This window comes from Solanum dulcamara, chromosome 3 (genome assembly GCF_947179165.1).
Source record: "Solanum dulcamara chromosome 3, daSolDulc1.2, whole genome shotgun sequence".
Lineage (NCBI taxonomy): Eukaryota > Viridiplantae > Streptophyta > Magnoliopsida > Solanales > Solanaceae > Solanum > Solanum dulcamara.
In genome coordinates this window covers 33,850,673-33,994,851 of record NC_077239.1, presented here as the reverse complement: position 1 = coordinate 33,994,851, position 144,179 = coordinate 33,850,673, and the positions used below count along the sequence as shown (strand labels likewise).

Below are 144,179 nucleotides of genomic sequence, written 5' to 3'. Positions count from 1 at the left end.
ATACCAAGAAGTAAACAAGAGTCTCGACTCATACTCAGGGCTTTACGAATGGATTAAATCCCAAATATCGTATACATATCATTCATAACTTATATCTAAGGCATGCCAAAAGAAAAGAAGAATAGTTCTACATATCTATTCCAAAAACACGCCAAAGGAAAGCTTCACATACCTTGTATGGACTTCTCTTAATCACGTCCACATCGTTGTCCTCGAAACCTATTTAACATGGAAGTAATGTAATTATTAGCAACTTTGGATTTTTCAGCAACTTAGACTACCCACGAGTATTCATAACATTCATCCCTTCGCTCGCCTTCTCGGCTAGTTCCTTAACTAGTTAAGATGTTAACGAAAATTGGGCAGCACCTCCCCTATAATGTGCCCTATCTGAATTCCCAACCATGTCCTTAGCACCTGCATCCAACCAACAATGCAACCACCAAACCATACATATACATATTACGACCAAAATTACACAATATAAACCCCCGACAATTAACTTGAAACTAAGATACCAAAACTAGAGTCTTTAATCTTTCTTTCGCGAATTCTTTAATTGCAAAGCGGAGGGTCATGTGGCTGCAACCAGAAGCTCCCACACCTCATTTAGATAAATTTTAGACCCTGCAACACGCCACAACACAACCAGCAGCAGCCCTTACGCGTACAACACCTTATTTCGACAACAACTTAACTATAGCGATTCCAAATTCGTTTATTCCGAAGGCTGAACTTTTCAAACCTTTTCCCCAACTTCCAGCAGCTCATAAGGTGTGTAATACACCATAATTTAACATCATAAACTTCAAATTAGAGGGGAAGAACTTACCTTTCCCGAAATTGGCTAGAACTCGCCAAAATCGCGCCTCGGAACTTTTTTTCAGCGTGCTGTAACGTCGTGGCAGCTTGCTGTCCGTTTTTTGCTGCACCAAACTCTAATTTTATACTACTAATACTTCCATATCATCGTGGTATATGCTATATAATTAATTTACGGAACGAAATCGGGACTTACCTTATTTTTCTCCCAAGCAGTCGCAATTTTCTCCTTAGCTCTTAGGGTTTTCTTTTCTCACGTTGCTGCTGGAAATTTGTGACTGAACTGAAGATTTTTGGATACATATCAACTAATATAGGTGGTCCCAAGGGGTGACACGTGTCAGCCCCTAAGGATGACACGTGTCAAGCCATGATTGGCCACCGTGTCATGCTGCCAATTAGGGGCTGCCACGTGGCAGCGGGGTCCACCTCCCCCAAGCAGCTGCATCACCTACTTGACCCTAAGTAGGTGCATCACCTGCTTTCTTGAGGTGCTGCCACGTGTCGCTCCTCCATTGGCTGTCACGCGTCGTCTTTTTCCCTTCCTCGCGGGTTCGTAATCTCGTCTTACTTTAAGAGCCCATGTAATCCGCACTGCGTAAGCTTGATATATCCTTAAGCAACTTAAGTGTATAAGACTCTTAACTTAGTGGCTTACGTAGGTAAATCGAGTCCTACGACTCATTTCTTAGCCTCCAACTCTTTCCGGATTCTTATGACTCTATCTCCGACCTCCCTTCTCGCGAGGTATCACAATCTTCTTTCCTTAGAGTTGTTTGATAGTGTCGTAGCTTATCCGGCTCACATGATAGTGTCTAAGGAACTTAAGAAGACGTTCCGAGCTCAAGAGTGCGGGGTGTAACATATTCATTCTTCTACAATTCACCTACTTAAATATTTCTCTCTCTACAAAAGACTCTCAAGGACTGCATTGAAGACTTCAAGTAAATTCACTCAAGCTCTCCATCAAAATTCTCAAGTTTTTCCAAATTGTTTGGTTTTCTCACTTAAGGTATGTGGGTATTGATTCATGGATTCTTCCATCCATGAAGCCCAATCAATTTCTCAAGTTTTCTATCAAATTAAATTATGGTATTTTATGGATTTTATGATCTCTATTCCAATTGCATGAATTATGATTCAAATTATGATTATGAGTCTATTTTGATATAAATTGATGGTTATTGTATTGAATTGAAGAGTTTTTCCATGAATTCTCCTATTTTAATCTTTAGGGTTCATGATATTAATTATGAGTATTTTCTATTATACTTTCCAATGATATTATCTTTATGAATTATGTATGGGCTGAAAAAAAGTATGTGATCATGCATGTTTTCAAATTAATTACATGATTTTCAAGTCATTTGGTTATGCAATTGAGTTTTACTCTAAGTTCAAGGTATGAATTTCATGAAAGCTATGAAGTAAGGTGACTTAGGGCCCTATGAGGTGACCTAGGACCTAACTATATGAATTATGCAAATATAATTGTAATGATGAAAGGACAATTCTCACATTATGAGTATGTTATCAAAATGAGCTAATCGATGATTTCAAACCTATGATCATGACTATGATATATGTAATTATGATTCCTATGCTATGCATGTATTCTGTGGGATTTGACTTACCACCGAGTGGACGTGAGGTGGGGGCCCTACCAAAAGCCTTAGTAGCATCCTCATGTCCCATAAACTATGTGCCACCGTAGGTTGCCTTCATGGCTTATCTATTAGATGGATATATAGCATATGTATGACCTACCTAGCAGAGTAGAATCTATCTTGGCAAGTAGATTCCCCTTTTCTTCATTATATGGGGAGACAACAGGATTCCATGTTATAGCTCGCATGGTCTTATTGTCGGTTATGGTTCCTATCCTACATATGTATGATCTCTTAAGTATGTTATGATTTTAAATTTATGCTTTTAAATGCTTTGGTCAATATGATTTTCTCAAGACCTTAGTTATTCCATCTTATCATGTGTTTTACTTGACCTTTACATTCCACGATTTACGTTTCATGTCACGTCCTCATACTTAGTACATTCCAATGTAATAATGCATAATGTAGGTTGAGGTTGCAGATCATATTCATCTACGTGGTGAGTGAAGATTTCCTATCGGCGGTGTGTGTTGTGAGCCCTCATTTATCAGGGTCTAATCATCTAGTTGGTTATTATTTTCAAGGAGTTTTGTTATGTTTCATATTGAGGGTGAGCTAGAGACATGTCTTAGCCCCTGCCCATACTCATGAGTAGAGGCATCTAGTTGGACAAATGTTTCGAGTCTATGTTGTCATGTTGTTCTTTATTTATTATTCATAGTTTAGAAACTCATATGATATTTTCGCTTTTACTTTACCTTATATATGCTTATAATAAGTACAAGATGCTTCATTTGAGCCCTTCGGGGTTTCGATCATTGTGTTATGACTAGGACCTAGGTCAGGTCGTGATAGGGCTCCTTCAACTTGTATCCTAAAATATGACATAATTTGGGGCTCCGAATACAATAAAACATCAAAAAATACAACTATTTTAACATTTAATCTAAAAGGGGAAAGGCTGGAAGCACCTTTGAGGTGGAGTTTACCTTAAACAAGTAGTCCCCTATAATCCCCTAATAATCTAATGCGTAGCCATAAATTTTTGGCCAATAAGAAACTGGAATTACCCAATTTGTATGACTAGAACTGTAGTTATGTTGTTTTTAACATTTTGTGATAGAGGTGTCTATGTCTTGTATTTTAAATAAAAGACCATACTAAATGGTAAATACAAACGTATCATGAGGTCTACAATCACGGAAGGTCGACAGAAAGGCCTTTGCAAACAAATAGGAGGCCTAAAAATCGCGCAAGGCAACCTTCTTAGGCTCCACAAATGTGATAAGGGCCTCATGAACTCGGAGAAGGAAGGGACTAGACGCCTTAGGCCTTCACAAATAAGGAGTCCAATCTCCTTGTCTACGTCGATTGCAAACCTTGGTGCCCAAACGTGAAGAGATGTTGGGGGCTGCTCTTGTTGGTGAACATTAACTGTTTTTGGCCAATCTCAATTTCTTCGATGGAATGCTCGAATTTCATTCAAAAATCCATGCACGAAAACAAACTATGCTACCCCACAAACATCAATATTCTAGACTCAATGGAGAGGTCAAAACTTTCAGCAAATTTGGTCTCGGTAAAAAATGGGTTCAACACCCAAACTTTATTTTAAGTCAAATTCAACAGGAGGGCTTATGATTAGCCCAGAGGCCCCTGGATCCGCATGAAAGGCTAGTCTAGATCAAAATCAATATTCTAGAGCTAACAGAATCATTAGAATTCCATTCTAAGTTTGTCTTCCTAAACTTTTAAGTCAAACCTTCATATTTCAATAGAAAAAAAAATACAAACCTGCATAAAACAAAACAAATGACCAGGTGACCAAACTTTAAGTCCCACCAAGTCATCAATGACTTACGGCCGCTATAGGAATGCTCTAAACGACAAAAATAATGCATTAAAAAGAAAATGACCTTGATAGTCATTATAATATCCACTAATAAAGGAGCTTTTATTCAAAAAAATTAGAGTCAAGAAGTACCTGAAGACTCAAGTAAGCTGGAGAATAACTATCACATCTCATGGTCAGTTTCCCAAGTAGCCTTGTCGACTAGATTGTATCTAGAATGCAGCTGCTTGACATCCTTAGACAAAATAAAAACTATCTCATTCACGAAGGTCAAATGGTCATCCAACTAAATTAAATCATACCCGAGCACATGAGATTCACCAGGAAACATACCAACGAATCTTAGACACATGAAAAACTAGATGGATAGCTGAAAGGGATGGAGGTAGGCCCAACTTATAAGAAATATCACCAACTACCCATAGAATCTCAAACAAACCTACATACCTAGGGCTAAGCTTGCCCCACCACCTAATTCTCATCATGCCCTTCATGGGTAATACTCGATGAAAAACCTAATCACAACCTCTCAACCTAAAAAGCCGACGCATACGATCTTGATAGCTCGTATGCCCGCTCTAACTTTTATAAGCCTATCCTTAATCACCCAGATTCTATCCAAGCAAGTCATTACCATGAAGCGTATGCTTACAAACATAAACCAACCAATCAGAAAACCACAACACCAACCATATAAATCCTCGAATGGGGCCATATGAATACTTGAGTGGTAATTATTATTATATGCAAACTCCACTAAAGAAAAAAACTAGTCCTACTGACCTCCAAAGTCCAAAATACAAGAACACAACATATCCTCAAAAACCTGAGTAGTATGCTCTGACTGTCCATCAGTCTGTTGATGGAAAACTATGCTAAGATCAACATGAGTACCCAACTTCTCCTGAAAGGTCCTCTAGAAGTTTGAAGTAAACTGAGAACCCCAATCTCAAATTATGGACACTAGCACTATATGAAGACCAAATACCTCCCAAATATAGATATGAGCCAACCTCTTGGCACAAAAACAAGATCAAATAGGAGGGAAGTGTACTAACTTATTCAATCGATCAACGATGAGTCAAATACTATCAATACCTTTAGAAGTCTGAGGCACTCCCATAATAAAGTCCATGGGGATATGCTCCAACTTCAACTTCAGAATGGTTAATCTCTAAAGATCACTATTAGGCCTCAAGTTCTCAGCCTTCACAAGTTGGAAACATATGCAATGAGACACATAGTTCGCTATGTCTCTCTTCATGCCACTTCACTAATAGTGTGTCATAATTCATGATACATATTTGTTGTTACTGGATTGATAGATTGTCTGGAATGGTAGGCCTCATATAGGATCAACTGAATAAAACTCCTAAATCTTGAAACATAAATGCCGCAATCAAACCTTAAAACCCTACAAGAATCTAAGGTGGCCTACCCGGTGTCACCTCTCAAAACCCAATCTTGGTGAGCTATAAATTCATTATCCTCAAACTATCGACCTTGAATCCACTCCAAGAGAGATGATTGAATCCTAACATAGGCCAACCCTCATATAGAATATTAAATATTAAGACTAATTTACCTATTGTGTAAAAATTGAAATTGAAAGGAAGGAAGGCTAGACACCCTATACTCAACGCCATTTGTATCAATGCCTCTACTACTATATTTGCCTCGCTTGAATGGTGTAGAATATAGCGGTTGTATTTCTTCGGGAGCTCAATGCATCGATACAACCTCAAATTGAGGTCTTTCTATCTCAAAATAAACTATGTACTTATGTGATTAGTGTAGATATCACACTGAACCTCATAAAGGTGATGCTTCCAAACCATATGTACAAAAACTACCACCTTCAACTCGAAATCATGAGTATGGTATTTGCGCTCATGCACATTAAGCTACCTCGATAAATATAAAATTACTCAGTATTGCTACACGAAAATACCCCCCAAACTAACATCGTATGTGTCAGAATATGCCATGAAACATTTTCCCTGGAAAGGAAAAGTCAAAGTAGAAGTGATAGTAAGCATCTCCTTGATCTTCCAAAATCTCATCTCACACTCCTTAGACGATTCAAAATGAACATCAAGAAAAGTCAGTCAGCTCATGGAGAAACCCTCCATAAATCATCTATATTTACACTCTAGTTTGACAAAGCTATGAATCTCAGTCACTAATTTGTGCATATCCCACTCATGAATAGCGTTAATCTTTGCTGGATCTACCATAATTCTAAGACCTCAGAAGTAGGAAAATTGAACAAAAGAATATTTTTAGAAAAGTTATAGCTTTTGGGTTCTCGAGAACCTTTGACAGGCTGTAGTACTCACCACAGTCCATGGAAGGCTCCATGCAAGTGAACAAGAAACTGTGAAAAAAAGGGAAAGAGTTTGTATGGAAGTTTTCGGTAGTGGGAAATACCCTGGATTCTAGAGAGGTCTCTGAACTCAACCCCTCAAGGACTCAATCAAGTTTGCTTCCATGAGACATTATATGGGGCCATTAAAAGTTACACGGACTGTAGAAAGGTCCGTGTAGGAGAGGCTATTGCACCCTAAAGAAAGGGGAACTATACGAATGGGTTTGTGACCCATAAAGCTTTTAATGGACCATAATGTTCCTCGTGGAAGTTAGTCCTTCAAAGATCAAAGAATTTTTATGAAGAGAATAAATATTTTTCTCGAAGGATCAAAGACTCTTTAACCAGAAAAAAATTGGTTTAGATGTAGGATACACCCTTCAAGTTCACAAGCCCCTTCACAGATCGTAGAGGGTTTATCGGCCCATAAAGAATGTTTGTTCAAGTGACCCATTCAGTGATTTTTTCAAATAGCATTTTTATCTTTTCCAATTATTTTAATTATGTACTTAGACATTTTCTAGGATTAATTCATAGAATATAACTAATTCCTAACCCTCCTAAACCCCATTATTCCAAATCACAATTTCAATTCTTTCTAAGGCTAGAACTAGGGAAAAATCTCCAAGCTTCCATTGAAAGAGTTGATTCAAGCTTCCTATTTGAGGTGTGTGGTAATTCATCCAAGGATATTCGTCCATCCATAGAATTCCAAGGGTTTCTCAATTATCTCTTTCATGATTTTTCCCTAAATTTTTAGTTTTGATCAATTTGCAATGGGTCATTTCAGTTATGCTTTTATTCTACTATAATGATCTATTCATGCAAGATTTCAATTCAATTACATATTTTCAATAAATTTTAGAAGGACACATGCATTATGCGATGAATTTCAAGTATGAACTATAAATGTATGATCATGGATTTTATGAATTCTTATGTATGTTTTACGAAAGCTATTTATTATGATTCAAGTATGTTTTCAAGTATAAAACCATGAATTATGAAAGGTCTCACAATATGCAAGACATCGTAATTTGGATGCTTAAAAAGGTAAGTATCCACAAGTTCAAGTTATTATCATGGTTTTCAAGGAGCTTAGTTATAATGTATTTTCATGATGTTGGATTGGTTTAGTTACCTTTATAAATGACTATGTTTTGAAGTATTCCATTGGGATTGACTTAGCACCGAATGAACTTTGTGGTGGGGATCCACAAAGGAACCCTAGTAGCAACCGTTATTTCTAAAACTATGTGCCAATGTAGGTGCCTTTATGGTTTAGCTAGTGGATCCACATATATCTCATGTTGATATTTGTGCAGAGTCTACCTTGGCTATTAAACTTTCTCTTCTCGGCCTGGGAGTTATATTGGATTTCATATTATAGCTCACATGGTCTTAAATGTCAGTTAAGGTTAATATTCTACATATGTATATGCTTTATCTATAAGTTTTAATGATGTTTTAAGATGCATTGACCTTATGAAATATTTTCAAGTTTTTTAATATTTCAAGAGATTGGTCATGCATCACATGTTCATACTGACTTTGTCCGATTTATCATTTTTCATGCATGTTTCTCACATACCTAGTATATTTCATGTACTGATGCATACTTTATGCCTGCATTATATCATAATGTAGGGACCGACAATTATCCCTAACACCCTGCTCATGGCTAGATATTGGAATTAGTTTTCAAATTATTGGTGTGTCTTCTTGTTTTGAGGAAGCAATAGTTATGATTTAGTATATTCCTTATGACCTTTATTCTTCATGTTTATGAGCAAGAAACTTGTCCTATGCCTTGTCTAGACTAGTAAAGGCATGTTATATTTTGATATGTCTATGTTGTTATATTCATTGGGAGTTTGAGTTTGATTTCTCATTTATCGAGCTATTCATGTTAAGAATTATATTCTGCTTTCATATTTTAAAATCTTTCTTTCTATTTACTTTATGTATGCTTATGTATGATATATTAGGAGCATTGATTAGGGCCTCTCAGGATTCTTATCACCGTATCACGTCTAGGGCCTATCTTTGATCGTGATAAGCTTTTTATCAAAGCACAAAGTTTAAGGTATCCTAAGAAGTCTAAGATTCTGCATCAATTAGAGTCTTATTTATAGATATGAAGCATGCCACATCTTTGAATAGGAGGCTATGAGGCATTCAGGAAACTTCACTTCTTTCATTATTTTTATGCCGTGCAATAGAGTTGAACTCTAAGGTTTTTCTTCTAATGCTTTCTCTTTGCGATTACATCATCATGCTTTAAAGAAGACCTCTTGTGAGAAGTAATGTGAATAAAGATCAATAAGTTCCTCAAGTCCCAAATATTCCTTTGGCTGAGCAAGTCACTCATGTGGAGTTTCAGACCGTATTTCAAGTACATGCCTAAGCCATAGCTGCACCAGCTAATTGGGAAGATATTGTTCTCGTGATCCTAAAGGTGGGTATTATGGCTAGTCGAGTTCGTGACTTCACTCATATGAATCCTTCTGAATTTTATGGCTCTAAGGTAGACATTGATCAATAAGAATATTTAGGGGTATTTGAAATTTAGTCGTTATTATGGGCATTGGAGTGGTGGAGAAGGAGGACATAGTGACCTATCAACTCAATAGAGTGGCCCAAATTTTGGTTGAAAAATAGGAGGCTGAAGGGGTAGAGATGATGGTTCCATTGATTGTAAAGAGTTTAAGGGTGCTTTCCTTTACCGTTTCTTTCCATTGGAGTTGAGGGAAGCCAAGGTCCAAGAATTTATCAACTTGAGGAAAGTAATATAAGTGTAAGGGAGTATGCTCTAGAGTTAACTAAATTGTAAAAATATGCACCTTTCATTGTTGCTGATCCAAAGCTTGTATGAGCAAGTTTGTTTTAAATTACCATGTTGATCAAGGAGATGGACATCTCAAAGGTCATGACACATGCCTAGCAAATTGAGGAGGAGAAGTTGAAGGAGAGTACTAGGGAATCCAAAATGCTCGGACCGTTGGTGATGAGTTTTCTCATGGCAAGTCTAGTAATAGTGGTCATTCGCAATTTCACCCAAAGTACTCGAGATAAAATTCTTCTAACATATCGGCTCCTAAGTTGAACAAAGATAGGGTGTACATCCCTAATCCTCAAGGAGGAGATTCTAGTAGCTAAATTATCCCCTCTTTCAAGAAGTGTGGGAAGAGGTACCAAGGGGAGTGTTTGGTGGGTTCAGATGCTTGTTTTGATTGTGGCAAGATGAGTCACCAAGTGAAGGATTTTCCTTTAGGTGTTACTAGAGATGGAGGTCGTCGATCCAAACTCAGGCTAAGAATACTATAGGCTGACCGGCTCAGTATGGTACTACTTTGGGTGATGTTTAGTGCCAAAACAAATATTACGCCCAATAGACTTGTCAGGAGTAAGAGGATTCATCCGATTATTGTTATATTTGAGTACTACTTCATCATTTCTTACTCCTTACATTTCTATGAAATTTATTTTTAGTCTCAAGATATTGTTAGAGCCTTTTCTTGTCTATACGCTTGTTAGTAATTTAGTTTATGCTAAAAGAGTCTATAAAAATTGTCCAGTCTTAGTTTTTTTAGAAAAGCACCTCAATTGATCTTGTAGAGCAACGTCATCAATTTTGATGTTATCCTTTATATGTATTAGCTTCATGCATGTTATGCCTCCATATGTTTTAGAACCCATGTGGTTGAGTTGTAGTTTCCAAATGAGCTGGTCCTAGAATTGAAAGGTAGTAATTTCGTTTTAAGGGTCAATTTACCTTGTACCTTAAATATCAAAAGATGATTTCTAAAGGTTACATCTATCATCTAGTATGAGTTAGGGATATGAGTTGTGCCCTATTCTTGAGTTAGTTTGATTATGAATAAGTTTCTATAAGTATTTCTTGTTGATCTTCCACATATCCTTCCCAAAAAGGGAGATAGACTTCGGTATTCATCTTCTTCTAGATACCCATCCTATCTGCATTCCTTTTTACAGCATGGCACCAATAAAATGTAAGGAATTAAGGATAAGTTAAAAAACTTTTTGGATAAGAATTTTATTAGACATAGTATCTCTCGATGGGATCCTTTGATTCTCTTTATTTAAAAGAAGGATGGTTCTCTCCATATATGTATTGACTACCATAAATAGAACAAGGTCACAATTAAGAATAAGTATTCCATCCTAAGGATTGATGACTTATTCGATCAACTTCAAGGAGAAAGTTATATCTCAATAATTGATCTTCGATTGGGTTATCTTCAACTTCAAGTAAGAGAATGTGATATTCTAAAGACGGTCTTTAGACCTCGGTATGGTCAATTTGAATTTTTGGTTATGTCTTTTAGACTAATGAATGCTTCTACAACTTTTATGTATTTGATGAATAGGATCTTTAAGATTTATTTGGATATATTCATTATTATGTTCATTGATGATATTTTATCTATTATTGGAATGAGGATTAGCATGCCGATCATTTGAGAATTGTCTTGCAAATTCTCAATGATCGTCAATTAATTACTAAGTTTAGCAAGTGTGAGTTTTTATTGAGGTCAGTTGATTTCCTTGGACATATTGTTTCTGGTGAAGGTATTATGGTGGATTGTAAGAAAATCAATGTGGTTAAAAATTTCCCTATACCTCTCTCCTTTTGATGTTCAAAGTTTCTTGGACTTTTTCGGTTATTATAGATGGTTTGTGGAAGGATTCTCCTCCATTGGATCTACCTTGACTACTTTGACTAAGAAGAAGGTGAAATTTCAATGGTCTGAAGAATGTGAAATTCCATTGAATCTCCCTTGAAAGATAGACTTAATTCTGCTCCAGTGTTGACTTTATCGAAAGGTTTCGATTGTTTTGTGGTATATTATGATGCTTCAAGAGTTGATCTTGATTCTTTTTTGATGCTAAATGGTAAGGTGATATCCTATGCTTCTAGGAAACTTAAGGTTCATGAAATGAACTATCTTACTCATCACTTAGAGTTAGCGGCGGCTGTGTTTGCTTTGAAGATTTGGAGACACTATCTTAATGGTGTCCAATAGATGTATTCACCATCCATAAGAGTTTTCAATATTTGTTCCACCAAAAGAATTTGAACCTTTAACAAAGAAGATGGCTTGAGTTGTTGACAGATTATGATATAAGTGTATTGTACCATCTGGGTAAGGCGGATGTGGTTGCCGATGCTCTTACTAGGTTGTTCATGAATATCATTGCCCATGTTGAGGAAGAAAAGAAGGAGTTAGTTCGTAATGTTCATAGACTAGATCATTTAAGTGTTCTCTTGGTTGATTTGGGGATGGTTGTCTTGTTGTCCAAAATGGTTCTGAATCATCTCTTATGGCAAAAGTGTAGGCAAAGAAAGATAATGATCCAACTTTTGTTGAATTAAAAAAAACGGTTGTCAAAAAAGCCATTAAGTGTTTCTCCCAAGGGGAAATAGTGTGCTTAAATATCAAAGCCAATTATATATTCACAATATTGATGACTGATGTTATTATCCAAAGCTCATAGTATGATGTATTCTATTCATCTGGGTTCCATAAAGATATATTGAGATTTGAGGGTAGTGTATTAGTGGAATGGCATGAACAAGGATAATGCGGAGTTTATGGCCAAATATCCTAATTGTCAACAAGTGAATGTTGAGCATCAAAAACCTCACATTGAGATTCCTACTTTAAATAGAGAAGATATGAATATGGAATTTATTACCGGTTTGACTCGTAGCCGTTGGTAAAAAGATTCAATTTGGGTAGTTATTGACCGAGTGACTAACATGGCAGATTTCTTCCCGTTAAGACTTCCTATTCGGCCACAGATTATGCTAGACTTTAGATTCGAGAGTTGGTTAAGCTTCATAGTGTTCTATTATCTACCATTTAGGACTAAGGTACTCAATTCACATCACTATTTTGAGGTCATTCCAAAAGGGTCTTGGTACTTAAGTTAAGTTGAGCACAATTTTTCACCCTCATACTGATGGTCAAGCCAAGCGTACTATTTAGACCTTTGAAAAACCATTGAGAGCTTGTGTAATTGATGTCAAGGGTAATTGGATGATCACTTTCCCTTGATTGAGTTTTCCTATAATAATGACTACCATTCAAGTAATCAAATGGCTCAATTTGAGGCTTTCTATAGTGGGAGTTGTAGGTCTCCTATTATTTGGTTTGAAGTTAGTGAAGTTTCTTTATAGGGCCCAAGCTAGTGCATGAGGCTATGAAGAAGTTTAGGCTCATTAGAGAAAGATTAAAGACTGCTCAAAGTCGACAAAAGTCCTATTTGAATGTGAGGAAAAAGAAACTTGAATTCAAGGTGGATGATTGGGTTTACTTAAAAAATTTCATCCATGAAGAGTGTGATGCATTTAGGCAAGAAAGGAAAGCTTTGTCCCTAAAATGTAGATTTTATAGTGGATTGGCAAGGTGGCATATGAGTTGGACTTACCTTCGAAGTTGGCATTGGTGCATTTAGTGTTTCATGTGCATAGGAAGTGTGTTGGTGATCCTAGATCTACTGTGCCATTGGATAGTGTTAGTGTGAAGGCGAGTTTTTCAGATGAGGAGATTTTGGTTCAAATTCTAGACTCTCAAGTTCGAAGGTTGAGAAATAAGGAAGTAGCATTTGTTAAGTTGTTATGGAGGAACCAAGAGGTCAAAGGTGTTATATGGGAGGTCGAAGTTGATATGATGTCATGATAGCTTCACTCTTTCTTTCCATTCTAAGTTGAGGCATTAAGTTCCTTCACGATTTGCTCTTTCGAATTCACACATTTTACCTATTCTCATATTTTCATGTACATACATGTTCATGAAATGAGTTTGAAGTCATGTTTTAGCTTGGGGTTCAGTATTCCATAGTTTATGCATTTTTGATGTTTCATTGCATTCAAGTTGGATTAATAGTCTCTTCCGTACCTTACTCATGCTAACGTAAGTACCATTTAAGGACGAATATTCCTAAGTGGAGGATATTGTAAGACCTAGAGTTAAAAAGTTAGACGAAAGAAAATTTATAGAAAAGCTGCAGATTTTGGGTTCATGAGGCCTTTTGACGGGTCATAGTACCCACCATGGGCAGTAGAAGGCACCATGGAGTGAACTGGAATATGGGAAGAAAAGCGGAAGGGTTTCTATGAAAGGGTTGACTGGTCATGGGAAGAAGAACGAACCATAGAGTGGTTCGTGAACTCGACCCCTCAAGGACCCTATCAGGTTGTCTTCCACGAGCCATCATATGGGCCGTTGAAAGCTACATGAACCGTTGAAGGGTTTGTGTAGGAGAGATTGTTGGACTCTAAGGAAAGGACCACTATACGACCAGGTCTATGACCCATGAAAATTTTAACGAACCATACTGATCATCATAGAAGTTAGTCCTTCAGAGATCAAAGACCCTCCAAGTTTACAAGACTCTTCATAAACCATAGAGGATTTAGTGGCCCGTGAAGAGCGTCCATTCAAGTAACCCATTCAGTGATATTTCAAGTGGTGTTTTGGTCTTTTCTCATTAATTTTGTCATGACCAGAAATAGGGCCAAGATGTGACATGTTGATTGGGATACAAAGGACCCCAATCATAAGCCATCTTAGCATACATCGTATATATAAGGTAAAGAAGCATTTTAAAATTATGCGGAAGAAATCAACTCAAGGGAATAGGACTAAGGGAAGTCAACTCAATAGATGTCCAAACCAGACTATATCATAAGCCGTCTAAACATGCCTCTAGTCTAGTCTTTGATCAAGTTTAGGACAAACTCTTAGCTCAATCGAACAATAAGAAGAAGTCAAAATAATAGCAACAAGAAACCAAGTCATTCGCCTTGATAAGATTAGGACTCACAAACTCTTGATATCTAATCAACTCTAGCGACGAATAGGATGGTCGTTAGTGTCATTCGCCCTTACATTATGAGATAATGTAGGAAAAATATACGTTAGTACATTCGTATGTGAGGTATACATGAACAAGAAAAGGAAAATGAATAATATTCCATAAGATGCATGACCAATCAAAATGAACATGAATAGAGCTTAAAAGCATTTAAAAACATATAAAATTCATGGTCGACGCATATCATAAAACTTCATATTACGACTCATGACTTTAACTTGTGCATGATAATACCTTTAACTGACATCTAAGACTATGCGAGCTATTGCATGGAATCCGATGAAACCCTCATCAAGAAGGGGGAGGCTGCCTTGCCAGGGTATACTCCATCATGTTACTCATCTCAACTCAACTCAACTGTGATATACGTGGATCTACTAGCTAGGCCATGAAGGAAATCTTACACGGGCAACGTAGTTTGGGACTTTAGGTTGCTACTAGGATTCCCTTGGGTAACTAAATGTGTTAATGGACAGAACTCCACCTAGACGTCTTGTCAGTGCTTAGTCGATATCCCAATAGAAACTTTTTAAAATGCGATCATAACATAATAGGGAAAGATAGAAACTGTATATCAATCCACCTTTAAAACATATTAGGAATAACTCATTAACTTAGTTATTCATAAGAATCCATAACTTCGGTGAGAATTCTACTTATGACCATCTTTAATATGATTGTGTGAGAATTAGACTTATCACATCATAATAACTTCTTTGATCTTTACTCTGATCATCATTATAACTTTTTTAATCTTAACTCTGATCATGATTATAAAATTATAAATCTCAACTTTAAATCATGAAAACTTTCTTTAAACATCAATAAACTCATGATCAAATCATAAAAAATCATCTTTAACTTCATAATCATAACTTGAAAATATATTTATTCATGAGAATTCATAATTCATCTCAAAACCTTGTAATTCATATGAAAACATGCATCCAATGATCATTGATGACATCTAAAAATGGAATTCAATAAGCCCAATGCAATTTATCAAAACTAGGGTTCATAATTTAATTGAAATTAAAAGAAACTTTGAAAAACCATTAGGGCTCCATGGGTGAAAAAGAACTATGAATTAATCCCCACATACCTTGCTTTAATTCATCAAGAATTGAAGAAGAAACCTTGTAGAAATATAGAAATCCTAGCTTGAGCTTGAAGAAGAAACCTTGAGAGACTTTGTTCTTGCCTTAAAATTTTTGGGAGAATGAATTGAATAGGAGGGAAATTTGAAAAATTTAATATTTACAGACTTTGAACTTGGCCATAAAAGTGTCTAGGTTCATTGAACCAAACTTGGAAAAAAACACAATTGCCCTTCATTTAAATCTTGAAATTGAACTTACGAGACCCTATCTACGGGTTGTTGAAAGAATGACGAGTCCTCTAAATGACTCATCCTGCAGGTCAGAGGAAAATCCTAAAAAATCTAGTTTATGAAGTTTGAGAACGGGTCCTTTCTGCTGCCCGTCAACTTGTCTATGAGTCATCCTTGGGCTGAACCTACAGGTCAAAAAACCTTCAAATTCTAAGGGTCTTTGAAGTTCATCACAAGTCATTCTAATGACCCGTAAGAACTTTTATGACCTATCCTGACATGTCATAGACGTGTCCTTGAGGGATCTATGAATAACGCCTCTAAAGTCTTCCTACTAGTTCTTTCTACGGGTAGTCTAAGGGATTATGGACCGTAAAGAGCAGTCGTAAGACCTTCCTTTTAGGTTGGTCATGTTCAAATTCTAAAGGTCACTCCATGACTTGTTCTTACGTGTCGTAGGACTGTCTATGAGTCATAGAGTGGCTCATAAGGATAGAGTCAGTCAAAATTTAGTGGATTTCTTTCGGGTTCCAACTCTCTGACTTGTGGTGTCTTACAATATCTCTCCTATCTCCCCCTTGGGAACATGTATCCACGAAGAAGATAAACTTATCATAGGAAGGGCACGGAAAGAGGACTAGCAACCCAACCTGAATATGATGACACCTTAAAATGTATGGAACATGTAAACTTCAACTTAACATAAAATCATGACTAAAAATCAACTTTTTATGAACATGCATGCATATGAATGACATAAGAGGAACTGAATAGATAAGAGTACAATTTATCTTGAATAAGAACAATTTAATACTTTAGAATTGAGTAGAGGGAAAGATTTATAGGTATCGTCTCATTATATCAGCCTCCGTCTCCCATGTAGCACTTTCTACTTGTTGATTCCTCAATAACACTTTGATGGACACAACTTCTTTGTTCCTTAACTTATTAACTTCCTGGTCTAAGATTCCCACCGAAACTTCTTTATAAGTCAAAGTCTCCTCAACACGTACATCTTTCAATGGTGCAAAGGAGTTTGGTTCACCCATGAATATTCTCAACATAGACACATGAAACACCGGGTAAATCATTGCAAACTCTAGTTGCAAGTCTAACTCATAAGCCACCTTGCCAACAAGTCTCAATATCTTGTAAGGTCTAACATATCTAGGACTCTATTTCTCTTTCTTACAAAAATGCATTACACCCTTTATGGGTGAAACATTCAAATAGATCCAATCGTCTATTTCAAATTTAAGCTCTCACTTCCTAACATCCAAATAGGAATTTTGAAGACTTTGAACTGTATTCAACCTCTCCCTTATGAATCTTACCTTCTCCATAGCCATCCATCACCAAATCCAGACCAATCAAGAATCTCACATACTTAAAACTACCCTATTGGGGACCTACATCTTCTTTCATACAATGTTTCAAAGGATCCATTTGGATGCTAGAGTGGTAACTATTATTATAGGTAAACTAAATCAATTCCAAATGATCATCACAACTTTCTTTAAAATTAATAACACACGCCCTCAATATATCTTCTAAAGTTTGGATAGTTCATTCGGTTTGACCGTTATTTTGATGATGGAAAGCAGTACTTAACTTGACCTCTGTACCAAGAACCTTTTGAACTGACTTCCAAAAGTGTGAAGTTAAATGTGTACCTCGATCCAATATGATGGACAAGGGCACACCATGAAGTCTTACCAACTCATGAACATATAACTTAGCATAATCTTCGGTACCATAAGAAGTCTTGACCTATAGAAAATAAGCTGACTTAGTCATCTCATGTACAACAATCCAAATGGAATCATATTGATTCTTAGTATGAGGCAAATCCGTTAAAAAGTCCATATTCACATCATCCTACTTTCAAGTAGGAATTTCAATTTGTTGGGCTAGATCTCCCAGTCTTTGACTCTCAACTTTAACTTCTTGGCAATTTGGACACTTAGCCACAAATTCCGCTATGTCCTTCTTCATGCTATTCCACCAATACACTTCCCTCAAATAACGATACATCTTTATGGAACTCGGATGAATCAAATATTAAGATCTATGAGCTTCATTCAATATCAACTCTCTTAACCCATCAATGTTAGGTATACACAACCGACTTTGATAACGAAGCACACCATCTCTCCCTTGGGAGAAAGCTTCAATTGCTTTTTCGGCAACTGACTTCTTCAACTCAACTAAAACCAGATTATGGTTTTGCTTAGCCTTAACATCCGCTACAAGAGATGATTCCAAATCATTGTGAACAAGAACACCTCCATCATCAGAGTCAACCAACCGCACACCTAAACATGCCAATCTTCAATCATCTTTGATCAATTCTTTCATACCTTTTTCAACATGTGCAACACTTCTCATGGAAAATCGACTTAGTGCATCAGCAAACACATTAGATTTGTTAGGATGGTACAACACACTCATGTCATAGTCCTTCAATAGTCCAGGCCTTTTTCTTTGTCGACATTTCAAATCTTTTTGCTTAAACACATATTATAAACTCTTATGGTCGGTGAACACATCCACATGGATACCATAAAGATAGTGTCTCCAAATTATCAATGCAAACACAACCACCGCTAATGCAAGACTAAGGGTTGGATAATTTTGTTCAAGTAGTTCAAGTTGTCTAGAAGCATAGGCTATTACCTTATCATGTTGCATCAAAACATACCCAAGAACAACCCTTGAAATGTCACAATATACCACAAAACCATCGGACCCTCTGGTAGAGTGAAAGTAGGAGCGGCGGTGAGACTATCTTTCAACTCTTGAAAGCTCCTTTGACAAGCTTCTGACAATTAAAATTTCACCTTCTTTTTAGTCAACTTTGTCAAAGGTGATGAGTGTTATGCCCCGTACTTTCGAACCTTGGGACACTATCTTATGTCTCTTGAAAAGTGCCGTTTGATCTAGATTAATTACCATGTATCAAATAACTCTGAGGAAAGGAGAATGAGATACTCCATAATAGTGAAGATTGGAAATAGGGTTATAAGAATCTGGAAGGAGTCGAAGGCCAAGTAATGGGCCGTAGGACTCAACTTGCTTGCGTAAGCTACCAACTTGGACATCTTACATAACTAAGATACTTGAGTACACATCGAGTTTAAGTAGAAAGGAAAACATAGGCTCTTGGAGTGAGTTGAGATTATGAACCCACAGAAGAGAAATAAGGAGACGACGCGCCTACTCGAAGTAAGTAGGTGATGCACCTACTTGGACAATTTGGTGATGCACCTACTTAGGGTCAAGTAGGTGATGCAGCAGCTTGGGTGGACCTCACGCTTCCACATGGCAGCCAAGGATTGGAGGCATGATTAAGGTGGCGCCCTAGGGGGCTGCCACGTGGAACCTTAGAGGGATTCCACATGGCACCTCCTAAGGATGCATATTTATTGGTGTTACATTCTGTATACACCTTAAACTTCAGAATAATTGAACGAAAAAAATGAAAGAAGAGAAACCCTAGGGAGCAAGAAAGAGGGGCGTCGGCCATGGCTACTTGAAGGTAAGCCCTCCGATTTTTCTCCGTGAATTAATTATCTAAGGTATTACTCAACTAAGTGGGGGTGTTTAACAATGGAAATTTATAGTTGGGGAAGCAAGGTAGGGATGCAAACAACCACCAAAGTTCAGCCGTGTCAAGAGTTTCCGAAGTTAATTTTCAGCAAGTTTGGGAAGCCGTTTGTTAAGGTATGGCTTGATTATCTTCCCCCACATTTTGGTAAAGGTTTAAAAATGTTATGGGTGTGTAAAAATGAGTTGGACACATGAAAATATGGATGTTATGGCTGAATGAAGGGGCAGGTCGTATAGGGACTGTTTTGACGTATTCTAGTGGCTTAAAATATAACTAGTGTTGTTGTTATTGTAGTGTTGTATTGGAAATTGTTTTGTAGTGTTGCAGGGATGGAAAAATGTCTAAATATGGGTATAAGTGATTTTGGTTGCATCCACATTACACCCCGTTTCTTGTGGTGAAGAGTTTATGAAATAAAGATTGAAAATCGTATTTTGGGGTCATAGTTATGAACGGGCTGTTTGGGACTTCTTTTGTGTAAGGTTGAAGTGGAATAATTGCGTATTGGCTGCTAATTGTTGTTTTTGGTTGGCTGTTCTAATTGAATATGTAATTCGAATTTCGGATAGGGTGAGTTATAGAGGAGATGCTGCCCAAATTCCATTAACTTCTTCACTAACTAATAGACTAGTCGAGACAGGCAAATAAGGATTGATGCCTATGGGTGCTTCGTTGTGGATTTAGAAGCTGGAAAGTTAAAGGTTATTAATATGAAAATTATTTTTGTGTTAAATAGGTTCAGAGGATGACGACACGAACGTGGTTATGAGGAACCTGTAAGAGGAATGTAAAGCCTATCTCTCCTTTCTATTGGCATGTCTTCAAGTTAAGTAATGAATGATATGAGCTTGAGGGTAAATCTACTCATAAATGTCAAGCGTAAATTATGATCCTCATTTACTTCTTAATGAAAGCACTCTTACAGTAATTGAATTGGGGGTTCTCAAGCCTTCCATACATTAGAAAGTGATGAGTATGTAAAGCTATCCTTCCTTTCTCTTGGCGTGTCTTAGTCTTAAGTATGATATGCCTATGAAATGTGGGGACATATCTACTCATGAAGCTCCGAATATGATTTACGATTCCTACCTACTTCTTGAAGTGAGAGCTCCTATGCTAATTGAGTTAGTTTCTCTCACTGTCTCCTAGATGATGAAAAGTAGAGGGTATGTAAGGCTTAACTCTTCTTTTCTCTAGGCATGTCTTAGCCATAAGTGGATGGTATATGCAATGTGGGGATAATTTCATTAATAGAACCCCGAATATGGTTCATAAATCTTATTCACTTCTTGATATTAGAACTCCTGCGATAGTTGAGTTATTGTCTTGTAAGCCTTTTACGTGATGAAAAGTATTACACGTGAAGCCTATCCCTCCCTTCTCTTAAAATGGCTTAATGTAAGTGAAACGATATGTGATGTGAGTTATAGATAGTTCCATTTATAGATTATGGATGTAACTCATGACTTGTACTCACTTTTGAATGATAAGGGCCTTGAAGTAGTTGAACTACGACCCTTGAGCCTTCTATAGGCTGAATAGTGATGGGATGTGCAAGCTCCTATAACTAGGAGCTCTTGAACATATTTTATGGTGATACCTGAGGGATGTTTGATATGTTATAGAGTTTTACGTGCACGTATATGCATTATGAGATATATGGATTGGGACGAACGTACCTCGACATATTTTGCTATATAGGGATCGGGCCGTATGTTGCACGGCATGTTACATTATATACGGATCGGGCCATCATACCTTGGCATTATTATATGATATATGGATTAGGTTGTCGTATCTCAACATTATTATATGAGACACGGATCGGGCCATCGTTCTTCGGCATTATTATACGATATGTATATGTTATAGAGTTTTACGTGCACGTATATGCCTTATGAGATATATGGATTGGGCTGAACGTACCTCTGCATATTTTGCTATATAGGGATCGGGCTGTATGTTCCACGGCATATTATATTATATATGGATCGGGTCGTCGTACCTCGGCATTATTATATGATATATGGATCAGGCTGTCGTACCTCGGCATTATTATATGAGACACGGATTGGGCCATCATTCCTTGACATTATTATATGATATGTGTATCGGGCCGTCATTCCTTGGCATGTACTTGCTATATACATAGATCGGGCTGTACATTCCACAACGCTAATGATACATATGTGCTTATGATGACGAAATAATGTAGTTTTTACATCGAGTCCCTGAACGGGCCAGATATAGTACGTGATGATAGTCTGTCTGCCTTTAGTTTATAGGATGCAGGTACGATAGATAGCTAAATGTGATACTTGCCCCCTATATCCCTCTTTCAACTGTTGTCTCAGTTATTATGTTTTGTACTTTACATACTCAGTACATATATCGTACTAACCCCCTTTCTTCGGGGGTATGCATTTCATGCCCGTAGGTACGAACTTACATTTTGGGGATCTATCAACTTAGGATTCTGCTCAGCTAGTTTGGAAGAAGATCCATTGTATCAAAGTTGAGTTTAGGGGTACTGAACGTACGATGTATATGTTTGTTTATTCAGGGGTACAGCGGGGGCCCTGTCCTGCCATATTTTGTTATTACTATTCTTAGAGGTCTGTAGTCATGTGTATGTGGGTTAAGTGTAAGTTGTCTCAATTGTGCCTATACGACGTGTTGTGAATCTTTTTATGTTATGGAAGCCTTGTTGGCTCGTGTGCCCTTTCATGATATGGTACAAATGAAAGAGGCTACATGTACATGAAAAAATTTTGACCTATTGGGGTTTTTGGGTGTAGTATCACATTATGCATAGTTCAGTTTGGCTATATTTGATAGTTACGTATACAAGAATCCAGGTCGTACCCTAGTCACGGCCTACGGGGTTGGGTCATGACAATGAGACCGATGAAAATCCTTCTAGAAATCTCCTATCGTATTCGGCAAAGCCAAAGAAACTCCTAATATTCGAAGGAGATAAGGGTCTAGGACAATTATTAATCACCTCGGTTTTCTTAGGATCAACCATAATACCTTCATCAGACACAATATGACCAAAAAAAGCCACCTCCCTTAACAAAAACTCACATTTGTTGAACTTTCAAATACTTGTTTGTCTCTTAGAGTTTGCAACACAATCCTCAAGTGATTAGAATGCTCCTTCTCTTTCTGAGAGTAAACCAAAATGTCATCAATAAATACTACAACAAATGTGTCTAAATTTTGCATCAACACCCTATTGATTATGTCCATGAAAGCCACAGGGGCATTGGTCAATGAAATAACATAACTAGAAACTCATAATATCCATACCTCATCCGAAATGCCATTTTGGAAATGTCACTCTCCCTCATACTCAATTGGTGATAACCAGAATGAAGGTCTATTTTGGAGAATTAACTTGCCCCTTGCAATTGATCAAATAAGTCATCCATCCTCGGAATTGGGTATTTATCCTTGATGGTCGCCTTGTTTAATTGCCAGTAGTCAATGTACATAAGTAGTGAACCATCTTTCTTTATAACAAACCATATGGGAGCACCCCATGGGGATATACTTGGTCTAATAAAACTCTTGTCTAATAAATCTTTCAATTGATCCTTTATCTTCTTTAATTCTGAGGCCATTCGGTAAGGAGGAATGGAAATAGGTTGTATGTCTGGAAGAAGATCTATACCAAAATCAATCTCCATTTCTGGAGGGTCATAGAGTAAATTATTAGGAAACACATCCGGAACACTCACTAACAAAGGGGACCGCCTCTAGAATAGGGGCTTCAGAATTTTCATTTCTAAACCTCACAAGATGATTTATGCAACCCTTAGAAATCATTTTTCGAGCTTTAAGGCATAAAATGAATTAACATTTGAACACAAAATTACTACCTTTCTATTCTAGGATCGGCTCATTTGGGAATTGGAACTTCACCAATAGGGTTCTATAATCAATTGAAGCATAACAGGCATATAGCCAATCCATACCAAGGATAACATCGATATCAGTCAGCTCAATCTCAACTAGATCACATAAGGTAATTTTGTAGAAAACCAAAATCGGACAACTTTTATAAACTCTTTTAGCCACAATCGACTCACCTACGGGAGTATATACAAAAAACGGCTCTAACAATATTTTAGGGCTAACAACAAATCTCATGGACAAATATAGGGAAACAAAAGACAAATTTGCACCCGAACCAAGCAAAACAACATTATAGTGAAAGACCTAACATACCGGTAACAACATCAGGAGTATCCTCCATGTCTTAACTACCATGGAGAGCATAAAACCTATTATTACATTGACCACCCTTTGGTTGGACTTGGGCACCTTGATCAACTTAGCCTTGAGGATGAACATCTTTGATATTTGTCATGACCCGACCTAGGGCCTACTTGTAACACGACAATCGAGATGTGAGGGACCCCAATAATAAGTCATCTTAGCATACATCGCATACATAAGGTAAAAAACAACATAAACATAAGCATAAGTAAGCATCACAAGGGAATGGGACTAAGGGAGATCAACTCTATAAACGTCCAGTCGGACTAGGCCATAATATCGTCTAAACATGCCTCTAGTCTAGTCTTTGATGGGGGATTAGGACAAGCTCTTGGCTCACCATAAATAAAGAAGAAAGTATAAATAGTAGTAGCATGAATAAAAGTCTTATCCTCGGTAGAATAAGAACTCACCAACATCTTCGAAATATAAAGCGAATCTCTAGCCACGAGTGGGGTGATCGTGAGTGTCGTCTGTCCCTACATAATAAGACAATATAAGCAAAATATGTGTTACTATGTTTGAATGTACTAAGTATGTGAGGCATACATGAACAAGTAAAAAACGTAATCAATATGCCATAGGATGCCAGACCAATCATAATGAACATAATTATAGTTTAAAAGAAACTTAAAACAAAATGGAACTCATGGTCAATGCATATCATAAGATCTTCAATTTCCAACTCATAACTTGACATCTCATTGCTTTAAACTGAACTTGTGTGGGATAGGACCATTAACCGATAAGTAAGACCATGCAAGCTATTAAATGGAATCCGATGAGACCTGTATCGAAAAAGGAGAGGCTACTTTTCCAGGGCATACTCCAAAAATAACTCAACTCAACTCAAATGTGCTATATGTGGATCCACTAGCTACGCCATTAACAAAACCCACATAGACAATGTAGTTTGGGACTTTAGGTTGTTACTAGGATTCCCTTAGGTAACTAATTATGTTACCAGACTGAAACCCATCTAAAAGTCCTCTCGGTGCTTATTCAATATTTTTACGAAAACTCATTAAACATAATCATAACATAGTAGGTAAAGATAGTAACTACCTATCAATCCATCTTTAAAACATATTCGGAATAGCTCATCTACTTAGTGATTCATAAGAATCTATAACTTCGAAAGGATTGTCCTTATCACCATCTTTAAATATCTTTTGATCTTAACTATGATCATCATCATAATCTTTAACTTTCGAATCATAAATCTCAACTTTAACTCATATAAAACTTTCATTCAAAATAATTTATTGGATGATCAACTAATAACCTCATCTTAAATTCATAATCATAGATTCAAAATATAGCTTTATGCATGGGCAACTATAATCAACTTGAAATCATGCAATTCACATGAGAACGTTCATATAAATATCATTGATAATATTTAAAAACAAAATCAAATCAGCTCTATACAATTCATCAAACTAGGGTTCATAATCAATTGTAAATTGAATGGAAGCTTGAGAAATCTTTGAGACTTCATGGGTGAGAAGAGCCTATCAATCATTCCCCATATTCCTTGAGTGAGAAGACAAAAGAATTTTGAAGAATTTGAGAGTTTTTATGGAGAGCTTGAGTGAATTTCTTAGAAGTCTTCAATGGAGTCCTTGAAAACCTCTTGTAGAGAGAAAAATATTTGAGTAGGTGAATTGTAGAAGAATGAAAGGAATTAAGGGTTTAGGGTAGTTTATAGAGTAGAATCAGGCTCTAAAAACATCTAGGTTCATTAACTAATAACTAGGGAAAAGTCTAAAGTATCCTTACTTTAAAACTGAATTTGGATGAAAAACATCTCCCAGATTCGCGATATAGAGATGCTCCTAGATAGGCCAATTTTTAGCGAATAAAATTTTGGCCAGATTTTGACTCGGAGAAAAATTACAGTAAACGGGAACAAGGGGGCGACGCGGAGCTGCTGTACACCTCACTATTTTGTGCAATTTTTGACAAAATTCATCTTTCGATATAGAGTCCTAAAAATCCATTGAGAATATTTTCCCGTGGGTTTTGAACCCCCTGGTCGACATTCCGGACTCGGATTTTCCAAAATGAATAAGTATAATACGTTATGTGAGTGGCTTATTCCCAAGGAATTCTTAAGTCATGAGCATTTTGAGGAATGTTACAATATCTCTCCCTTGGGAGCATTTGTCCTCGAATGTGATTCAACTAATCTAGGAAGGATATGGGAAAGAGGACTAGTAACCCAACCGTAAATGAAGACACTTAGAAAATGCATAGAATATGTAAACTTCAACTTCACATAAAATCATAACTTTGAATCAACCTTTTCATGAACATGCATGCATTTGAATGACATAGGAGGAACTGTATACTACTTTAGGCTTGAGTAGAGGGAAAGATGTACATGTATTATTTCATCATATCTGCCTCCACCTCCCAAGTAGAACTTTCTACTTGTTGATTCCTCCATAACACATTGACAGACACAACTTCTCCATTTCTTAACGTCTTAACTTGCTGGTCTAAGATTTCCAATTGGAACTTCCAAATAAGTCAAATTCTCCTCAACACTTACATCTTTCAAGGGAACAATGGAGTTTGGATCACCCATAAACTTTCTCAACATAGACATATGAAACACCGAGTGAACCATAGTTAACTCAAATGGCAAATCTTACTCATAAGCCACTTCGGCAACACGTCTCAATACCTTGGAAGGTCCAACGTATCTAGGACACAATTTCCCTTTCTTGACAAAATGCATTACACCCTTCATGGGTGAAACCTTCAAATAGAACCAATTATCCATATTAAATTCAAGCTCTCTTTTCCTAACATCGGAGTAGGACTTTTGAAGACTTTGAGCCATCTTCAACCTCTTCCTTATGAGTCTTACCTTCTCCATAGCATCAATAACCAATTTTGGACCAATCAAGGCTATCTTACCAACTTCAAACCATCCCATCGGGGACCTACATCTCCTTCCATACAATACTTCAAAAGGAGCCATTTGGATGCTAGAGTGATAATTATTATTATAGGCAAACTCAATCAATGGCAAATGTTCATCCCAACTTCTTTTGAAATGAATAACATATTCCCTTATCATATCCTTGAATGTTTGGATCGTTCTTTCGGCATGACCATCAGTTTGAGGGTGAAATGTGGTACTTAACTTAATCTTTGTACTAAGACCCTTTTGAAATGAACTCCAAAAGTGTGAAGTGAATTGTGTACCTTGATCCAATAAGATGGACAAGGGCACACCATGAAGTCTTACCAACTCACATACATTCAACTTAGCATAATCTTCGACACCATAGGAAGTCTTAACCGGTAGAAAATGAGCCAACTTGGTCATCCGATCTATAATAACCCAAATGAAATCATGTTGCTTCTTTGTATGAGGCAAAACCATTAGAAAATCCATATTTAAATCTTTCTATTTTCAAGTAGGAATTTCAATATGTTGGGCTAGACCACCCTATATTTGATGCTCATCTTTAACTTATTGGCAATTTGGACACATAGCTACAAACTATGGTATGTCCTTCTTTATGCCATTCCACCAATACACTTCTCTAAAATCATGATACATCTTGGTGGAGCCCGGATGAATCCAATATTGGGAATTATGAGCCTCATTTAATATGAACTCTCTTGAAACTCTTAATTAAGAAGTCATCAATGTCCTACTACAATCACTCACACACCTACAACCACACATTCAAGCCTACCATCTATCCATTTTATGGCTCCCTTGAAGTCAACATTACTTAAGGATTTTCATGTCTACCTTAGAATATAAATATCCTCATTTGTATTAACTCCTACCAAAGGTCAGACAAAATATACTATTACCTATTTATTTCACACAACATAATCCCACCTAGCTCTTCCTCTAGGTGTATAGCCCTAAATGGAATAAACATACATCAATCCTCACAATACAAAACACTTACTTTACCCTTAATCTTCCCTAACTCATCCATCGAGAGCAATGGGATTTACTCACTATCATTTCTCTTAGGGTATCAACATTTTGAACACACAACCAACTTTGGTAATGAAATACTCCATCTTCCCCTTGTGAGAGAACCTCGATCTTCTCATCTACCACCAATTTCTCATGCACTACCAATCATAATTCTAAACTATTTTAAACAACAACACCACTCTCATTAGATTCACTCAATCTTACCATCAAACAGGCATATTTCAGACTCTTTTAATCGGTGAAAACATCCATATGGACACAATAGAGATAGTGTCTCCTCAATTTCAAAGCAAAATCCACCACAAAAATAACTAGGTACGGTTTAAAAATTTATTCATCAAGTCCACAAATATAGAGGGAGAATTAGTCAACCCAAATGACAAAACAAAAAACTCTAAATGTCCACACCTCATTCAAAAGGCCATCTTGGGAACGTCACACTCAGGCACCATCAATTGGTGATAACTGAATTGTAGGTCAATCTTGGAGTTGTGACTTGCACCTTGGAGTTAATCAAATAAATCATATTTTCTTGGAATGGGATACTTACTCTTTATTGTGACCTTATTCAATTGTCGGTAATTTATACACATGTGAAGTGACCCATCCTTCTTTATAACTAAAAACATGAGAGCACTCTATGGTGAAATACTTGCCCTTATGAAACCCTTATTAGTATCAATCCATCTTTGGATTTGATCTCTTTTTGAAGGTATCTTCTGATAATCGTAAAACATAATCGTTAGGGGGAGAAGACCTAGAGTACGCTCTATCGCACAACATGGATCTTGAAACAAGTGAGACTTCTTCCTAACATAATTTGCAGACCCCTATTCATGGATATGGTGCACTTCATATCAATGAATAAGACTCTACTTAACAAGATATGTTAAACTCCCTATGACTCTTCTAAATCGTGTGCTTGGATATAAAGTTTTTCATGACCCGACTAAGGCCTACTAGTAACACGGTGATCAGGATGCGAGGGACCCTAACCATCAGCCATGTTAGCATGCATCGTATACATATGCTAAATAAAAAAATAAACATGAGCTGAAGTAAACATAACAAGGGAATCTGACTAAGGGAGATCAACTTTATAAACGTCCAACCGGACTACACCATAATATCCTCTAAACATGCCTCTAGTCTAGTCTTTGACGGGGGATTAAAATAAGCTCCTAGCTCACCATATATATAGAAGAAAGTGTAAATAGAAGTAACATGAATAAAATTCTTGTTCTTGGTAGAATGAGGACTCACCAACGTCTTTGAAATATAAAGAAAATCTCTAGCATGAGTGGGGTGATCGTGAGTGTCGTCCATCCCTACATTATGAGACAATGTAGGCAAAATATGCGTTAATACGTTTGAATGTACTAAATATGTGAGGTATGCATGAATAAGTAAAGAACATAATCAATATGCCATAGGATGAATGACCAATCATAATGAAGATGAGTATAGTTTAAAAGCAACTTAAAACAAATGAAACTCATGGTCAATGCATATCATAAGAACTTCAACTTCCAACTCATAACTTGACATATCAAAGATTTAACTTGAACTTGTGTGGGTTAGGACCATTAACCAATAACTAAGACCATGCGAGCTATTACATGAAATCTGATAGCTCCTACATTGAGATAGGGGAGGCTACCTTGTTAGGCCATACTCCAAAAATAACTCAACTCAACTCAATTGTGCTATATGTGGATACACAAGCATGGCCATGAATGCAACCTACGTGGGAAATGTAGTTTGGGACTTTAGGTTGTTACTAGGATTCCCTTAGGTAACTAATTGCGTTACCAGATTAAAACCCATCTAGAAGTCCTCTCGGTGCTTATTCAATATCTTTATGAAAACTCATTAAATATAATCATAACATAGTAGGTAAAGATAGTAACTACCTATCAATCCATCTTTAAAATATATTCGGAATAGCTCATCTACTTAGTGATTTATAAGAATCTATAACTTCGGTAAGGATTGTCCTTATCACCATCTTTAAATATCTTTTGATCTTAACTATGATTATCATCATAATCTTTAACTTTTGAATCATAAATCTCAATTTTAACTCATATAAAACGTTTATTTAAAATCATTTAACTCAAGATAAACTCCTAAACTCATCTTAAATTCATAATCATGGCTTGAAAATATAGCTTTATGCACGAGAAACTATAATCAACTTGAAATCATGCAATTCACATGAGAGCATATATATAAAGATCATTGATAGCGTTTATAAATGAAATCAAATCAGCCCAATATATTTCATCAAAACTAGGAATCATAATCAATTGTAAATTGAATGAAAATTTGAGAAATCTTTTTGACTTCGTGTGTGAAAAGAGCCCATAAATCAATTCCCACATACCTCAAGGTAGAAGACAAAAGAATTTGGAAGAATTTGAGAGTTTTAATGGAGAGCTTGATCGAATTTCTTGGATGGAAACAATTGGGTTACGCGGAGCTTCCTTGCACCTCATTGTTTTGTGCAATTTTTGACAAAATTCATCTTATGATACATGAGTCCTAAAAATCCATCGAGACTTATCTCTTGTAGTTGCTGACCCCATGATCGATATTCTGGACTCAAATTTGCCAAAACGAATAAGGATAATGCGTTATGCGAGTGGCCTATTCCTAAGAAATTCTTAAGGCACTTATGAGCGTTTTGAGGAACGTTACAACCTTAAATTCTTTAGCATGATGACTCAACTTACCACACAAGTAACAAACATTCAACCTGACTAGACATTCACTCTTGTGGTTCTTACCATACTTCTTGCATATGAGAGTAATTTGGCCAATAGGAGCACCTCCTTGGGGCTTAGGGTTGGGCACCCTATCCTTGTAAAATCTTAGAGTAGTGGAATTAGAAGACCCTTGGCCAGAACACTTTTGGCGCAAACAAAGGCGTCCACCACTTTCAGACTTAGCATAAGAGAAGTCACTACCATTGGTCCTTGGACTTTTGGACTCTCTATTCTTCACCTTTAGCTTCTCATTCTCTATTTTCTCCGCATATGTCATGAGTCTAGCTATATCTATATCTCAATCAACATAGTTGTTTTGCACTCCATTGAGACCATATCCGACACACCCAATACAAACTTGTGCAACCATGAATGGAGCATATTTTGAAAATTGAGTAAACTTGTGGGAATACTCCCTCACACTTATACCACCTTGCTTAAGATTGATGAACTCTTGCACTGTGGCCTCCCTCAACTTCAATGGGAAAAATTGATCAAGAAATACTATCACTTTTCCATTAATCAAACTAAATTTGAGCAACACCCTTCAATTGATACGTGGCCAACTCCGCCCTCTCAACTAGGCTAAACCACATGATGTCCACAATCTTGCGGATATTATCAACAAACTCTTATGGATCTTCATCAACTTTCGAACCCCAAAACTCCAAAGGATTCATCCTCATGAAATTAGGAACTCTCATCGCCGCTATACCCATGTTTGGGTTCACAAAAGTCACCTCCTTAAGGTTAACTTGAGTCATAACTTCTTGAGCAAGTACTAGAAAGGCCGCTCGAAACTCAGCATTGGAAACTTGATCATTCATAGGATCATTTAGAGCTTGTGGTTATCCTCAACCACATTCCTTCTAATGGGGTATCTTCATGGAGGCATATTCTAAAAATCACAAAGAACAAGCATTAGAGGGAGCGACTTACCTCGATAAGATGAGGACTCACCAAATCTTGATATCTGATCAATTCTAGCCACGAATAGGATGTTCATGAGTGTCGTCCGCCCCTGCATTTTAAGGCAATGTAGGCAAAATATACGTTAGTATGTATAAATGTACTAAGTATGTGAGGTATGCATGAACAAGAAAAGAAACATGAACAATATGCCATAAGATGCATGACCAATCATAATGAACATTAATAGAGCTTAAAAGCATTTGAAAACATATAAAACTCATAGTTAATGCATATCATACAACTTCATCTTACAACTCATAACTTAAATTTTACTTGCGTGGGATAAGACCTTTAACCGACATCTAAGATCATGTGAGCTATTGCATGGAGTCAGATGAAACCCTTAACTAGAAGGGGGTGGTTACCTTGCATGGGTATACTCCATTGTGTTACTCATCTCAACTCAACTCAACTGTGCTATATGTGGATCCACTAGCTAGGCCATAAAGGCAATCCTATGCGAGCAACATAGTTTGGGACTTTAAGTTGCTAGTAAGATTCCCTTGGGTAACTAGCTGCGTTACCGGACCGAACATGACCTCGATGTCTTCTCAGTGCTTAGTCAATATTCCAACGGAAACTCTTTAAAACGTGATCATAACATAATAGGTAAATATAGTAACAACCTATCAATAAACCTTTATAACATATTAGAAATAGCTCATTAACATAGTAATTCATAAGAATCCATAACTTTGGTGAGAATTGTACCTATCATCATATTTAACGTGATTGTGTGAGAATTAGACTAATCACACCATAATAACTTCTTTGATATTTAGTTTGATCATCATTGTAACTTTTTTGATCTTAACTTTGATCATCCTTAAAAAATCATAAATATCAACTTTAAATCATGAAAACTTTCTTTAAACACCATTAAACTCACGATTAGTTCATGAAAATCATCTTTAACTTCATAATAATAACTTGAAATTAACTTTATGCATGGGCATTCATAATTTCTCTCATAATCATGCATACAATGATCATTCATAACATCTAAAAATGGAATTGAATCAGTCCAATGCAATTCATCAAAATTAAGGTTCATAACTCAATTGAAATTGAAAGAAACTTGGATAAAACTTTGGGGCGCCATGGGTGAAAAAGACCCATGAATCAATCCCCATATACCTTGCTCGAATGGACCAAGGATTGAAGAAGAAACCTTGTAAAAATCTGGAAACCCTAGCTTGAGCTTGAAGAAGAAACCTTGAGAGACTTTGTTCTTGCCTTAGAAAATTTTGGGAGAATGAATTAAATAGGAGGGGAATTTGAAGAATTGAATATTTATAGACTTAGAACTTGGCCATAAAAGTTTCTAGGTTCATTGAATCAAACTTGAGAAAAAAATCTAGAAATTGACCTTATGAGACCTTATCTACGGGTCGTTAGAGGAATGACGACTCGTATAAACGACTCATTTTGTAGGTCTGAGGAAAAGCCTGAAAATTCGAGTCTCTGAAGTTTCAGAATGGGTCATTCCTATGGTCTATCAACTTGTATACGAGTCATCCTTGGGGCCCATCTTGCAGGTCCAAAAACCTACAAATTCTAAACGTCTCTAAAATTTTGTCACAAGTCCTTCTTATGACCTATAACAACTTCTACAACCCGTCCTGATAAGTCGTAGACTTGTCCTTGAGGAATCTCTAAACAAGGCTTATAAAGTCATCCTATAGGTGCTTCTAATGGATCATCTAAGGGATTACAGACTGTAAACATGAGTCGTAGGACCTTCCATTTAGGTTGGTCAAATTCAACTCCTAAGCGTTAATCCACGACTTGTTCTTATGATCGTGGACTATCTATGAATCATAGAGTGGCTCATAAGGCTGGAGGCAATCAAAATTTAGAGGATTCTTTTTGGTTCCAAATCTCCAACTCCCGGGGTCTTACAAATTTAATTATGCAGTTGGGTATTTTTGGGAATTAATTCCTAGCCTATAACTAACGTCTAACCCTCCTAAGCCCCTATTCTTCCAAATTACAAGTTCAATTCTCTCAAAGGCCAGAACAAGGGAAAAATCTCCAAGCTTCCATTGAAATAGTTGATTCAAGCTTCCTAGTCCAGATATGTGCAAATTCATGCATGCATCTTCTTCCATCAATGGAATCCCAATGGTTTCTCAATTATCTCTTTCATAAATTTCCCCTAAATTTCTAATGTTGACCAATTTGCATTAGGTCAATTCAATTATAATTTTATTCGACTATGATGATCTATTCATGCATGATTTCAATTCAATTATATTTTTTCAATTAATTTTACAATGATCCGTTCATTATATTATGAATATCAAGTAAAAACTATGGATTTATGATCATGTATTTTATGAATTTTCATGTATGATTTATAAAATTTATGTATTGTGATTCAAGTATGATTTTAAGTATAAGAGCATGAATTGTGAAAGGTTTCTCACAATATACAAGATATCATGATTTGATGCTTAGAAAGGTAAGTATCCACGAGTTTAAGTTATGATCATGCTTTTAACAAAGCTATTCTTATGATTTATTATCATAATGTTGGATTGGTTGAGCTATTTATCCGAATGACTATATTCTTATGTATTTCATTGTGATTACCTTAGCAGTGAGCAAGCTTTGTGGTTGAGATCCACAAGGAAACCCTTAGTTCTTAAACTACATGCCGCCATAGATGTTTTTATGGCTTAGCTAGTGGATCCACATAGAACTCGTGTTCATATTTATATGAAGTCTACCTTGGCAAGTAGCCTCTCTCTTCTCGGTGTGAAAGTAACATCGAATTTCATGTTATAGCTCATACGGTCTTAAATGCTGGTTAAGGTTAATGTCCCACATATGTATATTCTATATATATAAGTTTTAAAAGATGTTTAAAGATGCATTGACCTTATGAATTGTTTTCAAGTTCTTTCAAGTTTTATTCATGTTTCATGATATTGGTCATGCATCACATGTTCATATTAATTAGGCCTGATTATCATTGTTCATACATGTTTCTCACATACTTAGTATATTTCATTTACTGAAGCATATTTTTTGCCTACATTATATCATAATATTGGGACCGATGATCATTACTCAAATCCCACTCTTTGCTATATGTTGGAGAAGTTTTCTCATTATTGATGAATCCTCATGTTTTGAGGATGCGACATTTATGATTTCTTATATTCCTTATGAATTTTATTCTTTATTTTTCCGAGCTAGGAACTTGTCCTATGCCCCGTCTAGACTAGTGAAGACATGTTAGATTTTTCTATGTCTATGTTGTTATGTTTGTTCAGAGCTTGACTTTGATTTCTCCTTTATCGAGATATTCATGTTGAGACTTATATTTTTCTTCCATATTTTTAAATATTTCTTTCTATTTACCTTATGTATGCTCATATATGATATGCTAGGAGGCTTGGTTGGGGTCTCTCAACATCCTAACAACTATGTGTCACAACCCAACCCCGTAGGCCGCGACTGGGGTCCTACCTGGACCCCCGTATACCTACCTATCTGTTATAGTCATATTGAACTATGAACAAGGGGATACTACTCGGAAAAAAAAAAAAAAACCAAATGAGTTAAAACTTTTTCATGTACATGTAGCCTCTTTCATTTGTATCATATCATGAAAGGGCATGCGAGCCGACAAGGCTGCTATAATAAAAATATTCACAACATATCGAATAGGCAACATCAAAACTAACTCACAAACAACCCACATATACATATGTCTACAGACCTCTAAGAATAGTAACAACAACATATGGCGGAACAAGGCCCCCGCCATACCCCTGAATGTACAAATATATACATTAAGTGATCAGCATCAAAATTTAGGCTCCAGAACAGTGAAGCACTTCCGACACAGCTGAGAGGAACTCCTACGCTGATGGATCTCCAGAATAAACATCTGTACCTGCGGGCATGAAATGCAGCCCCCCGAAGAAAGGGGGTCAGTACGATATATGTACTGAGTATGTAAAGCATAACACATCGTAACTGAGATCATAACTGAAATAGGGATGCAGGGGACAAGTATAATAACTAAATGAATTACTGTACTTGCACCTTAGGACACGTAAATCATACACATCATCATATGCTGTGCCCGGCCCTCTAGTGAACTCGGTGTTATAATCACTTATCATCGTATCATAATGCATTTCATTTCATCATATCATCGTATACGGTATCATACCATCGTATACGGTATCATCTTATCATATATATCATCGTATCACACCTGGTTCACTGCGGGGCTAGGGTCACAATGTATTGCTTTAATCTCATATGCATGCCTACATAAAGTATCCGGCCCTTTAGTGAGGGACTCGGTGAATGGAGTGGTGTACGTCTATAGCATACCATCATAATATACATATGTACCCGGTCCTCTAAGGAGGGACTCGGTGTTCCTTCCTTATTTCACCACATATACAATCATATTACAGCCGGCCCAGGACTCGGTGAATAATCACATCGTCATAACATATAACATATATCACACCTCACGTACGGCATCGTCTCCTCGTGCGTGGAACTATACACATCCGGCCCGGGACGCGGTGAAAGAAGTAGTAACACTGTGCACGATAACATATCCCGGCCCATCGTGGGACTCGAGGAAGGATGGGTTACAGTATGTACGAGTAGAGCAGTGAGAAACCATATGCAACTAAGTCATTATTTAAGACTCGATGAAACAGTCAAGTGAACCGTCACCTGAAGACCGGGGAGTAATTATCCGAGGTATCCCTTTAGATGTCATTAGGGCTTACATCAGTTGGGGCCTCAAGAATCACAGACATGCATCCAGACAATGCCATATAGCTTATGCAATCAGAAACATGGTTTATGTAATCAAAGACACGATTATGCAATCAGAGACACAGTTATCTAGTCAAAGACTCAAATTATGCAATCAGACGCTTTTACCATTTCAGAGCCTTTAAATGGAGAGGAGCTGGTACTTCCACTTATTATTCATTATATAGCAGGCTCGAGAATAGTAGTTTGACTACTTTCAGACTCTTAATGTTCAAGAGTGACTACAAGTCACGAGTTACAATCAGAGCTCATAAATGGAATTACCTCTAGACCTATATCATATACCATTTCACTTAAAGTTAAGCCATTCCAAAGGAAAGAAGAAATAGGCTTTACATATACTAATTTTCATCACATAGAAGACTAAAAGGCAATGACTCAGCTATTACAGAAGTTCTAATACCAAGAAGTAAACAAGAGTCTCGACTCATACTCAATGATTTACGAATGGATTGAATCCCCAAATATCGTATATATATCATTCATAACTTATATCTAAGACATGCCAAAAGAAAAGAAGAATAGTTCTACATATCTATTCCAAAAACACGCCAAAGGAAAGCTTCACATACCTTGTATGGACTTCTCTTAATCACGTCCACATCGTTGTCCTCGAAACCTATTTAACATGGAAGTAATGTAAGTATTAACAACCTTGGACTTTTCAGCAACTTAGACTACCCACGAGTATTCATAACATTCATCCCTTCGCTCGCCTTCTCGGCTAGTTCCTTAACTAGTTAGGATGTTAACGAAAATCGGACAGCACCTCCCCTATAATGTGCCCTATCCGAATTCCCAACTATGTCCTTAGAACCTGAATCCAACCAACAATGCAACCAGCAGCCCATACATATACATATTACGACCAAAATTATACAATATAAACCCCCAACAATTCACTCGAAACTAAGATACCAAAACTAGAGTTTTTAATCTTTCTTTCGCGAATTCTTTAATTGCAAAGCCTGTGGCTGCAACCAGAAGCTCCCACACCTCATTTAGATAAATTTTAGACCCTGCAACATGCCACAACACAACCAGCAGCAGCCCCTACACGTACAACACTTTATTTCGACAACAACTTAACTATAGCGATTCTAAATTCGTTAATTTCGAACGCTGAACTTTTCAAACCTTTTACCCAACTTCCAGAAGCTCCTAAGGTGTGTAATACACCATAATTTAACATCATAAACTTCAAATTAGAGGGTAAGAACTTACCTTTCCCGAAATTGGCTAGAACTCGCCAAAATCGCGCCTCGGAAATATTTTCAGCATGCTGTAACGTCGTGGCAGCTTGCTGTCCGTTTTTTTGCTGCATAAAATCCTAATTTTGTACTACTAATACTTCCATATCATCGTAGTATACGCTAATTAATTAATTTACGGAACGAAAACGGGACTTACCTATTTTTCTCCCAAAGCCGTCGCAAGTTTCTCTCCTTAAGCTTTAGGGTTCTTTGTTCACGTTGCTGCTGGAAATTTTTAATGAACAAGCTGAAGATTTTGGATACATATCAACTAATATAGGTGGTCCCAAGGGGTGACACGTGTCATCCCCTAAGAGGGACACATGTCCAGCCCCTATTGGGCCACCGTGTCATGCTGCCAATTAGGGGCTGCCACGTGGCAGCGGGGTCCACCTCCCCCAAGCAGCTGCATCACCTACTTGACCCTAAGTAGGTGCATCACCTGCTTGCTTGAGGTGCTGCCACGTGTCGCTCCTCCATTGGCTGCCACGCGTCGTCTTTTTCCCTTCCTCGCGGGTTCGTAATTTCGTCTCACTTTAAGAGCCTATGTAATCCGTACTATGTAAGCTTGATATATCCTTAAGCAACTTAAGTGTATAAGACTCTTAACTTAGTGTCTTACGTAGGCAAATAGAGTCCTACGACTCATTTCTTAGCCTCCAACTCTTTCCGGATTCTTATGACCCTATCTCCAACCTCCCTTCTCGCGAGGTATCACAATCTTCTTTCCTTAGAGTTGTTTGATAGTGTCGTAGCTTATCCGGCTCACATGATAGTATCTAAGGAACTTAAGAAGACGTTCCGAGCTCAAGAGTGCGGGGTGTAACACTATGTCACGTCTAAGACCTATCTTGGGTCATGACAATAATTCTAGCCTTGGAAACCACACACCCAAACAATGCTACAAACTCAAGCCAAAACATTCACTTTGAGAACTTTGCATAAAGCCGCTGATCTCTCAAAGTGTGGATAACAGTCTTCAAATGCTGCTCATGCTCCTCCCTACTCTGCGAGTAGAAGAAAAGGTCATCTAGGATTCGATGTAAGGCCTGAACATATAAATCATCAAATCTATGAATGACACTAGACATCGGTCATCCCAAATTACATCACTAGGAACTCATAATAGCCTTAACGAGTCCTAAATTCGACATTAGGTATGTATGCCACCCTAATCCTCATATGATGGTAGTATTATCTAATCATTCATAGAAGATGGTCAAACAGATCATCAATGTGAGGCATAGGATAACCGTTCTTCAACGTCACCTTGTTCAACTACATGTAGTAAAGACACATGCGTATAGTCCTATCCTTTTTCATCAAAAGTAGAATTCGACAACCACAAGGCAACACAGATGAGAGAATGAATCCCTTACCTAAAATATCTTGAAGCCGAACATTGACCTCATTGAGCTCTACAGGGTCCATATGGTAAGGCAAACTAGAGATTGTACTAGTAAGTGACTCAAGATTAATGGGGAATTCAATATCATGCTCTAGGGAATGTTTGGGTAGATCATTAGGAAATATTTAGCAACTTCATAAAGTCCTCTATTATAATATCCCACAAATAAGCTAGGTAGGCTAAACACCCACTAGCATCCAATCTATGTGTCGGATAATAATAGATAACCCCAGTTGGTGTGCAACTAAAAGAACCCTGCCACACAACCAAAGGGATACATAGCATGCAAAAGGTAACAGTATTAGCATAACAATACAAGACCGCATGGTTAGGGGATAACCAGTTCATGCCCAGAATAATATCAAAATATAACATATCCAAATTAATAAGGTCAGCCAGAGTGTCACACCCCTATATAGTAACCAATAATGATATATATTCATGATCCACTACCAAACACTCACCAACGGAAGTCAAAACATGTAATGGTGTTGATAAAGTATCAAAACGCATACACAATTAGAAAGCATTAAACAAAAATACATTTGAAAATGTAGAATTTAGAGCAAATAAAGTCGAGGTGGTAGATGGAATAAAAGAATCGTACATGTGATAACATCATGCAATGCCTCAGGCTTTGTACCTATTATAATATCATCCAATACCTCATCCTTTGACTTTAACGAAGCTACATAGAAATGGCCTTGACCACCTCTTCCCTGAGTATATTCCCTACAACTTTGCATGTCTCCATAGGATCCTCTTTAAGCGCCCTTATAAATACCCTACCGGTCATAACTCTTGGAATGACTCAAGCGGGAGGTGTTATTTCTAGAGCTGGCTGAGATGAATGTGAGTAGTGCAACCATCCCATGTAGGGGAAACTCTCTAGACTAGTGTCGAGAGTAACATAATCATAAAGTACCTGAAAAGAATGACGCATAAATTGAAGTCCACCACATCTTGAAGAACCCTAATTTGAAGCTTTCAAACTCAGCCATATGGTAGAACCACCCTGTCTGTACTGATCCCCCTCTGAGGTATGAAGTGTCGCCTTAACATGCCGACTAAGCTGACCCTACTAGAAATGTTGGGTAGGTCTATCATATGTGTCTTTGTCTCTCAAATACGATCATGATCAACAACATCTAAACCCAAGACAGTGAAGGCGACCCAACTGGTCTAGTCTTTAAATATAAATGCCATCACTATCTGGACTTTCTATCAAGATGATAAGTTGTGAAGTTTGCTCCTCTAATCTCCACTAACTCATTGTATATAGATGCTCATGAAAAGTAGTCTGAAACTCATGGGTATCCTCCCCAATTACCCCATAAAACCTCAGTGGTGACAATCTAAAGAAAACTATGAGCATCTTCTGTTGTTCAAGTGCATAACTTAGCCGTTCTAACTAGATAAGCAATAATGGGTGCTAGTGGTGGATGAACCTGTGGAGATGCTAATGTAGGCTGACCCTATGGTGCTAATATAGTTGGAACTAGGTCCTATTGCATACTCTCTAGAATGTATACAACTGGGCGATGGCCCATGAAAGACTAGAGCTATAGGTGGAGTGGGTTGTTGCTGGGTTGGTCTCTTCCCATTGGCTGAGAAGGAACATAAGCTGCTTAAGGCTTCTCCATTAGCTCTAAAGTCCTCTATCTATCCCAGGTAGGTACGGTAGCCCTAAATTACCTCAGTGGAATCTTTTACCCCTAGCTAGAGCTCTATCATGTGGCATGGGTACATCGCCCCCTGCCGTTGAGCCGTGCGTGTGAGCCATCTTGTGAAAGAATGAAACAAGTGACAATTCCTGAAATAAAATAAGACAACCATCGAACGACAAAGAAAAAGTTAGAATCTTCCTAAAGTTATCCTATAGCCTCTTGAAGATAGTATATGGGCATCTTAACAACAATTTACATGATTCTACTAGAAATTAGCTCTTTACAAGTGACACCAGCAATGTAGGGCTCTTATACAACCTTGTCATGACCCAAAATATCATGTCATGATAACCCCTACCATGACCCACCAGAAGGCAAGCCAACTCATATCCCAAAACAACTAGTAACTGAGATATCAGGTAGGAGCAACAGATAACATAAGATACAACTAATACTAGATATAAATTAAAGAACACAACTAAAGAAGGAATAATTAGCAAATATATAGAATATAAAATGAGATACAATCCCAAAACCTGGTAGTCATATGTACAAAGCTACTAGTACAAGTCGAAAAATTGGATCATAAAATATAAAGACTTGTCTCAAAAGCTAAAGACTAGTAAAAACACAATAGAAGAAAACAGACTGATCTAGAATGTCGTACGCTCACCCTTAGTTTTCAATTAACTCATAACTGGTTCAATATCAACACAGCTAGCTGAAGTTGGACCTGTATCACAAAAATAGATGATTAGTGTAGTAAGAGTTCTAAAACAATAAGTATCTAGTAGGCATAATGGGTTGACTGAGCTAGAGTAGTAAAGATAATATGAAACGCGAGAATTAACACTATAGTGGTCTAATGAGTAGAAATCTAATAAGAAAACACACAAATCTAGGAAAGAATGGAATGTAAGCTAAGCTAATTATAACCTCACAATTTAAATAAAACTCAAATGTACACCGATAAGATTGATGAGTATGTAGAAGGACAAAGGATTCTACTAAAAGAGGTTAGTACACTCCATACCTAGAATCCATCCTCGGACATGAATCATGGATAAGGCACCCCAAATTACCCAAGTAGGATCACTGTGTTAGACTCAAACTCAATGAATAAGGGTGATGCCCAAAACAAAACCAAGACTAGTAAGGATGTAGTAGGACTTTAATCGTGTTTTAAGAGATATGGTAGGACTCAAATTATAGCTAAAGAGATATGCCAGGAGTCAAATCGTAGCTGAAGAGATGTGCTAGGACTCTAACCATAGCTTAAGAGATATGCTAGGACTCAAACCTCCTCTAATTCCAATAAGTAAATAGGCTCCCAAAATCCCAAGAGCTCTGCCTAGATAAGACTCAATTATCATACCTAAGTCTTCTATATTAGTCTACAAGGAGCTAAGCCATCTGAAGTAATGACAGATCAAGTCTAAGGCCTATCGGCTCTAAAATGCAAGTCTAAAGTAATCACTAGCCTACACCTAAGTTAAGGCCAACAACAAGCTTCTAATAATCGCAATAAGAATATACAAAGGCCACAAGGTAAGGATAAAAATAATAAGGGAATTTAAACATGTGAACCCTTTTTTAAAAATTGAAGATACAATCTATACATGATTTCCAAATAAAGAAGGCATGATGAACTACGAATCCAACCCACATTCCAACTAATCAATATAACTTCATATTTTTAAGCTCAACCTAAAGACTAGGAATCCATACCTACCTCAAAACACATCGCACGCCCTCTCAACATCCCAATTCAAGAGATTGTCCATTTTGAATGGCCTCCAAACGCTGCCACGCTGTAAAAATATGATCACAAAGGCAATATGGTAATATAGACACTAAAATGGCAACAATTATAGATATACCCAAAATTGGATATAAAATGAGATTATGGGACCCGCACAAAAAATCTAAAAATTGACTTCATCAAAAGTTCCATTTAGGCTCCTTGAACTTCTATCTCAAAATGGGACATAATTCAAGGCTCGGAATACAGCAAAACATTGACATGTAACTAGTTCAACATTTAGACTTAATAGACAAAGGCTGGCATCCCCTTTAGGGAGAATTTTACCTTAAACAAGAAGTCTCGATGATCCCCATATACTCCAATATGTAGTGACAAACAAAATGGAGAATCACCCCATTTGGAGGTCTAAAACTCAAGTTATGGTGTTTTGTAACATTTTGGATGGAATTGCTCATGTTTGGTCTTTTAAATAAAAGATAAGAAAAAATAGTTATCGCAAATATGGAGGGAGAGGTCCTCAATCATAAAGGGTTGATAGCCAGTCCTTCATGGATAGGTGGCAGGGCCAATAATCATATAAGGCAACGTGCCAGTGCTCCACAGATGCAGTGAGGGCCTCGCAAATACAGAGAAAGAAGGGGAAAAGCACCTCAGACCTTAGGCACATGAACGCAAAGATGTGTTAGGGCCTACACCAGTTGTACTTATCAACTGGTTTTGGCTTATCTTAATTTCTCTAATGGGTTGCTTGGGATTCATTCAAAATCCCATGCGTCCAAAAAAATAATGCTACCCCATAAAATTTATCATTCCAGACTCAATGGATATGTTCAAATTCCATTTGAGGTCGTCTCGATAAATAGTGAGTCCCACACTCAAACTCCACTTTATGCCAAATTCTACAAGAGGACTCTAGATTAGCCTAGAAGCTTTGGGATCCGCATGAAAGGCCCTTCTAAACATAAATAAATATTCAAAAGCTAACAGAACCATCAAAATTCTATTCTAAGGCCTTCTTCTTGCACTTTTTATTGGATCCAACTTTTCAGGTTTCAAAAACTCAAAAATACAGAAACATACATAAAAACCAAACGAATGACCAAGTGACCAAACTGTCAGTTCTAGCTAGTTATAAATGACTTGGGTAGCTATAGAAATGCTCTACATGAAGAAATAGATGCCATAAAGAGAAAATGATATGAAAGGCCATTACATTAAGACCCCGGAAGTTGAAAGGTTTGAAAATGAGGAACAAAAGGTGAAATCCCAAAAAAATTAAGATTTTGGCACCAGTGATGACCATGAAGGCCATGATGGGTCGTGGTTAGAACCATGCCTCATGATGTGTCACCGTGGTGGAATTCCTGAACCTCACTCCTATAGGGAAGTAATTACAATAAAGGACCACGAGCCATGGTAAGCATGACGAACCGTGGTACTTTTCATGGGGACCCCTCCCCTAAGAACCTCAGAAGATTTCCAAAGTTAGGGACCATGGATGACCACTATGGGATGTAAAGACCTTCATGGACCATGATGGGTCCCGTGGTGACCACCCTTATAAACCTTCCTGTGGGTCCTTCACCACAAACCTTGTTCACGTACCGTGATGACCTATACATACCATTATGGTCTATGTGAAGGAGGTCCTAATCCTTTTCCTAAAAACCTCAAAGGTCCGAGTTTAAGTCTTGTTCCACGAGCATCTACCACAGGCCATGGTGACCTTAATGGTTCATGATATGCCCCTTGATGGCATCCTTTCTTCGAAAACCTCTTTCCAAAAGTTCCAAGTGTAACTCCATAGACACCACCATGGGCAGTGGTGGTGATCATGAATCATGATGGGTCTTTCATCGAGTCCCAGTTTCCAGTTTAATAAAGGGTAATTAGGTTATTTACTTATTCTTTCATTAATGTATGTTGATAATTTTGAGACTAGATTCATTATGTAATTGTCCTAAATACTCCTATATCTATTTCATTCCCTCAGTAACTCCCAAACAAGAAAAAGTTGTTTCTCTAATTTCAAGTTCTAATTCATTCAAGGTATGTAGGGATGTATCTATGGGTTCCTTTCACCCATTGATTCCCAATGTTTTTACTCACAATCTCATGAATTTTAATTGGGTTTGTAACCCTAGTTAGATAAATTGCATTGGGATGTTTCAATTATATTTTTAATTGTTATCAATAATCATTATAAGGATGATTCGGCATTAATTGCATGATTTTATGTTGAATTATGAATTCCCATTCATGAAACTACTTTAAATTATGATTATGAGGATCAAGGATGATTTACAAGAGTTTTGATTATGAGTTCAATGATTTTCAAAAGTAAAACTTTTATAAATGAAGTCGATTTTGATGATTGAATGATGAAAGTTATGATGATGATCAATTATGATCCAAGAAAGTTATTATGGTATGATAAGGATGATTTTTGCACAATCCTGTTAGGATGGTGATAAGGACAATTCTCACCAAAGTTATGTATTCCTATGAATCACTAAACATGATGAACTTGATGATGTAATTATGATGTTTCTAATGAATTTTGTTGGAATATTGACTAATTATCGAGAGTACTTTTAGGTGGGGTTCACTCTGGTAATGTAGTTAGTTACCCAGGACAATCCTAGTAGCAACCTAAAGTCCCAAACTACGTTACTCCCGTAGGTTGCCTTCATGGCCTAGCTAATAGATCTACATATAGATCACAAGTTAAAGTTATTCTCACGAAGTCTACCTTAGAAAGTAGCCTCTCTCTTCTTGATGTGGGTGTTACATCGGATTCCATGTTATAGATCGTATGGTCTTATGTTGTTGGTTAAAGGTCTGATCCCATACAGATTTAGTTGAGCTATGAGTTCTTATCATAATTACGAGATTTTGATTCATTGACCAAATGACATGAGTGCTTTAATTATTTTCATGATATTATACATGTTTTTAAAAGATATTGGTCTTGCATCCCATGATTCATATTAATATGTCATATGTTTATTATTCATGCATATCTCACATACTTAGTACCTTCTATGGACTAATGGATATTTTTCTTACATTGTTTCATAATGTAGGGGTAGACGACGTTTATCCCATTCCTTGCTAGAGTTGACTTAGCATTCTCAAGTGTTATTGGTGATGTTACACCCCGTACTTTGGTACCTTAGAATGCTTCTTAAGTTTCTGGGAAGGCTCTTAAGTTTCTTAGAAGTCGTCATGTGAGTCGAATAATCTATAACGCTATCAAATAATCCTAAGGAAAGGAGAAGGAGATAATCCATAAGAGAGAAGATTGGAAATAGGGTTACAAGAATCCGAAAGAAGTTGGAGGCTAAGTAGTGAGTCATAGGACTCGACGTACTTGTGAAAGCTATTACTTGGGACATTTTGCATACTAAGCTACTTGAATACACGTTGATCTTAAGTAGCAAGGAACACATAGGCTCTTAAAGTGAGACGAGATTATGAAACTACGGAAGAGAGAAAAGGAGACGACGCACATACTTGAAGCAAGCAGGTGATGCACCTACTAGAAGCAAGCAGGTGATGCACCTACTAGAAGCAAGTAGGTGACTCACCTACTTGGGGTGGACCCCACGCTGTCACATAGAAGCTTTGGGTTGGAAGTTTGGATGAGGTGGCACCCTAAGGGGCTGCCATGTGTCACCCCTAGGAGGCTTCCATGTGTCAGCTCCTAAGACAATGTATACATATGTATTACATGACTCTTAATTCAGTTCCTTATGCAAAAAAGAACTTCAGCAAAGCTTAGAAACAAAAACCCTAAGTCTAGAGAGAAAAAGGGGACAGCTTGGAGAAAAAAATAGGTAAGTCCCAGTTTTATTCCGTAAATTAATTATCCAGCATATATCAAAATTATATGGAGGTATTATAAGTATAAAATCATGGCTTCGTGCAGAAAAAACGGACAGCAAACAGTCCACGCAACTTTCAGAATGCTAAAGAGGTTTCCGAGGCGCAATTTTGGCTACACTTGTATATGTATCCTTTAAATTTGGACTTAATGGGGTTGTTATGGAGGGTATTATGTACCTTTTATACTGCTGGAAGTATAAAAAAGTCATGGACATGCTCAGCGAAAGAAAGAATCTAAATTGAGGTCGTCGTAGTTAAATTGTAGTCGAAGTAAGGCGTTGTGTGTTTGGAGGTGGCTGCTGGTTGTGTGGTGTGTGTTGCAGGGACTAAATGTATTCTAAAATAGGTGGGGGATATGCTGGTTTCAGCCACACGACCCCCGTTTTATACGGTTAAAGGTTTTGCAAAATGGAAACTAGAAACCTTATATGCTGCAGGTTATTGTTGTTGGTTGGCTGTAGCTATTAGGAGTATAATTGGAAATTCGGATAGGGCACATTATAGGGGAGATGCTGCCCAATTTTTGTTAACGCCTTAACTAGATAAAGGACTATTTGAGAAGACGAGCGAGGAAATGAGTTTTATGAATACTCGTATGTAACTTAACATGCTGGAAAGTCGAGGATTGTTGATGCTCGGATTTTTTTCATATTAAATAGGTTCAAGAGACGACGAGGCGAACGTGTTTAGAGTAACCCGTAAGAGGTATGTAAAGCTAACATTTCCTTCTTTTGGCATGTTTTGGTATAAGTATGTAAAGACTATCTTTTCTTTCTTTTGGGCATGTTTTAGATTTAAGTGACAAATGATATGTGTAGGAATCTTGGGTAACTCTATTCATAAGCTCTGAACATGATTCATGATTCACAATTCGTGCTCACTTCTGAATGTTAAGACTCTTAAAGTGGTTAAGCTCCCATTCCTCAAGTCTTCTATATTCTGAAAAGTAGTGTATGTAAAGTTATTCTTCCTCTCTTTTGGCATGACTTAGATGTAAGTATTATGTATATGAGGTTGAAGTTATTCCACTCTTAAAACTCTGAGTTTGAGTTAAGGCTCTTATTCACTTCTCAACATTAGAACTCCTGTGATAGTTGAGTTATGGACTTGTAAGTCTTTTACATGACTAAAAGTAGTACACGTGAAGCCTATTCCTTCCTTCTCTTGAAATAGCTTAATGTAAGTGAAGCGAGATATGATATGAGCTAGAGGTGATTCCATTATAGTTTTCGGGTATAACTCAGTATTTGTACTCACTTTGTAATGATAAAGGCCTTGAAGTAGTTGAACTACGACCCTTGAGCCTCCTACAGGTTGAATAGTGTTGGGATGTGTAAGCTCATATGCCTAGGGGCTCTTCAACATGCTTTATGGTGATATCTAAGGGATATTTGATATGTTACAGAGTTTTACATGCATGTATATGAATTATAATATATATAGATCAGGTCGAACGTATCTCGGCATATCTTGCTATGTAAAGATTGGGCCATACTTTCCTCAGCATGTTATACGATATACGGATCGGGCCGTCATTACTTGGTATTATTATATGATATACGGATCGGGCTATCGTACCTCGGCATTGTTACATGATATATGGATCAGGCTGTCATTCCTCGGTATTATTATGTGATATCCGGATCAGGCCGTCGTTCTTCAGCATTATTATAAGATATGTGGATCGGACCATCGTTCCTCGGCATGTGCTTTCTATATACATGGATTGGGTTGTACGTTCTACAGCACTAGTGGTATATATATTCTTATGATGACAGAATGATGTAGTTATTACACAAGTCCCCGAACGGGCCAGATATAGTATGCGATGATAGCATGTATGCCTTTATTTTATAAAATATAGGTACGGTAGATGGCTAAATGTTATACTTGCCCCCTGCACCCCTATTTCAGCTGTTGTCTCAGTTATAATGTTTTATGCTTTATATAGTCAGTACATATATCGTACTAACCCCTCTTTCCTCGGAGGGCTGTGTTTCATGCCCGCAGGTACAGATGTTCATTTTGGAGATCCGCCAGCTTAGGGTTTCCACTCAGCGATGTTGGAAGTGCTCTATTGTTCCAGAGCCTAACCTTTGACACTGGTGATTTGATATATATATATGTGTGTTTGTTTATTCAGGGGTACGGCGGGGGGACTGTCTCACCATATGTTATCGTTACTATTTTTAGAGGTCTGTAGACATGTGTATGTGGGTAATGTGTGAGTTTTGTGCGATTATAGTTGTACGATGTGTTGTAAATATTACTATGCTATGACAGTCTTATCCATTGTCTTTCTCTTACATGAGATGATGCAAATGAAAGAGGATACACGTGTATGAATATTTTATCACCCACTAGGTTCATGTGTATAGTTCTTATAAATTATAGATACATATACAAGGGTCCAGGTCGGACCCCAGTCGCAGCCCACGGGGTTGGATTGTGACAAAAGTGGTATCAGAGCAGTTCATCCTTGGGGTGTCTACAGATTGTGTCTAGTAGAGTCTTGTTTATCGGTGTGTTGTGCACCACATCTATAGACAGGAGGCTACAGGACATTTAAGATGTTACTTTCTCTCTGATCTAAGATCGTGCGATAGAGCCGAGTCATAAAGAATAAAATTTCTCATACTAACCTATGCTTTCAGCAGAAGGACAATATTGATAGAAAAAGTAACTGACAGTATTTAAAGTTACAAAGCACGCAGGTAAGCAAAGGCACAAAAGATATATGGCAGGTAAGGTATTAAAATACGATTGACATGTAAGGTTGAAAGGTGAAAGGAAAGTAGACAAGGCAGGGTAATAGGTGCAGTTTGAGTTGGGCAGATGAGGTAAGTCCATCATTTTTTTCTGTTGTTGATATTGGGCACCCTGTGTGGCTGCAGTATGATATGATATGAATATATATGTTGGCCCTGTGAGGCATTGTTGGTATTTCCTACGTGCAAGTGTTGAGATAGGGATAAATACAAAGGAAACTCTGCCCAAATTTTGTTAGAAATTAAAGGAGAAGGAGCTACAAGGTTGTAGTATGCCTTGTCCTAATAAGAATGAGATTTGACTAAACTACGAGTAAGGCTGACCTTGAGAAATAAGTTAATGACTAAAGTGATGGTAGTAGTAACAAGGAAGTCAATATGGGTATGGAAAAAGAATCTGGAAAAGACTGGTAAGACTAAGAGATGATTTAGAGATGACACCTAGATTTGGATAAAATGACATATTAAGGCACCGACTGAGTTGATACACCGAGATAAATGGTGATAAGCTAATTACTGTTTGGGATGAATGGAATGTGGCTTTAAATGCACTACTACAGTAAGGATATTACTCGAGCACCAGTGTTCAAGCTTGGAGTTGGTACTGTATATAAAAGATTCTAAGCACTTCATGATTGTATTAAGGTTTCGTACAGGGGTAACCTAAAGTATAGGTGATGTAAAGGAAGATATGGAAATATCGCAGTATACTAAATAGGTTGGAAAGGACTCATATGCATTTGGAAAGTTAGAAATAAACAGACAATGACATGGATATACCCTAAAGGGGGGAAGTGGACAAGAGAAGTTCAAGCATAAGAGAAAATCAACCAATTCTATCATATGTAAATGGGAACGCTTAAACTTCAAACGAAATCCCCTAAGGGGTAGATACGATCATACCAGCACTAACGCACTGGATCCCATTAGAACTCTAAAGTTAAGCGTGCTTGGGAGAGAGTAGTACTAGGATGGGTGACCCCCAGGAAGCGAAAAAGGAAAGGAAACACAAGTATCCGTACCTATTTCCTACGTCTACAAGTAATCCTAACCTTTGGAACTCTGATTTTGATTGCTCGATGAAAGTATATGTTATGGTAACGGGATAGAGGAACTCTCCATATAGTTGGTATAAGATTCGGAGGAAGGTTTTGGTTTACATTTGAGGACGAATGTTCTAAAGGGGGGAAGGATGTTACATCCTGTACTTTGGTACCTTGGAATGCTTCTTAAGTTTCTTAAGTTTTTAGGAAGGCTCTTAAGTTTCTTAGAAGTCATCATGTGAGTCGGATAATCTATAACGCTATCAAATAATCCTAAGGAAAGGAGAAGGAGATACTCCATAAGAGAGAAGATTGGAAATAGGGTTACAAGAATTTGAAAGAAGTTGGAGGCTAAGTAGTGAGTCATAGGACTCGACGTACTTGTGAAAGCTATTACTTGGGATATTTTGCATACTAAGCTACTTGAGTACACGTCTATATTAAGTAGCAAGGAATACATAGGCTCTTAAAGTGAGATGAGATTACGAAACTACAGAAGAGAGATAAGGAGATGATGCACCTACTTGAAGCAAGCAGGTGATGCATGTTACACCACACACTCTCGAGCTTAGAATGTCTCTTAAGTTCTTTAGACATTATCATGTAAGACGGATAAGCTACGACACTATTAAACGACTTCAAGGAAAGGAGAATGTGATACCCTATAGTAGAGAAGGTTGGAAATAGAGTCATAAGAATCCGAAAGGAATTGGAGGCCAAGTAATGAGTCATAGAACTCGATTTACCTACGTAAGCTACTAATTTGGAAGTCGTATACACTTGAGTTGCTTAAGGACATACCAAGCTTACATAGCATGGATTATATAGGCTCCTAAAATAAGACGAGATTAGGAACCCGCGAGGAAGGGGAAAAGACGACATGTGGCAGCCAATGGGGGAGCAACACATGGCAGCACCTCAATCAAGAAGGTGATGCACCTACTTAGGATCAAGTAGGTGATGCAGCTGCTTGGGGGGGTAGACCCCACTGCCACGTGGCAACCCCTAGTTGGCAGCATGATATGGTGGCCAATCATGGCTTGACACGTGTCACCCTAAGGGACTGACACGTGTCACCTCCAAGGCAGCCCATGTATTTATGTTTTATGACACTCAAAGCAAGTCATTTATCCAAAATCAGCCAAGAACTGAGAAGGAAAAACATGAAAAAGAGAAAGGAGAAAGGCAAACACGCTTTGGAAAAATTAAGGTAAGTTCTTCGATTTTCCTTTATGAATTAATTATCTATGATGTTCCTCAACCCCGTGGAGTGTATATATATATATTACGATGTCTACAGAATTAATTCTTCAGCTTGGAACTTGAGAGAAAGTTGAAAGAACAAAGAGGGAAAATGTTAAAAACTAGTTAACAAACCCGTTTTTGGAGGGAACAGTTGTTAGTAATATTGGTATAACTTCTTGTGTATAGCTTAGTTTTGGGTGATTAAATATGTTTTGGAAAGGTATTTCATAGTTACATAATTTTCATGAGACTGTAAAATCCATTTTTGCTTTTATCTTCTCGAAAAAGGGTGATGAAGTGTAGAGGAGGTACTGCCTAGATTTTGGTTTTGGAAATCTTACACGGACTGCTGTTGGTGTTTTGGGCATATAATTTTGTACATAATTGATGTAGGGGTGATTCAAAATTGTATGCGACCCTAAGACAAATGTATATAACTTTAATGAAGGACATAAATCCTGTTTCCCTCCATTACCCCTTCGAAACAAAGCGATAAGGTAAAACAGTAAGCTATCCAGAATTCACGTTTTGATAGTTTTGAGTGAGTTGTTGCTGCAGGGGTGTAATGTATTGTTGCAGGGACTAAATGTATTCTAAAAGGGGTGTGGATGCTTCTGGTTGCAGCCACACGACCCCTCGTTTCGTATAATGAAAGGCGTTATAGAATAAAGACTAGACGCCCTATTTGATATCATCTTTTTAAATGAGTCATTTGGAGTTTATATTGTATATTGTTGGTGTGAATTGCTGCAGGTTATTGTTGTTGGTTGGATGTAGGTCTTAAGGACCAAATCGGAAATTCGAATAGGGCACATTATAGGGGAAGTGCTGCCTAATTTTCGTTAACGCCTTAGCAAACTAAAGAACTAGTCGAGGAAACGACTAAGGAAATAGATTCCATTAATACTAAGGTGTAACCTAAGATGCTAGAAAGTTAAGAAGGGTTGATATTTATATTACTTTTATGTTGGATAGGTTCAAAGGACGACGAGGCGAACAGGATAAGTAACAACTCGGACAAGGTATGTGAAGCTTTCTTTTGGCATATTTTTGGCATAAGTATGTAAAGCCTATCTTGCTTCTTCGTTTGGCATGTCTTCAAGTTAAGTAATGAATGATATGATATTGAGGGTAAATTTCCTCATATATTCCAAGCGTAGTTCACGGTCCTCATTTACTTCTTGATGAAAGCACTCTTACAGTAATTGAACTAGGCCTTCTCAAGCCTTCCATACGTTAGGAAGTGATGAGTATATAAGGCTATCCATCCTTTCTCTTGGCATATCCTTGATAGAAGTGCAATATGTATATCTGCGTATGCAAGTGGGGATAATTCTATTCATAAGGCCCCAAGCATACCTCCTGATTCTTATCCACTGCTGAATACTAGGACGCCTACTATAGGTGAATTATTGTCTCTCAAACTCCTTTGGGATAGGAAGGGACAAATAGGTGAGGCCTACCCTTTCTTTCTTGTGACATGTCTTAAAGAAAACGATACATGATACGAGCTCTAGAGTAAGTCCATTCCTAAGCTCCGAATATGTTATACGTCTCATATTCACTCCTTGGCAGGAAAACTCTCATCATAGTTGAGCTACCTTCCCTGAACCGTCTATATGTCGATTAATAGTGGGACTTAGAGCTCCTAGTCCTAAGGACTCTGTGATGATGGATGTCTATGATTCCCTTAAACCGATTGGCATTACCTTAAAATATGTCTATAATTCCTGAGACTTCACTTAATATAGCCCTAGTGGCACTAAAAGGGCACCTGAGATGATTATTATCCTGATCCATAAAGGATAGTTCAATATGATTACCCTAGTGAGTCTCAGATAATAATCTACCTATATATGATGACTACGACACCGAGTCCCCTAATGAGCCGGGTACGGTATATGATGATATGATGATAACACCGAGTCCCCTAATGGGCCGAGTATGGTATGTGATGATATGATTATAACACCAAGACCCATACTAGGCTGGGTATAGTATGAAAAGTAATGATAGATGGACATGCATGTGAAAACATAATAAGGTAATCATAACCTATGACACGATGCTGCATGCGATGACATGGTAACTCCGAGTCCCCCAGTGGGTCAAATACGGTATGTAAAGATGATGTACATGCCCTTATGTTATAGGATGCAGGTATAGTACCTTATTAACTGTTATACTTGTTTCCTGCATCCCCATTTCAGTTGTTCTCTCAGTTGTGATGCGTTATGCTTTATATACTCAGTACATATATCGCACTGACCCCCCGTTCCCCGGGGGGCTGCATTTCATGTCCACAGGTACAGATATTCATTTTGGAGATCCGTCAGCTTAGGAGTTTCTCTCAGCTATATTGGAAGTGCTTCACTGTTCTAAAGCCTAATTTTTGATACCGGTCACTTAATGTATATATTTATACATTCAGGGGTACGACGGGGGCCCTATCCTGCCATATGTTGTTGTTACTATTCTTAGGGTTTCCACTCAGCGATGTTGGAAGTGCTCTATTGTTCCAGAGCCTAACCTTTGACACTGGTGATTTGATATATATATATGTGTGTTTGTTTATTCAGGGGTACGGCGGGGGGACTGTCTCACCATATGTTATCGTTACTATTTTTAGAGGTCTGTAGACATGTGTATGTGGGTAATGTGTGAGTTTTGTGCGATTATAGTTGTACGATGTGTTGTAAATATTACTATGCTATGACAGTCTTATCCATTGTCTTTCTCTTACATGAGATGATGCAAATGAAAGAGGATACACGTGTATGAATATTTTATCACCCACTAGGTTCATGTGTATAGTTCTTATAAATTATAGATACATATACAAGGGTCCAGGTCGGACCCCAGTCGCAGCCCACGGGGTTGGATTGTGACAAAAGTGGTATCAGAGCAGTTCATCCTTGGGGTGTCTACAGATTGTGTCTAGTAGAGTCTTGTTTATCGGTGTGTTGTGCACCACATCTATAGACAGGAGGCTACAGGACATTTAAGATGTTACTTTCTCTCTGATCTAAGATCGTGCGATAGAGCCGAGTCATAAAGAATAAAATTTCTCATACTAACCTATGCTTTCAGCAGAAGGACAATATTGATAGAAAAAGTAACTGACAGTATTTAAAGTTACAAAGCACGCAGGTAAGCAAAGGCACAAAAGATATATGGCAGGTAAGGTATTAAAATACGATTGACATGTAAGGTTGAAAGGTGAAAGGAAAGTAGACAAGGCAGGGTAATAGGTGCAGTTTGAGTTGGGCAGATGAGGTAAGTCCATCATTTTTTTCTGTTGTTGATATTGGGCACCCTGTGTGGCTGCAGTATGATATGATATGAATATATATGTTGGCCCTGTGAGGCATTGTTGGTATTTCCTACGTGCAAGTGTTGAGATAGGGATAAATACAAAGGAAACTCTGCCCAAATTTTGTTAGAAATTAAAGGAGAAGGAGCTACAAGGTTGTAGTATGCCTTGTCCTAATAAGAATGAGATTTGACTAAACTACGAGTAAGGCTGACCTTGAGAAATAAGTTAATGACTAAAGTGATGGTAGTAGTAACAAGGAAGTCAATATGGGTATGGAAAAAGAATCTGGAAAAGACTGGTAAGACTAAGAGATGATTTAGAGATGACACCTAGATTTGGATAAAATGACATATTAAGGCACCGACTGAGTTGATACACCGAGATAAATGGTGATAAGCTAATTACTGTTTGGGATGAATGGAATGTGGCTTTAAATGCACTACTACAGTAAGGATATTACTCGAGCACCAGTGTTCAAGCTTGGAGTTGGTACTGTATATAAAAGATTCTAAGCACTTCATGATTGTATTAAGGTTTCGTACAGGGGTAACCTAAAGTATAGGTGATGTAAAGGAAGATATGGAAATATCGCAGTATACTAAATAGGTTGGAAAGGACTCATATGCATTTGGAAAGTTAGAAATAAACAGACAATGACATGGATATACCCTAAAGGGGGGAAGTGGACAAGAGAAGTTCAAGCATAAGAGAAAATCAACCAATTCTATCATATGTAAATGGGAACGCTTAAACTTCAAACGAAATCCCCTAAGGGGTAGATACGATCATACCAGCACTAACGCACTGGATCCCATTAGAACTCTAAAGTTAAGCGTGCTTGGGAGAGAGTAGTACTAGGATGGGTGACCCCCAGGAAGCGAAAAAGGAAAGGAAACACAAGTATCCGTACCTATTTCCTACGTCTACAAGTAATCCTAACCTTTGGAACTCTGATTTTGATTGCTCGATGAAAGTATATGTTATGGTAACGGGATAGAGGAACTCTCCATATAGTTGGTATAAGATTCGGAGGAAGGTTTTGGTTTACATTTGAGGACGAATGTTCTAAAGGGGGGAAGGATGTTACATCCTGTACTTTGGTACCTTGGAATGCTTCTTAAGTTTCTTAAGTTTTTAGGAAGGCTCTTAAGTTTCTTAGAAGTCATCATGTGAGTCGGATAATCTATAACGCTATCAAATAATCCTAAGGAAAGGAGAAGGAGATACTCCATAAGAGAGAAGATTGGAAATAGGGTTACAAGAATTTGAAAGAAGTTGGAGGCTAAGTAGTGAGTCATAGGACTCGACGTACTTGTGAAAGCTATTACTTGGGATATTTTGCATACTAAGCTACTTGAGTACACGTCTATATTAAGTAGCAAGGAATACATAGGCTCTTAAAGTGAGATGAGATTACGAAACTACAGAAGAGAGATAAGGAGATGATGCACCTACTTGAAGCAAGCAGGTGATGCATGTTACACCACACACTCTCGAGCTTAGAATGTCTCTTAAGTTCTTTAGACATTATCATGTAAGACGGATAAGCTACGACACTATTAAACGACTTCAAGGAAAGGAGAATGTGATACCCTATAGTAGAGAAGGTTGGAAATAGAGTCATAAGAATCCGAAAGGAATTGGAGGCCAAGTAATGAGTCATAGAACTCGATTTACCTACGTAAGCTACTAATTTGGAAGTCGTATACACTTGAGTTGCTTAAGGACATACCAAGCTTACATAGCATGGATTATATAGGCTCCTAAAATAAGACGAGATTAGGAACCCGCGAGGAAGGGGAAAAGACGACATGTGGCAGCCAATGGGGGAGCAACACATGGCAGCACCTCAATCAAGAAGGTGATGCACCTACTTAGGATCAAGTAGGTGATGCAGCTGCTTGGGGGGGTAGACCCCACTGCCACGTGGCAACCCCTAGTTGGCAGCATGATATGGTGGCCAATCATGGCTTGACACGTGTCACCCTAAGGGACTGACACGTGTCACCTCCAAGGCAGCCCATGTATTTATGTTTTATGACACTCAAAGCAAGTCATTTATCCAAAATCAGCCAAGAACTGAGAAGGAAAAACATGAAAAAGAGAAAGGAGAAAGGCAAACACGCTTTGGAAAAATTAAGGTAAGTTCTTCGATTTTCCTTTATGAATTAATTATCTATGATGTTCCTCAACCCCGTGGAGTGTATATATATATATTACGATGTCTACAGAATTAATTCTTCAGCTTGGAACTTGAGAGAAAGTTGAAAGAACAAAGAGGGAAAATGTTAAAAACTAGTTAACAAACCCGTTTTTGGAGGGAACAGTTGTTAGTAATATTGGTATAACTTCTTGTGTATAGCTTAGTTTTGGGTGATTAAATATGTTTTGGAAAGGTATTTCATAGTTACATAATTTTCATGAGACTGTAAAATCCATTTTTGCTTTTATCTTCTCGAAAAAGGGTGATGAAGTGTAGAGGAGGTACTGCCTAGATTTTGGTTTTGGAAATCTTACACGGACTGCTGTTGGTGTTTTGGGCATATAATTTTGTACATAATTGATGTAGGGGTGATTCAAAATTGTATGCGACCCTAAGACAAATGTATATAACTTTAATGAAGGACATAAATCCTGTTTCCCTCCATTACCCCTTCGAAACAAAGCGATAAGGTAAAACAGTAAGCTATCCAGAATTCACGTTTTGATAGTTTTGAGTGAGTTGTTGCTGCAGGGGTGTAATGTATTGTTGCAGGGACTAAATGTATTCTAAAAGGGGTGTGGATGCTTCTGGTTGCAGCCACACGACCCCTCGTTTCGTATAATGAAAGGCGTTATAGAATAAAGACTAGACGCCCTATTTGATATCATCTTTTTAAATGAGTCATTTGGAGTTTATATTGTATATTGTTGGTGTGAATTGCTGCAGGTTATTGTTGTTGGTTGGATGTAGGTCTTAAGGACCAAATCGGAAATTCGAATAGGGCACATTATAGGGGAAGTGCTGCCTAATTTTCGTTAACGCCTTAGCAAACTAAAGAACTAGTCGAGGAAACGACTAAGGAAATAGATTCCATTAATACTAAGGTGTAACCTAAGATGCTAGAAAGTTAAGAAGGGTTGATATTTATATTACTTTTATGTTGGATAGGTTCAAAGGACGACGAGGCGAACAGGATAAGTAACAACTCGGACAAGGTATGTGAAGCTTTCTTTTGGCATATTTTTGGCATAAGTATGTAAAGCCTATCTTGCTTCTTCGTTTGGCATGTCTTCAAGTTAAGTAATGAATGATATGATATTGAGGGTAAATTTCCTCATATATTCCAAGCGTAGTTCACGGTCCTCATTTACTTCTTGATGAAAGCACTCTTACAGTAATTGAACTAGGCCTTCTCAAGCCTTCCATACGTTAGGAAGTGATGAGTATATAAGGCTATCCATCCTTTCTCTTGGCATATCCTTGATAGAAGTGCAATATGTATATCTGCGTATGCAAGTGGGGATAATTCTATTCATAAGGCCCCAAGCATACCTCCTGATTCTTATCCACTGCTGAATACTAGGACGCCTACTATAGGTGAATTATTGTCTCTCAAACTCCTTTGGGATAGGAAGGGACAAATAGGTGAGGCCTACCCTTTCTTTCTTGTGACATGTCTTAAAGAAAACGATACATGATACGAGCTCTAGAGTAAGTCCATTCCTAAGCTCCGAATATGTTATACGTCTCATATTCACTCCTTGGCAGGAAAACTCTCATCATAGTTGAGCTACCTTCCCTGAACCGTCTATATGTCGATTAATAGTGGGACTTAGAGCTCCTAGTCCTAAGGACTCTGTGATGATGGATGTCTATGATTCCCTTAAACCGATTGGCATTACCTTAAAATATGTCTATAATTCCTGAGACTTCACTTAATATAGCCCTAGTGGCACTAAAAGGGCACCTGAGATGATTATTATCCTGATCCATAAAGGATAGTTCAATATGATTACCCTAGTGAGTCTCAGATAATAATCTACCTATATATGATGACTACGACACCGAGTCCCCTAATGAGCCGGGTACGGTATATGATGATATGATGATAACACCGAGTCCCCTAATGGGCCGAGTATGGTATGTGATGATATGATTATAACACCAAGACCCATACTAGGCTGGGTATAGTATGAAAAGTAATGATAGATGGACATGCATGTGAAAACATAATAAGGTAATCATAACCTATGACACGATGCTGCATGCGATGACATGGTAACTCCGAGTCCCCCAGTGGGTCAAATACGGTATGTAAAGATGATGTACATGCCCTTATGTTATAGGATGCAGGTATAGTACCTTATTAACTGTTATACTTGTTTCCTGCATCCCCATTTCAGTTGTTCTCTCAGTTGTGATGCGTTATGCTTTATATACTCAGTACATATATCGCACTGACCCCCCGTTCCCCGGGGGGCTGCATTTCATGTCCACAGGTACAGATATTCATTTTGGAGATCCGTCAGCTTAGGAGTTTCTCTCAGCTATATTGGAAGTGCTTCACTGTTCTAAAGCCTAATTTTTGATACCGGTCACTTAATGTATATATTTATACATTCAGGGGTACGACGGGGGCCCTATCCTGCCATATGTTGTTGTTACTATTCTTAGAAGTCTGTAGACATATAGATGTGGGTTGTTTATAAGTTTGTTTCGACTGTTCCTATGTGACATGTTGTAAATGTTTTTATGTTATGGCAGCCTCGTCGGCGCATGCCTTTACTTGATATGATACGAATGAAAGAGGCTACAGGTACATGAAAAAGTTTTAAACTACTGAGGTTTTTGTGTATAGTATCACATCACACATGATTCAACTTAAGTGTAGCTGATAAATATGCATAAAAGGGTCCAGGTCGGAACCCAGTCACGGCTTACGAGGTTGGGTCGTGACAATGCACCTACTTGAAGCAAGTAGGTGACTCACCTACTTGGGGTAGACCCCACGCTGCCATGTTGAAGCTTTGGGCTGGAAGTTCGGATGAGGTAGCACCCTAAGGGACTGCCACATGTCACCCCTAGGGGGATGCCACTTTTTATCTCCTAAGCCAATGTATACATATGTATTACATGAGTCTTAATTCAGTTCCTTATCCAAAAAAAACTTCAGCAAAGCTTAGAAAAAAAAACCTAAGTCTAGAGAGAAAAAGAGGACGACTTGGAGAAATAATAGGTAAGTCCCGGTTTCATTTCGTAAATTAATTATCCAGCATATACCACAATGATTGATATTAAGGTATTATAAGTATAAAATCATGGCTTGGTTCAGCCAAAACAGACAGCAAACAGTCCACGTAATTTTGGCTAGTTTTGGCCAATTTCGGGTAAGGTAAGATTTCTCCTTTAAATTTGGAGTTTAAGGGGTTGTTATGGAGGGTATTATGTACCTTTTATACTTCTGTAAGTATAAAACAGTCATGGAGATTCTCAGCAAAAGAAATAATCTAAATTGAGGTCGTCGTAGTTAAATTATAGTCGAAGTAAGGTGTTGTGTGTTTGGAGGAGGCTTCTGGTTGTGTGATGTGTGTTGTAGGGCCTAAATGTGTTCTAAAAGAGGTGGAGTAGCTGATGGTTGTATCCACACGACCCCTGCTTCGTACGGTTAAAGGTTTTGCAAAATGGAAACTAGAAACCTTATTTTGGTATTGTGGTTTCGAGAGAGTCATTTGGAGTTTATGTAGTATAAGATTGATGTAAATTATATATATATATATGCTGCAGGTTATTGTTGTTGGTTGTCTGTTGTTATTAGGAGTATAATTAGAAATTTTGATAGGGCACATTATAGGGGAGATGCTGTCCAATTTTTGTTAACGCTTTAACTAGCTAAAGGACTAGTTGAGAAGACGAGCGAGGAAATGAGTTTTATGAATACTCGTATGTAACTTAACACACTGGAAAGTTGAGGATTGTTGATGCTTGGATTGCTTTCATGTTAAATAGGTTCAAGAGACGACGAGGTGAACGTGTTCAGATTAACCCGTAAGAAGTATGTAAAGCTAACGTTTCCTTCTTTTGGCATGTTTTGGCATAAGTATGTAAAGCCTATCTTTTCTTTCTTTTGGGTATGTCTTAGATTTAAGTGAAAAATGATGTGTATGAAGCTTGGGGTAACTCTATTCATGAGCTCTGAACATGATTCATGATTCATAATTCGTGCTCACTTCTGAATGTTAAGATTCTTAAAGTAGTTAAGCTCCCATTCCTCAAGTCTTCTATATTCTGAAAAGTAGTGTATGTAAAGTTATTCTTCCTCTCTTTTGGCATGACTTAGATGTAAGTATTATGTATATGAGGTTGAAGTTATTCCACTCTTAAAACTCTAAGTGTGAGTTAAGGCTCTTATTTACTTCTCGATATTAAAACTCCTGCGATAGTTGAGTTGTGGACTTGTAAGTCTTCTACATGACTAAAAGCAGTACACGTGAAGCCTATTCCTTCCTTCTCTTGAAATAGCTTAATGTAAGTGAAGCGAGATATGATATGAGCTAGAGGTGATTCCATTATAGGTTTCGGGTATAACTCAAGATTTGTACTCACTTTGGAATGATAAAGGCCTTAAAGTAGTTGAACTACGACCCTTGAGCCTCCTACAAGTTGAATAGTGTTGGGATGTGTAAGCTCCTATACCTAGGGGCTCTTCAACATGCTCTATGGTGATATCTAAGGGATGTTTGATATGTTACAGAGTTTTACATGCACATATATGCATTATGATATATATGGATCGGGCCGAACATACCTCGACATATCTTGTTATGTAAGGATCGAGCCGTACATTCCTCGGCATGTTATACGATATACGGATCAGGCCATTATTACTTGGAATTATTATATGATATACGGATCGGGCCATTATACCTTGGCATTGTTACACGATATATCGATAGAGCCATCATTCCTTGGCATTATTATGTGATATCCAGATTGAGCCGTCGTTCCTCGGCATTATTATAAGATATGTAGATTGGGCCATCGTTCCTCGGTATGTACTTTCTATATACATGGATCGGGCTATACGTTCCACAACGCTAATGGTATATATGTTCTTATGATGACAAAATAATGTAGTTATTACACAAGTCCCCGAACGGGCCGAATATAGTACGTGATGATAGCATGTATGCCTTTATTTTATAAAATACAGGTACGGTAGATGGCTAAATGTTATACTTCCCCCTATACTCCTATTTCAGTTGTTGTCTCAGTTATGATGTTTTATGCTTTATATACTCAGTACATATATCGTACTGACCCCCCTTTCCTCGGGGGGATGCGTTTCATGCCTGCAGGTATAGATGTTCATTTTGGAGATCTGCCAGCTTAGGGTTTCCACTCAGCAATGTTGGAAGTGCTCCATTGTTCTAGAGCCTAACCTTTGATACTGGTCATTTGATATTTATATATGTGTTTGTTTATTCAGGGGTACGGCGAGGGCCCTGTCTCGCCATATGTTATCGTTACTATTCTTAGAGGTCTATATACATGTGTATATAGGTAATGTATGAGTTTTGTACAATTATAGTTGTACGATGTATTGTAAATGTTACTATGCTATGGAAGTCTTGTCGGCTGGCTTTCCCTTTCATAAGATGATGCAAATGAAAGAGGCTACACGTGTATGAATATTTTATCACCCACTGGGTTCATGTGTATAGTTCTTATATCTGATAGATACATATATGGGCATCCAGGTTGGACCCTAGTTGCGGCCCATGGGGTTTGGTCGTGATAGGTGTGTCCTTATTTATCGACGATGACTCTTTATTTTATGTTGATTACTTATATTTTATTCTATTATGGATAAGCGAGGGGCTTTTCCTAAGTCCCCACCAAGTATAGATTTAGTGGCGTGTTGAGACGGTTTAAAAGGTGTAGTCCATTTTGAGCATTGAGTTGAGTTACTTTCTCATTGATATCTATATTGAGTTGTTTTTCTGTGTATATCATTATATTTAATTGCCTTATGTATGCTATGTATGCTAAGATGGTTTGGTTGGGATCCTTTGGTTTCTGATTGCCACTTTAGGGCTACGACCTAAGTCGGGTCATGACAAACTTGGTATCAGAGCACAAGGTTCAAGTATCTTAGGGAGTCTAACATGCCGTGCCGAGTAGAGTCATGTTCATCAGTGTGAAGGGTGCTAAATCTATGAATATGAGTCTATAAGGCATTTTTAGGAAACACATCACTTCTTTTATGATCTCATTGTGCTATAGAGTTGAACTCTATGGTATACTCCTCTAACACTTTCTCTTTTTGATTACAAAATTATACCTCCATGAATAGCTCCCATTTGAAGAAATTTTGAAGAGGAGCCACAAGCTTCGAATGATACCATGAATGACCAAATTACTAATGTTTAATTCCAAATAGCTTTTCAAGTACTTGCTCAAGCCATGATGGCCTAAGTGAATCGTGAGGTGGTAGCTCCCATGAACCCTAATGTGTGTAGAACAACAAAAAAGATCCGTGGCTTCATGAGGATGGATCCTCTAAAGTTTTGGTGTTCTAAGGTGGATGAAGATCCACAAGAATTGATATAATTCACAAGATTTTGAAGATAATGGGGATTAGCCCGATTCAGAGGGCAGAGTTGGATATTTATCAATTGAAGGTGCTCGAAATTAGTTGTACCAATAAAAGCGTGAGAGGCCTAGAAAGGCGGATCTCATAATTTGGAAATAGTTCAAGAGAGTATTTCTTTACTGCTTATTTCCATTGGAGTTTAGGGAGTCCATGATACATGAATTCATCAATCTTAAGCAAGGAGTTATGATTTTGAGGGAGTATGCCCTCAGATTCACCCAATTGTCAAAATATGCTCTGTTCATGGTTGCCGACCTAAGAGTTTATATGAGCAAGTTCATGTTGAGTATGTCAGATTTGGTTTCTAAAGAATGCAAGACAATCGTTTTTATTTGGGAAACATATATATCTAGACTTATTACCTATTAGGAGAAAATAGAGGATGAGATGTTAAGGGAGAAAACTAGGGAGTCCAAAAGGAAAAGGACCGATCGTGGTGATTCCTCTGATGATAGGTCCAAAAGTGGAGGTCATCCTTATTTTCATCAAAGAAATTCCAATTAAGGTACTTCAAATGATACTACTCTAAAGTTTGACAAAGATAGGGTGTTAGACCCTAAGCCTCAAGGAGGTGCCCCAATTGGCCAAGTTACTCCCGCATTCAAGAACTGTGAGGAGAACCACAAGGGAGAATATCTAAGGGGTTTAAATGTGTGCTATCAATGTTGTAAGTTGGGTCATCATGCTAAGATGTGTAGGGTTAAGGATGGTCATCCTCATGTCCAAGTTGCTCATGGAGGCCAAGATCCACAAGGTGCCTAAGATCAACGAAAGGGTAGTCAACGCATAACTAGTTCTTTGCTCTTCATGGTAGGCAAGAGGTAGAGGAGACTCCCAATGTTGTTACCGTTATATTACGGGTCTTTCACTTTGATGTTTATGCCTTTCTTGATCCCGGTGCAAATTTACCTTTCGTTACTCCTTATGTTGTTATGAGATTTGATGTTAGCCCTGAAATATTGTTGGAGCTTTTCTCTATTTTTACTCCTGTAGGTTAGTCAGTTATGGCTAAACGAGTTTATAAACACTGTCTAGTTTTAGTTTTTCATAAAGTCTCCTTCATTTATCAAGTAGAGCTTGATATGAAAAATTTGAATATTATTCTCGATATGGCAGCTTCATGCATGTTATAACGCTATATGTTGTAGAATCTGTGTAGTTAAGTTTCAGTTTTCAAATGAGCCATTCCTAGAATGGAAAGGTAGTAATTTCGTGTTTAACAATTAATTCATCTCATACCTAAAATCTTGGAAAATTATTTCCAATTGTTGCATCTACCATGTAGTTTGGGTTAGAGATACTAACTCCAAGGCTCCTACTTTTGAGTCAGTTTCAGTTGGAAATTAGTCTCCAAAAGTTTTTCTCAAAGATCTCCCAAGTATTCCTCCCGAAAATGAAGTAGACTTCGATATTGATTTCCTACCTAATATGCAACCTATATTTATTCCTCCTTACTGCATGGCTCTGGCCGAACCAAAAGATTTAAAGTATGAGTTAAATGTCTTGCTAGATAAGGGTTTTATTTGACCGAATATCTCTCCATGTGGTGCTCCGATTCTCTTTATCAGAAAGAAGGATGGTTCTCTTCGAATGTGTATCGATTATCGGCAGTTGAACAAGGTCATAATTAAGAATAAGTTTCCCATTCCAATGATTGATGGCTTATTCTCTCAACTTCAAGGTGCAAACTAATTTTCAATGATTGATCTTCGATCAGGTTAGCATCAACTCTAATTGGCAGAATATGACATTCCGAACATGGCCTTTAGAAATCGATATGATCACTTTGAATTCTTGGTTATGTCTTTTCGACTAACAAATGCCTCTGAAGCTTTTATGGATTTGATGAACAAGGTATTCAAAAAATATTTTGATATGTTCGTGATCATCTTCACTGATGATATTTTAATTTACACATGGAGTGGGGAATATCATGACGATCATCTGAGGATTATGCTACAAATTCTCAAGGATCGTCAATTATATGCAAAGTTTAGCAAATGTGAATTTTGGTTAAGGTCAGTTACTTTCCTCGATTACATTGTTTCCAAAGAAGGAATTATGGTTTTTCCAAAGAAGACAGAGGCAATAAGAATTGGCCTAGACCGTTGACTCCTTCTAATAATCAGAGTTTCTTAGGATTACTTGGTTATTATTGGGTTTATGAAAGGTTTCTCTTCCATTGCATCTCCCTTGACTACTTTGACCCCAAAAAAGATGAAATTCCAATGATTAGAGGCATGTGAGAAAAGCTCTTGGCTAAAGGATAAACTTACCTCTACTCTGGTGTTGACCTTTATTAAAAGCTTTTGATGGGTTTGTTATATACTATGATACTCACGAATTGGTCTTGATTATGTTCTAATGTAAAATGGTAAAGTTATAGCTTATGCTTGAAGGCAACTCAAGGCACATGAGGAGAGTTACCCAACTCATAACTTGGATTTGGTAGCGGTAGTATTTTCTTTGAAATTGTGGAGACACTACTTGTATGGTTTCCATGTGGAACATTTCAATGATCACAGGAGTTTGCAATATTTGGTCACTCTAAAAGATTTGAACCTTCGACAAAGGAGATGGCTTGAACTGTTAAAGGACTATGACATGAGTGTGTTATACCATCTGGGTAAGGAAAATGTGATTGCTGGTGCTCTAAGTAGATTGTCCATGAACAGTGTTTCCCAAGTTGATGATGAGTAGAAGTGCTAGTTTGGGATGTGCATAGATTAGTCTGTTTGTGTGTTCGATTGGTTGATTCCAAAGATGGTAATGTTATTGTGAAAAATGTTTTGAATCTACTCTTGTGGCGGGTGTAAAGGCAAAGTAAGATAGTAATCCTGGTTTGAAAGATATGGTATTGTTTAAAGCTCATAGTTTGCGATATTCTATTCTTCCCTGTTCCATAAAGATGTATCAATATTTAAGAGAAGTATATTAGTTGAATGGCATGAAAAGGGATATTGCAGAATTTGTAGCTAAGTGTCCTAATTGTCAACAAGTGAAAGTTGAGCATTAAACACTGGAGGTTTAGCTCAAGACATTAAGATTCCTACTTGAAAGTAGGAAGCCTTGAATATGGACTTTGTAACTTATTTGCCTCGCACTCTTAGGCAACATAATTCTATTTCGGTCATTATTGACCGAATAACTAAGTCATCTCATTTTTTCTAATGACCCTTCAAGTCATTTTTGAATTTAGGTATTCATTCGATCGTTTAGAGCATTTTTATAGTGACCCTAAAATATTTATGACTTGTTGGCACTGATTATTTGGTTGCATTGTCGTTCCTTTGGGTTCTAGGCCCCTTTCTCTAATTTGGAGCTTTTATAACTTAAAAATTTACTTCGGTCATAACTTCTAGAAAACGACCCCAGAACACAATTTTGACTGTTCTATAAACTTTGAAATGGCCAAATTAGGTGAGGGGCATTCTTAACATGAGTATCAAGGCAATCAATACGAGTTTAGGATCATTTGGCATTTTGCCTTTGAAATTTAGCCTATAATTGACTTTGGTCAATATTCTTGGAAATCGTACTTAGATGAAAATTCTGACTGTGCAGTTAGCTCAGGAATGTCAATTTTGGTCTATAACAATCCTTCGTTCTATTTTTAAGGCTTTCGGTCTAATCCCGATGCCTGTTGTGGAAATCAGCTCAAAATACAACTTGAGTGTGGGACCCACTTTTCATTAAAATAACCTCGTATTAGAAATTTGAATGCGCCATTAAGTCTAAAACATCAAATTTGGTGGGGTATCTCATTTGCGCGCACAGGGTTCCGAACGAATCTCAGGCTTCCCGACAAAGGATTTGGCCTACTAAGCTCATACTTGCACCAAATATGTCTGGTGCCATCGCTTATGCGACCTGCTCGCTAAAGCGAGTGCCTCTAAAGTGGCTAGGAGCTTTTTAAAGCGACCAACCCTCTTGGGTGAGTGTGGCTTAAGGGACGGCCCTATCGCTAAAGTGGCTAGTCATTTAAGTGACTAGGTATTGCTAAAGCTATGCCCACCTTTTAGGTGGGTTTCCCTTAAGAGATCATTGGGTGGTCGCTAAAGAGACAACAAAGGGTCGTTCTTATGACCCAATTTCCAGATTTTATGTCAACTTTAACCCTTGTTTTCTCCTTCAATTCTTTGTTGATTTGGGCAATTCAAAAGGCTAACTTGCATAGATTTTTTAGGGAACCCTGTGGTGTGTTCGGAATTAGGAATTGAGGCATTCTATTGAGGTAACATTTTCCTTTTCCCCTGCGTTTTTAAGTTCTTAGGCCTTGAAGTTGATCATTTATGAATGTGAGGTTTGGGCATGTTTGGGTGTGTGAATTGTGTTCCCTTATGGAATATGAGTTGGGGGTGGTGGTTGGACCCTATTCTCAAAGTCAATTCTGTGAATTATAGAGTGCATCCCACAAATACCAATTTTTGACTTCAAAATTTTATAATTTTAGTTCCATAACGACCGTATTAACATTGTAATTCTAATGTTGATAGTCATTCAGAGGCCACTCGGAAGGAAAAGGCAATGATTTCATGAATTGGAGCTCACACGATCGGCCTATAGGTAGGCTACAGTTTTCCTCTCATGATACTGATCATGTTTAGGCAATTATATATTGAATTGTATGAGTTGGAGGGGTTGGGGAGACGAGAATGCTAAATTCCTAAAATTAATGACCTACGTACTATTTTGGGAAATTATTGGACAAATTAAGCATGATTCCTGCTATTATTGTTCATCCACGCCTTATGTAGTATGCTTTGCTTGTGGTTATATGTTTGGAGGCATGTTGGGCCTTAGTCTAGGTTTAGACCATTGATTGCCTTAGACTTGTGCGATTTTGGTACCATTGGGCCTTAGAACTTCTCCGACGTTATTTTGGATAGTTAGCTCCATGTAGACTTATATAGAAGACTTCAGTATTATAGTATGAGCTTTAGCTAGGCAGTTTCTCAGCTTGCGACCTTACGTCTATATTGCCCCATTCTTCTATCAGTCCGGTATCACTTGGTTCTTGATTCTGGGAGACTTTGCGATGATTCTGGTTATCTATAGTTCGGGCGGGAATGATATATTGATGGCACTCAATTTGGAGGCACTACCCATGACACTCAATTGGTCACTGATTCTAATTCAATTCAATCTCATAGCTACAGATACCCACTTCAAGCCCATGTTCTAACTTACTTGTGTTCGGTTCCTTTGCTACAGTTACCTGGTTGAAGTTCGTGGTCTAGCTTACTTCTGTTCAGGCTTCTTAACTATTGTTACCCGATTGAAGTTTGAGGTCCGACTTACCCGGGTTCAACCCCTTGGCTACAGTTACCAGTTGAGATTCATTGTCTAGCTAACTCATGTCGACTCATTAGCTATAGTTATCGGATTGATATTCGAGGTCCAACTTACACGTGTTTCTATTCCTGATTCCCTAATGATTGTTTAGATCAAATATTCATCTGACCTCAGCTTTGGGTTAAGGTTAATAGTTTGGGAATGGTTGGGTTCAATTTCGGGAAATTGTGATATGATCAGAATACTTTTGGCTCCATTCATTTTTCTTCAATTTTCCTTGCACCTATTGGGCTTATGGGAGTCTGTACAGGTTGTTACCATATACTTGTGAACGAACATACCCATCGGGTTTATGGGAGCCCGATGAATTTGGTTAGACTCTACCATTTTGATTGTTAAGTATGATCATGTACATACCTATATTTACTTCTTTCCCTATCTTTAGTTGTGATAATTTACTCGCACTTCAGTTTACAATGCTTATCTTGCTCAGTTGGCCTATGATACCTACTAGGTATCTTTTGTTTTGGTACTCATACTACACTCTATATTTGTTTTCATGATGCAGGTCTGAGTACTAGCTACCAGCGTTGATTAGACCCAGCTGTGGTTGTGATCGGAGGTGAGGGTGAGCACATTGCATCCTAGATTTACCTATCTCCCTCTATTTATACATTTCGTATGTATTTTGCTTTTTGAGATAGCTCTATTTCTGTGGTCCACTTTTTGGACTTGTACTCTTTTACAAGTAGCTCTGTACATGAGATTTATATGTTCTAGGAGGGATCGTTTTGGTTTCTATAAATTTAGTTGCTTCCGTCTGTTCATGTATGCTCCTATTATTTCTATACCATTTTAGATTGTATTGCTATTCTTCTACCCTGACATCTCATTACTCGTAGTTTTGGGATATAGGTTGTATTACCTACTGGTGGGTCATAGTAGGCGCAATTATGACCTGAGAAATATAGTCGTGAAAGTTGGTGTTAGAGCCTCAGGTTCACTAATCTAACTTTTACAGAGCTAACGTCTGATAGAGTCTTACGGATCAGCAGGGACATATTTGTGACTTATCTTCGAGAGGCTATAGAATGTCTGTCACGACCCAACCCCATAGGCCACAACTAGAGTCCGACCTGGACCCCTGTATACATGTTTATCAGTTGTGGCCAAGTCAAACTGTAAATAACACAATACTATGCAATATAACCCTATTGGGTGATAACATTTTCATAAACCTGTAGCCTCTTTCATTTGTATACCATAATGAAAGGGCACGCAAACCGATAAGGCTTCTATAACATAATAACATATATCATACATCATATAGACCTAGCTGAATCAAACTGACATACACTACCCATATATACATGTCTGCAGACCTCTAAAAATATTAACGACAATATATGGCGGGACAGGGCTGCTACCGTACCCCTGAATAAACAAAACAATTTTATACATCGGAGGTCAGTACCAAAAACTAGGCTCTGATACAATGGAGCCTCTTCTAGCTGAGCTGAGCAGAATTCTAAGCCGACGGACTCCCAAAACCTATATTTGTACATGCGGGCATAAAATGCAGCCCCTCCGAAAAAAGGGGGGTCAGTACGACATATGTACTGAGTATGTAAAACATAACACAATACGACTGGAGGCATATCTGAAATGGAGAAGAAGGGGATAAAAATATCAAATCAGAAACCTATACCTGGGAAAGTAAAATCATGCATGCTTAAATTTTCAATATAGCCGGCCCTATCAGGGATCCGGTGAATCATATCTTTAGAACCATCACCTCCTTATTACAACACATCATCACATATATATATACGTACCTAGCCTTCTAGTGAGGGCGTAATGAACAATGCACTGGAATTGAGCTTGAATTTAATAACCGGCTCGGGACTTAGAGAAAAAGTATTACACTATACACAAGTAGAGTAGTAAGAAACAAAACACCGTTTAAATCATTATCTGAAACAAAATGAAGTTATCAAGCGAACCATCACTTGGGGATCAGGGTAAGAAGTATCTGACGTATACCCTCTGAATGTCACTAAGGACTAAGTAAAAAGGAGTTTTGAAACTCTTAGACATATACCAGTGTGAAATATCTTATAGCAGTCTGAGCATTGGTTATCTCTGAGCCTTTCTCTTTTAAAAGAAGAGTTTTGTCTAATCAATCATTATACAGTCACATAGAAGACTCGAGGAATAGGAGTTTATCTACTTTAAGAGTGTTAATATCCAGAAGTGATCAAGAGTCCTGAAGTCATATTTAGAACCTAAGAATGAATTTGCACCAAAGCTTACATCATCCATAGTCTATATCTAAGACATGCCAAAAGAAATAAGAGATAGTTTCACATACTTCTTCAAAAAACATGCCAAGAGAAAGCTTCGCATACCTCGTACGGGTTACTCTTTGTCATGTTAGCCTTATCGTCCTTTGAACCTATTCAAAACGGAAGCAATGCAAGTATCAAAAACCTTAAACTTTCCAGTGCCTTCAATTGCACCTTAGTATTCATGGAACCTATGTCCTTGTTCGTCTCCTCAACTAGGTCTTTAATTAGTTAAGGCGTTAGCAAAAATTGGGCAGCATCTCCCCTATAATATGTCCTACCGAATTTCCAATTACATCCCTAATCACTACAGCTAACCAACAACAACATCCTGAAGCATATATACACCTAAAACATGGAAACATTACACAACATAAGCTCCAAACCACTTGCTGAAAATTATGATATCAAAATAGGATTTCTAGTCTTTATTTCGCAAAGCCTTTAATTATACAAAACGAGGGGTCATGTGGACGAAACCAGCAGCACCCACACCCCTATTAGAACACATTTAGGCCCTGAAACAAATCCCCACACACCTGCAACAGCACACCACAAGTACAACACTTTACTTCGACGATAATTTAACTATTACGATTCCAATTTAGTTTATTTCGAACGTCGAACATTTACACGATTTTTCTTAAACTTCCAGCAGACTATAAGGTGTATAATACACCCTATAACAATACCATAAAATTCAAATTAGAATAGAAGACCTTACCTTACCCAAAATTGGCCAAAACTCACCAAAATTGCGCCTCAGAACTTCTCTAGCACGATTTAAATGCCGTGGCTTCTTGCTGTCTGATTTGTGCTGCACCAAGACATGATTTTATACTACTAATACCTCCATATCATCATGGTATACGCTAGATAATAAATTTATGAAACAAAATGGGGATTTACCTTATTTTTCTCCCAAGCCGTCACAGTTTTCTCTCTAGGATTAGGGTTTGTTTTCTTGATATTTGGCTGATGTTTAAGTGTAGGAACTGCTGTATCAGTTACATATACACATATATGGGTGTTCCCAAGAGATGACGCATGTCAGACCCTAATAGGGACACGTGTCCAACCAATATTAGGCCACCATGTCCATGCAAGTAAGTGGGGCTGCCACATGGCAGTGGGGCCCACCTCCCCCAAGCAAGTGGGTCACCTGCTTTCTTGAGGTTCTGCCATGTGTCACGCCTTCATTGGTTGCCATGTGTCATCTTCTCTTCCTCGTAGGTTCGTAATCTCATCTTATTTTAAGAACCCTTGTAATCCTTACCACGTAAGCTTGGTATGTCCTCAAGTAGCTCAAGTATGTAAGATTTCTAAGTTAGTAGCTTATTTAGGTAAATCGAGTCCTATGACTCATTACGTGGCCTCCAATTCCTTCCAAATTCTTATGTATCTATTTCCAACCTTCTCTACTACGGGGTATCAAATTCTCCCCTCCTTAGAGTCGTTTAATAGTGTCTGCACAGTAGGGGTCTCATGAATTTCAAGAAGACTAGGAACATGTTTCAAGGTTCCAAAGTGCGGGGTGTAACATTCTTCTCCCTTTTAGAACATTCGTCCCCGAATGTTAAACAATACTTCCCTTAGAACTTTATATAGAGTATAGGGAGATTCTTTTCTACTGCCATAAGACATACTCCCTCCAGGTCATTTTTGCATTTAAGCATTCATTTCTTCGTTTAGAGCATTCTTATAGTGACCCTAAGTCAATTATAGCTTGCTGGTACTGATTGTTTGATCACCTGATTCTTCATTTGGGTTTTAGGCTTGTTTCCTTATTTCAGAACTTTTATTACTTAAAAAGTTGACTTCGGTCATAACTTCAGGAAAACAACCTCAGGAATGATATTATGATGGTTCCATCAGCTATAGAATAGCCAAATTTGGTTGGTAGCATGCTCGGTATGATTATCGAGGAAATTGGTATAAGTTTAGGCCTATAGTTAGCGCTTTTACCTTTGAAATTTGGCTTGTAGTTGACTTTGGTCAAAAATTTTGAAAAACACACTCAAATGAAAATTCTAACAGTCGGTTAGCTCCAAAATATCAAGTTTGATCTAGAACAACCCTTCGTTTTGATTCCCAAGGCCACTTTTGGAAATTGGCTCAAATTGTTACTTGGATGTGGGATCTACTTTTCATTAAAAAGACCTCCTATGGAAAATTCGACTGTGCCTTTGATTTTGGAACGTCGAACTTATTGAGGTAGCATATCTCATTTGCACGTATGGGGTTTAAATGAATCTCGAGGAGCCTATAGGAGGATTTGGCATACGCATAAGTGACCCCTGGTTGCTAAATTGAGTGCCGCTAAAGTGGCCAGGAGCTCTCTAAAGTGACTATCCCTCTTGGGAGGGTGTCTCTTAAGCGACAGCCTTATCGCTAAAGCGATTGGTCGCTTAAGAGACTAGGAGTCGCTAAAGCGATGCCCGCCTTTTAGGTGGCTTTCGCTTAAGCAATCGCCGGGTGGTCGCTTTTAGCGACATCAAAGAGACGTTCTTCAGACCTAGTTTCAAGAATTTTTATCAATGTTAAACCTTATTTTCTCCTTTAATCTTTTGGTGATTTTGGTCATTCAAAAGGCTAACTTGCATAGATCTTTTAAGAGAACCGAGTGGTGTGTTCAGTATTAGGAGTTATGGCTTTCTTTGAGGCAATATTTCTTTTTTCTCCTGAGTTTCTAAGTTCTTAGGCCTTGAAGTTGATCATTTATGCATGTTAGGTTTGGGTCTATTTTGGTGTGTTACTTGTGTTCCCTTGTGGAACATGAGCTAGGGGTAGCAGTTGGACCCTATTCTTAGAGTCAATTCCATGAATTACGAAATGGGTTCCATAATTCTTGATTTTTGACTCAGAAATTAACCCATCTCAAAATTCAATAATTTTAGTGTCATAACAATCATATTAACGTTGTAATTATATTATTGATTGTGTAGCAGCATACGAAGGCCGCTCAAAAGGGAAAGGCTCTATTTTTGTTAGTTGGAGCGTGCGCAGTCGCCCTATAAGTAGGCTACGATTTTCTCCTTGTGAGACTAAGTATGTTTAGGCAATTGTATATTGAATTGTATGAATTGGAGGGGATGGGTGTCAAGCATGCTAAATTCTTCTAATTCATGTCTTAGGCACTATTTTATTAAATTGTTGAATTGTTTAAGCATGAATCCTTCTATTATCATTCATCCATACCTTGGGTAGTATGCTTTGCATTTGGTTATATGTTTGGAGGCATGTTGGGCCTTAGTTTAGGCTTAGACTAGTGATTTCCTTAGACTTGTGTGATTTTGGTGCCGTTGGGCCTTATTAATTCTCCGACGTCATTTCAGACGGTTAGCTCCCTGTAGACTGATATAGAAGACTTGAGTCTGATAGTATGAGCTTATTTTGGTAGTAACCCAGCTTGTGACCTTACCTCCATGTTACCCTATTCTCCTATCGGTCCGGTATCGCTTGGTTCTTGATGCTAGGAGACTTGATAATTCTTGTTGTATATGGTTCGGGAGAGAATGATATATTTATGGCACTGGATTTGGAGGCACTCCTTATGATGGTTGGTTGGTCATGGATTCTAATTCGGTTCGATCCCTTAGGTATTGATACCCGATTCAAACTCGTGGTCTAGCATACTTGTGTCTAGTTCCTTGGCTACAGTTACCCAGTTGAAGTCCATGGTCTAGATTACTTGTAGTCAATCTTCTTAGCTACAATTACATGGTTGAAGTCCGAGGTCTAACTTACCCATGTTTGACCCCTTGGCTATAGTTACCCCATTGAAGTCCATGGTCTAGCTTATTCATGTTGACCAATTAGCTACAGCTACCCAGTTGAAGTCCGCGGTGTAGCTTACACGGGGTTTAATTTCTGATTCCATGATGATTCTTTGATTCATTTCTTCATCTACCCTCAGCTTTGGGTTAAGGTGTTAGAATTTGGGAATGGTTCAGTTCAAGTTCAGGAAATAGTGAGATTATCAGAATCCTTTCAGCTCTATTTATTTTACTTCAGCTTTCCTTGCACATGTCAGGCTTATGGGAGTTTGTGTTGTTGGTTATCTTATACTTGTGCACAAGCGTACCCTTCGGGTTTATGGTAGCCTGGCGGATTTAGTTAGACTCTACTTTTTGATTGTTAAATATACTCGTGTACATACCTACATTTACTTCCTGCCCTATCTTTGGTTGTAATCATTTACGCACACTTCAGTTTACTTTTGCTTATCTTGCTCAGTCAACCTATTTTACCAACTAGGTACCTATTGTTTTGGTACTCACACTACATTCTGTATCTGCTTTTGTGATGCAGGTCTGAGTACTAGCTACTGACATTGATTCGAGCCAGCTATGGTCATGATTAGAGGCGAGGGTGAGCACATTTCTTTTGGATTTACCCGTCTCCCTCTGCTTATACATTTTTCTTGTCTTTTTCTTTTTGTTACAACTCTATTTCCGTGGTCCACTTTTGGGACTTATACTCTTTTAGTAGTAGCGGCTGTACACGTGACTTTCAGGTTCTGGAAGGGATATTTTCATTTTGTATGTATTTAGTTGCTTTCACCCATTCATGTATGCTCCTATTATTTCTTTGCCATTTTAGATTGTATAGCTAGTCTTGTACAATGTGGGTTAGCTTTCCTTTTGGTGGATCGTAGTAGGCACCATCATTACATGAGAAATTGGGTCATGACATTTTCTCCTAGTTAAAACTTCATATTCAGCCGAAGACTATGCTAGGTTGTATGTTCGAGAATTTGTTAAGCTTCATGGTGTTCCATTATCTATCATTTCGGATCAAGGTGCTAAGTTTACATCTTAGTTTTTTAGATCTTTCCAAATGAATCTTGGTACCCAAGTGAAGCTCAGTACAACTTTTCACCCAAAAATAGATGGGCAGGCTGAGCATACTATTCAGACATTATAGGAAATATTTAGAGCATGCGTTATGGAATTTAAGGGAAATTGGGATGATTTTTTACCATTAATAGAGTTTTCCTATAATAACAGTTATCACTCTAGCATTCATATGACTCCATTTGAAGCTTTGTATGGTAGATGGTGTAGATCCCCTATCAGTTGGTTTGAGGTCGGTAAAGTTGCTTTGATAGGACTCGAGTTGGTATTTAAGGCTATGGAGAAGGTTAGACTCATTAAAAAAAGATTGAAAACGACCCAAAGCCGACAAAAGACCTATTTGAATTTAAAGAGAAAGGACTTTGAATTTGAGGTTAATGATTAGGTTTACTTAAAAATTTTACCCATGAAGAGTGTGATGTATTTTGGTAAGAAAGGAAAGCTAAGTCCCCGCTATGTTGTCCCATATCAGATTTTGAGAAGAATTGGCAAGGTGGTTTATGAGTTGGATTTGCCTTTAAATTTGGCATCGGTGAATCCGTTATTCCATGTGTCATTATTGAGGAAGTTTTTTGGTGATCATAGCTCCATTGTGACATTGGACAACATTGATATCAAAGAGTTTCTTTCATATGAAGAGTTTCCAGTTAATATCTTAGACAAGCAAGTTAGAAAGTTGAGAAACAAATAAATAACTTCAATTAATGTATTATGGAGGAACCAAGAGGTTGAGGGTTCTACATGGGAGGTTGAAGCCGATATAACCTCCCGATATCCTCATCTCTTTCCTTACATGCCTAGTGGAGGTATTTAGTTCCTTCATGACCCAACCAACCCAAATCATGTATTTTAGTTGTTCTCATGGTTTCATATGCATTCATATTCATGAAATGAGTTTAAAGTCAGGATTTGTTTGCTTGAGATTAAAGGTGTCATGCCTTATGCATTATCGGTATGTTTTGCATTCATGTTGGGCTGTTATGTTCCTTTCCTAGTCCATTCATGCTAGCTTGACTCCCATTCGAGGATGAATGTTCCCAAGAGAGATATTATAATACCCCAAAAGTTGGAAAGTTAGAAAATGAGGAACAAAAGGTGAAATCCTAGAAAAATTCAGATTCACGGGCTGTGGCGACCACCACGCCTCATTGTGTGTCACCGTGGTGGTATTCATGAACCTCAATCCTGAAGGTAATAGACCACAACGAAGGACCACGGGCCGTGGTGCCTTCTATGGTGACCCCTCCCCTAAGACCCTAGAAGATTTCAAAAGGCAGGGACCATAAATAACCATTATAGGATGTGGAGACCTTAACGGACTATGGTGACACTCCTGCAGACCCTTCTGCAGGTCCTACACAATGACCCTTGTTCATAGACCGTGATGACTTTCATGGACCTTCATGGTCTCCGTGAAGGAGGTCCTAAAACTTTTCCTACAAACCTCAAAGGTCCGAGGTCAAATCTTGTGTCACAGATGTCCACCACGGTCTGTGGTGACATTAACAGTCCATGATGTGCCCCGTGATGGTATCCCTTCTTCCAAGACCTTTTACCAAAAGTTCCAAGTGTAACTCCATGGACACAACCACAGGCTATGGTGGTGATCACGGACCGTGATGGGTCTTACGTGGGGTCCCAGTTTCTAGTTTAATGAAGGGTAATTCATTCATTTCTCTGTTCTATCATTAATATATGTGGATATTTTGGGACTAGATTCATTGTGTAGTTGTCCTAAATATTCCTAATTCTATTTCATTCCTTCATTAACTCCCTACCAACTTTATGACTTTTATCTCAAGGTTCCTTCAAGATTTCATCTTCCTCATCAAGGTATTGGCTAGGGTTTGATCAAGAACAAGTCTCCTTTTCAAATTTTAAGTTCAAATTCATTCAAGGTATGTGACGATTGATCCATGGCTTCTTTCACACATGGAGTCCCAATTTTTTTTACTCAAAACCTCATGCATTTGAATTGGATTTATAACCCTTATTTTATAAATTGCATTGGGTTGTTTCAATTATTTTCAATCATCATTATAAGCATGATTCTACATTATTGCATTATTTTAAGTTGAATTATGAATGACCATGCAAGAAGCTACTTTCAATTATGATTATGAGGATCAAGGATGATTTACATATGTTTTGATTATGAGTTTAATGATTTTCAAAAGTAAAGCTTTTATTAATGAAGTTGAGATTGACGATTGAATGATGAAAGTTATGATGATGATCAATTATGATCCAAAAAATTTATTATGGTATGATTAGGCAAATTCTCACACAATCATGTTTATATAGTGATAAGGATAATTCTCACCAAAGTTATTGATTCCTATGAATCACTAAACATGATGAAGTTAATAATGATGTTTTGATATTTCTACTGAATTCTGTTGGGATATTAGACTAAGCATCGAGAGGACTTTTAGTTGGAGTTTCGGTAATGTAGTTAGTTACCCAAGGGAATCCTAGTAGCAATTAGAAGTCCCAAACTATGTTGCCCCTATAGGTAGCCTTCATGGCTTAGCTTGTGAATCCACATAAAGCTCACAAGTTAAACCTATTCTCACGGAGTCTACCTTGATAAGTAGCCTCTCTCTGCTAGATGGGGAGTTACATCAAATTCCATATTATAACTCGCATGGTCTTAAGATGTCGATTAAAGGTCTTATCCCATACAAATATAGTTGAGTTATGAGTTCTTATGATGATTACATAATTTTTATGCATTGACCAATGAGATAAATATTTTAACTATTTTCATGATGTTATACGTATTTTTAAAAGAAACTGGTCTTGCATGCCATGATTCATATTGATATGTCTTATGTTTATTGCTCATGCATATCTCATATACTTAGTACCTTCTATATACTAACGCATATTTTGTCTATATTGCCTCATAATGTAGGGGCGACTGATGTTCATCCTATTAGTGGCTAGAATTTACTTAGCTTTCTCAAGTGTTATTGGTGAGTCCTCATTTATCGAGGATATGACTTTCTTTTATGTTGATTACTTCGAATTTCTTCTATTTCGGGTGAGCTAGGAGCTTTTCCAAAGCCCCCACCAAGTCTATACTTAGAGGCATGTTCATATGGTTTAAGAGGTGTAGCCCATTTTGGGCATTGAGTTGAGTTACTTTCTCATTGACTTCTATATTGAGTTGTTCGTCTGTCACGACCCGACCTAGGGTCTAGTCATAACATGGTGATCAAAACCCCAAAGGGGCTCCAAACAAGCATCTTGTACATATCATAAGAATTCATAGGGTAAAATATAAAAGCGGAAACATCATAAGAGAGTCTAAAACATGAATAGAGATCTGAAAATGTCTCATGACAACATAGACTCGAACATATATCCAACTAGATGCCTCTAAACATGAGTATGAGCGGGGGCTAATACATGTCCCTAGCTCACCCTCAATATACAACGTAAACAAAAGTCTTTCGAAAAGAAAACAGTAACAAACTTGAAACTAGTCCCTGATCATCGAGGACTCACCACAACATCGTCAGATGGAGGACACCTACTAGTTATGTGGACAATTAGGATCTTCAACCTCAACCCCTACATTATCTCATAATGTAGACAAAAAGTATGCATTTGTACGTTTGAATGTACTAAGTATGAGGGCGTGACATGCAATGTAAATCATGGAATCCAAAGGTCAAGTAAAACACATGATAAGATAGAATAAGTAAAGTCATGAGAAAATCATATTGACCAAAGCTTTTAAAAGAATAAGTTCCAAAATCATAACATACTTAAGAGATCATACATAAGTGGTATAGGAACCATAACCGACAATAAGACGATGCGAGCTATAATATGGAATCCCAATATCACCCCTCCATCGGAGGAAAGGGGGAGACTACTTGCCAAGGTAGACTCCTACATGCCTAAGTGGATCTACTAAGCAGTCGTGTGAATCGGGTACTCACCCATAGTTCTTAGACTCGGGTACTTACCTCCAAGCCTTGATATTTTGGGTACTCACCTCTTCGAGATTTGGGTATTCACCTCTAATTATTTTGTTCCTATGGTGGCACGTAGTTATGAGATAAGAGTCTTTATATAAGGACTCCTTATTTCGAGCCTCCACCTCAAGTCCACATTTGGTGCTAAGTCAAATCCCATGAAATACATATATAACAAAGAAATTATAATGACGTATATCATAGTAATGATCATAGGTTTGAAATCATACAGTAGGTCATTTTCATAACATACTTATAATGTAAGAATTGTCCTTTCATCATTACAATCATATTTACATAGTTCATATCATTTGGCCTTAAGGTACCACATTGGGCCCTAAGTCTCCCTTTCCATAGTTTGCATGAAAGTCATTATTCAAAACATACTTATAGTTCATGATCATAATTGAAATATATAATCATATTCATGATCATAACTTATACTTGAAATTAGGGTAAGACATGAATGCATGATCAATTTATTTGAAAATCATGTAATTGACTTGAAAACATGCATGATCATAAACTTTATATCAGCCCATACATAATTCATATAGATAATATCATTAGGAAGTATAATTGGAAATATACATAATTTACATCATGAACCCTCGAAATCAAAATAAGATAATTCATGAAAAAACTCTTCAATTTAATTCAATAACCATCAATTTATATCAAAATAGACTCATGATCATACTTTAAATCAAAATTGATGCAATTGGAATAGAGATCACAAAACTCATAAAATACCATACTTTAATTTGATAGAAAACCTTGAAAAATTGATTGGACTTTCATGGATGGAAGGATCCATGAAGCAATACCCACATACCTTGAGTGAGAACACCAATTAATTTGAAAGAATTTGAGAGTTTTGATGGAGAGCTTAAATGAATTTACTTGAAGTCTTCAATGAAAACCCTTGAGAGCCTTTTTGTAGAGAAAGAAATATTTGATAGATGAATTATAATAGAGTAAATAGAATTAGAGGTTTAGGTTAATTTATAGAGTTCAATTAGGTCCTAAAAATGTCTAGGTTCATTAACTAATAATTTGATAAAGGTCTAAAATGCCCTTTAAAATAACTCATCTCGGCCATAAAACCCTCCCAGGTCCCGCGACGCGGACCATTCATTTTTGTGAATTCTTTGAAAATCTATTTTTTGATATACGGGTCCTAAAAATCCACTGAGACCATTAATGACTACAAAAACACAAGTATTCATAGTGAAATATAGAAAGAAAGTTATTCATGTATGATGTTATGAATAAGCAGCTAAAAGAAGAGTATAGTTGAATGCTTGTCACTTCCTCTCACCTCTCTTTGCAATGGAGATTCTAGTGAGCGAGAATCACAAATGAAGATATATATGCACATTTTAAGTCTTGCGGTGCCCGTCGAGTCATAGAAGAAGTAATCTTAACAGCATATGCTAATATAAAATATCATTTTAAAAAGGACATTAGCATTGTGTAAATTAAGAATGTTGTCACATTATATCACATAGAACATCCACTTCAGGTCATAAAATTTGTATTATACTACAACATTATATGCTAATATTGCACTGAATTTAAAACATACAAAATATACACTATACGAAGCTCATGGATATTTTATTTAACAGAGAAGCCAATGCTTTGTCTCCAACATTGAAAATTTTCTAGGAACATTATTTATTGAATATAAGAAACATACCTAAATATTCTAGACATGAAACTCTCAGATGATTCTTTGACACATAAAAAACTCAAATAATACATTAAACATAGAATACAATAAAACACATTTTAATGATATTTTCTACAACTTTTGAGACTCAAAAAAGTAACTAATGTCATGATTTATTTCAAAAATGCATATGCATATAGTAGGATTCTTAGAACATTATTTTTTCAAGAAAACTCATAATTTTAATTTTTTTAATGATTTGAATAGGATCCAAATTTATCTCTTGTGGGGTAGTAAATTTAGGTCATCTATCAAGGATCTGCGACTCGTTCTTCATACAAAATCAAGCAAAACAGAGAGTAGAGTAGAAATATTTTCTTATGATGATATTGAAATGTAAAACAGTGGTGTTCATGTGGGTATAAAAGATTTTTGGATGATTTTCTTAGCATGCCAAAATTGGTCTAAAGAGGAAAAAAGGGTAATGTGGGGCTATTGAGACTTAAGAGAAGGAGAAAGATCAAAACCTAATTGATTAAGGCTAAACCTATTTATGGTATTTTGTTGTGAAGACAGAAGGCGAATTTGGGACTTATTTGGGCATTATTGGCTGATTATCTAGTGAGTTTTGCTCGATTTTGGATTGTGAAAAGAATTGGAATGAACATGCTTTCATGTCTTTTTTTCTCCTTTAAATTAATTCTTTAAGCTTCTAATTTAGTAGGTAGTACAATACATATTTTTCGATAACAATTAATAATTACTGGAAAAAGTAAAAATATGCACAACTAATTTAATAGGTATGAAACTTCAAATAAAATAATGACAAATAATTTTATGAAAGATGGTAATAAAGTAATAGTAATTTTTTATAATACATTGATAATTTTAAGAATTATGAAAATAATAGCAATAATAATAGAAAATAAAAATAATAATAACAATAATAGTAACAATAAGTGATAAATAAAAATAGTAGTAAAATGTAAAGTATTCAATTTATTAGAAATTTAAAAGCTCACCTAAATGAATTAGAATAAAGGAGGGACAAATTGATTGTCAACAACTATATTTAATTTTCTAAACAATATATCTTTCATTATTCATCATAAAAGAATAAAAAACGTAGAGTCCTTATTAATCTTTGATCTTTCTTTGGGATTACTCTCAAGTAAATCAACAATCCATGTCGTTTGAAAAACAAAGGAAGAAGATGAAAGTACTGTATCATCCCCTTCTCTATAATCAACAACACTAATAGATTGTGCAATAGTTTCCTCAAAAATATATTCAAGAGTAAACTGGGATCGATAAGTTGCAAGGATATAATTCATCATATATCGAGTAATATGTTGGGATATGTCACTAGGAATCGACGTCATAGTAGGGACACAACCAATCAAATTCTCCAACTTCATAAATATCCCTCAAATAGTCCCTTAATCATCTCCATAGAGTCAATGCTTCATTCTTCAATATCACACATAATGATTTGGAAACATAAATTCAAATTCCGTCATCAAATCCCTAACCACCTCATAAACATTCTGTACCTGGAAAAGTATCTACTGTTTCCTACTAGAGAAAGAAACAGCATCAACAGAGTTGAGAAGGTGAATAGTAGAACTTCTAGAAACATCCATAAAAGATAGATTTGAAAGATAGCTTAGTCCAAACAATACACGAACACGGATTCAACGTTCACTTAGTAACATGATTCGGAGGGATACATTGATTGATATGACCCATTTCTCAATATCAGCTTCAAGGACAGTCAACTTGATTTTCTAGGTTTCATCAATACTAAGATTCTGTAACCCAGTCTACTTAGACTCTCTTCCAAAAATTCTCTTCTAGACATGTTGTAGGCATGCGAATAGTCTTTCCCATACATGGCTATCACCATTGTTATAGCAATCTTATGGATATCATTGATGATTCTTATCGGTAAAGATTTAATAAGAATACCATAAGCACTTATGGGATATGCTAGGAGACTCAAAACTATCATCATCATTGTCATCATGAACTGCTTCAAGTTCAGAAGAGTAGTAGACTAAATTGTTGCCATTATGGTAGTGCGTGAAATCTACGTACTCTGAAGTGCGTTACTTGAGGGTTGTGAATTTATCTTCTAAATGAAACATAGCTTTTTGAACTAAATCCTCACCTTTATCAATAGAAGAAGAAAAAGATTTTTCATTTGCCATAGGATTGTCATATGCCCAATGCCAACTTTATACACATATTATAACTAAGTTTGAGAATAAAGACTATGGTATTTGCATAATTATTTGTAATTGTGTCCACAGACTAAAAAATATGATTAGTTATGGGTAGGATCGAGTTAAACAAGGATTGAGCATAGATTAAACATGGAATGCATTCGAGTGGATGCTAATCTAACAAGTTGAGATGAGGAAACAAATCTAGAAAGAATAAGTTGAAGCAAAAAATGTACATCCACGGAGGTAGGAAATTTTTCTTTGACTTCACATGCGAGAAAGCTCAATAACACAAGCATGCCACAGAGCTGAGCATAAACATTGCACTTTATCTAACAGGCTGCTCCACAATGAGAGCATTCCATTGTCCAGGGATCGATGATTTCCACTTCTTTTCTATTAAAAATAGGATATTTAGTGATTTTTTGATTAAATGTTGAATGCGTCATATATAATGTCCCTCCAAATGTCACGATCCGACCTAGGGCCTAGTCGTAACCCAGCGATTGAAACCCTGAAGGGCTCGAACTAAGCCTCTTGTACATATCATAAGCATACACAAGGTAAAATAATCGTAGAAACATCATAAGAGAATCTAAATCATGAATAGAAATTTAAGAGCGGCACATGACAACATAGACTCAAAATATTTGTCCAACTAGATGTCTCTACTCATGAATATAGGTGGGGCCTAAGATAGGTCCCTACCTCACCCTCAATATGAAACATAGAAAAAGTCTTTAAAAATAATGAGTAACTTGATAACTAGTCCCTGATAAATGAGGACTCACCACAACCTCTGGATAGGAAAGCTTAACTAGCCACGTAGATGAGTGTGATCTTCAACCTCAATCCCTACATTATGAGAAAATGTAGGAAAAAAGTATGCATTAGTACGTTGGAATATACTAAATATGAGGGCGTGACATGCAATGCAAATCATGGAATGCAATGGTCAAGTAAAATACATGATAAGATGAGATAAGTAAAGTCATGAGAAAATCATATTGACCAACGCATTTAAAAAGCATAATTTAAAATTATAGCATACTTAAGAGATCATACATATGTGGGATAGGAACCATAACTGATAATAAGACCATGCGAGCTATAATATGGAATCCTGTTGTCTCCCCATATAACAAAGAAAAACGGGAATCTACTTGCCAAGGTAGACTCTACCCCGCTAAGTGAGTCATGCATATGCTATATGTGGATCCACTAGCTAGGCCATGAAGGCAATCCTATGGTGGCACATAGTTATGAGACAAGAGACTTTATATAAGGACCTCGTATTTTAGGCCCCCACTTCAAGTCTACATTCGGTGCTAAGTCAAATCCCATTGAATACGTACATAGCATAAAAATCATAATTTTATATATCATAGTCATTATTATAGGTTTGAAATCATAGAGTAGTTCATTTTTATAACATACTCGTAATGTGAGAATTGTCCTTTCATCATTACAATCATATTTGCATAATGCATAATCAATTGACTTTGAAAATGATGTAATTGACTTGAAAACATACATGATCATAAACTTTATATCATCCCACACATAATTCATATAGATAATATCCCTTGGAAGTATAATTCAAAATACTCATAATTTACATCATGAACCATAGAAATTAAAATAGGAGAATTTATGTGAAAACTCTTCAATTCAATGCAATAACCATCAAGTTATATCAAAATAGAGTCATGATCATACTTTGAATCAAAATTCGTGCAATAAGAATAGAGATCATAAAATCCATAAAATATCAAACTTTAATTTAATAGAAAATCTTAAGAAATTAATTGTTCTTCATGGATAAAAGAATTTGTGAATCAATACCCATGTACCATAAGTTAGAACACCAAATAATATGGAAGAACTTGAGAGTTTTGATGGAGAGCTTGAGTGAATTTACTTGAAGTCTTCAATGGAGTTCTTGAGAGTCTTTTGTAGAAAGAGAAATATTTGAGTAGGTGAATTATAGAAGAATGAATAGAATTAGAGGTTTAGGTCAATTTATAGAGTTGAATTAGGTCCTAAAAACGTCTAGTTTCATTAGCTAATAATTTAGAGAAAAGTCTAAAGTGTCCTTACTAAACACTAAATTCAGCCAAAAACATACAGCTAGGTCCGCGATGCGAGGGCAAGCAAGTCTGTGATGCGGACTAGTCGCGGACCTTGTTAGTTTGTGCAGTTCCTTGAGAAATCTATATTTTGATCTACGGATCCTAAAAATTCACCGATACCATTTTCCTGCAGGTTTTAACCCCTTGATCGATATTCGGAACTCGAATTTTTCAAATAGATTAAGGATAATGCACTAATGAGAGGCCAATTTTCAAGGCATTCTTAAGGCACTTATGAGCATTTTGAGGGATGTTACACTAAATTATTTCCTCTTATTGTGTTATTTTCATCATTTAGAGCTTTACCATAGTAATTCCAAGTCATTTATGACTTGCTAAAATTAATAGTTTTGTTGTATAGGTGTTCATTTGTTTTTTCTACAAGTATTCATGTTTTGGATCTTTTCAAACTTAAATAGTTGATTTCAGTCAAAACATCAGGTAAATGGTCTCATAATACAAAATTGATTGTTCTTTTATGTTGGGAGCATGGAGTTTGGTCTAATAGGATCTTTCATGTGAATCACGAGCCCCTTTATGGAATTTGGCTTAAAATATAGTTTGGGTGTGAGATCTACTTTTTATTGAGACGACCTTGGTTGGAAGTTTTGACATTTTTGTTCAGTCTAGAAAGTCAAATTTGGTGGGGTAGTATAATTTATTTACACGCAGGGGGTTCCGAATGAATTTTTAGCAGCCTATATGAGATTTTGGACTTTGGAAAAAAATAGCTGATATGCATCAGCTGGTGCAGCCAAGTTTTGTTAGCTATGTTTGTGAGGATTTAACTCTATTTATAAAGACCAGGTGAGTTACCTTGCATGATCACAGGAAGGTCTCCGCATTCACAAAGGCCAAGAAAGTTGGCTTTCACATTCACGTGACCTCCTCCACATTCGCAAAGGCTAGGGTGGTTGACCCTCCGCAATTATGGGCTCCCCTCCATATTCAAGGTAGCCTTTTGACTAGTATTTTATTTAAAAGGATTATCGTGATCAACTATGGGATGAGAACTTAAAAGTGCGATAACTTGAGTTCTAAGAGTTAAAAATTGAGTAATTCTTGTTGATAATTATCTAGAAGGTTCGTGGCTATGCATTGGGGTTTCCATGGAGTCTTTGGGAGAACATATTTAAGGTAAATTTTGATCCCAAATGGACTGCCTCTAGTGCTTTAATTGGTAGGTTTTGTGAAATTTTGTTGCATGTTTTGTTTGCCACAATTTCAAGCCTCGAATTGTGTCTCATTTTTCGACCCAATCTCTGGATATTGCTTAGGACCTTTTAATAGATTTTTGAATTCCTAGTGCATGTTCTATATTCCCATTTTGAACCAATTGGTCGGTTTCCAATTGTTTTTTTTGTGTCAAAACACTGGTTTTGACATTGTGATTCTGGTTTTGCTAGCATGGAAGCATTCGAAAGGGCAAAACTCAAAAATTGTTATGGTGGAGCCTGCAAGGTATTCTTGAGGTAGGTTATGGCTTGCTGTTGTTTAGATTAAGCTCTAGAATGTGAATTCATGTTGATTATTTGAAATGTTGGTATGGTTAGATTTTGATTCATTTTACTCACTTAGAAATCATGTTTTAGGTTGTATCTTCAGATTGTTTTGGAAGATTATCATGATTAATTTCCTCATTGTGATCACCTTACCTTGTGGCCTTTTTTATATTTGTTTATTATTGTTGGAAGCTTTTTATTGGCCTTAGCCTAGGTGTAGGCTAGTGATTGTCTTAGACTTGTTGTTTGGAGAAGATAGGCCTTAGATTTGATTCGATATTGCTTCAGATGGCTTAGCTTTCTATAAATTGATATAGCAGACTTGAGTCTTATACAATAAACCTTAGCTATGTGCTAACTCAGCTCTCATGACGTAGTATCCATAATTACCTCAATGCTTTGGGCCTATTGATTTTTTGATTGTGAATACAAGCATCATTTGACTTATCGAAATTGGATGCGGTTTGAGCTTGGAGAGATTTATTTATGGAACTCGACATGGAATTTTTCTCTAGCTGCTTGAATTGTTGTAGATTCGAGGTCTAGACACTATAATCCTTAAATATCATAAATTTAGGGTCAAGACACTATCATTCTTAATGAAGAAAATTTGATGTAACAACCTAATTTCTCAAGTCATGATGGAATCTACTATCATTCACCGATAAGTAATCCTAACCCAAAGTTCGGAAACATAGATGTTATACCCCGTACCTTTATGCTTCGGAGTGTCTTATTAAGATTCTTGAAAGATGTCCCGTGACCCAGATTATCTATAACATGATTAAATAACTCTAAGGAAGGGAGGACGTGACGCCCCTTGAGAGTGAAGGTTGAAAATAGGTCTATAAGGATTTGAAACGAATTGGAGGCCGAGAAATAAGTCGTAGGACTCGACTTACTTACGTAAGCTACCAACTTGGACAACTTACATAACTAAGCCACTGGAGTACATGTTGAGTTTACGTAGCAAGGATTACATGGGCTCCTAAAGTAAGACGAGATTACGAACCCATGGGAGAGGCGGAAGGAGGCGTAGCACCTACTCGGAAGCAAGCAGGTGATGCACCTACTTTGACTAAGTAGGTGATGCACCTACTTGGACCAAGTAGGTGACACACCTACTTGAGGTGGGTCCCACACCGCCACATGGCAGCCTTGGAGGCTAGGTATGGATTCGTGGCCCAATAAGGGCTTGACACGTGTCACCTCTTGGGGCTGACACGTGTCACTTCCTAAGGAACCATATATATGTATGCTAATGACTCTTAAGTCATTATTTATCCAAAATCAGCCCAAAACATAGAGAGAAAAACGTTGAGAAGAGGAAGGGAAGGAGGCAGCCATGGTTTAGAAGAATTAAAGGTGAGTTCTTCACTTCTCCTCCATCAATTAGTTATCTACGGTGTTCCTCAACTACGTGGAGGTGTATATATGTATATTACGATACCTACGGAACCATATTTTCAGTTCTACACTTGGAAAACTAAGAGAAGCTTAAAGAGAAAACGCTAGGGAACAGACCCGTTTTTGAATTAAACTGCTGTTAGTAAAACGAGTATAACTCCTTGTGTAAGGCTTAGTTTTAAGTGATTCAAGATGTTTTGGAAAGATATTTCATAGGGATATAACTTTCATTTAGACTCTACAACCCATTTTTGCTTTTCTCTACTCGAAAAAGGGTGGTGAAGTATGGGGGAGCTGCTGCCCAGATTGTGTTTTGGAAATCCTACACGGACACCTGTGAGTATTTTGGTCATATATTTTCGTAAAAAATTGTTGTAGGGGTAATTCAAAATTGTTTTCGACCTTGATGCACATGTATATAACTTTCATTGAGGCCACAAATCATGTTTCCCTCAATTACCCCTCCGAAACTAAGCGACAATATAAGACAGTGGGCTGTCCAGATTTCACGTTTTGGATAGTTTTGGCGAGTTTGACAAGTTTAACGTAAGGTAAGGCCTTTCTTTTTAAATTGGAGTTTATGGTGTTGTTATAGAGGGTATTATACATTGTGTAAGTGGCTGGAAATGTGAAAATAGGATAAATATGTTTGACGCCCGAAATAAACTAAATTGGAGTCGCTAGAAGTGAATTATCGTCGAAATAAAGTGTCGTTCTTGTAAGTTGTTGCTGCAGGGGTGTAATGTATTTTTGCAGGGCCTAAATGCGTTCTAAAAGGGGTGTGGATGCTTCTGGTTACAGCCACACGACCCCTCATTGCGTATAACAAAGGCGTTACAAAATAAAGGCTAGACGCCCTATTGTCCTACAGTATTTTTGAATAAGTCGTTTGGAGTTTATGTTGTATATTGTTGGTGTGAATTGCTGCAAGTTGTTATGGTTGGTTGTATGTAGGTCTTAGGGACCTATTTGGAAATTTGGATAGGGCACATTATAGGGGAGGTGCTGCCCAATTTTCGTCGACGCCTTAGCGAATAACAGAACTAGTCGGGGAAACGACTAAGGAAATAGATTCTATTAATACTAAGATGTAACCTAGGGTGATGGAAAGTAAAAGGGGTTGATATTCATACTACTTTCATGTTGAATAGGTTCAAAGGACGGCGAGACAAGCAGGATAAGGAATAATTCAGACAAGGTATGTAAAGCTATTCTTTCTTTTGGCATGTTTTGGTATAAATATGTAGAGCCTATCTGTTCTTTCTTTTGGAAATGTGTTAGATTTAAGTGACAAGTGATATTTGTATGAAGCTTGAGGTAACTCTATTCATGAGCTCTGAACATGATACATGATTCATAATTCGTGTTCACAATTGAATGTTAAGACTCTTAAAGTAGTTAAGCTTCCATTCCTCAAGTATTCTATATACTGAGAAGTAGTGTATGTAAAGTTATTCCTCCTCTCCTTTGGCACGACTTAGATATAAGTATTATGTATATGAAGTTTGAAGTTATTCCACTCTTAAAACTCTGAGGGTAAGTTAAGACTCTTGTTCACTTCCTACTGATTAGAACTCCTGTAACAAGTTGAGTCATTACTTTTCAAGTCTTCCATGTGATAGGAAGTGGTGCATGTAAAGCTTGTCTTTTCCTGCTTCGAGAAAGACTAGACTAAAGGTTCTATAGGACATGGATTTGGATATAGCCCCATTTATAGATTCTGGATGTAACTCATGACTTGTACCCACTTTTGAATGATAAGGACCTTGAAGTAGTTGAACTACGACCCTTAAGCCTCCTATAGGTTAAATAGTGTTGGGATGTGTAAGCTCGTATATCTAGGGGCTCTTAAACATGCTTTAGGATGATATATGTGGGATGTTTGATATTTTATAGAGTTTTACGTACACGTATATACATTATGATATATATGGATCGGGCCGAATGTACCTTGGCACATTTTACTATGTAAGGATTGGGTCGTACATTCTACGACAGATTATGCATTATAGGGATCGGACCGTCATACCTCGGCAATATTATGCATTCTATAGATCGGGTCATCGTACCTCGGCATTATTATACATTATATGGATTGGGCTGTCATACCTTGGCATTGTTATACGATATACGAATTAGACCGTCGTTCCTCGGCATTATTATATGATACATGGATCGGGCCGTCGTTTCTCGGCATGTACTTTCTATATATAGGGATCGAGCTGTACATCCCACAGCGTTAATGGCATATATATACCTAGCATGATAGATGATGTGTTTGTAACACCGAGTCCCTGCGCGGGCCAGATACAGTATGTGATAATGGTATACATGACTCTATTTTGTGATGTGCAGGCACAGTACCCTATTAAATGTTATACTTGGTTTCCTGCATCCCTAGTTCAGTTGTTATCTCAATTATGTTGTGCTTATATACTCAGTACATATATCGTACTAACCCCCTTTTCTTTGGGGGGCTTCGTTTCATGCTCGCAGGTACAGATGTTCATTTCGGAGATCCGCCAGCTTAGGATTTCCGCTTAGCTATGTTGGAAGTGCTTCACTGTTTTAGAGCCTAGCTTTTGAGTACTGCTCCTGCGATGTATATATTCGTTTATGTAGGGGTACGGCTGGGGCCTTATCCCGCCATATGTTATCATTCCTATTCTTAGAGGTCTGTAGACATATGTGTGTGGGTTTTTTGGAGTTTATTTTTGTTATGCCTATGTGATATGTTGTAAAAGCTATTATGTTGTGGCAGCCTTCTCGGCTGGCTTTCCCCTTTCATGACATGATGCAAATATAAGAGGCTACACATGTATGAATATTTTATCACCCACTGGGTTCATGTGTTTGGTTCCTATATCTAGGAGGCTATATGAACATGAAAAAGTTTTAACCCATTGAGGTTTTTGTGAGCAGTATCACATTATACATAGTCCAATTTGATTGTAGTCGACATTTACGTAAATGGGGGTCTAGGTCGGACCCCAATCGCGGCCCACGAGGTTGGGTCGTGAAAGAAGTGGTATCAGAGCAATTCGTCCTTGCAGTGTCTACAGACCGTGTCTAGTAGAGTCTTGTTTATCGGTGTGCTGTGCACCACATCTATAAACAAGAGGCTACAGGACATTTAGGATGTTACCTTTCTTTCATATCTAAGATCGTGTGATAGAACCGAGTCATAGGGAATGAAATTCCTCATACTAACTTGTGATTTCAGCAGAAGGACAACATCGAAAGTAGAAAGTGACTAACGATATTAGAAGTCACAAAGCACACAGGTAAGCAAAGGCACGAATGATAGGTGCCAGGTAAGGTATTGAATTACGATTGACATGTAAAGTTGAAAATTAAAAGGAAAAGTAGACGGAAAGTCTAAACAGGTGCAGTTCGAGTTGAACATACGAGGTAAGTCCATCAGTTTATACTATTGTTGATATTGGACGCCCTGTGAGGCTGCGATATGACGTGATATGATACGTATATATGTATCTTTATGCATATTGCCCCTATGAGGCATTGTTGGCATTTTCTGTGTGTAGGCGTTGAGATAGTAAGAAATACAGAGGAAACTCTACCTAAATTTTCCTTGAAATAAAAGGAAAATGATTTAGGAAAGATTGGTAGTTCTGGACAGAACGATATATTAAGGATAAGACTAACTAAGAATGGTAAGTAGCCCACAGTAAGAATCGTGAAAAAGGTTAAAAAGTGTTATACTATGGGGTAGAATGCGAACAGGATATGATGTGAATATAATGAGGATAGTTATGAAAATGAGTAAAGCTTTGTGAGGAAGTGGCTAAAGATAGGATGTGGTCCGTGTAATAAGAATATAAGGGTAACTTGGGTGGTGCAGCTTGGCCTACTGGATCGGCTGCTGGGTCATAGTCTTCTTCGATAGATATGCGCCCCACGGGGGAGGGTGCGATCATACTAGCACTAACGTACTGGATCCCATCAGAACTCCGAAGTTAAGTGTGCTTGGGCAAGAATAATATTGGGATGGGTGACCCTCCTGGGAAGCCCTGTGTGGCTGTGATATGAGATGATATGCATGTATATATACATGTTGGTCGTGCATGGCATTGTTGATATAAAGAAGTATTGTGGATACATAACTCCATCGTGAAAGATGATAAGACCCTTGAGATAGGGGATGTAGCTTTGCAAAACAACTAGCGTATTGTGAATTCATTAAAGGGACAAGTGATACCCACTGGGATAAGGCTAGGACTATGACAAAGCTTGGGACACCGAGCATCGGAAGATAAGTACTGCCTAGTTGAGAATTGGAAACGACTATAAGCCCTAGCTAGTTGTTGATCAAAATAAATGGAAAGTGGCTTTGAATAATTTGCTATGTGACTCGAGTACCCATAATTAGACTGGATTAGCACCTCATGATTGTGTTAAGTTGTCGTACCTAGGCAACCAAAGGTATGAAAGATATAAAGAAAGGCATAGATATGGTGCAGTATATCGAATGAGTTGGAAAAGAATCATATGTATTGGAAAATTAGAAATAAGGGCGTCAGGTAGAATACAACAGATAGTGACATGGGTACACCCTAAGCGGGGGAAGTGGCTTCAAGTGAGATCCCACACTGGCACGAGTTAATAAGATCTAAAGGCTAGCAATAAACAGATAGAAGCCATGGTACCAGAGACAGTGCGGAGAATTAATAGTAAGGACTTGAATAGTATGACATCAAAGAAAAGGTGCATACAAAGGGAATGAATACAACATGAGAATTACAATGAGAACTTAAACATACTGTAAGGAATAGCCATGCTATACTCGACTGAAGGTAAGATGTTGGTAACAAAGTTACTGACTACTAATATTGGGGTGTACAAGCAGCAAAATAAGGAAAGGATGAGAGATCTATCCTATACTGGAATATGAGGAAACTCAAGGGTAAGTAGAGGAAGGAAGTAAGAAACGATACAGGTTTACGTACAAACTAGTATGGTGATACTAAAGCATCTTTTGGGCTATTTTAAGCTCCTACACATGTTCGTGTAAAGGGTGCAATATGATGTGTGGTAAAGAAACTGGAAAAAAGTAATAGAAAAGAAATATCACCTGTTCCCTATGCCTACAAGTAATCCTAACCTTTGGAACTTTGATATTAATTTTTCGACGAAAGTATATGTTATGGCAACAGGATAGAGGACCTCTCCATATAATCGGTATAAGGTCCGGAGGAAGATTTTGGTTTACATTCGAGGACGAATGTTCTAAAGAGGGGAAGGATGTTATACCCCATACCTTTATGCTTCGGAACGTCTTCTTAAGCTTCTTGAAAGATGTCCCGTGACCCAGATTATCTATAACATGATTAAATAACTCTAAGGAAGGGAGGACGTGACGCCCCTTGAGAGTGAAGGTTGAAAATAGGTCTATAAGGATTTGAAACGAATTGGAGGCCGAGAAATAAGTCGTAGGACTCGACTTACTTACGTAAGCTACCAACTTGGACAACTTACATAACTAATCCACTGGAGTACATGTTGAGCTTACGTAGCAAGGATTACATGGGCTCCTAAAGTAAGACGAGATTACGAACCCATGGGAGAGGCGGAAGGAGGCGTAGCACCTACTCGGAAGCAAGCAGGTGATGCACCTACTTTGACTAAGTAGGTGATGCACCTACTTGGACCAAGTAGGTGACACACCTACTTGAGGTGGGTCCCACACCGCCACATGGCAGCCTTGGAGGCTAGGTATGGATTCGTGGCCCAATAAGGGCTTGACACGTGTCACCTCTTGGGGCTGACATATGTCACTTCCTAAGGAACCATATATATGTATGCTAATGACTCTTAAGTCATTATTTATCCAAAATCAGCCCAAAACATAGAGAGAAAAACGTGGAGAAGAGGAAGGGAAGGAGGCAGCCATGGTTTAGAAGAATTAAAGGTGAGTTCTTCACTTCTCCTCCATCAATTAGTTATCTACGGTGTTCCTCAACTACGTGGAGGTGTATATGTGTATATTACGATGCCTACGGAATCATATTTTCAGTTCTACACTTGGAAAACTAAGAGAAGCTTAAAGAGAAAACGCTAGGGAACAGACACGTTTTTGAATTAAACTGCTGTTAGTAAAACGAGTATAACTCCTTGTGTAAGGCTTCGTTTTAACTGATTCAAGATGTTTTGGAAAGATATTTCATAGGGATATAACTTTCATTTAGACTCTATAACCCATTTTTGCTTTTCTCTACTCGAAAAATGGTGGTGAAGTATGGGGGAGCTGCTGCCCAGATTGTGTTTTGGAAATCCTACACGGACACCTGTGAGTATTTTGGTCATATATTTTCGTAAAAAATTGTTGTAGGGGTAATTCAAAATTGTTTTCGACCTTGATGCACATGTATATAACTTTCATTGAGGCCACAAATCCTGTTTCCCTCAATTACCCCTCCGAAACTAAGCGACAATATAAGACAATGGGCTGTCCAGATTTCACGTTTTGGATAGTTTTGGCGAGTTTGACAAGTTTAACGTAAGGTAAGGCCTTTCTTTTTAAATTGGAGTTTATGGTGTTGTTATAGAGGGTATTATACATTGTGTAAGTGGCTGGAAATGTGAAAATAGGATAAATATGTTTGACGCCCGAAATAAACTAAATTGGAGTCGCTAGAAGTGAATTATCGTCGAAATAAAGTGTCGTTCTTGTAAGTTGTTGCTGCAGGGGTGTAATGTATTTTTGCAGGGACTAAATGCGTTCTAAAAGGGGTGTGGATGCTTCTGGTTGCAGCCACACGACCCCTCATTGCGTATAACAAAGGCGTTACAAAATAAAGGCTAGACGCCCTATTGTCCTACAGTATTTTTGAATAAGTCGTTTGGAGTTTATGTTGTATATTGTTGGTGTGAATTGCTGAAGGTTGTTGTGGTTGGTTGGCTGTAGGTCTTAGGGACCTAATTGGAAATTTGGATAGGGCACATTATAGGGGAGGTTCTGCCCAATTTTCGTCGACGCCTTAGCGAATAACAGAACTAGTCGGGGAAACGACTAAGGAAATAGATTCTATTAATACTAAGATGTAAACCTAGGGTGCTGGAAAGTAAAAGGGGTTGATATTCATACTACTTTCATGTTGAATAGGTTCAAAGGAAGGCAAGGCAAGCAGGATAAGGAATAATTCAGACAAGGTATGTAAAGCTATTCCTTCTTTTGGCATGTTTTAGTACAAATATGTAGAGCCTATCTGTTCTTTATTTTGGGCATGTGTTAGATCTAAGTGACAAGTGATATTTGTATGAAGCTTGGGGTAACTCTATTCATGAGCTCTGAACATGATTCATGATTCATAATTTGTATTCACAATTGAATGTTAAGACTCTTAAAGTAGTTAAGCTTCAGTTCCTCAAGTATTCTATATACTGAGAAGTAGTGTATGTAAAGTTATTCCTCCTCTCCTTTGGCACGACTTAGATGTAAGTATTATGTATATGAAGTCTGAAGTTATTCCACTCTTAAAACTCTGAGGGTGAGTTAAGACTCTTGTTCACTTCCTACTGATTAGAACTCCTGTAACAAGTTGAGTCATTACTTTTCAAGTCTTCCATGTGATAGAAAGTGGTGCATGTAAAGCTTGTCTTTTCCTGCTTCGAGAAAGACTAGACTAAAGGTTCCATAGGACATGGATTTGGATATAGCCCCATTTATAGATTCTGGATGTAACTCATGACTTGTACCCACTTTTGAATGATAAGGACCTTGAAGTAGTTGAACTACGACCCTTAAGCCTCCTATAGGTTGAATAGTATTGGGATGTGTAAGCTCGTATATCTAGGGGCTCTTAAACATGCTTTAGGATGATATATGTGGGATGTTTGATATTTTCTAGAGTTTTACGTACATGTATATCTAAGATCGTGCGATAGAGCCGAGTCATAGGGAATGAAATTCCTCATACTAACTTGTGATTTCAGTAGAAGGACAACATTGATAGACGAAGGTGACTGGCGATATTGGAAGTTACAAAGCACACAGATAAGCAAAGGCACGAAAGATATATATCGGGTAAGGTATTGAGGTACAATTGGAATGTAAAGTTTAATTTGAAAGAAAAAGTAGCCAGGAAAGTTAACAGGTACAGTTCGAGTGGGCATATGAGGTAAGTCCATTTTCATACTATTGATATTAGGCGCCCTGTGTGGCTGCGATATAAGATGATATGAATATATATATATATATGTGCCTTGGGTGGCTGCGATATGATACGATATGAATATATATATGTGTGCCCTGTGAGGCATTGTTGGTATTTTCTGCGTGCAGCTATTGAGATAGTAAGAAATACAGAGGAAACACTGCCCAAATTTTCCTAGAAATAAGAAGAGAATGAGATACAAGGCTGTAGTATGTCTTGAAAGTTTGTGCTCGCAACAATAATGAGATTTGACTAAACGAGTATGGCTGATCTCGAGAAATAAGTTAATTATTGAGATAATGGCAATAGAAACTAGGAGGTCGATACTGGTATAGTAGAACAAAGTTAGAAAGGACCTATAAGACAAAAAAAATGACTTAGAGAGGACTGATAGATCGGGATAAAATGATATAGTAAGGCATCGCCTGAATTGATACATATGGATAAACTATGACAAGTTATAGTTAAAGGAAGTAACAGTATGATTAAGATAAGAGTACGAGGGATAAAGAACTATGACGGATATGAAGTGTTAATAAGACAGCTTGTGAAATATTAAGGATAATACTAATTAAGAAGGGTAAGTAGCCCATAGTAAGAATCGTGAAGAAAGTCAAGCGGTGTTATACTATGGGACTGAATGCGAATAGGGTACCAGGTGAATATAACAAAAACCATTATAAGAATAAGCAAAGCTTAGTAAGGAAATAACTAGAAGGTATGATGTGGTCCATGCGAATGGAATGTAAAGATAGGTGTGAAACGGAAAAATAAGCTATGGAACAAATAAGAAAGATTTATGAAGTTCTGTAAGGAAAGTTTTGAATAAAGGTTGTGTGATGACGAAAAAGATAGCTAGTGCAAGGAAATAAAGAGTAATATGGAATTCTTGCGCCCAACCAAAGATGGATATGAGCTGGAGGAATAATAGAGAAGTTCTAATATAGGCATTCAAGATAGATGTGATTAATTAAGTATGAGTACCGAACAAAAAGGGAAATAGACAGTTACGAATTGAAAGTATAGTACGATGAAGAGGTAATAAGATAAGACCCCTACTACAACGAAGTTAATATGGTTATAAGCAGGATTAGAAGTGAGCCTTAAGAACATGAAAAAGATGAAAGTTCAGGAGGCATAAAGAAGTATTGTGTATACGTGACTCCACCTTGATGATTAGTGAGATCCTGCAAGGAGAGGAAATGTCGATTTGCAGAACAACTGTTGCATTACGAGGTTATTAGAAGAATAAGTGGTATCCACTAGAATAAGGTTAGTATAATGATGGAGCTTGAAAAATGAACCATCAAAGTATAAGTACTCCCGAGTGGAGAATTTGGACCAATTATGAGCACGAACTAATTACTGATTGTGATGAATAGAATGTGGCTTTGAATGCACTGCTACATTACGAATATTACTCGAGTATCAACCATTAGATGAGATTTTATACCATACATTGCGAATATTAAAGCACCCTATGGTTGTGCTAGGGTTTTCTATAAAGGCAACCTAATGTGGGGATGATTTAACAGATAATATAGATATGGTGCAGCAAGTTAAATATGTTGAAGTAGAATCATTCACGTGTGAATATCTGAAAATAAATGGAGGGTGACATGGGTACACCCTAAAAGGGGGGAAGTGGACAAGAGAAGTACAAGCGTAAGAGAAATCAACTGACGCTATCGTATATAAATAGGAATGCTTAAACTTCAAACGAGACCCCATAAGGGATGGATGCGATCATACCTGCACTAATGCATCGGATTCCGTCAAAACTCCAAAGTTAAGCGTGCTTGGGTGAGTAGCACTAGGATGGGTGACCCCCTAGGAAGTGAAAAAGGCAATGAAACAAGAATGACAAAAAGAGATTGTAAGTGCCTGTTAGTGCAATGGCACATATAGAACAGAGTAAGCCAAGAGTAGAAAAGATTATGACTAAATTGGAACGTACCTCATGCAAATGGCACAAGAATAATTATGCAGCCTACAAACATTGGCATACTAATAGTAAGATCAAGTGATTACTCGATAAAAAGAAATCAATAATAACAATGTGATTGCCATAGTTAGAATCTATTCAAGGAAAGTGTAAGATGGTTCGAGGTAGAACTATTAAGCTATAATTGGTATTAAGGACAACAGCCATGGCAGAGCCCTAACATCGATTAAAGGAGGTGAACCACTAGTATAGCAATGCTAAGGCATTTTCTGAATTGCTCTAAGTACCTACAAACATTTGTGTAAGAACTACTACATAATGTATGGTAATAAAACTGGAAAAAAGAGGAGTTGGATAGCATACCTAAAGTGTTACAATGTGGACTAAGAGGAGTTGTATAATAGCTTAAACGAAGTGGAGCATCAGAGGCTTGATAGTCTGTTATGGGGGAGGGGAATCCCGACTCGGAAATGGAAGGCAATTAAGGTAGGTTATAGTGCAAGCTGACCTCACACTCTACAGAAGTATAAGTTTATATGGGTTATGACAGATAAAGCTGCCTATGAGTGGGACCTACAATCCGGTTTGAAACAATACATTTAGTTTTCACAGATCAATGCTCCGCAAGTATATAAATGACCCTCCCAGAATATTTCCTAGGGAGGAGGTCTACATAACAAGGAGTTATCCTACGAGGGGAAACCTATTGCCATCCTAGATCGGCAGATTAAAAGGGTTACAAACTAAGGACGTAGCTTTTATCAAGGTGCTATGGTGGAATAAGAATCATGTAAAAAAAACTTGGGAAGCTGAAGAGGACATGAAACACAGGTATCCGTACCTATTCCCAATGTATACAGGTAAAACCCCACTCTTGGAACTCGTATATTAATTACTTGGATGAAAATGTATGTTTTTGCAATAGAAAGGAATCTCCCTACAATTTGTATAAAGTCTTAAGGGAAGTTTTATTCAACATTCAGAGACGAATGTTCTAAAGGAGGGAAGGATGTTACACCCCACACTCTTGAGCTCGGAATGTCTCTTAAGTTCCTTAGACATTATCATGTGAGACGGATAAGCTACGACACCATCAAATAACTCTAAGGAAGGGAGAATGTGTTACCTCATAGTAGAGAAGGTTGGAAATAGAGTCATAAGAACCCGGAAGAAATTGGAGGCCAAATAATGTGTTGTAGGACTCAATTTACCTACGTAAGCTACCAACTTAGAGGTCTTACATACTTGAGTTACTTGAGGACATACTAAACTTACATAGCATGGATTACATAGGCTCCTAAAAGACATACATGGAAGCCAATGGAGGAGTGACACGTGGCAGCACCTCAAGCAAGCAGGTGACCCATCAGCTTGGGGTCAAGTAGGTGACCCACCTATAGAGGTGGGCCCCACTGCAAGGTGGCAGCCCCTCCTTCAATGCATGGATATGGTGGCCCAATAGGGGCTGGACACGTGTACCCCTTAGGGATGACACGTGTCACCTCTTGGGATGTGAAGCTTTCTTTTGGCGTGTTTTTGGAATAAGTATGTAGAGCTATCTTTCTTTTCTTTTGGCATATCTTAGATGTAAGTTATGAATGATATGTATGTGATATTTGGGATTCAATCCATTCATAAAGCCCTGAATATAAGTCGAAACTCTCGTTTACTTTTTGATGTTAGAACTCCTGCAATAGCTAGGTTGTTGCCTTTAAGTCTTCTATGTGATGAAAAGTAGTACATGTAAAGCCTATCTCTTCTTTCCTTTAGAATGACTTAATTTTAAGTAAAATGATATATGATATGGGTTTAGAGGTAATTCCATTTATGAGCTCTAAGTGTAACTCGTGACTTGTAGTCACTTCTGAACATTAAGAGTCTGAAAGTAATCAAACTACTATTTTCGAGCCTGCTATATAATTAATAGTAAGTGGAGGTACCAGCTCCTCTTTTTAAAGGCTCTGAAATGATAAATACGTCTGATTGCATAAGTTGAGTCTTTGACTAGATAAATTGTGTTTCTAATTGCATAGACTATATTTCTAATTGCATAAATTATGTGGCATTCATTATCTTGATGCATGTCTGTGATCCCTGAAGCCCCAACTGATGTAAGCCCTAATAACATCTAAATAGGTACCTCAAATAATTACTCCCCTGGTCTTTAGGTGACGGTTCACTTGACTGTTTCATCGAGTCTCAAATAATGACTTAGTTGTATGTGGTTTCTCACTACTCTACTCGTGCATACTATAACCCATCCTTCCTCGAGTCCCACGATGGGCCAGGAACGTTATCGTGCACAGTTTTACTGCTTCTTTCACCATGTCCCAGGACGGATGTGTACAGTTCCATGCATGAGGAGATGATTCTGTATGTGAGGTGTGATATATGTTATATGTTATGACGAGATACGATTATTTACCGAGTCTCGGGCCAGCTATAATATGATGGAATATGTTGCGAAATAAGAAAGGAACACCGAGTCCCTCCTAAGAGGGCCGAATACAGTATGTATATTATGATAGTGCGCTATAGATGTACACCACTCCATTCACTGAGTCCCTCACTAAAGGGTCGGATACTTTATGTAGGCATGCATATGAGATTAGATTGATACATTTATGACCCCAAGCCCCATAGTGAATCGAATATAATACGATGACAAACATGATAAGATTATACCGTATACGATGATATGATGCCGTATACGATGGTATGATGAAATAAAATGCATGATGATATGATGACATGTGAATATGAGAAAATGATTATGGCACCGATTTCACTAGAGGGCTGGGCACAACATATGATGATGTATATGATTACGTGTCCTAAGGTACATGTACGATAAATCGTTAAATTATTATACTTGTCCCCTGCAAACCTATTTCAATTATGGTCTCAGTTATGATGTGTTATGCTTTACATACTCAGTACATATATCGTACTGACCCCCTTTTCCTGGGGGGCTGCATTTCATTCCCGCATGTACATGTGTTCATTTTGGAGATCTGTGATCTTAAGATTTCCTCTCAATTATGTAGGAAGTGCTCCACTATTCTGGAGCCTAATTTTTGATACTGGTCATGTAATATATATATATTTGTATATTCAAGGGTACGGCGGGGGCCCTATCCCACCATATGATGCAGTTATTATTCTTAGAGGTCTGTAGACATATGTATGTGGGTTATTTGTAAGTTCATTTCAATTATGCTCATACGACTTATTGCAAATGTTTTCTTGGTATGGCAGTCTTGTCGGTTCACGTGCCCTTTACTGTTATGATAAAGGTGAATGAGGCTACAGGTTTATGGAAAACAAATTTGACCCATTGGAGTTATGTATAGTATCACATCACACATGGTTCAACTTAAGGGTAGCTGATAGGTACGTATACGGCGGTCCAGGTAGGACCCCAGTTGCGGCCTACGGGGTTGAGTCGTGACAGAAAGGATCGGTAACTATCTTTGATAAAAAAAACTCATTAAATGACCATATCCTCGATACCTCCATTCCACTAAAAATAGTAGTAGTAAAGATAGTACGACACCCCATTTAGAAAATCAGTATAGAATAGTCGGATTACAACCCATCTTTCTCAAATCAATGCCAAGAACCAATACATGCACCGGGGTCAACTATATCCGTGAGAGAACATGCATCCAATGCAATGTATGTCATCACCATCACCCAAACAACACGCACAATCACATACAATAATGATACTAAAGCACCTTACCTTCTAAAGCAGGAAAACATAGCTAACATTGCATCTCAACTCTAATCAAGGCCTAAAGCTCAAATCCACTTCTCTTACTCAACCACAAGGCCCAAAAAGGAAGTAAAACCTAACTAGGTAACAAGGAGGAGGAAATGAGGAAATAGGCTTTGAGCTAGTCCATCAATACATGTAGGTCCAACTGGAAAAATACAAACCTCAAGATTACAAACTCAGTTAGACCCGCTTGACGGCAAAAGAAAGCATATGGGATTCTAGCTCTAAATCCAGAAATTGGATCCAATAGTAATTCAGAAGCCTAACTGGGTGGAAACCACTACACCAAGTCCCCAAAATAGGTACTATAGAAGTAAGGGACACTAAGTCTCTGAAACTCCCACCAACAACGGCTACATCAACTAAGGATCAACCCAAACTCAATTCTAAGGCATAATTCTGCCAACCACCATAAACATCCCATACGCCACATAAAATAGGCTAATTAAGTCCCAACTAAGGCATAATAAATAATTTACCAACTAGAGTTAAAGTCTCATAAAGACAATCTAGCCTAATGCTCAAACCGTGACAATGAACCAAGAAACTAGGAATCAAGCCTAACCCGTCACATACAATCCAAACCACATGCAATTTATACTCTTCAATACCTCATAAAGCTCTATCGAAAGAAAGGAGATCGTAGCCTATCTCGAAGCTGAACATGTGCACTATAAGTCCACTTCCCGATAGATTTCTGCTCCAAAAATAAACTCAAATTTCCTTCACATTATAAAAATAATGATCTTCTCATTAATACGAATGTTTTAACACTGAAATCGTATTTTTGGATATAGACCCAAAATTGTGTTAAAAAGGAGATTATGGGAGCCGCAATAAAAATCCCAAAATTCCCTCTGTGAAAAGGTTCTAAACACATTATTTATCTTATAAGCCATATTACAAATCTATGCCCAAAATGAAAGAAAACAGCCCAACCAAAATTTCACCATTAAAACTTAAAGTTAAGCTAGGGAAATCCCTTTAGGGCAGAATTTATCTCAAAATGAATCCTAGCATGCTCCTCTGAATATACCACATATACCCAAGACTCCCATGAAACCAATGCTCTTGGAGTCTCCCAAATCGGAATTCCCTAGCTCCGAAAATTGTAGAAGGAAAAATAGGGTCGGGGTTGATCACGTCTATCTTTTAACTTAAAGACCAGATTATATTGGCTATCGCAATTGCGAAAGGCAGCACGTGAATGCAAAAGGTCAACAGACTTGACCATCACGATCAGGGAAAATGCCTTTCGATTGCGTAAGTTTGGATGGCTGGGCTTTGCGAACACGACCCTCAAGGCTCGCTAACTTGAAGGCCAATGGTGTCTGCACTAACTCAAATTTGAGCTTTGGAAGGCTCTGATAGGGTTCTCAGGATTCGTTCGAAGTCTGTGCGTGCAAATGGACTTTTCTACCCTAAAAAATTAGACATTCCAAACTCAACGATCCAGTTAAAATTTCAAACAGAGGTCATTTCAATGAAAACTAGGTCTCACACCCAAGCACCAAATTAAACCAAAATCCACAAAAAGGCTTGGAATGAGATCGAAAGCCTCGAGACACGCACAAAAGTTTGTTCCAGACCAAACTTGATATTTTCAGGCTACTGCGCTGAAGAAATTTCAATCCAAGTATATTTACCAAGAATGTTGACCAAAGTAAACCTTAGGCCAAATTTCAAAGACTAAAGCACCAAATGGCCCCAAATTCGCACTAATTACCCTATTTTTCGTGGAGACCATACTACTAGGCTAATTTTGCCATTTCTTAGCTAATGAAACCGTCAAAATTCCATTCTGAGGTCGTCTTTCTAGAGTTTTGATCAAAGCCAACTATTGAAATTCCAAGAGATCCACAACAGGGAAATGGGCGTACCATCAAAAAGAATGACCAAGCAACCAAATTGTCATTGCTAGAAAGTGTTAACTGGCTTGGGGTCGCCATAGGAAAGCTCTATCTACTGAAAAGATTGGAAAGGAAAAAAATGACCTAGAGGTTTATTACTTATAACTCAATTCAAAGGGTAGAAAAGAGCCCAAGGGCCTCAAAAGAATAGAAAGCTAGGCCTGCAAGCTGTGTCATACCTAAAGGTACCTTCTCGGGTCATTAAAAGCCAAGCTAAATCTCAAGCTAAGAGAAAACTCCCAAATTCACGTTTCTTACTTATAACTCAATCCAACTTCTAATTCCTCTGTTTTGATACTGACTTGCACCAAATAAGAACAAACATAATTGAACGCAAGAGACAAATCCGAGATAAACAAAAATCATACAGATACCTTCGAATTAGGCAATCAACAAATAGGAGAAGATTCTAAATAACTTCCAAGTTTACTTCTTTGTTTTATACTCCAAAATCAAGACTCTTTAGTCATTAAGCGTGTCCTACCCACCCTAAACCACAGTAATAACTCCCCGCACAGTCTGAACATTACCCAAATAACCAAAAAGGAAATGCAAGCACCATTTGAATATTCAAGAACAACAAGAATTCAAAATAAGCAACTTAGCCTAGGGTACCAGCTCAAAGTTCTAACTACATGACACCCAAAATAAATAACTTGAGTTTAAAATCTATCTTTCAAAACGTAACAGGCTACTCCGAGGGATAACCAAATCTATAGGTGGAGGAACTGCACTGAGACCAACTCCAATGTCATTTTGCTACCAACGAGACTTTTAGAAAGCCAAACCATTATAAGCGTCTAACAAAAAAGAAATCGAAACTAATGCCATGATTCTATGTATCACTTCAGGAGTGCAAATTTGAGTAAACCACCATAATCATACAAAAATTGAGTCGGTAGGTAGCAAACAAGCATATAAATGCCCTATTTCAAGAGTAACCACAAATAAAATTGAACCACCAAAAGGAACAACACTAAGAACACTGCTAGCTAACCACAATGACACACATAAACCTCGCACCCCGAACAAGAAATCAGTAAATAATTCCACAAACTACTTTGACCCCATCCTGAGGTTGAGCCTTCTAAGAGAAATTTCATTAAACCATGGATGTCAAGGTCAGAATTAGACAAAGCATACCACAGTAACAGACCCAAATCAACACTTTGACCCTTTGAACCATTGACATACACTGCAGTAGTTTGCCATAGAACCAAGGCACAACACGAAATTATCGAGATTGAAGGTAATCCTGGTTGTAAGGTAAAACAAGCTTGTGACTAAAAATTTTGAATCGCAGTGACTATCCACCTAAAAGTCCATAATCATAAGAGCATATCATGGAAATTCTAACAAACCAAAACTCAAAAATATGAATGCTCTCACTCCAGAATCACCCCTTCCTGCTAATTATTTGACGGTCACAAGAATAAGAAGACAACTATTTCCATGGACCTAATAGAACCCTCTTTACATGGCTTTTTAAGATAAAACATCACTATACTTAGAATAACCAGAGACAATTCATTCCCTATCTTCCCAACTCAAACATAGCCATCTGACACCACATCACACAACCAACAAAATCAATAATTAAGCAATCAAACTTACCATGAAGAGACAACACGACTAATTCCAAGAGAAAACCTTAACTTTGTCACCTTAGGAACCAATAATAGAAGGTCGAACAAATAAAGAATTGACGAACGAGATCTATAGTAGACCACAAGGGCCACAACTAATATCATACCCTTCTCTAGGAAGCAACCTCACACTAGCTAAGCATGCTAGGGGGCCAACTAGGAAGGGAAATGACTAAACCAAGAAAACACTAGAATGGCTAAATGGAAATCCACTAGAACAATCAACTAAGCTCCACATCTAAAAGGTATAACTCTACCACTACTGCAACTTAACTATAAAACCAAAATGATCCACAACTAAAAGAAATCACTAGGGGAGATAAATACATACACATAGTTTCAGGTAAATCTATCATAGAAACAATAGGCAAGTAATCAATCTAAGTAAGCACACCCACATAAGTCCAAATTAAGTAATTATTGATGGGTACAAAGACCCAAACACCCAAGCACTATAAGAAAGAAAGGTCCTAGAAAAAGAATTACACCAATCCAATTGATACCTGGATCCTCGTTCTCTGCCTGACTCATAAAAGCATGAGATGGAATACGTCTGGTCTCAAATTGAACAACTATACCACTAACCGCAATACTCAGGGTACCACCTCTAACTGACAGTCCCTAAACCTTACGAATTTAATCCTATCGAGCCTGTCACATACGATGTGTGACTATAGGACAATCCCTAACAAAATATCCTAACTTATTGCATGTATAACACCTCCTACTAACAGCAACCTTCTGAGATGAATTGCTAGCATAGAATGAACCCCAAAACTTGGATATTGAAAAGGCGCACCCTAAAAAGTCTATCGGATATCTCGTACTATCCCTCTAAGGAGTAATGAATTCTATGAAAGTATTTAGAGGTTTATAAAAGAAATTTCACTCTATAAGGAATCAAGAATTGAGTTTCCCTAAAATGTCCTATAGCCTCTCAAAGATAGGATACAAATGTTTTCGCATCGATCGCAGGACTGTACTAGCACTTCCTCAGGTCATGAAGGCCTCTACAATCACCCACTAGTAGGTAAGCCTAACCTTATAGTCTAGAACTATAGGAAATAGACAATTACAAGTGAAAGGAAACAAATGAAAAATAATGATATTAATAATAAGAAAAAAAGAATAATAATAACATAACTCAGGACCTGGTATCAGTCGGTAGTCGAGCCACTGGACTAAATAAAGAAGTACAAGGGTTATATAGATACAATGATAATTTGTCTCTGAATAAAAAATAAAGACTAGTCCAAGCCAAAACAGAGGGAGATAGACAACACTGAATGTCAAATGGTCCCCAAGTTTCCAAAATCCAAGAGCTGCTCTGCATAATATTGATATATCGGCAATTGATGGTATATTTGATGTATTTAACAAGGAATAAATGTTTTTTCGTTAGCAAAAATAGGTTATTTTAATAGTTGTCAATTGTATCAATGCAAGAAATTAGCGAATATAGATAAGAAGGCAAAACAAAATAAAGAGCTAAAAAATAGAGACGACGGACGGTATGATGAACCGTCACACTCACGATGGGTCTTCAAACCCATCATCAAGATAAATCTGAAGACTGGAGGATGTAGATAGTGATGATAGAAGATCTGACGAGTTGTCGCATTACTGATGGGCTGTTTATTTCCCTATCGAACTTAAACAGAAGTGACGCAAAAAAAAAGTTATTATGGAAATTTTGATGGGCCGTCACACCTTTGATTCCCTTTCATCTTCGTTATTAGAATAGGTGTTTAAGTATATCAGCACTGGTTAGCACTGTGTGTGATAGATCATCGAGTGTGATGGACAATTATCTCCACCATCAAGAGAATATCATAATGATGCATTTTGAATTTTGAATTTCTTATTTCCTGAGACTATAAATACCAAATTTTAAGTTTTATTTCATCATATTGATTTTGGATGAACACACCGAATGCAGTATTACTTGGAGTGTGGTATATTGAACAATAACTATGAATTCTGAAATCAAATTGTTGATTATTTCATATTTTGTAAGTTTCTATCCTTTTGATGAATGCAATGATATCTCTTATTTTCATAATCATGAGTGGCTAAATCCCACAACCTAGGATTGTGGAATCCATAATGACTTAACCTAAATCTAATATTTTATATGGAATGACCTAAGTAGTGCATTGTGCATCTTGCTAATTCTTTCGTATCAACTAATTTCTAATGGTTGAAAATATTAGATCCTGTCCTAGGTTAGATTTGTTTGTGTGAAAGAGTAAAACCTGGAGAAAAGAGTTAACAACAATAATTCAAATTGTAAATTTGTCTTAATAATTAATGTTGTACCAAAATTTACAACTTTGAGTGATTATTAGTGACTGAATCGAAATATTTTTAGTTCAAAAGAATAAAAATGTCATATTCTTTATATGGTTGAAAAACATTTAATTGTGATAAATGTGTGATAAACTGATGCAATCTGCTATACATAAAGTCATTATGTACTAACTTGAATATTGATCAATTTCCCTTGGTGAACACAAACCTGTGTAGTTTTCCTCATAAACACTAATCTCCAGCTAATGTGAATCGCTTTTGATTACTATTAACTCTTAAGAACTATATTTTAAAACCCCCCATATTTCCACTTTATATCAGAAATATGTAGCTAACAGTAAAATAACTGCCTGTGTCTTAGTCGTCGCCTTATTCCTTGTAGGATTCGACCCCAACCTAGTTGGGTTCTATATTCGACTACGACAGTTTTATATATCTTTATTGATGGGTAATTTGGGTGTATTAAATTTTTGTGCCCTTGCTAGGGAATATGATTGTCTATTAAGTCAAGTGTGTGTTATTTGACTATTAGTCTTTTTTCCTGATTTTACTTTTTGTTTATTGTGTTTGTGCTTCTAAAGGGTATAGGTAAGTGGATGCGAAGTACCCAAAGTAAGGGTAAACCATTGATTCCTTATGATCTAGAAATCAAAAGGTCAGTTCCATGATGAATGTGCAAGAACGAGAAGCTTAGAGGTAGAGAGAGCTTACTAAAGCGCGCGTTAGGGAAAATATTAACTATTGGGATAATAACAACTTGGGATATGAACATAAGGAGGAGGAGGATGATTAACTACCTCAACATTAGAAATAATGCCGAAAGGTAAAGGCTAACCACCTGTAGACTTTGTAGTGGAAGATGATGATCCAGATATGGATGGGGTCGGAGCCACTAGGTCTATAATTCTTTCTCCACTGCCACTAAGGAAGAAGTTCACTATCTCTAGAATTATGCTTCAACTATTGAACTGAAAAGGATTATTTAGGGGTGTATTTGGAGATGATGCGCATCAACATCTTATGAACTTCATCGTCATATATAGGTTGTCTGATATTCGGGGAGGTAGCCAAACATTAATCCACCAGAGATTATTTACATTGTCTCTATCTAGGGAGAAAATCAAATGTCTGAATGAGCTCCCGCATGATTCAATTACCTATTGGAGGGAACTAAAGGAAGCATATTTGGAGAGATTCTTCCCACCTTCAAGGAAGCTGCAGATTAAAGATGAGATTATTGCATATAACCAATTAACTAATGAAGCTCTACATGAATCTTGGTTGAGGTTTAGTCAAAAGCTAAAATAGTGCCAAAATAATAATCTCACAAATAAGCACTTGATGGATCTATTCTACTGATCTTGCAATTTCGTCACTAGGCTAGTTGGTGACCAGGCTTGTGGTGGATCATTTATGTCTAAGACTTTAGCTGAAATATCTGTTATTTTAGATTAAGTCTCAAAAACAAGTAGGGCTTCGCATATGAGAGACTCTGAAATAAATGGTATGGGGTGTCACGACCTAACCCCGTAGGCCATGACGGGTGCCCCAAACCGAGCATACACATGTACCCCTGCTAACTATACCTAACTTGCCTCCTGTTTATACCCCAAATTCATCAACATGTAAGAAACATACAAGCCGACAAGGCTGTAGTAACGTATAGGGTCGTTCCATACTACATACATACGTGAGCCGACAAAGCCGCCACAATATAGGGAACGCCCCAAATCCTAAGCCATATCAGTACAGTTGTACACACATACATATACAACTCATGTACCACTGATATACAACTCATATACAGATCATACACAACTCATATACACGTACAACCTATATATGTATACCACCCACATAAGTATACAACCCGCCTATGCATCCACAGACCTCTAAGAGTAAGAAAACTATAACATAAGGTGGGACAGGGACCCCTCCGTACCCGTGAACAAAACAAATATGTACAATAAGGTGTAGTACCCAAAAGTCAGGCTCCAGCACAATGGAGCACTTCTAAACCGCTGAGTGGAACTTCTACGCTGGCGGATCCCCAAACTGTGTACCTGTACCTGCGGGCATGAACGTAGCCCCCCCCAAAGAAGGGGGTCAGTACGACATATGTACTGAGTATGTAAAACATAATATAACATAACCGAAACCATATCTGAAACGGCGAAGCAGGGGATAACATATCATATGAGAAACCTGTACCTGTACCTTGTGAATCATAAAAGCATGCATGTTCAAATTATATCATATAGATGGCCTATTAGGGGTCCGGTGGATACATCTGTAATATCATTACAACCCCGTGCCCTTATCATCTTATTACCATACATCGTCATATAAATATATACACACGTATCCTGACCCTTTGGTGAGGGACTCGAGGAATAAAGCAGTGAACTGCGCACGAGAATATACCCTGGCCTGGGACTCGGTGAAAGATGTGTCACTGTATATACGAGTAGAGTAATGAGCAACTATATGCAATTTAAATCATTATCGAAGACTCGACCGTAGAAGCAAATTAAGCTATCGTCTGAGAATTAGGGTTATAATGTAATCACCTTAAATGTCCTCTAAATGCCATTAGGGCTATACTAGTTAGTGTCTCGGGGTCCTTAGACACGTACTAAGGTAATGTTAACCGCTTAAGGACTCCAGAATACATGTTTTCATATAGTCCTTACAACTAGGAGCCCGTATATTCATTAAGTCCTTAGTATAGATAAGGTTCAAGGAAAGTAGCTTAACTGTTATAAAAGTTCATTACCCAGAAGTGAATAAGAGACACTTAGGAATGGATTTACTTCAGAGATCGCATCATTGTTTACTTACCTCTACGACATGCCAAAAGAAGAGAAAGAATAGGCTTTACATACCTCTTTTGGATTCCCTGTAATCGTGTCCACGTCGTTGTCCTCGAAACCTATTTAACACGGAAGTAAGGCAAGTATTAACAACCTTAGACTTTTCAACAACTTAGAATACCTACGATTATTCATCGAGCTCGTCCCCTCGCTCGCATCCTCGACTAGTTCCTTAACCAGTTAAGAAGTTAACAAAAATCGGACAGCACCTCCCTTATAACGTGCCCTATCCGAATCCACAACCATGTCCTTAAAACCTGCAGCTAACCAACAATACAACTAGCAGACCATACATATACATATTACGACAACATTACACAATATAAACCCTCAACAATTCACTCGAAACTAAGATACCAAAACTAGAGTTTTTAATCTTTCTTTCGCGAATTCTTTAATTGCAAAGCGGAGGGTCATGTGGCTGAAACCAGCAGCCCCCCACACCCTTATAAACACACATTCCAGCACCCTAACAACTCACCACACGACCAGCAGTCACACACCACAAGCGCGAGGCATTATTCAATTACAATTAACTATAGCGATTCCAATTTCGCTTATTTCAAACGCCGAACTTTTGAAGCCTTTTCCCCAACTTCCAGAAGCTCCTAAGGTCTATAATACACCCTAATTTAACATCATAAACTTCAAATTAGAGGGGAAGAACTTACCTTTCCCGAAATTGGCTAAAACTAGCCGAAATTGTGCCTCGGAACTTCTTCAATGTGCTGAAATTGAGCGGGCTGCTTGTGGTACTTCCTCGCTGCCCCAAATTGACTTTTTAGGTTATAAAACACCAATATACAACTTAGGGACACGTCAATTAATTAATTCATGGAACGAAACCCGGAAGCTTACCCAAAAAGGGTCAAATCCGTAGCCCTCTCCCTTGCCCCTTTTCACATTTACTCTCCCTTTTTCCTTCAAAATTTCAGTTGCAATGCTGGCGTTTTAGTTCCATGAACGTCTTAAAACACATATATACGTATCCACGTACTTAAGATACACCGTATATAATTAATTCACGGAAGAAAGTTGAGAAACTCACCTTTAATCTTCAAGAACCAAGGCTGCCTCTCTTTTCTCTCTTTTCACGTTTTTTTTCTAAGTTTAGCTATTGTTTTGGATAAATGAACAACTGAAGTATTACATATACATATATATATATGAGGTGACACGTGTCAGCCGCTAAAGGTGACACGTGTCAGGCCCTCATTGGGCCACCTCAACCATGCGGCCAATGGGGTGCTGCCACATGGTAGCGGGGTCCACCTCCCCAAGCAGGTGGGTCACCTACTTGACCCCAAGTAGGTGGGTCACCTGCTTGCTTAGGGCTGCCATGTGTCACCCTCCTATTGGCTGCCCCGCAAAATTTTTTTCTCTTCCTCGTGGGTTCGTAATCTCGTCTTAGTTTAAGAGTCTATATCATTCATACTATGAAAGCTTGGTATGTACTCAAATAGCTTAGGTAAGTAAAACTTCTAAGTTAGAGGCGTACGTAAGCAAATCAAGTCCTACGGCTCATCGCATGGCCTTCAACTTCCTCCGACTTCTCTTGACCTTATTTTCAATCTTCCCTACTGTGGGGTGTCACACTCTCCCTCCTTGGAGTTGTTTAGTAGCATCGTAACTTAGGCGGCTTACATGATAGCTTCTAAGTAACTGTAGGAACCTTTTGAGTTCAAGAATGTGGGGTGTAACATCCTTCCCCCCTTTAGAACATTCGTCCCCGAATGTTGAATAAAACTTCTCTTAAGACTTTATGCCGATTATAGGGAGGTTTCCTTCTACTATGATAACATACATTTTCATCTAAATAATTAATATACCAGTTCTAAGAGTTGGGGTTACCTGTAGATGTCGAGAACAGGTACGGATATTTGTTTTTCATGTCCTCTTCATCTTCCCAGGTCATTTCTTCCCGATTCCTATTTCGCCACAACACCTTGACAGAAGCTACATCCTTAGTCCGCAATCTTCTGATTTGCCGATCCAGGATGGCGATATATTGCTCTTCATAGGCTAACTCCTCTGTGACCTGGATATCGTCTACGGGATGTACCCGGGATGGATCACCCACATATTTACGAAGCATTGACACATGAAAGACTGGATGTATGGCTTCTAGATCCGTTGGTAAGTTTAGTTCGTACGCCACTTTGCCTATTCGGCGAAGAATCAGGTAAGGGCCAATATATCTCGGACTCAGCTTCCCTTTCTTGCCGAACCTCATTACCCCTTTCATGAGCGATACTTTTAAGAACACCCAATCACCTACTTGAAATTCCAAGGGTCGACGTCGATTATCTGCATATAATTTTTGTCGACTCTGGGCTGCTAATAATCTTTCCCGAATAAGCTTTATTTTATCTACCGCCTGTTGGACCATGTCTGGGCCTATTAGTTGTGTTTCGCCAACCTCAAACCATCAGATAGGCGACCTACACTTCCTGCCGTATAAAGCCTTATACAGCGCCATCTGGATGCTAGAGTGATAACTGTTATTGTAGGCAAACTCAATAAATGGTACATGATCATCCCAGCTACCTTTGAAGTCAATTATGCAGGCCCGCAACATATCCTCTAACGTTTGAATTGTATGCTCCGCTTGCCCATCAGTTTGAGGATGAAATGCTGTACTAAGGCTTACCTGTGTCCCCAAGCCTTCCTGGAATGACTTCCAAAAGTGGGCTGTGAACTGAGCTCCTCTGTCTGAAATAATAGATGTGGGAACTCCATGAAGTCATACTATTTCCTTAATGTACAATTTCGCATAGTCCTCGGCTGAGTAAGTGGTCCGGACTGGAAGGAAGTGGGCTTATTTTGTCAGCCTATCCATGATAACCCATATGGAATCCTTCTTTCAAAGAGTCCGAGGCAAACCTGTAATGAAGTCCATATTAATCGCTTCCCATTTTCAAGTTGGAATCTCCATCTCCTGTAATAGCCCACCCGGTTTCTGATGTTCAACTTTAACTTGTTGGCAGTTTGGGCATTGGGCTACGAACTCTGCTATATCCCTTTCCATACCGTCCCACCAATACATACATCTGAGGTCGTGATACATCTTGGTTGACCCCGAATGAATAGAATAGCGAGCGTAATGTGCCTCTCCCAATACTTGCTGTCGTAGTCCTGCAACCTCCGGTACACAGACTCTGCCTTGGTATCGTAATACCCTACCGGCCGTAAGGTCAAATGGAATCTTTTCCTTTTGGAGAGTTTCATCTCTATACTTCGCTAGAACAGGGTCCTGGTATTGACATCGTTTTACTTCCTCCATGATGGAGGATTCAGCAATTCCTCGAACAGAAACCCCGTCATCACCCGAATCAACTAAGCGGACTCCAAGACTGGCAAGCTGGCAGATCTCACGGATCATTTCCTTCCATCCCGTTCGTACCTCTGCTAAGCTACCCATTGATTTACGGTTGAGCGCATCCGCCACCACATTCGCTTTCCTAGGGTGGTATAAGATGTCGACATCATAATCTTTCAGCAATTCCAGCCACCTTCTCTACCGTAAGTTCAATTCCTTCTGTTTGAAGATATACTGGAGGCTTTTGTGATCTGTATAGATATCCACATGTACACCATATAAATAGTGCCTCCATATTTTCAAGGCATGAATCACTGCTGCTAATTCCAAGTTATGAGTTGGATAATTCTTTTCATGTTTCTTGAGCTGCAGGGAGGCATAAGCTATAACTTTACCCTGTTGCATCAACACACATCTAAGTCCAATATCGGAAGCATCACAATAAATAACAAGACCATTGGGTCCTTCTGGAAGGGTTAGAACAGAAACCGTAGTCAATTTTTCTTTTAACAACTGAAAGCTCTGTTCACAAACATCAGTCCACTGGAACTTAGCCGCCTTTTGAGTCAGCCTTGTTAAAGGCGCTGAAATGGAAGCAAACCCTTCTACGAACCTTCTATAATATCCTGCTAACCCTAAAAAGCTACGTACCTCCGTAGGAGTTGTAGGTCTTAGCCATGCCTTCACGACCTCAATCTTCTACGTATCTATGCGAATACCATCGATCCCAATAATATGCCCCAAAAAAGCCACTGAAGTTAACCAAAATTCACATTTAGAAAATTTAGCGTATAATTTCTGGTGTTGGAGTATTCCTAGTACTTCCCGCAAATGATCTGCATGTTCCTTTTCTGATCGTGAATAGACCAAAATATCATCAATAAATACGATCACGAACAAATCTAGAAATGGTTTGAACACTCGGTTCATCACGTCCATAAACACCGCTGGAGCATTTGTCAACCCAAAAGATATCACTTTGAACTCATAATGTCCGTATCGGGTTCTGAATGCGGTCTTTGGGATTTCCGCTTCTCTTACTCGTACCTGATGGTAGCCTGACCGCAGGTCTATCTTCGAAAAGTATTTAGCACCCTGCAACTGGTCAAACAAATCATCAATCCTGGGGAGGGGATATCTATTCTTAATTGTTACCTTGTTCAGCTGCCTATAGTCAATGCACATTCGTAGCGATCCATCTTTCTTTTTAACAAATAATATCGGTGCTCCCCATGGGGATGATTGGGCCTAATGAAGCCTTTTTCCAGCAAGTCCTTCAGTTGCTCCTTTAGCTCCTTTAATTCTGCGGGTGCCATTCTATATGGGGGAATAGAAATAGGCTGAGTATCTGGTGGCATGTCAATCGTGAACTCTATCTCCTGTTTGGGAGGAAGACCTGAAAGTTCATCTGGAAACACATCCGGATATTCATTAACCACGGGTACCGACTGAAGAGTTGGCACCTCTACTTCCAGATCGTGCACGCGGACTAAATGATAAATACACCCCTTCCTGATCATTTTCCTTGCCTTAAGGTATGAAATAAACTTACCCTTCAGCGATGCCATATTTCCTGCCCACTCAACAATTGATTCACCCAGAAACTGGAACCGAACTACTTTATTTCTACAGTCTACGTTGGCACGACAAGAAGCTAACCAATCCATACCCATAATAACATCAAATTCCACCATATCCAATTCTATCAAATCAGCCAAGGTACGATGACTATATACATTAACTGGGCAATTTCTATATACTTGTTTCACCACAAGAGAGTCTCCTACTGGTGTAGCCACCTCAAATGCTTCTATTAATTCAGGCTTAATCCCAATTCTATTAGCAACAAAAGGAGATATATATGATAAAGTAGAGTCGGGATCCATTAAAGCATATACGTCTCGAGCGAAGATTGATAATTTACCTATGACTACATTTGGCGACGCTTCCTGATCTTGTCTACTAGCCAAAGCATATATACGATTAGAAGGGTCGCCAGAACTAGAAGCTCCACCACGACCTCTACCACGGCCTGCCGGTATCTGCATACCCCACCCCATCGGGCGCATAGCCACATAAGAAGAAGAACCTGCAACCGACCCAATTGGCTGAGCCATACCACCTAGAGTACTTTTAAACAGACATTCCCTCGCAATATGGCCTTGGCAGCCACAAGAAAAACAGGCACCTGTACTTCAGCGACATTCCCCAAAATGAAGTCTATTACAATGGGGACACTGTGGTACTAGTGGTCTTGACTGTCGAGAACTCTAGTCCACCTGTGTACCTGAAGCTCTAGAGCTTTGACCAGGCCCCAAATATCTGGTGCTCTCAACTCTTCCACCTAGAAACTGTGGAGGTACACTCCGAGCTGGCTGGGAGGGATACCTACCAGATTGCTGGAATCGCCCGCTACAAAATTCTACTGGATAACCAGCTGACCTAGCCCATTTTGGCTGACTTCTATCAAAACTTTTGTCGGGCTGTCGCCTTCTATGTCGCTCTTCTACCCCTTAGGCATAGGCTTGCACCCAGGAAATATCCATGCCTGGCTGAGAAGCCATAGCCATGCAGCTATCAACCAAATAAAGGTCCAAGCCCATAATGTACTGATGCACCCTGTCTGCCATATCTGCTACAATTGTGGGGGCATGCCTCGCCAATGAGTCAAACTCGAGGCTATAGTCGCGAATACTCCTGCCGTTCTGCTTTAACTGCAAAAATTTATCAACCCTGGCTTATTTCATTTCTTAAGGCAGGAAGTGTCTAAGAAAGGCTTTTGCAAATTCATCCCATTCAGCTGGAGGAGCACCCTCTTCCCTCGATAACTCCTAAGACTCGTGCCAATTAGCGGCCACATCACGCAGCCGATAGGAGGCGAATTCCACCGACTCAGTCTCTGAGGCCCTAATGATTCGCAGTGTACGCTGCATCTGTCTAGTAAACTCCTGTGGGTCCTCTACAGGTCTCGATCCATGAAATTCTTGGGGATTGCAGGCTAGGAAGTCACGAACCCTCAAGCTATCTTGTCTATTTGCATCATCTAGGCCATGCCTCCGGGCCTATCCTGCCATCAGTCCAGTCAGCAACTGCACTGCCTCTCGCATAGCTCTGTCTTCTGCCCCCTGCTGTGGGACTGGAGAGCCCTGTACTAGAGGTTCAGGATCTGCAGCTGCTGCTGCCCTAAACTCCTCTGAGGGTGGCAGCGTAGTAGAGCTCGCCGACTGAAGTACAATCCTCGGCATAGACTAGGCATGGGCCCTGGTAATTCTTGGGGTCTGACTAGTTTCCCCAGCTGCTAACTTGCCCTTCTGGATAGTAGTTGCTTTCCGTGGAGGCATCACTACAAACATAAAGGTAGGTTAGTGAAGGATCATCTTAAAACATAACTCTATCGCACGATCTATGATAAGAAAGAAAGTAACATCCTAAATGTCCTATAGCCTCCTGTTTATAGATGTGGTGCACAACACACCAATAAACAAGCCTCTACTAAATACGGTCTGTGGACACTCTAAGGAAGAACTGCTCTGATACCACTTCTGTCACGACCTAACCCCGTAGGCCGTGATGGGTGCCCCAAACCGAGCATACATGTGTACCCCTGCTAACTATACCTAACTTGCCTCCTGTTTATACCCCAAATTCATCAACATGTAAGAAACATACAAGCCGACAAGGCTGTATTAACGTATAGGGTCATTCCATACTACATACATACGTGAGCTGACAAGGCCGCCACAATATAGGGAATGCCCCAAATCCTAAGCCATATCAGTACAGTTGTACACATTATATATACAACTCATGTACCACTGATATACAACTCATATACAGATCATACACAACTCATATACACATACAACCCACATACGTATACCACCCACATATGTATACAACCCACCTAAGCATCCACAGACCTCTAAGAGTAAGAAAACTGTAACATAAGGTGGGACAGGGCTTCCGCCTTACCCATGAACAAAACAAATATGTACAATAAGGTGTAGTACCCAAAACTCAGGCTCCAGCACAATGGAGCACTTTCGAACCGCTGATTAGGACTCCTACGCTGGCGGATCCCCAAACTGTGTACCTATACCTGCGGGCATAAACGCGGCCCCCCCGGAGAAGGAGGTCAGTACGACATATGTACTGAGTATGTAAAACATAATATAACATAACCGAAACCATATCTGAAACGGCGAAGCAGGGGATAACATATCATATGAGAAACCTGTACCTTGTGAGTCATAAAAACATGCATGTTCAAATTATATCATATAGATGGCCCTATTAGGGGTCCGGTGGATACATCTGTAATATCATCACAACCCCGTGCCATTATCATCTTATTACCATACATCGTTATATAAATATATACACATGTATCTCGGCCCTCTAGTGAGGGACTCGAGGAATAAGGCAGTGAACTGCGCACGAGAACATACCCCGGCCCGGGACTCGGTGAATGATGTGTCACTGTATACACGAGTAGAGTAATGAGCAACTATATGCAATTTAAATCATTATCGAAGACTCGACCGTAGAAGCAAATTAAACTATCGTCTGAGAATTAGGGTTATAATGTAATCACCTTAATTGTCCTCTAAATGCCATTAGGGCTATACTAGTTAGTGTCTCGGGGTCCTTAGACACGTACTAAGGTAATGTTAACCGCTTAAGGACTCCAGAATACATGTTTTCATATAGTCCTTACAACTAGGAGCCCGTATATTCATTAAGTCCTTAGTATAGATAAGGTTCAAGGAAAGTAGCTTAACTGTTATAAAAGTTTATTACCCAGAAGTGAATAAGAGACACTTAGGAATGGAATTACTTCAGAGATCGCATCATTGTTTACTTACCTCTACGACATGCCAAAAGAAGAGAAAGAATAGGCTTTACATACCTCTTATGGATTCCGCGTAATCATGTCCACGTCGTTGTCCTCGAAACCTATTTAACACGGAAGTAAGGCAAGTATTAAAAACCTTAGACTTTTCAGCAACTTAGACTACCTACGAGTATTCATCGAGCTCGTTCCCTCGCTCGCATCCTCGACTAGTTCCTTAAACAGTTAAGAAGTTAACGAAAATCGGACAGCACCTCCCCTATAACGTGCCCTATCCGGATCCACAACCATGTCCTTAGAACCTGCAGCTAACCAACAATACAACTAGCAGCCCATACATATACATATTACGACAACATTACACAATATAAACCCTCAACAATTCACTCGAAACTAAGATACCAAAACTAGAGTTTTTAATCTTTCTTTTGCGAATTCTTTAATTGCAAAGTGGAGGGTCATGTGGCTGCATCCAACATCCCCCCACGCCCTTAGAAACACACATTCCATCACCCTAACAACTCACCACACGACCAGCAGTCACACACCACAAGCGCGAGGCATTATTCAATTACAATTAACTATAGCGATTCCAATTTCGCTTATTTCGAACGCCGAACTTTTGAAGCCTTTTCCCCAACTTCCAGAAGCTCCTAAGGTGTATAATACACCCTAATTTAACATCATAAACTTCAGATTAGAGGGGAAGAACTTACCTTTCCCGAAATTGGCTAAAACTAGCCGAAATTGTGCCTCGAAACTTCTTCAACGTGCTGAAATTGAGCGGGCTGCTTGTGGTACTTCCTCGCTGCCCCAAATTGAATTTTTAGGTTATAAAACACCAATATACAACTTAGGGACACGTCAATTAATTAATTTGCGGAACAAAACTCGGAAGCTTACCCAAAAAGGGGCAAATCCGTAGCCCTCTCCCTTGCCCCTTTTCACGTTTTCTCTCCCTTTTTCCTTCCAAATTTCACTTGAAACGCTGGAGTTTTAGTTCCCTGAACGTCTTTAAACACATATATACGTATCCACATACTTAAGATACATAATATATAATTAATTCACGGAAGAAAGTTGAGAAACTCACCTTTAATCTTCAAGAACCAAGGCTGCCTCTCTTTTCTCTCTTTTTACGTTTTTTTTCTAAGTTTAGCTACTGTTTTGGATAAATGAACAACTGAAGTATTACATATACATATATATATGAGGTGACACGTGTCAGCCCCTAAGGGTGACACGTGTCAGGCCCTCATTGGGCTACCTCAACCATGCGGCCAATGGGGTGCTGCCACGTGGCAGCGGGGTCCACCTCCCCCAAGCAGGTGGGTCACCTACTTGACCCCAAGTAGGTGGGTCACCTGCTTGCTTAGGGCTGCCACGTGTCACCCTCCTATTGGCTGCCCCGCGAAATTTTTTTCTCTTCCTCGTGGGTTCGTAATCTCGTCTTAGTTTAAGAGTCTATGTCATTCATGCTATGAAAGCTTGGTATGTACTCAAATATCTTAGGTAAGTAAAACTTCTAAGTTAGAGGTGTACGTAAGCAAATCAAGTCCTACGACTCATCGCTTGGCCTCCAACTTCCTCCGACTTCTCTTGACCTTATTTCCAATCTTCCCTACTGTGGGGTGTCACACTCTCCCTCCTTGGAGTTGTTTAGTAGCGTCGTAACTTAGGCGGCTTACATGATAGCTTCTAAGTAACTGTAGAAACCTTTCGAGTTCAAGAATATGGGGTGTAACATGGGGTATACCTTTGAGATGTCGGCAGCATAGTGAAAGAGAGAAGTGGAGCAAGACAAAGATATGGCCAATATAAAGACTCAAATGGATTTTCTAACTAAACATCTACTATCTGATGGGGCTAAAAAAGTAAAGGAAGTTGAGACTGCAAGCCACTTTGATGATCCAGATTTTTATTATGATGAAAAGGTGAAGATTTTGAACAATTAGGGGGGTTTCCGGACTTACAACGCTAGAAACCAAGGTTGAAACATCCAAAGATATATGTACTATGACCGAGCAGCAAACCGTGATTAAGGGAACTAGAAAAATAAGGACAATGCTAAAAATGATCGAAGTGGTGTATATGCACCTCTAATATATAGAGAAACTGCAGCAAGTGGAACAGATAAGTCCAGGTTGGAAGATATACTATCTAAGCTATTACAAAAAGTGGAATCTACCAAGTCAGGAGTGAGGGAAATAAAAGGTGATATGTTTAATATGAGCCAACTGGTATATTTAGACTCCACGTCCATTTAGCAGTTAGAGCAGCAAATGGGGCAACTATCAGCCGCATTAAACCAGAGAAAGAATAGTACCCTGCCAAGTGACATAATTCAGAACCCAAGGAAAGATGAGGAGTGTATGGCAATAATGACAAGGAGCAGAAAGATGCTTATGGGGCCAACACCTGCAAGTATTAAGTAGGAAGAAGATGTAGAATCCAAATCTGATGAGCATGCAAAAAATATGGGAAATGATGTTGTTCTCTCTAATGATGATGACGAGGGGGAAGATCAGGTAGTAGAGAAAGATTTGAACAAAAAAATGAAGGGTAAGGAGAAAGCGGAGACAGAGGTGGTGCAACTATTGCCACAAATTCCTAAACCACCTCCTCCTTTCCCTCAAAGGTTAAAGAAAAAAATAAGGATAGAAACTTTCTAAAATTCATTCACTATTGAAAGATTTTTCCGTAAACACTCCTTTAGTAGAAGCATTAGATAAAATGCTATGTTACACAAAATTCATGAAGGATCTGGTTACAAAGAAGCGTACAATCACTTTTGACATAGTAGATAACCTATACCCTTGTAGTTTTATTATTATAAGGTCGATGGTTGAGAAGAAAGAGGATCCAGGGCATTCACTAGTCCATGCACGATTGTTTCATTTAATTTCTCAAGAGCTTTGTGTGATTTGGGAGCTAGCATAAATATCATGCCTTTAGAAATTTACAGACAGTTGGGGTTGGGAGCCCCCAAATTGAGTTCAGTGAGGTTGTTAATGGTTGATCAATCAGTGAAAAGGCCAGTGGGGATCTTAGGTGATGTACAGGTAAGGGTTAACCATTTTATTTATCTTGCAGATTTTGTGATCCTAGATTGTTAGGTGGATTTCGAGGTTCCTATAATCTTGGGAAGGCCATTTTTGGCCACAAGTAGAGCTTTAGTGGACATGGAAAGTAGTGAACTAACTTTCAGGCTGAATAACAAATAGGTAAAATTCAATGTGTGCAAATTCATGTAGCAGCCTAACGATATGACTGTAGTATTTGTGATAGATATAGCCAATAATGTGGTTATTGAGACCTCTTTTGAAGAGATGTTCACGGTTGAAATATTAGCGATGGTGATCATAAACTTCAAAGGAAACAGTTTAAAAGAGCATGATAATACAATGAATGCTTTAAGAGGTCTAGGATCACATCCCTATGCTCTTAAAAAGCTAGACCTTGATCTGAAAAATAGACCAACTCCCCCTAATAAACCATTTATTGAAGAGCCGCCTATACTTAAAATTAAAGAATTGCCGAGCCATTTAAGATATGTACTTTTGGGTAAAAAGAATACTTTCCTGGTAATCATTGCTGTAGATTTAAAGGAGCAACAAGTTAGAAAATTTGTTAAGGTCCTGCACAGATATAAGATTGTGATCAAATAGACCATTTTTGATATCATAGGCACACCTCCTGACATCTATACTCTTAAAATTTTATTGGAGGAGGATTGGATGCTTAGCATTTAGCACAAAGAAGACTGAATCCACCTATGCAATAGGTGGTGAAAATAGAGATTATCAAATAACTTGATGCAAGTGTAGTATACCTAATTTTGGATAGTAGCTAGGTCAGTCCGGTGTAGTGTCCCCCAAAAGGAGGTATGATAGTGGTTGCTAACGATAAGAATGAGCTTATTCAATTAAGGCCAGTCACCGGGTGGCGAGTCTGTATGGACTATAGAAAACTCAACAAATGGACATTAAAAGACCATTTCTCAATGCCTTTCATGGACCAGATGTTGTATAGATTAGCTAGTAAAGGGTGTTATTGCTTTCTTAATGGATACTCTAGTTACAACCAAATCTCTATAGCAATTGTCTTCAAGCAAAACTACCATTACATGTCCTTATAGTACTTTTACGTTTAAGTGCATGTTATTTGGATTATGTAATGCACCAGCTAAATTCTAGAGATGAATAGTATCAATCTTTTCAGATTTGGTTGAGGACACTCTAGAGGTATTTATAGATGATTTCTCTTTGGTAGGAGATTGTTTTGATGAATGTTTTTTGAATCTTAGCAGGGCACTTCAATGATCGAAAGAGGAAAACCTGGTGCTAAGCTAAGAAAAATGTCATATCATGGTTAAAGAAGGCATAGTGTTTGGCCACAAGATATTTGAAAAGGGTCTTGAGGTGGGTAAGGAAAAAATTAAGGTTATTGAAAACTTACCTCCACCTATCTTAGTGAAAGGCATCAAAAGGTTTTAAAGACACATGGGGTTTACCGGTCTTTCATCAAGGATTTTTCTAAAATTGCACACCCTTTGTGTAAGATGTTAGAAGAGGAGATGAAGTTTCACTTTGATGAGGCATACAGGAAAGCCTTTGAATTTCTAAAAGAGAAGCTCATTTAAGCGCCAATGATTGTTGCTCCAGATTGGTCTAAACCATTTGAAATAAAATGTGATGCTAGTGGTGTATCTTTGGCAGTTGTGCTAGGAAAAAAGCGTAAAAAGATCTTCTAGCTAATCTATTACATGAACAAAGCATTGAATACTGCACAAAAAAACTATACTGTAATTGAGCAGGAGCTACTAGCAGTGGTGTATGGCTTTGAGAAATTTAGGGCGTACTTATTGTGTACGGAACTAATAGTGTATACTGGCCATGAAGCACTAAGATACTTAATGGCGAAGAAAGATGCAAAGCCAATATTGATCAGATGGGTTCTTTTGCTATAGGAGTTTGACTTTCAAGTCAAGGAATGGAAAGGGTGTGAGAATCAAGTAGCCGATCATTTGTCGATCTTAGAGGCTGAGAAAAGAGATGGGGATGGGCTGGAGATTAATGACTCTTTCCCAGATGAGTAGGTATTAGCTACTGCTGTTGATCTTATTTCCTAGGATGCTGACTTTGTTAATTACCCTATTAGCAACATGATGCTTGAAGACCTGATGTTCCAATAGAGAATGAAGTTTCTACATGATAGTAATAAATACTATTGGGATAAGCCATACTTGTTCAGGTTGTGTGCTGATAATTTGATCAGGTGTTGTGTGCTTAAAACCAAAATGTTGAGTATACTAGAGGTATGTCATTCTTCTCATATTTGAGGACACCATGGTGGAGCCTGGACTATGCAAAAATGTACTTTAATGTTGTTATTACTGGACCACTATTCATTAGCATGCATTTGATCTAGTTAAAGGGTATGACAAGTGTCAGAGACAAGGAGCAATATCAAGACAACGTAAGATCCCTATGACTCCGATTTTAGAGGTGGAGATTTTTGATGTCTGGTGCATCAACTTTATGGATCCATTTGTTAGTTCTTTCGGACAGAAGTATATCCTAGTGGCTGTTGATTATGTATCCAAATGGGTGGAACAAGTGGAACTAGCCAACAATGAATGTAATAGTGTTGTAGGATTTCTGAAAAAGAACAATTTCTCTAGGTTTGGTACACCTAGGACTATCATTAGTGCTGGGGGATCTCAGTTTTCCAGCTAGGTTTTCAAGACTTTTCTAACCAAGTACAGGGTGAGACAGTATAAAGTGTCTACTCCTTATCATCCGTAGACTAGTGGGCAAGTTGAAGTGTCAAATAGGGATATTAAAGAAATATTAGCAAAGTCTGTAAATGCCAACATGACTAACTGGGCAGGAAAACTTAATGACAGATTATGGGCATACCAGAAAGCTTTCAAAACACCCATTGATATATCCCCATACCAGTAAGTGTTTGGAAAGGCATGTCATTTGCCTATGGAGTTAGAGCATACGGTACTATGGTTTCTTAAAAAGTTGAATCTGAGTTGGAGTGATGCTGCAAACATGCGATTGGAACAGATAAATGAGAGGGATGAATTTTGTCTAAAGGCATACGAGCGCTCTTCTCTCTACAATAAAAAGATGATGATATTCCATGATCGATAAATCCAAAAAAGAGAATTCAGTCCGAGGGATTTGGTACTATTGTTCAATTTATGGCTTTGGTTATTCCATTACAAACTAAGGTCTAAATGGTCTAGCAGCGTTAGAACTGGAAAATGAGAAAGGGGAGTGTTTCAAAGTTAATGTTCAATGGTTAAAGAAATACATTGCCACTCCATAGGAGGTAAAGGTAACATAGTTGGTTTACCTTGATGAAGTTTGAGTAATCAAGGAACCTAAATCGTGCCACGATGTTAAATCAGATGCTATTTGGTAGGAAACCCAAATTTTTTGTACATATTTAATGTTGTATAGTGTGTATGTTGGGTTAATATATTTGAAAAGTGGGCTAAGTTTGCAGGTGCAAAAGAAGTCTAGAAATTGGGCTCGCGAAAATTTGACAGCGAGTCTGAAGGGCCGTCGGGCTTCTAAAGGACCGTTAGATTCTCCATTATATTAGCCTCCAAAGACGAGCTGCTAGTTAAAAATTATAGTAGAACTAGTGGATTGTCTCACATATGAAAGGTAGTTAGCCCCACCATCAAACCATAGTCGCCTAAAAGAGTAAAAGTCTGAGCTGACTCTAAGAAATTTATAATTATGACTACCGTTACATACATGATGAGTTGTCACATGTACTGTCACACCAATTAAGTTATTCTAACCCTAATCTTCTACCCGAACCGTCCCCTTTATTTAAAACCTGGTCAATTAAAGTACACCATACCCACTACCTAACTCACGCCGTTTTTAGAAAAATCCTAAATATTTCAAAGCACCAAATAACTCAATCCCATAAATCCTCATAATCGAACCCGATCAATCTCAAATCCAACATCATATTAGAAACACCCACTCTAAATCCTTTCTCCCTAATTCGATAACCAGGTCCAAATTTCTAACCCTTATACACAGCAGTCTCACCCTAAAGACCCATTCCCAAAACCCCACTATCTATGCATAGTTGAAGTGTGTGAAGACCATGTGCGCGATTTCTTTGTTATAGTTTTGTCAACTTCAATGTATATACATTAATTCACACTCCTTTCAGTTGTATGTAAATAGTTTTAGACAGCTGAAAGTTTTGAGTATCCTCTTATCACTTGTTTGGCAGTTATGGTTTATAAATTTGAGTAGGAAGATTATATTATGTGAATTGGATTGAGTTAGGTCGTTGGGCCTATTAGTGTTGATGCCTGCATATGGTTTAGGGAAATTGTGTGACATTGTGTTGTGGGTAGTCTGCAATAACCTTGAAAATTAATTGGGCTGATTGAATTTACACCTTGTAAATAGGGTAAAGTCGGAGTAGCCTTGCATTTTGTCAGTTATGGGTGTTGATTTGAGTAGGATGAAACTTATAAATGGTTGGTTTGATTGGATGGAAGTTGATAGTCTATATAAATATGAAAATTAAATATGTCAAAAAGATTTTTGTTTATTTGATTAAGTAATGGTTCCCAATGATAGATAGAGTAATGACATTCTTAAGGGAAATTGTTACCTTTGTAAGTAGATATTTTTCGTGCATAGAGGAAGTGTGAGTACCCTTTAATGCCATTGCATTATGATTTTAAATGATAGATCGAGTGACGATATTCTTAAGGAATATTGTCATGTTTGTAATTATGTGTTTGTAGGACATAGAGAAAGTCTTAGTACCCAGTAGTGTTGTCGATAATATGACTATAGGGTGTTGTCTGAGTACCTCAAACGGTGACTAAAGCTTCTGATGATGCATGCGATGCCCCATCACACATGTGACGACCCATTGTGTGGATCGTCAACATGAATTAGATTTAAATGATGTCACTATTAAGCAGTGATGATGAATCTGATTGCCCATCACATATATGACAGAACATCATATTGATCGTCAATATTGGTCTAATTAACAAGAACACTACTTATCAATTATGATGAACCTGACAAATCGTGACATGTGGGATGGCCCATCAGATTAACCGTCATAACTTTCTTCATTAAAAGGATTCATTGGTTAGCATGAAGATGGATATGACATTCCATTAGACCACTGACACCCCATCATTTACACCATCAAATATTTGGTACCTTCAATGTTAAGTAATGACGGCAGAACTAATGGTCGTCTTACATGTGACGTTCTATCATTCTGGTCTTCGCATGTTCCTAACACCTAGAATTTTGCAATCCTTTCATTGGTTTATGTAACATTCCTAAAAACATTATATATGATGTTCCAATTTTCGATGAAAATGATATTGCTTCTATATTTTAAGCATAACATTTAATAGGGTAGTCCACATTAGGTGATTCAATTTTTTGAATAACCCGATCATTATTTTCTACAACTTTTGTGCAGAACATATTTTATCTTTCAGAGGTTAAATAGGTCAAATAAATTAATTGTTGCAAGACATGGGGCTGTAACGAAATGGAGTGTTTGTAGAAGAAAAATTATATCTCACTGTAGAATGCTCCAAATTACTTGATTCTTGAAGGACCTGAAAGCAGACTTCTAGAGAAACAATTCATATTAAGACATCAAATCCTAATGAAGAAGTTATCTATTTCAAACATAGCTCTAAAAAAGGGTATTTCATTAAAAAAAGTTCATCTCACCAACCATGGAAAGATCTAGATCCATTTGACATCACTCATGATATCAATAGACCTCCATTTGACATCACATATGACATCACAATCCTTCATTAAATTTTTAGATTTTTCTTTATAATTATTTTAATTATTATTAGATTCATCCTTCACACCTATGAATACCCTCCTTATTTAGTCATTTTGTTCATTAAGTTTTTTCAAGTAACTCTTTTCTCTATACACACCTTTACTCATTCTCAAAATATAGTTTTAGTTCCTAGTAGTGTAGAAATACTATTCTGGTGATTCATATACTCTGGGTAGTACACAAAATGCTCTGGCGAGGAGAAAATGCTAGGATTCAATAGTGTTTATTAAGTCCTTCGATTTTGAATAACGCTTTGGATTTCAGGTATGTAAGGTTTTAATGAGAGTATTCCTTCCACTCTCATGCCTAAAGAATTTTTATTATATGATAAATTATATTTATTTTCTTTAAGCTTTACTCTAAGGTGCGGGGGTATTGATTCATGGATCCTTTTATTCATGAAGCCCAAATGAATTATCAAAGTATTCTATTTAATTCAAGTATGAAACTATATGGGTTTTCATATTATGATTTCAAATGCATAGATTATTAAGTATTTGAAGTTTAATTACGTATCTTATATTAGCGTATGTAAGGCTTCAATGAGAGTATTCCTTCCATTCTCATGCCTAAAGTATTTTGATTATATGATAAATTATGTTTATTTTCTTTAAGCTTTACCTTAAGTTATGTGGAAGTTTATCCATGGATTCTTCCACCCATATAGTTGTCCAAAACTCTTTCAACTAAATCTCTTGATTTGTAGTAAGATTTTCCTATGGGTAATTCTTATTTCTACTTAATAGCATGAATCATGGTTAAACTAATAATTATTGGTCTATTTTGATGCAAAATAATTTCTAATGTATGAATTGATGGTTTGCAAGTAATTTCTCTATTTAGCTCTTTAAAGGTTCTTTAAATTCATGGTGGGTTGTTTAATGCATGATTTTTAATTGATGGATTCTAAAGTATTTATGCCTAATTTCCTTTATATTCATGTTTGAAAGTTGAAATGATTTGAATCCACCTAGTTTTACTATGTTTTCAATGAAGTTTGACTTAAAACCTTTTACTCCAAATGAATGTTTATGAAAGCAACATTTATGATGAAAAAGTAGTCTTATAAAATAAAAGAATGATGAAATGCTATGAATGATGGATTCTTTATGCTATAAGGATAATTCTTGCATATTTAAATCACCAAATATTTTAATGAGCTATTCTACCGAATATAATATTTTAAATTCTCAAGCTATATGCTATGACTATTTTGAAGTATTAAACTATTCCGTTGGGATTGACTTTGCACTGAATGGGTCATTGAGGTAGGATTCAGTAAGAGAATTCTAGTACCAATCCTTTGTCTCATTAACTATGTGCCAACATAAGAGCCCTTGTAGGCTTAGGCTAATGGATCCATGAAAACCCTTAAAGTTAAAGTTAAAGAAATGAATAAAGTTGATGGAGTTCTACCCGACAAGTAGTCTCCCCGGCCAATGTAGGGGGTTAATGTTGGATTTCATATAATAGCTCACATGTTCTTAAATGTCGATTATAGTCATTTTCCCACAATGTTTTAAAGGATATCTATATGATTGATTATGCATGCATTGCATTATGTTTCATATTACATAAATATTTTAATGTTTCCTCAATGTTCATGCATGCTTACATACTTAGTACATTCAAAGTACTAACACATACTCTTTTGCCTATATGATATCACCATGTAGGGACTGGTGCTCCTCCTCGTTCTCCTTCATGTGGCTAGTTCAGATTTCATTTGAAGACTACTTTTGGTGAGTTACTATGTTCCGGGAATAGTATTCATTTATCTTTCTAGATTATGATATGTTAAGATCTTTAGACACTTACTATGACATTTTTTTCTATTAGGATTGAAGGTGATCTAGGGGATTGTCTTAGCTCTATTAAATCTAAAAGTTAGAGGTATTGTTCGACATATGTAAGTTGAAGATTTACTATTATGATTTATTCTTGTTTATTTACTATTATTACATATGAAAGGATAAAAGAATACTAAAAGGATTGTTTGAGGTACTTTTCGGGTTCCTCATTCGCCATGTCACGAGTCCAGCGGGTCGGAGAAGGACACTTAGGCCTTCATTCTGAGTAGTACCACACCAGCACCTAATACTATAACTTCAACCCGACAACATCAGAAAGCTCCTTTGTATGATAAGGGAGATGAATCTAACACCGACTCTAGTTTTGGCTTGTCCTCCAACGAGCCTACTGAGGAACGACCATCACCAAAAGATGCAGCAGAGGTTGACATTCTAGAACCCATTAGGGGTGGTTACACTAAGAAAATAAACCCTGGGTTTGTGAGGCTATGCGGTGGTCCATCAAAGGGGTTGGGCAATATTATAGACATGGGTTAGTTAAGACTACTAACGCGGGTTTGAAGTGGATCATTGCTGAGGAAGCCTAAATTCTTGCATCCAACCTTCCACAATACCCTGAGATAGGGGCTCAATTCAAAGAAATCAAGATGCATTAGATGACGGAAGGGCCTGGTGCATACTATCCAGGCATGGTTTGTGAGTTCTATGCAAATTATGCAGGGATACTGGATGATGAAAGGGCCTAGTGCATATTACCCAAGCATGGTTTATGAGTTCTATGAAAATTATGCGGAACACTAGATAAAAAGGGTACGCTACCAAAAGAGGAGTTAGATTTACATGATCAAGTTTAGGTACGCGAGGTGCAGGTCTAGATTGATGCCACTACAATCAACAGCTTTTTGTTTGGGTCTAAGTATACAACACCATCGAGGATCATTGAGTTTGATCATCGAATGCATATTCATTTTGATCAGAGGTGATGGTTTGCATAGGTGATGACAAAAGGAGATCTAATATGGTCAAATAATGCTAGAGAAAGGATTTAAAAATCTTCCTGGATGTTCCTTATGAAATTTGGAGGGTTGTTATGTGTTACATATTGTTACCCACTGGTGATGATAATATATTGGCTGAGGAGAAAGCCATGAAGGTGGCTATTCTGATGTCTGGATTCCCGATGAACTTAGAATGGATTATTGTTGAGAAAATATGGTACAGTGTTTTATCGATCTATAATATCATACCCATTCTAGTGGGCATTGATGAGGAGATTATAGTGACAAAGAGGTTTGACATTGGGAAGATTAAGGATGATCAACAACTTGAGATGCAAATGCAAAAGTCGATGCCATAGGTATTTGGACCAGCTCTTTCCACTGGGGCAACGACTTCTATGCAACTAGTAGGATCCACAAGCACGGCTACTGTGACTCCCACTTTGTTAGTCTCAGAAACTCTTGGTAGACTAGGTAAGATGGCGAACACTACTTTTTCATTGCGAGAACCGTCGTTATATACTTTGAACTAGAAAATTTTGCCTTGTTGGTGAGACGGGTGGATAGAGAGGAAATGTAGATAAAATTATTTTTTGAGCATCTTGATTCTTTTTTTGATAGAGAGATTGCAGTAGCCTTTATCCTAAACCATGAATTACATGCCTAGATGAATGATATAGAGGATAGGGTGAATGATAGACTATGTGGGCTGACTGTCCCTGCCTTGACAAAAATTTTAACTGAGTTGGCATAGGCTCAGGAAGATATTCAGACTTGGAGTGAGAGGGCGCTTGAGGTGTTCCTGAATCCGGATGTTGTAGAGTTGGAGGGGGAAGATCCATTCATTGATATTCTGAGTACAGTCCATAAAGCCTCTAAAATGCATCCTATTGGTGGAGATGAGGACGAGAAGCATCCAAGAAAGAAGGGGCATCATAGCGAGAGTGAGTTGGAGAGGATTGAGAGGGAGCAGCCTATGGAGGCTACCTGGTCATCACATCTTGATGCAGAGATCAACTATGTGGAGCTCAGAGCCCTTGCCTTTGGGGCATCTTCTAGTACTTTGATGGTTAAGGTTACTCCAATCAGGGGAGTTGAGCCTACTGTCGAGTCACACAATCACCCTCCTTCTTCACCTGCTGTCGAGACATCTCTAATGGTTTTATTGAGGGTGCCAGACAATACTAGAACCACTGCTACTGTTATTGGGGTGACCACTAGTGCCAGACTCTAAAACTTAGAGCATCGACAATAAATCCATCTCTCTTAGCTTTAGTTTATGTTTTCTAATGCATTGAGGGAAATACATATATTTTTAGAGGGAGAGGGTGCATGTGAGTCTATCACATCGCCTAGGGATTTATTTTGTGTTTTTTTTCCATTAGGTGCTCTCTAGTAGAATCGAGATGTTTAGGATTTTGAACAAAGTAAATATTTGGCAGTGGACTTGTACTATCGCTGTTTCCAGTAGGTATTCGAATAATAAAAGTTTGTGGTATGATTTTGTTTATGGGTTTATATTGACTGTTAAGGATATTTGTGTGACATTTGGTGATTATGAATAAATCAACAATACTTAAGCTATATATAAGAAATGATAAGTCAAATATTGATAGTGCATGCCATGCCATGTGTGAATGTGAGTTTCTTGTGTAGTCATGCTTTACATACGCATCTAGAACTTGTATGGTTTATATTGAATTGGCCTAAATATAGTGGATTAGGAAAGAATCGTAGTTCATCTTTGAATTTATACGCACCAAGCCTATAAAACCAACCAAAGAAGTGTATAAATCCTTTCATCTCAATTTTTTTGTTTCAAGCCTAAATGAAAACCTGATTATTGTTAACCTGTTTACCTTCCCTGCTTATTTTGAAATTGTTCCTTTGGCCCTGGTACCTCCTTGGATATTGTGCACCTCAACATAGGCAAAATGCCAAAGTTGATATCAAGGAGGGCTTAGTCACTTTTCCCAAATGTATCCTACCTTTAAACCGAGCCTATATTACAGGCAAAATAACGTTCAATAGTGATCCTAATCCACATGTCTGAAAAGTGTTTTTGTGAAAATAATAAGGGCAAACCTATGGGTTGGATGTGCATTGCATTGACCTTCATTCTAAGTGTGAGTTTCTTTGTCTTCCCTCATGAATTATTTTGGATACATGTGGGAGAGGGACTTCTTTGCTGTGAGGGCATGAATTTGCACTATCTGCATTGATATTGAGGAAAACATGAATATTTTAGGCCAAGTTGGTTGTTGATATCTAGATGTCAATCCTTGAACCGTTTTAGTTAATGTAACACTTGATGAACATGCATACTTGTGAAATATGAGCAAATTGATACTGCTGTAGAAATTGTTAGTTGCGGGTCTATAAAGTTTGTGATAGGAGTTGCTTGAGGAAAAGCAAAAATTCTAAGTTGAGGGTGTTGATGTGAAGGCAATTGATGGCACGTCTGATGCATTTAACCAGGAATATATGCTAGATCTTAAGAAACAATAGGGTATTTTAATAGGTTTCAACTATATCAAGGCAGGAAATAAGCGGAAATGGATAAGAAGAGAAATAAAGCAAAGAGATAAAAAAAGTCGACATGACAATAGGTATAACGGACCATCACACTCACGACAGGTCGTCAAACCCATCATCTATATAAATCAAAAGAGGGGCGGAAGTTTATAGTGATGGCGGCAGATCTGACAAGATGTTGCATCACTAACATGTCATTAATTCCGTCGTCGGACTTAAACAGCAGTGAAGCCAAAAAGAAGAGTTATGTGAGAAAATCTGACGGACCGTAACACCTTTCATGCTTTGTCGTCTCCGTCATCAGAATAGTCATTTAAATCTATCAACACTGATTAGCACTGAAGATGCAAGTGACAGACCGTCGAGTTTGTGACGGGTCATCATCTCCGCTATTAGGTGAACGTCGTAGTTTTGCATTTTGAATTTTGAATTACTTATTTCCTAAGATTATAAATTCCAACTTTTAGGTTTTATTTCATGATCTTGTTTTGGAAGAACACACAGAATGCAGTATTCCTCGAAGTGTGGTTTATTAAATGAAATCTGTGAATTACAAAATTAAGGTGTTGATTATTTCATCTTTTGTAAGTTTCTATCCATTAGATAAATATAATAATATCTCTTGTTTTTATAATCATGAGTGTCTAAATCCCACAACCTAGGGTTGTGGAATCCATGATGACTTGACTTAAATATAGGGTTTTGTATGGAATGACCTAAGTAGTGAATTGTGCATCTTGCTAATTCTTTCGTATTAACTGATTTCTTATGGTTGCAATCATTAGATCCTGCCCTAGGTTTTATTTATTTGAGTAAAAGAGTAAAACTTGGAGAAAAGAGTTTACATTTATTTGAGTAAAAGAGTAAAACTTGGAGAAAAGAGTTAACAACAATAATTCAAATTGTAAATTTGTCTAATAGTTAATGTTGTAACAAGATTTAAAACTTAGAGCGATTATCAGTGACTGAATTGAAATATTTTTAGTTTAAAATAATAAAACTGTCATATTCTTTAGATGGTTGAAAAAAACTTAATTGTGATAAATGTGTGATAAATTGATGCAATCTGCTATGCGTAAATTCATTATGTACTAACTTGAATATCGGTCAATTTGTCTTGGTGAACACAACCTGTGTAGTTTTCCTCATAAACACTAATCTCCGGCTAATGTGAATCGTTTTTTATTACTACTAACTCTTAAGAACTATATTTTAAAACCCCCCATACTTCCACTTTGTATCAGAAATAATAACTAACAGCAAAATAACTGCCTATGGCTTAGTCGTCCCCTTATTCATTGTGGGATTTGACCCCAACCTAGTTGAGTTCTATATTTGACAATGACGGCTTTATATCTCTTTGTCGATAGGTAATTTGGGCGTATCAGATATCTAAATCAACAAGGAAAAATCTATTCTATGATGTGCAGGGTGAAGAAGTGTAGTATGAGTACCAGCAAGTGGTACTCAGTAGGCATCGACCGACTGACCTCTAAAGATAAAGCAAGTATAAAAAACATATAAGTAAGGAGTATATATCACAAGTAACTAACAAGAATAATACAGAAGCCTACAATGTGAAATGTCTAATACAAGGAAGAAAAAGGATTACAAACAAGCAAGGGACCAAAGGACATACCTGGTGGAGCTAGCCCAGATCTAAAAACGACAACACACTATCCAGGAGGACAACTAAGTGACAACCTACTAACAAAAGTAAACACATATATCAAGTAAAGGCCCAAAGGACCGCATCAACTAAATCCCTACACAAAAGATTAGATAAATATGAACAAGGGCAGTAACTACCTTTAAACAAAAGACCACCCTTTATACAGCCACAAGTTCCCAAATAGTTAGACAATTGTTACACCCCACCTTTTTTAAACTCGGAATGTCTCATAAGTTCCTTGGACATTATCATGTGAGCCGGATATGCTACGACACTATCAAATGGCTCTAAGGAAGGGAGAATGGGACACCCCGTGGTAGGGAAAATTGGAAATAGGGTCAAGAGAAGTCGGAAGGAGTTGGAGGCCAAGTAACGAGTCGTAGGACTCGATTTATCTATGTAAACTACTAAGTTAGAAGTCGTACATACGTGAGTTACTTGATTACATACCAAGCTTGCGTAGCAAAGATTTCATAGGCTCTTAAAGTGAGACGAGATTACGAACCCACGAGGAAAACAAAAAAAATTCGCGGGGCAGCCAATGGGAGGGTGACACGTGGCAGCACCTAAGAAGGCAGGTGACCCACCTACTTGGGGTCAAGTAGGTGACCCACCTGCTTGGGGGAGGTGGGCCCCACTGCCATGTGGCAGCCCCTCCTTGAACATGTAGGTGCGGTGGCCCAACAGGGGCTGGACACGTGTCACCTCTTGGGGCTGACACGTGTCACACCCTAAATCCACATATACATGTTGATATATATAATATACTTCAGTTGATCATCAAAAGAGCATCAGCCAACATAGAGAAAAAACGTGAGAAAGAGAGATAGGGAGGCAGCCATGGCGTTTGAAGTTTAAAGGTAAGTTTCTCAATTTTCTCTCCGTGAATTAATTATATACGATGTTCCTAAAATACGTGGAGGTGTATATATGTATATTACGATGCTTACGGAACTATATTTTCAGTTCTACACTTGGAAAACTAAGAGAAACTTAAAGAGAAAACGCTAGTTAACAAACCCATTTTTGGAAGGGACAGTGATTAGTAATAGTGGTATAACTTCTTGTGTATAGCTTTGTTTCGGGTGATTCAATATGTTTTGGAAAGGTATTTCATAGTTCTATAACTTTCATTTAGACTCTAAAATCCAGGCTTACTGTTATCAGCTCGAACAAGGGTAATGAAGTGTAGACGAGGTACTGCCCAGATTTTGGTTTTGGAAATCTTACACGGACTGCTGTTGGTGTTTTGGTTATATATTTTCGTACAAAATTGTTGTAGGGGTAATTAAAAATTGTTTGTGGCCTTGATACACATGTCTATAACTTTCATTGAGGACACAAACCCTATTTCCCTCAATTACCCCTCCGAAACTAAGCGACAATATAAGACAGTGGGCTGTCCAGATTTCACATTTTGGATAGTTTTGGCGAGTTTGACAAGTTTAACGTAAGGTAAGACCTTTCCTTTTAAATTGGAGTTTATGGTATTGTTATATGGTGTATTACACCCCTTGTATGCTGCTGGAAGTTTAAGAATGTCGTAGAAATGCTCGACGTTTGAAATAAACTAAATTGGAATTGCTATAATTAAATTGTCGTCGAAGGATAGTGTTGTTCGTGTGAGGTGCTGCTGCAGGGGTTTGATGTGTTGTTTCAAGGCCTAAATATGTTCTAATGTGGGTTAGGGTGATGCTAGTTAAATCCACACGACCCCTCGTTGTGTTTAATGAAAGGCGTTACAAAATAAAGGCTAGACGCCCTATTGTGCTACCGTATCTTTGAATAAGTCGTTTGGAGTTTATGTTGTATATTGTTGGTCCAAATTGATGCAGGTTGTTGTTGTTGGTTGGCTGTAGGTCTTAGGGACCTAATTGGAAATTTGGATAGGGCACATTATAGGAGAGGTGCTGCCCACTTTTCGTCGATGCCTTAGCGAATAACAGAACTAGTCGGGGAAACGACTAAGGAAATAGATTCCATTAATACTAAGATGTAACCTAGGGTGCTGGAAAGTAAAAGGCGTTGATATTCATACTACTTTCATGTTGAATAGGTTCAAAAGACGGCGAGGCAAGCAGGATAAGGAATAATTCAGACAAGGTATGTAAAGCTTTCTCTTGGCATGTTTTGGTATAAGTTCGTACAACTATTTTTCTTTCCTTTTGGCAATGTTTAGCCTTAATTGAATTGTATATAAAGTGCGGGGATAATTCCATTCTCAGAATTCCGAGTATGCCTCATAACCCCTATCCACTGTTCAGTATTAGAGTTCCTGTGAAGATTAAGTATTGCCTAGTAGGGCTTCTATGTGTCAGAATGTAATGTATGGAAAGCTATCTCTCATTTTCATTAATATGTATTTGATACGAAAATGAGGTTACAATGCCATAGTGGTTCACCGAGCCCCGTGAATGGCCGGGTATGAAATATGTATATGAAGATCACCTGAAGGAAAGTACAGACTATATAGAGCTTATTCTCTTTCTTCTTGTGGAGCATGTCCTTGTCTTAGTTGTAAGTTGAACCTGATATGAACTCCAAGGTAACTCCATTCTTAAACATCTCTTAATTACTTCTGAATATTAAACTCCTATAGTAGTTGAACTACTTTCCCTGGAAACTTTTATACGTTAAAGAGGTAACAAATGTATAGGCTCTACAACCTAAGTCTATAAGGTAATAAGTGTTTCTGTTTCCATAAATGATTTGGCCCTATGTTAATACATGTCCAGGGCCTTCGAGATTACTTTTGAGACAAACCATAATGGCATTTAAGGGACACTCGAGATGACTACCCCATTACTCGGGTTCTCAAACAAAAGCTTAACTTTCTTATTCTGTCGAGTCTCTGATAATGATTTAACTTGCGTATAGTTACTCACTACTCTACTCGTGTATATTGTAACACTTCTTTCCCTGAGTCCCGGGCTAGGATATGTTCTCGTGCACAGTTCACTGCATTATTCCCTGAGTCCCTCAATAGAGGGCTAGGATACGTGTATAGATATATGATGATGTGTTGTAATAAGGTGGTAATGGCATTGGGGCCATGATGGTTTTACAGAGGTGATTCACCGGACCCCTGAAAGGGCTGGCTATATGATATGACTCGAACATGCATGTTTTTGTAATTCACAAAGTACAGGTACAGGTTTCTGAATTGATATCTTATCCCCTGTTTCTCTATCTCAGATATGCTTCCAGTTGTATTATATTATGTTTTACATACTCAGTACATATATCGTACTGACCCCCTTTCTCGGGGGGCTGCATTCATGCCCGCAGATACAAATACAGATTTTGGGAGTTCGTCAGCTTAGGATTCCATGCAGCTCAGTTGGAAGAGGCTCCATTGTATCGGGGCCTAGTTTTTGATACTGTCCACGGATGTATAAAAATTATTTCATCCATTCAGGGGTACGGCGGGGGCCCTGTCCCGCTATATATTGTCATTTATATGTTTAGAGGTCTGCAGACATGTATATGTGGGTTGTTTATGTCAGTTTGGTTCAACTGGGTCTATATGATATATTGTACATGTTTTTATGTTATGGCAGCCTTATCGGCTGGCGTGCCCTGTCATGTTGTGATACAAACAAAAAGAGCTACAGGTATATGTAAATGTTATCGCCCAGTGAGGCTCTGTTACATGATATTGTTTTATTTACAGTTCAATGTGACCACAGCTGATAGATATGTGTATGGGGGGTCCAGGTCGGACCCCAATTATGACCTACGAGGTTAGGTCATGACAGAAGTGGTATCAGAGTAGTTCATCCTCGGAGTGTCTGCAGACCGTGTCTAATAGAGTCTTGGTTATCGATGTGTTGCGCGCCACATATATAAAACATGAAGCTATAGGACATTTAGGATGTTACTTTTCTTCTACATCTGAGATCGTGCTTTAGATCTGAGTTATAGGAAAATTCCTTATACTAACATTGGATCTTAACAGAAGGACGACACCAATAGAAGGAGGTAATTAACGACATGAAAAGTTACGAAGCATGCAGGTAAGTAAAGTAAAGCCACGGAAGATATCCGCCGGGTAAGGTATTGAAATATAAAGTTGAAAGGAAAGCAGATAGAAAGTGCAATAGATATAGTTTGGAGTTGGACATATGAGGTAAGTCCAGTATTTTTATATTATTGTTGACGTTGAAAGCCCTGTGTGGCTGCGATATGAGATGACATTGAAAGCCCTGTGTGGCTGTGATATGATATGTATATATATATATATGTTGGCCCTGTGAGGCATTGTTGGTATTTTTTTGCATGCAGGTTTTGAGATAGTAAGAAGTGTAGAGGAAACTCTGCCGAAATTTTCCCAGAACAAGGAAAAGGGAATAAAACGTAGTTTTATAACATGTCTTGGAAATTGATACCGAGTACCCGTATTATGCTAAAGTAAAGTTGTAAGAGGTACTCTTCATGTTGTCAATAAGGGACACCCTCTTTACTTGGGGAAGGTTATTTCGAAGAAACAAAAGTCTGTCTGAGCAGTACAGTTCAGACCGCAGTATCTCCAACCGTAATTGTGTTGTAGAACAACAAAAGAGAAGCTCAGGTTGAAGGGTAAGATGTCCAGTAATTTAGATTCACTCTTTTGAAGTTACCAAGCCCCTAACTCCTATTGTAAATTAGATGAGTTATTCATAACTCAAGGGTAAACTCAGAAGGGGAATAGGTAGGTCAAGTATAAACAAAAGTACTGTGATGTTTAAGAAATTTTGGTTTCTTTCAACAATGGTTGGAAAATGATTTATGGTAACAGTTTATAGTTTTCCACCGACTAATTGGGAAAAGAACTCCTAACGGAAGCATCTCAGGGAGATGTTAGGGACGAATACGAATTAAAAAGGGGATATGTAAGTATGAATTGAATAGTGTGATACGAGTATGCAGGGACAAAGTGGAAGCACTAGTAAGACACATTTAGTACGTGTTGACTATGTTAAAGGCCTACGTTGAGAATGCAGTAAGAGTATGGGCCTTAAGATAAAAAAAATGAAATGAAAAATGACGCGTGTACACAACATCGCCCCGAAAATGGTGGAACCCTTAAGGGACGAGGATGAAAAATGTAAGGAATAAATGGCGCAACTCCTATTCGCCCCAAGAAGCACATGATATAGGTTGGGATAAAGCTACTACTCCAAGGAAACCTTATCGTCGGAATATTAGCACTGCCTAGTTGGAATTGAAACGACTACAAGTACAAACAAAGAAAAGTATGAGTACCCTCTAAAGGGGGGAAGTTAATGAGAAAATGGCAAAAGTAAGATGAAGGCAATCGATATGGGAATATATTTAAGATGGACGTCTAAACATCAACAAGATATCTTACCGAACCAAGTTAGAAAGGTCCGAAAGCTACCAATAATTGGATGGAAGCCAGAATGCTACATAAGGCAGCGTTGGGAAGTTTTTTACGAGACCCTGACTGACATAACACTAAAAGGCAGCTGCGGATAAAAACAAAAGAGTGTAACCATGAAAGGATATCAACCAACTTAAGATACATTATGAAAGATATTGGCAACATGCTAGACCAAAAGCCAAAATGTTGGGTATAGAGTTAGTCGCAAATGATGTTGCGATAGATAAATAATCAAAGAAAAAGAAATAGAAAGCCTCTTGTGGTAGAAAATAAGGAGAACACAAAGTAAATAAAGGATCGTAGAGCTAACGATCTATGCCGATACTGGATATAAGATAACAGACGAAAGGATAGGGCAAAACATAAAGACTCGCGAGACAACGCTGAGGTAAATCTGGAGCTAAGTTGAGTGTTCGCACCTCGTGGAAAAGGTTACAATGAAACGCGACACGAATACTTCCCATAGAGGTCACCCATCCCAATATTACTCTCGCCCCAGCATGCTTAACTTCAAAATTCTGATGGAACTTAATGCGTTAGTGCTGGTGTGATCGCACGAGATGGAGGAATCTGAACTAGTGACGGAGAAACAATATGAGATTATGTACCCAGAGTATTATAAGATACATTAAGGTAATTGTAATAAGGGCTTAAGCAAAACAAGAAGTTTGGCATGCGCATAAGTGACCCCTAGTTGCTAAAGTGAGTGCCGCTAAAGTGGCCAGGAGCTCTCTAAAGTGACTATCCCTCTTGGGAGGGTGTCTCTTAAGCGACAGCCTTGTCGCTAAAGCGATTGGTCTCTTAAGAGACTAGGAGTCGCTAAAGCGATGCCCGTCTTTTAGGTGGCTTTCGCTTAAGCAATCGTCGGGTGGTCGCTAAAGCGACATCAAAGAGACGTTCTTCAGATCTAGTTTCAAGAATTTTTATCAATATTAAACCTTATTTTCTCCTTTAATCTTTTGGCAATTTTGGTCATTCAAAAGGCTAACTTGCATAGATCTTTTAAGAGAACCGAGTGGTGTGTTCAGTATTAGGAGTTATGGCTTTCTTTGAGGCAACATTTCTTTTTTCTCCTGAGTTTCTAAGTTCTTAGGCCTTGAAGTTGATCATTTATGCATGTTAGGTTTGGGTCTATTTTGGTGTGTTACTTGTGTTCCCTTGTGGAACATGAGCTAGGGGTAGCAGTTGGACCCTATTCTTAGAGTCAATTCCATGAATTACGGAGTGGGTTCTATAATTCTTGATTTTTGACTCAGAAATTAGCCCATCTCAAAATTCAATAATTTTAGTGTCATAACAATCATACTAATGTTGTAATTATATTATTGATTGTGTAGCAGCATACGAAGGCCGCTCAAAAGGGAAAGGCTCTATTTTTGTTAGTTGGAGCATGCGCAGTCGCCCTATAAGTAGGCTACGATTTTCTCCTTGTGAGACTAAGTATGTTTAGGCAATTGTATATTGAATTTTATGAATTAGAGGGGTTGGGTGTCAAGCATGCTAAATTCTTCTAATTCATGTCTTAGGCACTATTTTGTTAAATTGTTGGATTGTTTAAGCATGAATCCTTCTATTATCATTCATCCATACCTTGGGTAGTATGCTTTGCATTTGGTTATATGTTTGGAGGCATGTTGGGCCTTAGTTTAGGCTTAGACTAGTGATTTCCTTAGACTTGTGTGATTTTGGTGCCGTTGGGCCTTATTAATTCTCCGACATCATTTCAGACGGTTAGCTCCCTGTAAACTGATATAGAAGACTTGAGTCTGATAGTATGAGCTTATCTTGGTAGTAACCCAACTTGTGACCTTACCTCCATGTTACCCTATTCTCCTATCGGTCTGGTATCGCTTGGTTCTTGATGCTAGAAGACTTGATGATTCTTGTTGTATATGGTTCGGGAGAGAATGATATATTTATGGCACTGGGTTTGGAGGCACTCCTTATGATGCTTGGTTGGTCATGGATTCTAATTCGGTTCGATCCCTTAGGTATTGATACCCGGTTCAAACTCGTGGTCTAGCATACTTGTGTCTAGTTCCTTGGCTACAGTTACCCAGTTGAAGTCCATGGTCTAGATTACTTGTAGTCAATCTTCTTAGCTACAATTACACGGTTGAAGTCCGAGATCTAACTTACCCATGTTTGACCCCTTGGCTATATTTACCCCATTGAAGTCCATGGTCTAGCTTATTCATGTCGACTAATTAGCTACAGCTACCCAGTTGAAGTCCGTGGTGTAGCTTACACGGGGTTTAATTTCTGATTCCATGATGATTCTTTGATTCATTTCTTCATCTACCCTCAGCTTTGGGTTAAGGTGTTAGAATTTGGGAATGGTTCAGTTCAAGTTCAGGAAATAGTGAGATTATCAGAATCCTTTCAGCTCTATTCATTTTACTTTAGCTTTCCTTGCACATGTCAGGCTTATGGGAGTTTGTGTTGTTGGTTACCTTATACTTGTGCACGAGCGTACCCTTCGGGTTTATGGTAGCCTGGCGGATTTAGTTAGACTCTACTTTTTGATTGTTAAATATACTCGTGTAAATACCTATATTTACTTCCTGCCCTATCTTTCGTTGTAATCATTTACGCACACTTCAGTTTACTTTTGCTTATCTTGCTCAGTCAACCTATTTTACCAACTAGGTACCTATTTTTTTGGTACTCATACTATATTCTACATCTGCTTTTGTGATGCAGGTCTGAGTACTAACTACTGACATTGATTCGAGCCAGCTATGGTCATGATTAGAGGCGAGGGTGAGCACATTTCTTTTGGATTTACCCATCTCCCTCTGCTTATACATTTTCTTGTCTTTTTTTGTTTTTGTTACAACTCTATTTCCGTGGTCCACTTTTGGGACTTGTACTCTTTTAGTAGTAGCGGCTGTACACGTGACTTTCATGTTCTGGAAGGGATATTTTCATTTTGTATATATTTAGTTGTTTTCATCCGTTCATGTATGCTCCTATTATTTCTTTGCCATTTTAGATTGTATAGCTAGTCTTGTACAATGTGGGTTAGCTTTCCTATTAGTGGGTCGCAGTAGGCACCATCATGACCTGAGAAATTAGGTCATGACATTTTCTCCCAGTTAAAACTTCATATTCAGCCGAAGACTATGCTAGGTTGTATGTTCGAGAATTGGTTAAGCTTCATGGTGTTCCATTATCTATCATTTCGGATCAAGGTGCTAAGTTTACATCTTAGTTTTTTAGATCTTTCCAAATGAATCTTGGTACCCAAGTGAAGCTCAGTACAGCTTTTCACCCAAAAATAGATGGGCAGGCTGAGCATACTATTCAGACATTATAGGAAATATTTAGAGCATGCGTTATGGAATT

At 37.9% G+C, this 144,179-nt stretch overlaps 2 pseudogenes; one reads left to right on the top strand and one right to left on the bottom strand.

Moving 5' to 3' along the window:
* Window positions 1-82,526: 82,526 nt before the first annotated feature.
* Window positions 82,527-117,321, bottom strand: LOC129883539 (exocyst complex component EXO70B1-like; annotated as a pseudogene).
* On the top strand, window positions 92,660-92,778 carry LOC129883922 (5S ribosomal RNA; annotated as a pseudogene).
* Window positions 117,322-144,179: the final 26,858 nt, after the last annotated feature.